The sequence below is a fragment of the Cnephaeus nilssonii genome, assembly GCF_951640355.1.
Source record: "Cnephaeus nilssonii genome assembly, chromosome: 5".
Taxonomy (NCBI): domain Eukaryota; kingdom Metazoa; phylum Chordata; class Mammalia; order Chiroptera; family Vespertilionidae; genus Cnephaeus; species Cnephaeus nilssonii.
Window position 1 is genome coordinate 85211208 of NC_137076.1, and position 144179 is coordinate 85355386.

Genomic DNA, 144179 nt, shown 5'->3' on the forward strand with positions numbered 1-144179 from the left:
TCAGTGTGCATCATAGTGACTGGTCGTTCTGGTCGTTCCGCCGTAATGGTTGCTTAGGCTTTTATTATATAGATTGTTGGAAGGGCTGAAGGCATGGACTGCAGTTTAGGCATGTAGGAATGACTCCCAGAATATCGTGAGAGCTATAACCTTTATCACTATTGAGTAATCAGCATCTCACCACTGGAACAACTGAGGTCTAGCCCATACCATCTTGGCTGTTATCCGTAGATGAGGAAAGTATCATTTTCCAGTGCAATTGTCTGAACATTGGGCCACTGAAGCCAGTTGCCACTACCACTACAATCCCCTCTGAAAGCTGAAGATGAGCCATTAGTATTTCTATATTTTCTTCTTGCCAGATGAAAACAGCAAACAGAGCAGAAAATTTCCCTTCCCTTCATTTCTGTCTTCTAAATCTTACCCACGTATATCTACTTCATTATCTCATATCTAGAATCCTAGCTGCAAGGGAGTCTGGAAGTGAGTTGTTAGCTTTCTAGCCTATTGAAAACAAGAAGGTATACCCAAAAGAGGATTAAAATTGATGTTGAGTACCAACTGACCATATCCACCTAGAAAATGGTACTATTACAGATTTATTACGGGGATTAAATAAGATAAAGAGTTTTAATACCATTTAGCAAAAAGTAGACAATCAATAAATTATTTTTTTTAACACTACTATTACAGTGGAATTCAATACTTCATCTTCCAAAAATAAACAGAGGGAATCATTCTTTCTTCTGATGGCAGGCTAATTTTCCTGTGAGCATGGGAGAAATCTCTACCTAGCTTAACCTTTTGCACTCGGATGTCGAGTGTGACTCGACACGGTTAGCATTGGTAGAAGCTCGTATGTATTTGAAATATAAAAAAATCCAAATAAATAAGTTTGTATGCAAAGAAACTCAAGTTTTTTATTCTACTGCCGTGCTTTGTAAAATCTGGGGTATTTAAAAAATTAAATCCCGAGTAGAATAAAGGAATAGAGAAAAAAGCAAGCGAGTGCAAAGGGTTAATGTCCTCACTGGCCTCAATAGCTCCTTCCCTACCTGAGGTCAAAGCACAGGTGCCTACAAAAGCCCTTCTTGTCGATGTACCAGTACATTAGGGACCTTTCTATGCCATTCCTTCTTTCCTGCATTCAAAACCCATTCCCTCTATCCTGGGCTCTACAGTTCCCACCTTGTTGTTTCAGGCCAAATTTATGATTCTCAGCTTGCCCCTCCCATGGTGAGACCTGAGGAGAATTAATTGCTTGGCTTGATCTCAGCTTCATCTCTGGCCAATACTGTTCCACATCATACCCAACCAGGCCTTGGAACCCTGGACTAAGCATGAAGCCTAAGATCCAACTTGTCATCATAAAAAAAGATGTAAATAATTAGGTAGAAGATGGGAAAAAGTACTGAGAATTCCCATATAAAGTTCTAACAAAGAGGTTTGTCTAAGGCAAACACAGAGAAAATTTATCTTCCGGGTCTTCCCACCCCGATTTTGTTGTTGTTAAGTATTTTCCAATTACATATTGAACTTGGGAGTTGCCTTTTTTACTTGGGATCATAATAGACATTCTCAACAAGCCTTACTTGTCCTACATCTCATTTTTTACTCAGGATCTTATAAAATAGTTCAGGGATTCTCAAGCCTGCCTGGGCCTCAGCTCAGCTCAATTGCATCAGAATCTCAGAGGAGATGGTGTTACAAAAGTTACCAGGCAGCAGGAAGACAAAACAGCCAGGCACTCGAAAGATTCAGAAAATGCACTTTAATTGCAGGAGCACTAGTGCTATGACTCAAGGGAATCAGTTTCCCAAAGCTGAGCCCTGAATGCAGTGGGGTGGGGCTTTCCATTTTATCCCCCTAGTTTCTTTGTCTCCCAAATATGGACCAGGCTTCCAGACTTTTCGTGGGCTTTTGCTGATGGTCGTAAGGGGGAAGTGAGATAGCGACCAAGACCCCATCTGGGGGAGGCAGTCAGACCCAGTTGTGGGGCTGGTGTATGGTTTATAGCTCCTGTTAAGATAAGCATTCAGGGAAACAGGCTTTGCAAAGCTAGCTAGGACACAAGTGAAAAAGGGGTTGGGGCTAGCAAGCATATGCATTGAAATGCAGGTTGCGGGGGTGGGTTCGGCTCAAGCTGCCTTCACATTGGGTGAGGTCTGGGCAGCAGTATATTTTAAAACTCTCCAGAAGTAATAATTATAATGTGCAGCCAGAATTGAGAACCACAAGGTTATCTAATTTGACAATCTAACTTAAGTTGGTAAGCCAAAGGGTGCAAATATCTTAAAGTACCACCGCAATTTGGGCAATTTTATTTCTCTTTCACAAGGACTGTTTGCAGGCAGGCAATGCCATAACTCAAAAAGTAAGTTCATGATGACATTTCCAGGCTCCATGGCAGGATAAAGTAATAGATAAAGTTTTGGGGTCAGGACAATATTTTAATATACCTTTGGTCATACTATTCAAGCAGGTGACTTTTCCACCTATGCATAGAACCAGTTCTGGCAATTGATATTTAATTAGTGGTAAAAAATAATTTTATTCTATAAAATGAAACATATTTTACTCTATATTCTTTTGTGTAATCCCAGGCAAGTTGCTCTCTGAGTCCCCATTTCTACATTTATTCAATAGGGATAATAGTAGGATCTACCTCAGAGAGTTGTACTGTGACAATGATATGTGATTGATGACATATGTAAAGTATCTGTCACATTACAGGTGAAAAAGAGTTATTATTGAATTGTCATTTATTCATTGGCATGGTGTTTAGAAGCTGTTTGAAAACTAGGTGATGTCAGTAGGTAAATAAATTGGACATACTCAGGCCTGTGATCAGTAGCAGGAATTAAATTTGCCCTCTCTCCAGGAACCCATGGAGTACTACTTAGCATGGAATGACCTGAGTGGAAATTTCCAATAAGAATGGCAAGTTTAGGGTTACCTGCCTGGTTTGTTTATCCAAGTTGAAGTTCTCCTGCTGTAAGCTACAGAGCCAATGGAATAGGTAATATCTTTTGAGTTGTTTGCTCTAAAATGTTTCACATGAATTGGATCGCCAAAGTTTGTTATATGAATAACACCAACATGGATGCAGGGGGAGAAGGGGTGGTGGAAGCTGTAAGATGCCATATACTTACAGTAGCAGGAATGACAATCTTGAAAATTTGAAAACAATTCACATGGAGACTCACAAAAATGTCAAAGTAGACTATGGTATGTTTGCCCATCAATTTAATGAGCTTAATGAACACTGAATGTGTGCCAGGCACTGAACTAGTGCTATGAGGAAGAGAAACCGGACATTGACCCAGCCCTCAAGACATCAGGGAACCACCCCCCAACCCCAGGGGAGACTGACAAAGAGTTAATTATTCAACAGTGCTATTGAAAGGAATTGCAAGAAATGGTTTTAGGGCTATATGATAACATCGAAAGAAAAGGAGACATTAAGTTAAAAATGTAGATATAAAGATATAGACTGTAATTCTCTTAATCCCACCTAATAAAATGGTAATATGTAAATTACCATCACTCCGCTACGCCCACGATTGGGCCAGCAGGAGGCACAGGGGGCGGGACTTGGGGTGGCCGGGGTAGCCAATTGGGCCGGCGGGACACTGAGCTCGTGTCACCGTCTGCACCATGGCTGTGCTGCGGCACAGAAGGGGCCTCTGGGGCAGCGAGCTCACGTCCCACCGCGGACCATCAAAAGCGGGGGAGCTGGGTGCCTGTCTGCTCCAGTACCAGGCCTTTCAGAAGCCTCTGCTGAGCCGGAGGCTTCTGAAAGGCCTGGTGCACCAGCAGACAGGCACCCAGCTCCCCCGCGATCGAAAGTGTGTAGGGGACCCTACACATGCATGATTCAATCATGCACTGGGCCTCTAGTATTAAAATATTACTAGAAAAAGGCTGAAAAGAAATAACAATATCTAAAAATGGTGGCTAGCAATTTTATTAAGGTGGTGGTATTATGGTTAGATTTCCCCCTTCAGTTCTCTACTTTCCAATTTTTCTCTATTCCTTTTTTTTTTTTTTTTTTTTTTAGTTATATGGTTTATTATGCCGGCAGACTCAGCGGAATAACTTCCCAAGTCTGAGCAAAGTAATCTATTCTTTATGTATTATTTTCTTAATGAAAAATGTAAACACAAAATATTTTTAAAGGATGCCCTGAAATCCAACAGAAATGATCCACCTCCTATCTCTTTGCTACCTCCAGCTTCGTATCTAGGTTCCCTGAGAGCAAAAACTGAGACACAAACTTGGGTACAGGTGTTTCCTGTGGGAGATGATCCCAGGAAGGCTGACTGAAAGAATGAGGAAAATGAGACTCAGTGAAGGAAAGCTAATCCGTACAGGGTGCATTCAGCAGCTGCTTGCCCCTGAGCAGTTGGAGCTCAACCTCCCTAGGGACCCACGGAGGAACCATGAAATCTGTGCCTCAGCTGAACTGTCCCTCTCTGGGGGGACTCCTATGACTCCTATGCCCCATTGATTGAGGACTGCTCTTGGAAGCTTTAGCATTCCCCAACTTCCAGGATGTGCTATGCCTTGGCCTTGGAGAAAGCCTGGAGGCAGAATAGCGGACAGACACCAGAGGGGGCCACTAGGTTCTCACTATGAGCACCCAGCTGTCCACCACTGCACTGAAGTCAGGGGGACAGGAGGCCTGGGCAGGACCCACAAAACCGCTGCAAGAGACAAACAGGTCTCACTTCAGGCCTCTCTCCTCACTTCCGTTCAGTGTTTATCAACAACTCAGAAACCCGGAAGGCAGGCTTATCCCATTTGGAAACAGCACAGAGCTGGGAGTTGAGAACAAAATCTATGAGTACCAAGTTCTGAAAGGTCTCAAGAGGTTGGAATAATGGACCAGATGGAATTTAAATAGTGAGAAATGCAAGTTAAAATGTATATATAGCTTCAAACACGCAAAGGCAAAGGATTGGAAAACATGGCTTAACAAAAGGAAATATCATGCAACAAAATACACGTGGGTCTGAGTTAAGCCTAAACATAAAATGTGAACCATCAGAAACTTTATTCCATCTCACTGAGGGAGCAGGGAAGACGGATAAAAGGCCTATGGTACTCTGAACCGCCAGGTAGAAATGCCGGGCGGGGTTATGGGCACCCACTTAGAGTGGAGCATAGAACAAGTGGAACGTGGGTACAGGAGAATCACCAGTGTTGGCCCCTAGTGATGGGGAGGCAGAAATCATGTACTTTGGGCTGGAGAGTCTGAGGATGTTGAGCCTAGAAAGAGAATCCTCAGGGAGGCCAGAGGGGAGAGGGGACATGAGTGCTTACTTCCAATATCTCCAGGGCTCTTGAGGGAAAGCAGCGAGAGTCGGTGTGCCATTGTAGTAGAAAGCGTGGGATATAGTCAGACATACCTTGGAGTGTTGGAATCCCATTCTGATGATTCCTCGAAGTATAGCCTTCGTCAGGTCATTTGTAAAACAAGAACATTAATGATACCCACATCACGTGGTCATGTATGGATTAAATGAGATGTGTATGTAAATTGCTTAGCATAGTACCTACCCACATATAAGTGCTCAAATAAAGGATGATAGTTAGAAACTTACATAATATAGAGGAATTAGACTTGGTCTCTGTGGCCACAAATTGTTGAATCAAGACCACAAGAAGCTAGCGATTTGACCTTAATCTACAGAAAGCCTCTGGCCCCATCAGAATGGTTCAAAAAATGGGATAGGCTACCTTTGGAATAGTGAGGACCCTGACACTGGACGTATATAGTCGTTCAGGTGGTCTCTGACTAACTTCTTGGAGGAGATTCAAGAGTTTTTAAGTCTTCTACATCTGGGGTCTTCATGGGCCTTTGCTGCCCCCTGTGCTGGGTCTGGAGTCACCAGTGGTGAGGGTTGCCATGGGAACTGTGAGGGGCTGGGAATTGTGTCTGAACACTGCATCCCAGAGGAAAGAGACAAGCACTGAAGCAGTCTCCCTGGCAATAGTATGCAATTTTTTAAAAACTGTCTAATTAAATATTAACCCCAGAGACAAAGCATTACAGTCTCTTAAGTAAACTTTGTACATCTCGTAGCCATCCGGGAAAGGTAGCAAATTAAATCTATATACCTGTCTCCTTCCTCCATGCCATCCCTGTCAAATTGCACAGAGGGCGCCCTGGGGTCACCGCCCTCTCTCTATCTCTTCCACAGGTGCTTGGGGGAGGCAGGGCCCAGGGCCACACTTGACATCATCTTTGATCCTTTCCTGCCTTTCCTTCTCACCGTCTACTTTTCCTCCTGTCTCTGGAATCCCAAAGTCCTGAATTCTTAGGAGGGGATGCAGATAAGAGGCAGAAGAGGTTGTGGGGTGGTTAGAGAGATAGAGGTGGGTGGGAGGCAGGAACATTTAGTAGTTGGGAATCAGGAAACATGAGTTTTTGCCTTAGAATTGTGATCTTAAACAAATCCACTGATGTCTCGGGGGCCCACTGGAAAAAAAAAAAAGAGGATTCGAACTACAGTTCATTGATTTCTTGAGCAAACATTTTTGAGCATCTCCTGTGTGCCTGGGATCCAGGGAGGAGAAAGGGCCAGGTCCTGCCTTTAAGGAGCTCTCAGTATAGCTCAGAGGGTCTCAATCAGGGGTCTGTGTATCCCTTAGAGGTCAAGGAATGTCTTCATGGCACCCATAAAACCCTTGCGTTTGCACCCTAAATTTTATGTACATTTTTTGAGGGGAAGGGTAAGCTGTCTGCTTTCCTCAAGTTCTTATAGGAATCCACGAGCTCCCAAGCAATTAAGAATCCCTGGCTCTCTTGCAATTCTTCCCAAACCTCTGTCATTTGTGTCCCTTCTACCATCTTTGCTGTGTCTGCATGAACCTGTGCATAATTTAATTTTTCTCTAAAATAAAATTGAATGCATGCCAGAGTATCTCTGCTTTAACAACAGTATTCGTAAAATTGTGAGTGTGGGTTTGGTTAGCAAGATTACATCTATATAACTATATATCATCTATATATCTATATCCATACCTATCAACTTTAAAATAAATATTAATCCATTAAAATAAAGAAGTGCTTCTTAGTACACCTCCCCCAAATACTCTCCATTACCACCCAACTATACTTCTCGCTAGCAGCATACTTGGGGGAACACTGGTCTGGTGGGTCCCCCCAAACTGGTCCAGCTCAAGGCTCCTTAGGAGTTTTCCACCACCTTCTATTTACCCATCCTCTGTAACCAGTCAAGGGGCGGGGGGGGGGGGGTATGAATGTCCCCCCTTTCCCCTTTGCCTGCCTTTGTGACCAGACATTGTCTGAGGCTGCTGTCAAACCCCAGACTTGTCCCCAGACCCAAGCTGCCAGCAGGGGACCCCGAGTTTCCACCTGGAGCATCCCCTCTCCCCTGCCAGGGCCTGCGCCGCTGGCCTTGCCCGGCTGGCTTCGACGTGAGTGACAGGGCTGGCGGGGCTGGCAGTGAGTGGAAGCAGACCTGACACGGGAGCTGTGTGCGGCGCGCTAATTACACTGGTGTGGGGTCTGGGCCACGCCGTGGGCCCTGTTGCTCAGAGGAAGGATGCGATGCAGGCCCTGGGAGCGCGCGGCACTACAGAGGAAACCAGGGAACAGCAGCACCGAGGCGCATCCATAATTTATAAAATGCCAGCAGCAACAAAGGCAGAGAGGGACCAGAACCGGGAGAACAGAATAGCATAAAGCTTTTTAATGGTCTTTTCCTATTAATGTCAGGTGGGTGACGGTTTTTCAAGTGGGTGGAAGGGTTCCAAGGCCCCCTCGGTTCAGTCACAGAAGCTAAATGCTACCATTTACCCCTCCTCTGCGAGCTTTACGGAAGAGCTTCGCTGTCCTTAAGCCAAGGGTAATAGTTGAGGTTCAAGTGGGCATCGGATCCTTCCCAAAAAGCTGCCTGCTCTTTCAAAGGAGTTCATAGCAGAACTGAAACTGGATTTGTTCTCTTGTGGTGTCTCTTGTACAGATATCGCCAGCAAAGGCAGGGTTTCTAACATCTGCCGAAGACCCTACAGTGCCGATCCTAAGAGCACAGGCTCTGGAGCAGGAACTCACCGGCAGTGAGAGCTGGGAAAACTACTTACTCTGTCTGTGCCTCAGTTTCTTCGCTTGTAAAATAGAGAAAGTAAATTATCTAACTTTTGAGACTATTGGGATGATTTGGAGATAATGTCTGTAAACTTACCTAACAGAGTATGAGGTTGTTAGTGAGCACAAAGCTTTGAACATTTTCCAAGAGTTTCCAAATTCAGTCTTATTCCCCCACCCCCCCACTATTCACATTCTCCCAAAAGTAACCACTATGCTAAATTGATGTCTATTTTACTCATGCATTAAACCATTGTTGTTGCTATTTAAGTATCCTTAAATAGCCCATGGTTTTAAGATTTGTCCATGTTGCTACATGTAGTTCTGGTTCATTTACGACTCTGTTGTACAGCATCCCGTAACTAATTCTTTCATATATAACAATTAGGCCATTACAATTCTATTGCTTTACTCATGGCTCTTGCTCTGTCTGAGTTTACCCCCACTCTTTCTTTTATGGACTTTTCACCTGGCTTTCTAGCAAGGAGACTATACCAAGTGTCTTTCCCACTGGATCAACATGTCTTGGGTATAAGAAGTAGAAACAAAAAGTCCTTGACCAATATTTTCTTCCCACACACTTTCTATAGGCAAGTTTTCTTTAAGAGTTTCCCCTTGAATCCAGGAGCTCCTTGGAATCAAGGATGACTCTTAAGGCTAATGAGTCATCTTGCCTATAAGCAGCCTGAGTCACTGAATACCAGAACTGGAAAAGTGATCTTACATATTAAGCAAGGAAAAGGTAACTGCTCTCAGTTATATTGAAAAATAGCTAATCACAAAGCGCTATACAAACGTTTCAAGATCAAAGGAAATGGAAGAGCTCCATCCACTGAACTAAAAAACAACAACAAACTAATAACAACAAAAAGAAATATCCAGGGTGGCAAAAGGAACAGAAATTGATGCTAAAGCAGGTATCCACTAGCCTCCGATTATTGATCTTTAATTTGGACGCCAAGCTGACTCATTCCAGTGTGTATTAGTTTCCTGGGCTGCTGTAACAAAGTACCACAGACTGGGTGGTTTAAACAACAGAAATGTATTGCCTCACAGTTTGGAGGCCAGAAGTCCAAGGTCAAGGTGTCAGCAAGGTTGGTTCCTTCTGAGTGCTGTGAAGACGACTTCTAGGCCTCTCTCCTAGATCCTGGTGGTTTTCTGGCAGTCTCTGGCATTCCTTGGTTTGGAGATGTATCGCTCCCATCTCTGACTTCATTTTGGTGTTCTCTCTATGTACATGTAGCTGCATCCAGATTTCTTTTTTAATTAAGGACACAGTCATCTTAACTTGATCATCAGCAAAGACCCTATTTCCAAATGAGGTCATATTCACAGGGACCTAAGGGTTAGGACTTCAACATCTTTTTGGAGGACACACTTCAACCCAGAACACAGTGTAGATTGTGTTCTTTTGATACTCTCCCAAACCAAATTCTCCCACCCAGTCCATGTTGGAGACTGCCTGGGCCCTGTAGTCAAGGAGTTTACAGGCTATACAGACAATATTACTACAGCAGGACCATGCACAAGTGTACCTCCAATAAGAATATCAGATCTGTGAGAGCAATTTTGCAAAATCAATTAAGGTTGAAGATATGCATAGCTTACAACCCAGCCTAGAGTCACGAGCAGACATGCACTAGGATGCTTCCTGCATCACTATTTAGATTCACAAAACCCAGGAAACAACCTAAAGCTCCAGCAGTAGGAGAATGGATAAATCTATTGTGGGGTTTTGTACAACAGATGAAATCAATGCACCAAAGCAGCATGTAGCAACACAGAGAAACTCAAAAATATATAGTATTGGTTAAGGATACTTACATAGCAGAATTAACTTTTTAATTCACATTAAGATAGTGGTTACTTCATAAGGGGTAGAAGGAAATGGGATGGGACGTGGGTTCAAAGGTCATGTTCAGTGTAATATTTGGGTCTGGGACAAGTATATTAAAATATTAAGATTTATTTATTTGTATAATAGGTCTTTGGTTTTATTATATATTCATTATGCTTTTCTCTAAGATTAAAATATTTACTTGGAGGGATGAGAAGAGATAAACCAAAGAACTTATATGCATAGTCCATGGACACAGGCCATAGGGTAGTGAAGACCTGGGGTGGGGGGGGGGTAGGAGTTGGGAGGAGGGGTGTAAAGGGGAGGAAAATGGGGAATATCTGTAATACTATCAACAATAAAAGTATATCTAAAAAAGAAATATTTACTAATGAACTATGTTAAGGAAAGCACTTTAGAAATCTATTAACTTTTTAAAAGTTTTTGCTTTTTAAAAGGTTTCACCTACATATGTCCACACAAAAAGTTGTACATGATTATTCATAACAGCATTATTCATAATAGCCAGAAAGTAAAATCAACTAATAAGTGGATAAATAAATTGTGTTAAACCCATAAATGGAACACTATTCAGCCGTGAAAAAGAACGGAGTACTGATGATACATGCTGCAATGTAGATAAACTTTGAAAACATTGATAAGTGGGAGAAGCCAGACACAAAGGGCCATATAGTGTATTATTCCATTTATATGAAATGTCTAGAAGTTCAGATAGAAAGTGGATCAGTGGTTGCCAAGGGCTAGGGGAAGTGAGGAATAGGGATTGACAACTAATGAGTATGGCATTTCTTTTGGGAATGATGAAGATGTTGTAAAATTAGGTAGTGGTGTTTGTTGCACAACTTTAGTATGTTTTGCAAACATACTAAAAGCCACTGACTAGTAAAAGTTAAAAGGGTGAGTTTTATGAATTATATCTCAATAAAATTTTTGTTAGAAAGGCTCCACCTGTATGAGCAGAGTTCCTTTAATAAACAGATTTTTTTAGTACTTAGAAGAACTGAGTGCAATAGAGGGCATCATCCATAACATTCAAATGTTAAGGATGGCTGTCTCTCAGAGGTGGGATAATGGGTCATTTTTTTCTTTATTCTTATTTTCTACAATAAACATTTTCTAATTTTACTATAAATATTTATTTTAAAGAATTGTTTTCAAGGGTGTTTGACATAGCTGGAGAGCACAGAAATTTAAGAGCAAAATATAATATAATTCCGAAATTCATTGTGCTACGCACCATATATTGTTGTGCATTGGTCACTGAGACAAAGGCAAACTCTGCTTTACAAAGGTAAAGGGATTCAAACACATTAAGTAACATGCTCAAGGGAAGATATATCATGCTTCTAGCGACTTAGAAGTGTAGGCAGAAATAATACCATTCTGAACTCATTAGTCAATGAGAAAATGGGTATTCGTTAATCTGACAACAAAAGAGAACAACTCCCTAGATCATTTACATGTGTCTTTCCAGAAACACTTCTGTTGTGCAAAATAAGCTTCCTGTTTAAGAAGACTCATATTTGCCTATAGCTTTTTTGCTCAGCAACTATTTCTCTAGGATTGAGTTAAAATAAGAAAGGTTTTGACATTTCTTTTTGCACACAATTAAATGATGACTGGGATGCATAAAGGACAGTTGTAGTCTAGGATAACAGTTTAGTGTGTGAAGTTATTTTCTACTAAAGCATTAGGATTCTCAGCTTGCTGCATGTGCCCAGCACAAAGGAAAGTGGGTATTTGATAGCTTTCCAGTTCCTCTGTCTAGGGATTCAGCCAAATGGAATCATCCAGACTCAGAACATACTTCGGGGTCTGAATTTTCTATTTCCGCCGTCTCCACTAATCAAATGAGCCAGGTAAGGGAGGTGTGGAGCTCAGATGCTCCATCCATCAATGTCCCAGGCTGCATTTGGGAATTTCAAACTCTAATTTGGAGGAAGGAGAAAGATTGACTAGAAAGGTGGCAACAGCATGTTCTGCTGTAGTGCATGAAGATTTGTCTATATGGTTAAGCCTAGCAAGGGGATGGAGAGTGAAGAGGCAGGTAGAAATCATAGCCAAAAACGGAGAGTTGCTGGAGAGGAAAGTCACACTGCAGACTCTTGGTCTGAATGACTGTTATTCAAGGCTCAACCATATGAGGTCTTGCTCTAGGATTTGAATCTCTTGGGGGCTATGGTAAATGCCCACTCCCTATTCCCTGTTCTGCACCTCAGTTTTCCTTGGGGGTCATCCACTCCTTCTCTCTCTCTCTCTCTCTCTCTCTCTCTCTCTCTCTCTCTCTCTCTCTCTTTTATTAAATATATTTCTTTATTGATTTCAGAGAGGAAGGGAGAAGGAGAGAGAGATAGAAACATCAATAATGAGAGAGAATCATTGATCGGCTGCCTCCTGCACACCCCCTACTGGGGATCAAGCCCGCAACCCAGGCATGTGCCCTTGGCCGGAATCGAACCTGGGACCCCTCAGTCTGCAGGCTGACGCTCTATCTACTGAGCCAAGCGTCCACTCCTTCTCTTGATGGGACTGTCAATCAAGGTGTCTTCTCTCTACTGGTCAAAGGTAAGTTTGTGACCCAAAATGGGCACATTGTACCCCAAGAGCACTACCCTCGAGAGATAGTTCTTATTAGTTCCTGCCATGTAGATGCCCCAAGATGCATTGGTGTCTGTTCTTTCTGGTTCTTTAGCTTTGTGTGCTTGTGTGAGCTCCTTCATAGCCTTTTGATAACCTCCCTCTACCCCAATGGAAAAAATCTAAACATAAAATGTCCCCCTGGCATTTAGTCATAAACCCCAAATAAGATGGATAAGCACTTGCCAAGGATGGCTTTTGTAAAAGTAGTGATCCTTGAATTTCCCTTCACACGCACGTCTCTCTCCTCGTCTGCTGGGCTCAGATGCCAGCTGTACGCTGCCATGGTCCGAGGAAGGACCTGTGGGTCTCCCCTGGCAGATGCCGCCACTGTTTTAGCCTGAGGGCCCTGCAGGCAGCCTCTGGCAACATTTTTAATTCAACATCAAACTTCAACTTGAAATTTGAAAAAGAGGGGGGAAATGACAAGATGTCAAGTCTTGGAACCTAGCAAGCAGGGCTTGTAAATGTACCCAGTCTGCCTTGCTCTGAGCTGGGAAGCTTTTGGTTCTTTGTGGCCACTGAAAGGGACTGTACCCCATTAAAAGGACCCTAAGGGATGCGGAGAGAGCTCAAAGGGGAGGCTGTGTCTCAAGAAGAGATTTCCAGGCTGTTCAGAGAGCCTTTTAAACAAAGGCAGGTGAAAAGCTGTCCAGGATATATTTGGACTTAGCGCTCAGATCCCCAACTACAGAGTCCAGGGGGCTAATGCTACCCAACTAAAGGGGTCCATCTGCCTGCGCGCAGCGGAGCCCAATAAGTCACGAACAGGAGCTTGCAGCAAAGAAAGGAAGGGTTTATTTTGAGGAAGTGGCCCACACCCAGAGTCAGGTGACCCAGGTCTCCCAATGGCTTCCAGGGGAGGGTTATAAAGGGAAAAGTCATTAATCATGCTGACTAAGGGAGTTAGGGTTGTGTCAGGGTCATGGTTTCTACTGATTGGTTGGCGCTAGGGCAGGGGCTCATTGGCCATTGCATCTGGTCCTGATGCCAGTCATGGTGTTGCTTCCTCTGGTTTCGAGCCTTCTCTGGGCTTGGAGCTGAAACATGGCTGAGGCCTAGGTGTCATCTCTAGTTTGACCAGAACTCTGTTTCTGGGGTCCACAGACCTGAGGCTTTGTTCCTAATATTATTTGATGGCGATCAGAACCTCATTGTCCTGAGGGCTTAATGATTAAGGAAGGGAGAAAGAGGCAGGCGAGCCAGGGTACTGGGTGAGGCAAGTTTAAATCAAAAGGAAAGAAAGGAGAAGAGGTCATATTAAAGAAATGAAGCTTCCACGTGGTTACACTAGTTCACCCAGCACAGTGATTGGCAAAATGTGAGCAGGAGCTCAGTACTAATGGCTTCCATCTGAATAGAACTTCACAGTGAACGGTTGTTTCATGGTCTTATTGGACCCCTTTGCACCTCTGGGAAGAACACATTTCCCCCCTCAACTTACATATAAAGAAACCGACTTAAGAGGTCCAAGCAGTAGACTCAGTCTGAAACCTTGTTTTCAGACTTGAAGTCCATTGCATTTACTGCCACATACTTTTAAATGTGTGGGCACATGGGAACAATTTTGTGAATTCCTGATCTTCACTGCTCATTTGGGAGGTGATGAAAAAACTTGCCTCTAGAATAGTGGTTCCCAACCTTTTTTTGGCCATGCCCCACCTAAGCATCTCTAAAATTCTAAGCCCGCCCCCTTCCCTGTGACATATAATTCTTATTAAAAGTGAACTCCTATTCATGTGTTGGAAGCCTAAAAGGCCATTAACTTAGTCCAAACAAGCGTCTAAAAACATGATATCCATGCAAGCAAAAAATAAAAAAAACAAAAAGACAGTTGAAGTACTGAGGAAGAAATCACTAAGAAATTGTTTAAAAAATAATAATAATATGAAGTGACATGAAAAAATAGCAAATAAAGTTTCAAAACATATACTAGAGAACTGAAATGCATAAATATGCTACAATATACATTTATATACTGTATATGAGGCCCCTAGAACCATAAGAAATGCAAAAAATTCACTGTTAATAACTCATTCTCGAATTGCCCCTCTTAAAAATCAAATTGCCCCCCCTGTGGGGCATGTGCCCCGTGTTGGGAACCACTGCTCTAGAACCAGAGTATAAACTTGGGCATCACTTGGCTTCTGAAGGTGATAGACTAGCAACCCTGTTCATTGCATTGCTGGATAAAGATCTGATGTTCATTCAACTGTGCTATCCTACTGGCCTTCAGTGAAGATTTGGCAGGATTTTCAGGGACTGGAATTTTGGCAAGGGTTGTCTCTTGTTCTAAGTTTAGCTCTGTCCCCTAGCACGTGCTTGACACAGTGTGACACTCTCTTTTTTTTTGTAAACAAAACAAAACAAAAAAAGATGAATGAATTTGAATCAGAGCTTTAGGGGAGGGACAACCTTCCTTCCTTAGCCCAGGCTACAGGTCTGATTCTCCATGTGGCTCACCCATGTCCCTCTCTGCTCCTCATCTCCTACCAGACTGACACCCGCTGCTGATTAGAACTTTGACCTAGAAATGAGTGGAAGGGAGGGAAATGCAGGATAAAAGGCATGCTAAGAAGAGAGGGGTGGATAGTAAAATCCAAGATGCTACAAATAAAATTAATCCATTTGCTCCCCGATCTCCCAGAAAAGGAATGCAATTTCCCCTCAATTCTAGCTCTTTTGAACACTAAGTAGAAAAAAAGAAAAAATGAGAAATGGAGTTGGTTGTTGTCATTTCAAATACAAATGGGCACGTACATTTAGCCTTTATGGCCAGATGACTTCCACTTCCATCGCTCTGTATTTATTGGCTTTGACTTATTGATAGAACATCCTGGGGCCTGAAGTCCTCCTTCCCACAGAGCAAAGACACCATCAGCAACCCTTTCTCCTCTCAGCCCATGAATAATAATGAGTATGATGATGGCCGTGTTATTATTATCATTTGGGATTTGGCCAACATCTTTCCCCGAAGTACTTAAAGCACTTTATAGGCATTGCCTTATTATTCCTCACAATACCTCCCTGGAGAGAGGGCGAGAACAGAGATTTGATTTCTGTTTCACTGAGAGGAGAAGCTGAGACCCAGAGCCATGAAGGGGCTGCTCCTAGGTCACCTGGAGAAACCCGGCTGAGGTTAGGAGGAGAAGCGAGGGCTTGTAATGGCTGTTTAAGGGCGCCTTCCCACCCGCCCCAAGGGAGAATGAATCATTAGCTCGTTCACTGAGTTGGAAGTGTAATTGGACATTAAAAGGGAAATTTTGGCCCAGGCACGTTCCAAAGTGAGGTGCTGGAACAAGACACAAACATTTTCAAAGTAGGTGGCTGAGAAACCCCTCACTCACCTCGAGGGTGTAAAAGGGCCATTAGCTGGAGATGAGAGGATTTTTGAAGAGGATTTCTTTACCCCAAGGGGAGAGGTGGGGGCTGTACTTTACCCCAGGCCTAAGGAAAAACACTTCAAGGAGACCACTCAGAGAGCTTAAAAGGAGTCCTTTGCTGCTCCTGGTGTACAGTGGACAGGTGAACTCTAAGGAGCATGAGATTGGCTGGAGTGACCTCTGGTGCTGAATGAGAGGTTGAAACTTGGGCAATAATTGCTCTCCTAGAGTTTAATGAAGCAAAGAATCCGAGTGTTTCTTTCCCATGATCAGATATGACCACGTGTAAGAGAACGTCAGTGTGGGGCCACCTTAGATTCTGCCCAAAAGAACCAGCAGGGGAGGCAAGGGGACCTCGGTGGGGAAAAACTGGAAGTAAAATCTAAGATACTCAGAGACTATGGGTGGAGACATGAGCAATTAGAACAGGAATTCATTCATTCGTGTCAAGGAAACTGAAGACCGTCTATATTTATGGGGGTCTCCAAAGAACCCAAGAAGAGAAACAGTCAGCCTTCTACTTCTGCCAGGTCTAACATTAGCACGTTGAGTGAGAACTTTACTGTTCCTGTTACCTCTGCTTCCTCAGCCTGCCCAGCCCTGCAGGAGTTAGGGATGGGGGCGGAGAATTAGAAATACGTACAGAAGCCAATTAAATCCCATTTTTCCAACCTCAGGTCTAAGGGGACAGGTACTGACAAAGCACTTCCGTATGCATCATCTTATTTAATGTTCTCAGTTACCCTAAGACGTAGATTTCCCCTTTCTTTTCCGATGAGGAAACAAGCATGAAGATGTAAAATAAACTTGCCTGTAGGCACACAGCTAGTTAAGTGGTGGAGCTAGAATTTTCCCCAGGTGGGTCTACTTCGAGGCCAGGATTTTCCCCACCTTCAGAATCATGCTGTTCGGTGTTGCTTCAATGCCCAAAGTTCCTCCCCGTCACAGTGACACCTATTTAAACTTCTAGCCTCTTCATGGCTATATCCCAATCTGAAACCAACCCAAATTGAATACCCTGAGCTCAGAACAGTGTTTTGGGACATAGCTGACACTCAATAGGTAGCTATTAATTGGCTGATAAAAACATATACAAGTGTCAACCCAGCATCTACCATTTACTAGCTGTGTGATCTTGGGTAAATTATTTACCTCTCTGTGTCTCAGTTTATTCATCTGTGAAATGGATTGATAATGCTTCTGGAGGGCAGTGTTGAGGCTTGAATAAGCCTACTATCACTCTCCAAACCTTCAATAATTATTTGTTGAATGAATCACTAAGTCAAATGCTGCCTTGTGTTGTTCCTTATTCACACTTTTAAGCCTTATATTTTCGATCAGATTAGAGATTCCATACTGGTGGGGGTCAGCTCCCAGCCTCTGTACAAGTAAGCGTTAGGCAGACAGTGCTGGATGGATACTAGCGCCTGTTTGACATTGTCTTTGCCATGGAAGACTGCATGGTCTGGAAACTTTCCTATTGATGTAAAGAAGTATATTGTCAGGGGAAGCACATTTCAGGGAAGTGAAGTAAGGGCATGTGGCTAATACAGGTGCTCAAATTAAGTTGTTGGATAATTAAAACTGTATGTTCTGAGACAGTGCATATCCTAAGTGGGTTATATAGAATCCCGTTGAGTCCTCACACAACCCCATGAAGTAGACCCTATTATTGCATCATTTTGGTGTTATTGTTTGGCTTGAGGAAATTGAGGCCTAAGTAACTTACCCAAGCCCACACAACTATCCTGGGGAGGATGGTATCAAAACCCATTAACCCTTACTGGACCCAGGAAGTCTACCTTTAGTAATTTCTACTTCCCATCTCCCTTATACACAATTCCAGTGCTAACCTAGTGTGAGATTAGTTGTTTACATGTCTTACCTATTATTTTGTAAGCATTTTGAGTTCAGAAACTATGTCCTCCTCATCTTTGTGTCTTTCCAGGGCCTTGCTCAGAGCACGTGCTTAATGCTTATTAAATAGTCTGTTGGCCAAATCTGCATCCAAAATATGTATCAAAACTGTCTGCTTCTCTCCACTGCACTGCAACTCCAGTTCATGCGGCTCCCACCTCCCACGGGACACTGTGAACCAGCTTCCAACTATCTCTGCTGCCGTCCTTGGCCCCGCCAATCCCCACACTGCGGTGATTTTTTTATTCCATTTATAATGGAAATCATAATTTGAAAATATTAAACAATTGGGTCTCACCCTAACCAGTTTGGCTCAGTGGATAGAGCGTCGGCCTGCGGACTGAAAAGTCCCAGGTTCGATTCCGGTCAAGGGCATGTACCTTGGTTGCGGGCACATCCCCAGTAGGGGGTGTGCAGGAGGCAGCTGATCGATGTTTCTCTCTCATCGATGTTTCTAACTCTCTATCCCTCTCCCTTCCTCTCTGTAAAAAATCAATAAAATATATATATTTTAAAAAATAAAAATAAAACAAAAAACAATTGGGTCTCAAACAGCTCTCCTGCCACTGCAGCCTCTGGTAAGAGTGAGTGGTGACGTCAATCCTGGAGGAAGGAAAAAGTGATGCAGGGTGCCCGCACCAGAGGAAGCGGGGAGCTGACCCCTTCCACTCCAGTGCGCTGGGGAGGGTTAGGAGTCAAACGCGGTGAAGCATGTGGCCGCGTCGCCCCTGTCAGGTCAGTTGAGGAGAGACTATTCCCTGGCTTTCTGATTGGTTCAGACCCTGGGAGGAGACCGCCTTATAGCATGCCATCCGGGCAAGTGTAGACCAGCTGCATCAGGTGAAACTGATGGCGTGACATGAGTCGAGTTAAATCACACAAAAACTCTGCTCTGGAGAGCATCCGGGATTTCCCCGGAGCTCTGTGGAGGGATGTAGCAGAGCCCTTTGGAAAGCTGTCTGACCATGGAAAAGCTGAGGACCGCCAGGCTGGCCCCCAGCCCAGGGCTAAATGGGAGTCAAGGGCAGGCCGCAGGTGTGTGGCCCCAGCAAAGATGAGTGGGGCCCGTCAGGGGGGCTGGGGTGTTGGAGGCTGGGGACACCACTAGGGAGGAAGCAGGCACGCTCACCGGGTACCGTCTCCTGCAGCAGGGAAGGAATGAGAAAAGAGCCAGGGCCCGCTCCTGATGTGGGGGCTGGAAAGGACTCTGCCGCCTCCACAGGGACACACATGTAGGGCTCAGGACCTCCGCTGTCACCGCAAGGCCAGCTCCCCGTCCCCCCAGGCCATCCTGCGGAGGAAAAGGACCAATTCCTTCTGACATTTCCTGCGCCTGAAGCACCAACACTGAAAAGTCACGTTTTTGCTGGACTTGGGGCCAGTGGGAGACCGGATCCATGCGGCGAAGTAGAGGCTACATTTCCTTTACACATCTGAGCGCATTGAGTCAGGTTTCCAATTGCGGGTAATTCCCATGGCCTACAAGGCTCAGCATCATCTGGGCCATGTCACGTTCCCCCAACTCATCGCTGACCTTGCATCAGTTCTTAGAACATGATGTCGGCGGCTCCTGGTTCACATACTTATATTCTTGGCAGGCCTATCCTTGGCTGCAGAAAGTGTCTTGGATGCCTAGGAGGTTCCACCCCATCCCAGTGGTGGGTATTGGCTGACCAGTGAGGGGGGCATACCAGCCCGGCCCCTTTATCTGAGCAGGCCGCCTCTGAGAGGTCTAGGCAGGCTCTCCCCACACCCTGTCTTTGCCCAGCTCCTTCTCCTGCCCTGTCTTCCTTCTCTCCCTCTTCTGTGGCCCCCGCCCAAGTACAGGTTTCTTCTGAGGGCAATCCCGGAATAAATCACCTGCACGATAAATCCCACCTCAGCCTCTGTGTCTGGAGGACTGACCGAAGACAAGCCTCGTGCACAGACACCGTGTTGGGCATGGGGGATGGAGGAGGGGAAACGGAGAAGAGAACAGAAGCTGCCACTGGGGCGGGGACCCCAGCCGTGCCACCTTCCTCTCCGCCATCCTTCCCACCCGGGTTCAGCACGCAGGTGCCACCGACGTGCCACTCAGAACCCCATCAATTATTGAAGCAGCTCTGGAAGGAGGGAACGTAAACGAAGATGAAAGATTCCGATGCAAGACAGGCAGGTCCCACCGCGCGGGGAGGACCTAAGCTATCATGTCTGGGAAAAAAGCATTTTCGTTTCCTGCCGTGAGAAAGCTCCAAATGCTTTGGCGGCTAGAGAAGCAGTTCTGACAAAGACAGGAGAGAGCGAGCGGGGCTGACGGGTCTTTTTCATCCCCCTCTCACCCCGTTTTTGCTGATCAAGAGGCAGGTGCTGTAAATCTGCCAGCAAGGGGCTGAGATGGTAGCAACCCTCATCTCATCCTCCCTGTTGCTTTTAGGGGGATGCAAAGGAGTGGGAAGCCAGCCAGACTCCAACTGTTAGGAAGGGGGCAGCCTCCAGAAGTGGGGGGACCTGGCCAGAGGGAGCCTAGCCCTGGTCCTCAGACAGGATAGAAACACTTGCGTGGGCGTGAGATGTCAGGCCCTCCTGCGTCCTCCTTGGAGCTATGTCAGGCACTTGCAGGTAAAGACTGAGGGGAACGAATTTAAGTCAAGAATAAAATCAAAGCAGGAACACTTTTGGAGTGTTTTCTGTCTGAAACAACTCTCCCCCTCTGTCTTTTGAGGTCTAAATGTCAAACAATGACAAGTATTTCTTAAGAACTTATAATGATGCAGACACTGGAATAAATCCCAGCCCCAAACTGAGAAATGCTCAGATGTGGATTCAAACCAGCCCGGGAATCCAGGCATGCCAAGGACAGGACCTTGCGTCACATGTGTGGGTGGGAGTCCAGATTTGTGATTCGGGAGTCCAGATTTGTGATTCGGGCTCGATTGGGAAGCTGGGGAGACTGCAGACTCCTTGAGAGCTGGGGGCTTGGTCTGCCTTGCTCCTCACTGTCTCTCCAGTGTTCGGAACAGTGGCCTAGAAGGGCCTCACTCAGTAGAGGTTCCCGGGATGAAAGAATCAATGGGCAGATAAGTGTGCTGACTTCAGATTCAGTGGACAATCCAGCTCCTTTTCTTTCTTGGGAAAGGTGTCTTGAGCCTTCTGAGCTTTAGAATCCTCAACTATAAAGCGAGAAAAAAATAGTATCTGCCCTCTAGGTTTGTTCTGAGGTTTGCACAAGCGAGGATGTAAGCTCAGTGATTGGCACAGAGGAAGTCCTGACCAATGGCAGGTACTGTCATTAGTAAGGTTTGTATATTTCTTGTGGTCAATGAACAATAAAGTCAGGATTTTATGGCAATAAAACCCAAAATCCAAGGAGAACTGTGAATAAAAGAAAAACCACAACAGGGAAGCAAAATTCCAGTTTTCCTGACCAATTATTAAAAAAAAAGGCCATTCTTAGTTGTCAAGAAACCTAAAATAGTAATTTTGAAATAAAGGAGTCAGTAATGTATTACAAAATCCAATGTATCTATTTCAAAAGACTCCAAATTAAGTGATCATAAAAAGATCTTTGAGAAATACTATAAAGGGAAGAAAGCAAGTCTTCTAATTAGGTATTGTGTGAATTACATCTAATTCAAATCCAAATTTAATATAAATGTATTCACTTGTAAGAAAAACCTAATGATGATTTAAAAGCATTCTATTCAGCTTTGATTTTAAAATGAAATACTTATCCCTGCGCACAGATTTGATGTGATATGTCTAAGAGAACCTATGAATATTCATAGCCAGTATACGATCTCCTTGTCCACATCCATATAACACACTTCATACCCAGGCTGAAAGATGCACCCTTTTCCCTCTGGAAAGAAAAACCATTAAAGCGGAATTGAAAATGGAAAAGCCAACAGCCCCTTACATAAAAGTTGCAGCATCCAGAGGGGCTGCCAGTCTAATAAATTGTTTGTTTAACTGGTTTGGGATGATGAGGTTGACAAGCCAACATGACGCTTAAAAAGGAAACCTGCCAAGGAGGCCGATATGCCTGGGGCTCCGGCTGCCTCCGGTGCCTCCATCAGGCAGGACGAAATTCTCAGAAGCCCCACACGCTCTGCTGGAAGCAAAGGCACAATTCGCTGACCGGTGTCAGTCAGAGATCTTGCCTAATGCCTTCTAACCGCAGACAATTCTGATCTCGGGGCCTGGGAGGTTCTTTTCCACTTAATGCTGCGTCTGGCTGCTCCATCTCTCCGAGGACCGCCAGGTGAAGACATCGCAAATGAGAGTTTGGGATCTTGAGCAAGGATGCACACATTCACAGGTGCACGTCATTTTACTCACTAGCTGTGGTCCTCAAAATAGCTCATGTGGCCCTGACTGGTGTGGTTCAGTTGCTTGAGCAATCTCCCATGCACCTAGAAGTTGTTGATTGATTCCCAGTCAGAGCTCATGTCTGGGTTGCGGGCTCGACTGCCAGTAGAGGGCGTGCGGGAGGCAGCTGATCGATTGTTCTCTCTTATCGATGTTTCTCTCCCTCACCCTTCCTCTTTCTCTCTCTAAAATCAATAAAAAAATATATTTTAAAGTAATAGCTTGTGTGTTAAAAGTTGAATACTGTTTTCCAGGTACTATACGGTAAGGGAATCAATAGCAAATTCTGTTGTAAAATGCTTTTGGAAAGCTTCTTTCTCTTCTACAATCATGGGGTGGAGTCTAGCAACAAGGAGCACTCGGCAAATACTAGGGAGTGGCTTAGCAATGAAGTGCATGGCCTTTGGAGTCAGACATGCTACGCTGGAGTTCAGGTGCTACTTCGAAGTTGAGTAGCATTGTTTATCCTCACTAAGCCTCTGAATAGCGGAATCTTCGTCTCTCTAATGGGGAAAAGAATATCTGCCCTATAAAGGAGCTGAGAGGATGGAATGAGCATGGGCCCAGTGGTACAGGAAGCCCTCACTAAATGTTAGCACTGGAAATCGCTGATGCTCTTTGAAAGGGGAGAGACGCCCTGCAGGTCCAGGCTGAGCCCAGCCTGTGACTAACAGAGAACTGAAGAGGGAGACCCTCCAGGCAGATTTGACTGCTCCTTCCCAGCCCCCGGCCTTTGCTTGAACCTCTATGAAAGCTCTTATTCCACGCTCCCCTGGTTGTCTGTCTTCCCATACACACCGAACTCTTCAAGGGTCTTAATGTTGTGTCACTAGGGCCCAGCATAGTGCTTGGCACATACTAAGTGTGGAACTGAATTAATTCAAATTGCCGCTTTAAATACGCCAAGTGTGGTTTGGGGCATCAAGGAAAGGGAAAAGAAGACCCTGTGTGTTAGGATTCTTTTATTGGTAACTACAGAAAGCCCCAATCTAAACTGGCTTAAACACAGGTAACTGGAAAGTCCAGGAGTAGGGCTGGCTCAACTGATGCCACCAGGAACTGATTTCTCTCCCTCTTCCTCATGGAGCTGCTTTCTCTGGTTGACTCTACTCCAAACAAGCTTTTTGCCTCTAGCTAGCAAAATGGCTGCACAGCTCCAGACCTAAAACTTTCCCAGATTCTAATCCTGCAGGAAGAGAATCAAGAGTATTTGTCCCAGTAGAAGTCTCATTGCAACTTTAATGTGGTCATGTGTCCATCTCTGAGACAATCATGATATGATAAGTTGATTGGCTTAGACCTGAGCCCTCCCTGAACTGGAGGTGAGAACAACTCCCCTTCAATCATGAACGGAGACTGGAGTTGGTGTGAGTTCTAAGGGTTGATACTTGTTTTAAAACGTAGCTGGAATTTTGTTTTTGTTCAGGTATGGCCAGGCCAACACATCAGGAGATAATAGTCATTGAAAAGGTAATTTGTGCCCGGCAGGTGTGGCTCAGTGGTAGAGCATCGACCTATGAACCAGTACACCAGTTTGATTCCCAGTCCGGGCACATACCCGGGTTTCGGGCTCCGTGTCCAGTAGGGGCATGTGGGAGGCAGCCGATCAGTGATTCTGTCTCATCACTGATGTCTCTATCTCTCCCTTTTTATTCCTTTCTGAAATCAATAAAAATATATTTTAAAAAAAGAAAAGATGATTTGTTACCCACAGTTCCCTAGAGGAGGGGACCTGCCTCACTGTGCAGGGCCACATGGGAAACACCAGGAGACAGGAGGAGAAAGCTTGGGCAAAAGCCTTTATTGTTGTTTTCACGGGAAGGAATGGGTGAGGAAGGGTACAGAGCTGAGCAGGTTTAGGATTGGATAATTTGAATAATTTCAGTGGGCTCTGGGTTACAGGGTTGGTCTCTAGTTATCTGGTACATGGCCCTGGGGTGATTAAGGTAGGGGATAGTGTCCAGGACTTCAGGGGCCTGATAAAAGGGGGTTGATGGGGAATATGGACTCAGGATTGATTGGTTTGCATGTTAAAGGTATACACACAGGCAAGTTGTTTGCTATTTCTAGGAATTAGCTACCGCTGGGCCAGACTTTCCCCAGGTCCACAAGGCCCCAAGATGTCAAAGCATCATAAAAAATAGAAAATTAAAAACATGATTAATACAGTACTGCTTGGCAAAAAGCCACAGATATCGACTGCAAAGACCAACGTCTAACCTAGGGATGTCATTCATTTAGCCATTCATTTATTCGCTCATTCATTTATGTACTCAGTATTTGTTGAGCATCTCTGACGTGCCACACACTGAACTAACTGCAAGGGACACAGAAGTGAACAACCAGGCATGGTTCCTGTCCTGATAACCCCAGCCATTGATCAGATAATTAGAATTCTTAAGAATGCTCAGTTCAGTCCTTCCAGGACTCTATCCCATATGATATGGGATCCAGTAATTCATTTATAAAGGCTTTAATCCACTTATTTATTTTACATTCTGGTGAGATGTTTGGCCTGGAAGTATATTCTGGGCCCCTGGAGGAAAGATTGGATATTCATAAATAAAAACACTCCCACATGCGAGGATAAGCCTTCAGGACATGTATGGCATTTTGGAGATTACAACATGCTTTAATCATTCTCATTTATTCCTCACACTATGCCAAATTCGAGATTATTATCATCTCACTTTACAACTGGGGAAGCTGAGGTTTTAAAAGAGGGGAAGTGATTTATCTGAAGATTTATAATCAGCAGGTGGCCAAGTCCAGTTCTCTTTCCTCTTTACTGGTACTTTCCAAACTGTGGGACCCCAGCAGCAGCACAGAATACAGCATCCCAACAAATGACCTCACAGTGAGAAGTTTTTTCCATTTCATTTCTCCTTCAATCCTTTTCTTCTCTTAAGTATATCTTTAACACCTTTTACTTGCTAATCTCTCTCTCTCTCTCTCTCTCTCTCTCTCTCTCTCTCTCTCTCCCTCCCTCCCTCCCTCCCTCTCCCTTTTCTCTCTCAACCAAGGAAGTACAGGACTCTAAGAACCTTTGGCAGGTAAACTAGATCTAGAATCTAATAACATTGTTTTGCTTTATTATGACAAATGATATTTTTTCCACTCATGCATGAGATATTAAGTCTACTTCTGAAATAAATTTGTTTTGAAGTAAAAAGTGTTGATTTAGAACAAGCACTAAATAAGTAATAACATAGGTGGCTTGTTGGTATGTGCAAATCATGAAAACAGTACGCAAATGACTGTAACCTGGGAGCACTGTGGAGACCACGCAAGTAGGAAGAGACTCCTGGAAGGGGTAGAAGGTTCCTCTCCTTCTCTCTTGCCCACGGAGGACGAGGTCTAGGTCAGATCCTGTGCAAGTAGATGATGTGGTCACGAGCCTGTCAGAGAGCAGTTCTCAAATCAGAGTCCACAGACTGAGGCCAGTCCAACATGTTGTTTCAAAATCCTTTGTCAGAGAAATATAAGGTCAATGTGGATGTCAGTGCAAGAATGCCAATTGTTATTTCTTAGGTAAGAATGACCTTTATTCTAGGATTATCTTCTGTTTTTTTGGTTCGAGTGCATGGGTGCTAACGTGCTCACTCTTTAAGGTGAGGGGATTAGGAGTACAGATTGGTAGTTACAAAAGAGTCACAGGGATGTAGAGTACAGCCTAGGAAATATAATCAATAATCTATATATATAAAAGCCTAAGCAACTGAACAACCGAACGAACAGTTGACGGGTTGCTATGATGCTCACTGACCACCAGGGGACAGACGCTCAATGCACAGGATCGGGCTCCCTCCTGTCTGGATCGGGCCTGCAGGGATCGGGCAGAAACTGGCTATCCGACATCCCCCAAGGGCTCCCAGATTGCGAGAGAGCACCAGGCCTCTAGTATTATAATAACTATGTATGGTGTCAGGTGGGTACAGGAAATATTGGGGGGAACACTTTGTATCTGATAGTCCAACAACTCTGCTGTGTACCCGAAACCAATACAAAATATTACTGAAAGTGAACTGTAAATGAAAATATATAAATAAGTAAGTAAGTAAGTAAGTAAAGTCTCATTTTTTAGTGATTACTTGATGGGAGTAGATGGCCATTGTTTATTGGTTTATTCTAGTATCTTTACTTGGCAAAACAAATAGCTGGCAATCTTAACAACCCCCTCCTCTCTTTCTTTCTAAATATCACTGAACCTCTGTTCTAGGAGACTTCAATTGCAGGAAACAGCTCGCCTTCTATTGTTAGAGGAAAAAGGTATTGATAAACCCAGCATTATAACTGTGGTTACCAGCAACGCAAAGCAGCAAGCCATAAATCCTTCTTGAACCCAGCACTACTGTTTATCATTGATGAGATCCTTCTTTCTCTCCAGTGTAACTAAATAAAGACGGGAGATTAGTGAAATAAGATAGCTGTTAAATTAAAGAGGAAAAAAGTTCAAGTTTCAAGGAGGTTGTTACAAAAACAAAGAAATATACAACCCCTCCCCCCCTCTCCCCCCCCCTCCCGACAAACTCCTAGGCCAAAATGTAGCTCTCAGTGCTTCATAGACCATCTCACTTGAGCTGGGTGAGCTGACAGCCCATTAAAAATGACAGCCCCACCCTCTCCAGACTCTGACCATGGAAATGTAAACTGGTATGATCAGGCTAACTCTTTGACCTAACAATTCCTTTCCCACTCCTTTGCCCAAGAAAATACCATCACTGGGCACAAATAATTAATTCTAAGGATGCTCATCAAGAACATCACTTACAGTAGTGCAAAACTAGGTACAACTTAAATATCCAAGTAGAAGAAGTACATTTTCACTGTGGACATTTGTAGAAAGTGACTTTGCACTAAGAGAAGAAAGAGACTCACTTATGACATCCCCATCCAGATGTAGTCTAACGCCTTTTCCATCAAAACCCGTTTATACTGTGCCCAGTGTTCTGTACGTTTCACTCTTTTGCTTTGCTCATTTCACAGTAGATCTGTAACATTTTACACAGCACATTGCTACTCTAGAATACTCTGTAAACACATTTAAAATGCTGTAAAGTATCCCTCAGTGCTGTGTAAAGATGTTACAGATCTGTGAAATGAGCAAAGCAAAAGAGTGAAACGTACAGAACACTGGGCACAGTATAAACGGGTTTTGATGGAAAAGGCGTTAGACTACATCTGGATGGGGATGTCATAGGTGAGTCTCTTTCTTCTTTTAGTGCAAAGGCACTTTCTACAAATGTCCACAGTGAAAATGTACTTCTTCTACTTTAAGGGGAAAAAAAAAATTATTTCTCTAAATCAGGCTGCATTTAACCTGTTAAAATGGGTCGGCAGCCACGCGCAGAAGCTCGTAGATGTGTATTAGTGGACCTGCGTTTTGCATTGCGGAAGTGCATCCCCTGGAACCAAAGAAAGACACTAAAGCTCTCTGCAAACTCTTTGTAGATTCCCATCTGTGACTCCATAAATATTTGATGCAGTGGCCAGTCAACATCCCTGCATTAGTGGAACTTCTGCCCAGGAGCCACTGCACAGCTCCCAGCCACGAGAGGGGAGTAAGTTAAAATGCGCGTATTCATTACTCACTTCAAAGGGTTTGGTTTTATTAGCTGGCAGTTTTGCAGGCTGGATTATTGGCTCTGCTGTCTACTGCGCAGACGGCCGGAAAACACACTACTGCGAGGAGGAGCCTGCTTCTTCCCTTCACAATGTTTTCTTTCCTTTGTGCTCACAGCCCAGGAGGCAAATGCAGCATGACTCACCCCCTCCCTTCCCGTTGGTTAAACAGCTGTGAATCTTGAGTTTAGGTCCTGCCCAGTAACTTCGATGCCAAACACCTGGAGTCTGGTCCCCCTGGATATAGTTTTGTAAAATGGGGTGGAACACGTATTCTCTCTCTCCCTCCAAGGTGACAATTGGTAATTAAAAAGTCAGTTGCTAGGGACAAAATGGAGCAGGGCAGAGAAGGGACCTGAAATTAGCTGACATTAAACCCAACCACAGGGGCTCTCGGAAAGGCCTGAGCAAACCCATTGCTCGAACATTAGTTTAGATGTCAACTCTTCCTGGAAGCCTTCCAGGATCCATCTCCACTGTCCCAGGCTGGTGCCCCTCCTCTGAGCTTCCGTAACTTCTGTGCTTTTCCTGCGAGAGCCCTGAGGCTGTCTTACAGTCACCCGCTTGCTAGCATCTCTCCCCACCAACCTGAGCTTCAGGAAGCCCACCCTGCCCACCACTGCCCAGGATTGTACCTGGCACGTACAACAGTGCTGAATAAATATTTATTGAATAGAGTGAGTTTCTTTTGAAATTACTGCTGCAGAGGCCTTAGGCCATCAAATTAGAGAGTTTCTTCCATCCATTGCTTGATGCCCTATCCCTCCTAGCACTCCAAGCAAGCAGTTGTTCAGTCTGCTTACACACTTCTAATGACAGGGAGTTCACCTCCCTTCAAAACAGTCAGGGCCGCCCTAACCAGTTTGGCTCAGTGGATAGAACGTCAGCCTGCGAACTGAAGGGTCCCAGGTTCGATTCCGGTCAAGGGCATGTACCTTGGTTGCAGGCACATTCCCAGTAGGGGGTGTGCAGGAGGCAGCTGGTCAATGTTTCTCTGTCATCGATGTTTCTAACTCTCTATCCCTCTCCCTTACTCTCTATAAAAAAAAATCAATTAAAAATATATAAAAAATTAAACAAAAATATTCAAATAAAGCTGTTAGTTTTAAAATTTTTGTTGTTGTTAATCCTCACCCAAGAATATTTTTCCATTGATTTTTTAGAGAGAGTGGATGGGAGGGAGGGGAGCAAGAGAGAGAGAGAAACATAGATGTGAGAGAGACACATCACTTGGTTGCCTCCAGCACATGCTTCGGCCAGGACCAGGGATTAAATCTGTAAACCAGGTACATGCTCTTGACTGGGAATCTAATGTATGACGGTGCGTGGGCCAATGCTCTAACCACTGAGCTCGCCAACCAGGGCTAGTTTTTAAATTTAATTATACCTTATAAAATAGTTTTATACGCATAAAATGGTTTGCAATTCTTGCATTCAGTGTTCATTCATTGCTCGTGGAAAAATTGATACTATGCCTCATGCTTCAAACATGCTATGTCTAGCTTTAGCTGCTTTGGCTCAGTGGATAGAGCAGCGGCCTGTGGACTGAAGGGTCCTGGGTTTGAGTCTGGTCAAGGGCACATGCCTGGGTTGCGGGCTCAATTCTCATGAGGGGGCGTGCAGGAGGCAGCTGATCAATAATTCTCTCTCATCATTGATGTTTCTACCTCTCTTCCCTCTCCCTTCCTTTCTGAAATCCCTAAGAATATATATATATTTTAAAAGCATACTATGTCTAGACTGTGTACAAAAAAATATTAAAGCCCTAACTGGTTTGGCTCAGTGGCTAGAGTGTCAGCCTGCAGACTGAAGGGTCCCAGGTTCAATTCTGGTCAAGGGCATGTACCTTGGTTGCGGGCACATCCTCAGTTGGGGGTGTGCAGGAGGCAGCTGATCGATATTTCTCTCTCATCGATGTTTCTAACGCTCTATCCCTCTCCCTTCCTCTCTTTAAAAAATTAATAAAATATATATATATATTTAAAAAGAGATTAAAAAATAATAATATTTAATATTGGAAAATGTCCTTTGACTGCCTGTGTAACTACTGCAAATGCTGCAGTACTCTGAATACTTATAGGTCCACAAAGTGGAACTCAAAGAAGGCAAGAAAATAGATGCTCAACACTCCTGGGAAATGATACTTTATTATGCAAGAATCTATAGCATTCATGACATTTGAGAGGAAGGATTTGACAAGTTAATTAATTTGTCTTTTCTCTTACCTAAATGCTTCCACAGCTCAAATTCTCCGCACACTCCTAAGCGGCGTCCTTCCATGAGGTTGGCAGCAAGACAACCAGAATTCTTTATCACATTTGGATAAAGTCACCTTTTGTTTGCAGGGTGGAGGAGGAGGTGAGGAGAAGCATTTCTGAGGGGTGTTAGTGACCAGTGTAGATGTCTAGGGTTATGGCTGCTCTGTGTTAGCAATGGGCGCCTGAGCCCAGAGGCTCTTTAATTAATTTACCTTTTCATTGTGTTAAATGGAATATAACTCAACCATTAAAAGTAAACAGATTACTGCCCTGGCCAATGTGTCTCAATTGGTTGAGTGTAGCCCCATTCACTGAGAGGTCGCTGGTTTGATTCCCGGTCAGGACACATGCCCAGGCAGGTGTGCAGGAGGCCGCTAGTTGATTTGCAAGTAATTCAGTCAAAAATAGCCCCACATATATGGAAACATGTACAATGAACATGTAACTACTTATTAACAATTGGTGAATCTAGCTGAAGGACATTTGAGTGTTCTTTGTATCCTTTCCCCAACTTTCCTGTAGGTTTAAAATATGTACACTAATAAAAGAGTAACATGCAAATTGACTGTACCTCTGCTACACCCACAAGCCACGCCCACCAGCCAATCAGGAGTGAGTATGCAAATTAACCAAACCAAGATGGCGGCGGCCACGGAGCTGGAGCAAGCAGGAGGCTTGGGTTGCCCCCGGCGATGGAGGAAGCCAAGCTTCCCACCCACCCTGGCCTGCCTTGGCCTCCGCTCAAGGCTACAAAGTTTCAATTATAGAAGATAAATAAATCCCAGATACTTCCATCCGGCCCTGGCCTCCGCTTGGGTTGCCGGGGGGCGTGGCTGGCCTGCAAACTACCACAGGCCCCTTGCCCAGGCCACCCCATGCCCCAAGGGAACTCCCACCTTGATCCAGGACACCCTTCAGGGCAAACCAGCCAGCCCACACCCGTGCACCAGGCCTCTATCCTATCTAATAAAAGAGTAATATTCAAATTGACCATCACTCCAACACACAAGATGGTTGTCCCCATATGGTCAAAGATAGCTGCCCCCATGTGGACACAAGATGGCCGCCCCAAGATGGCCAGCAGGGGAGGGAAGTTGGGAGGGACTAGGCCTGCAAGGGAGGGCAGTTGTGGGTGATCAGGCCAAAAGGAGAGGGCAGTTGGGAGGGACCAGACCTGCAAGAGAGGGCAGTTGGGGGTGACTGGGCCTACAGAAAAGGGCAGTTAGGGGTGACCAAGCCAGCAGAGGAGGGAAGTTGGGGGTGACTGGGCCTACAGAAAAGGGCAGTTGCGGGGGGACCAGGCCTGGAGGGGAGGGCAGTTAGGGGTGACCAGGCCTGCAGGGGAGGGCCGTTGGGGGGGACCAGACCAGCAGGGGAGAGCAGTTAGGGGTGATGAGGCTGGCAGGGGAGGGCAGTTGGGGGGGACCAGGCCGGCAGGGGAGGGCAGTTGGGGGGGACCAGGCCGGCAGGGGAGGGCAGTTAAGGGTGACCAGGCCAGCAGGGGAGGGCAGTTGGGGCAATTTGGGCCGGCAAGGGAGCAGTTAGGCATCAATCAGGCTGGCAGGGGAGTGGTTAGGGGGTGATGAGGCTTGCAGGCAGAAGCGGTTAGGGGCAATCAGGAAGGCAGGTAAGCGAGCAGTTGGGAGCCAGCAGTCCTGGATTGTGAGAGGGATGTCCGACTGCCCATTTAGGCCCGATCATAACGGGATCAGGCCTAAACGGGCAGTCGGACCTCCCTCGAGGGGTCCCAGATTGGAGAGGGTGCAGGCTGGGCTGAGGGACACACACACACACACACACACACACACACACACACACGTGCACGAATTTCGTGCACTGGGCCTCTAGTTTCATAATAAAGGACACGGACTGCAGGCAAGTGGTGACTCCAAGGCAGTCTGTCTGCGGTAGCCAAGGTAGTGACCTAGGACCCGAGTGACCTGGCCTGGAAAGATGAGCTGTGCTATATCGGTCAGGATCCTTTGGCTTCAAGTAGCAGGATACCTGAGTCAACGTAGCCCAAACCGCAAGGACACCTAATTATCTCATGTAACAAGGAGTCTAAAGGGAAATGGCTCCGGGGTTGGCTAATTCGTCATCTCCGGGAGTTGCAGCCCTCCTCTGTCCGTTTCTCTGCCATTCTCTTGGCTTTACTTCTTGGCTGCAAAATGGCTGCCACGGCTTCCAGTATCACCCCGAACAAAACTGAGTGGGAGGGATGGTTGTAGGTTGAGGCAGCCAACCGTGTTTGCCACAGGAGCCAATGAGACTCACTTGCTCAGAAACCTGAGCCAAGAAACCTGGCCTGGGTTTGCTGTTAGCGGTCAAGCCGATGGGAAATGAGCAGCAAGAAGTTGAGTTGAGGCCATGGCACGCCAGCCAGGTACAAGCCGAGGTTAAGAGAAGAAAAACTCTACAGAGAGGGTAAGGAAGCCCTTTGGTGGAGAAAGGAGAATGGCATGCATGTGCCGAGGTGGGCGCGCTTCCTTGAGGGTTCGAAACTGCTCCTTCCACTCCCTGGATCCCTGGTATTTTCTGCGTGTGATTTCAGTTCCAGGCCACAGGGGATGGGCCAGTTAGAATGCACTTGCCAGGAGCAGGAAACAGAACTTCCCCTAGCACAAAAAAAGGAATTAGTTATAAATGGACAGGAATGCCTTACACTACCCAAGGCAGGAAGCTTAGCCTGTCCTTGGGAAGTTCTAGAACCAGAAAGTGTGAGAACTAGGTGACACGTCTCTGCCTCATCCTCCACGTTTCTCTATAGTCTAGTTCACTCTTGCCGCTTCAGTAAGATGTCGCTGCCTCCTGGTCCCATGTGACCACACATCTGCCCACACCTTCTAAATTTGCGTTCATGTTTTGGCTCCACAATGAACACATAGTCAGTCTCCCAGTCCTAGTTTCAAATTCCCAGAAGAATTAAAATAAAATAATAAAATAAAATAAAAAGCAACAAGAAAAAAAATTGCCAGAAAAAAAGAAGCTGAGAGGCCCAGATTGGGTCAGATGTCCAATCTACCAACTCCATAGGCTTCAGGCCACAATGGATGAGCATGGCTAGGAGAAAGGGGTCATTGACTCAAGGCTGGAAAGTTGCCGCAAAAGGTACCCAGTAGATTGTTAAAATAGTGGTTTTCAAGATTGGGGCTGGGGGTCCTGGCCGGGTAGCTCAGTTGGTTCCAGCGTAGTCCTCATACACCAAGGATGCGGGTTTGATCTCAGTCAGGGCACATTGCAAGAATCAACCAATGAATGCATGGATAACTGGAACAACAAATCCATATTTCTCTCTCTCTCCCCCCCTCCCCCCTTCCCCTCTCTCTAAAATCAATAATTTAAAAAAGATTGGGATAGGAAAGGTCAAATTCCCATTTTAGACATTCAGTGTCTAAACACGTTTTTGGTTACCACAACTTAGGGAAGGGGTGCTATCTGCATCTAGTGGACAGAAACCGGGGATGTTGCTAAAATCCTAGAATGCCCCCACGGCGAAGACTTTTTTAGTACAAAATGTCAGTAGTGCGGAGGCTGAGAAATCCTGCCTGCCTTTTGCTTCTAGTAACCGTGCTTCCAATCACATGGATCATCTTTACCCACAGAGCACAGACCCAGGCTCGGTAAGTCATGGGACTCAGTAAATCTATTTGTTGGGCAGAGAGTGAGTGTGTGGGTGTGTGGGTGTGTGGGTGTGTGGGTGTGTGGGTGTGTGGGTGTGTGGGTGTGTGGGTGCTGGTCGCCCGGGCTCAGTGTGTATTCTCAGGGAGGGAGCCCACTAGGGCAGGTGGTGGTGAAGGCCCTGGGTGGGGGAACTGTGAAACAAAAAGAGAGGATGGAATAAGCCGCATCAGATATAAGCAAAAAACAGAACCACACACACAACACACACACACACACACACACACACACACACACACACACACAACTTGTTCTTGCAAGTGCTGAAAACACCAACAGCTGCCTAGCTGGTGCTTACTCGCTCCCCCCCTACCCTCCCCTCCACCCCCCCGCCCCCCACACACACCATAAGGTAGAGCTGTAAACTCTTAAGTCTCAAGCAGCTGCCGGCTATGATAGGAGTGTCCTTTTTTCCACACGAACTTGTCAGGCAGGAGGGTACAGGCTCCAGGCCATTGAGGCTCTTTTCGGCTTAGTCAATACAACATCTGCTTTTATTTTCTAAGGAGCATTGTGAGCCTGAAATATCTTTTTTAATTAAAAAAAATTTAAATATCTGTAAGTGGTTCAGAGCAGAGAAGGCTTCAGGAACAGGAGAGAAAGAGTTTGTAAAGCTGGCTATTTCCCTGAAATTCCTGATAGACCTGCGCCTGCTACTTGGCAAAGGGGAATACGTTTCCTGGCGTAAAGCCCAGGAATTAGATAACTCAGGATCTTTGCTGCCCTCTACCGATTATAATGAAGATGTGTTTAGACACTGATTTGAGAGAAGGAGAGAGACTTATCAGGAGATTGCTTCATTCCTCCATGTAGTTTTCGCATCACACATTTACTGAGCTCACCCTCTGCACAGATGCTGCTCGGCATTCAGTGCCGCGGTGAAAAATACAGACAAGGTCCCTGTTCTCACGGGACGGACAGTCTAGCAAAGAGACAGACTACGTGTAAGTCAACAAATAAGAAAAATTTTAAAGTTGTTCGAAGAGCTCTTGAAAACACTTAACAGGGCAATGTGGGAGAGGGGTCTGTGGGAGAGGGGGCAATTTAAGGTAGGGAGGGCTGGAAGGTGACATAAGAGCGGAGGCTGGAAAGGTGAGACGAAGCCAGCCGTCCTGCAAGTGGGCCAAGGGCTTTTCAGGCCGATGGAGAAGTGGGTGTAAACTGTGGAGGCAGAAAAGAGCTGGGTGGGTCCCTGAAGCCAGTGGGGGAGCCGGGGTCAGTGTGGCTTGGTTGGTTGGAGTGTCGTCCTGTGCACCAAAGGGTGGCAGGTTCGATCCCAGTTGGAGTGCATATGGGAGGCAGCCAATCAATGTTTCTCTCTCACATTGATGTTTCTCTCGAAATCAACTAAAATAAATAAAAAGGTGCATGCATTAAATCAGGGGTCCTCAAACTTTTTAAACAGGGGGCCAGTTCACTGTCCCTCAGACCGTTGGAGGGCCGGACTATAGTTTAAAAAAACTATGAACAAATTCCTATGCACACTGCACATATCTTATTTTGAAGTAAAAAAACAAAACGACAAAAACACCCGCATGTGGCCTGCGGGCCGTAGTTTGAGGACGCCTGCATTAAATAAAGAAGTAAACATCTAGAGCAGCGGTTCTCAACCTTCCTAATGCCGCGGCCCTTTAATACAGTTCCTCATGTTGTGGTGACCCCCAACCATAAAATTATTTTCGTTGCTACTTCATAACTGTAATTTTGCTACTGTTATGAATCATAATGTAAATATCTGTTTTTTCCGATGGTCTTAGGCTCTACAGCAGCGGTTCTCAACCTGTGGGTCGCTAGCAGGGTCGCCTAAGACCATCGGAAAACACAGATATTTACATTACGATTCATAACAGTAGCAAAATTACAGTTATGAAGTAGCAACGAAAATAATTTTATGGTTGGGGGTCACCACAACAGGAGGAACTGTATGAAAGGGTCGCGGCATTAGGAAGGTTGAGAACCGCTGCTCCAGAGGATTACTTCATCTCCTGTGTGGGTGATAGAAGGTAGGTCACAGGACAGACCAGGAGACAGGCCAGGCTGTGTGGGAGGGGGGCTGGGCCAGGTGATGCTGAGCAAATGCACAGAAATGGATGGGCTCGGGGTGCCTCTGGGAGGAGCACCTTCAGGACCCACTGGTGGGTTGGATGTAGAAGACGGGGGGAAAGAGACAGCTCCTAAGGCTCCAAGCGCAAGAAAATCAGCTCTGACATGCGGTTGAGGAGAAGTGGCACCTGCAGGCCCGTTCCTGGCTCCTGGCAGGCCAGCGGGTGAGGGCCATGCACCTGCGGGCTTTGCTCGCTTCCCTTCTGCGCAGCCTGGGTGATTGCCTCTGACAGGTCTCACGGAGGCATCCCTCATAAAAAGGGCTGTAAAGCCTTTTGCTAATATGAAGCCTCCCATAAATGTCAGGGGATGAGAATTACAGCCCCGCAGGCTCATAAAAGAGAGAGCGTGTCATGGCTTGAGGAAGCCACAGCGACTGTGAGGGCACCGAGCTGCCTTTCCACGCCGTATTTTAGTTCCAGGGAAGACGTGACCAGAGGAAGTGGTGTGCTAGCTGAGGCCAAGGTGGCTCAGAGCCTTCTCGAAAGGCTCAGTGATCAAACGTGTCAGCACAGCTTCCCTGCCCCTGGCCCAGGGCTTCTTCAAGGTGAAGGGAGGCATATTCTGAGGGTACCTGGCCTCGGGAAGCCCCTGAGTTTAGGGAATAAACAACATACTGTTCGCTGCCTTTTGCAAGCCTTGACCCCACCTGTCAGCTAATTAGTACGCAGCACCCAGGTGTGCTCCCCTGCTCACCATCTGTCTGGCAATCCTTTGATGCACCCCATATGTCTACCAGCCTTGACCCCAACTCCCTTTCTTTCTCCCCTTTTATTTCCCTCTCTCTTTAATACACATTCAACATACAGCTAAAAATCCCTGGGATCCTATGATAAGCATGGCATTGTGCTGGGGTCCTGGACACTGGGCTGGGGACAGAGAAATGGGCTATGAAGACCCTGCTCAGAAAAAGGCACTCATCTAGCGGATGCTGGCTGAGTGAGTGAGTCCCTTCTGGGAGCACATACACACTAGAAAAGCAGAACAATGACAGGTAACGGTGGCTTCATGCCGGGCACTGGCCACGACCATGGTCTCAGGTGGCCTCAGGATAACCTCCAGAGGTGAGTACTATTGCCATTCTCATTTTCAGATGAGGAAACTGAGGCTCAAGGAGGTGGTGACTTTTGGAGGGTGACTCAGCTTTCAAACCAGGGCGGCCTGATCCCGATGCTGCCTGTGTGCGTCTGTCTCTGGCCTCAGTTAAGATAACATGAGGCTCCTAATCGCAGGGGGGTATTCTGCATGCTGCTCCCCCTTTCTGAGGCCATGCTGCCTTTGTTTTCTAAGCTCTCTCTCTCTCTCTCTCTCTCTCTCTCTCTCTCTCTCTCTCTCACACACACACACACACACACACACACACACACACACACACACCTTGATCCATGACCCCCATCCTGATCCTGATCCTCTGGACCTTAATGGCACTTCGACATTGAAACAAAACGATACCAACATTGTTACATGTTCATTGAGAAGGCATTTTCAGGGGCAAATGCCAATAACCCCAACAACTTCCAAGAAACTCCCATACATTTCTGGGTCAATTTTATTTTTCGTTATTTATTTTACTGAATTTATTGGGATGACACTGGTTAATAACATTCTATAGTTATAGTGGGATGACACTAGTTAATAACATTCTATAACATTTCAAGTGTCAATTTTCTATATTATAATCTTTTAAAATTTTTGCTTTTAATTTTTTTATTTACTAAAATTATTTCTGACAGAATTCATTCTTCACTTAAATTTCAGGGTGAAGTTTTGAATCATCCAGCAGGTCTGTCTGCATTAAGTTTTACCGACTTATACATTGTTTGTGTGAAGTTTCCTTTAAAAAAAAATCTTTATTGTTGAAAGTATTACAAATGTTCCCTTTGACCCCTTCTGGCTTGCCCCTGCCCCTGCCCCTCCCTCAGGCTTCACCACACTATTGTCTGTGTCCATGGATCAGACAATAGTGTTGTGACCACTCTGGGTCTCCTGTCCCTCTGCTGGGCTTCCAAGCAGCTGAGATAATGCCTGCTTGAATCTTATCGCTATATGCATACAAGTTCTTTGGTTGATCTCTTCCTACCCACCCACCCCCACCTTCCCTCTGAGATTTGTCATTCTGTTCCATGTTTCTATATCTCTGGATCTATTTTGTTCATCAGTTTATTTTGTTCGTTAGACTGTGTGAGGTTTCCTTAGTGACTGTTATTTCAACCACATCTAACTTTCCTGGGTCAAATTTTGCAGATCTGCATTTGATCTTCAGTCCATTTTTAGTCAATACCACATTTTACCACATGCAATCATAGCCATTTTCAGTTTTAATCTGTGTTGATGATTTTTCCCCAAAAAAATCCATTGTGAGTTGGACAGCAGACTAATAGTTTGTGTTTATTTCTCAGCTAACCAATGAGAAAATGGAGAGCATTTTATGCAAAAGAGAGGGCTATGTAAAGCACAAAGACTCGTATGTGGAGAGATCAAGACAGCAAAAGGAGATCAAATAATAATAAGAAATTTCTATTTATCATAATGGTAACAGCTAATGTTTCTTGAGCACTTACTATGAGTCCTGTTCTAAACACTTTATTTTTTTTTTAAATATGTTCTTATTGACTTCATAAAGAAGGGAGAGGGAGATAGAAACACCAATGATGAGAGAGAATCATTGATTGGCTGCCTCCTGCAGACCCCCTACTGGGGATCGAGCCTGCAGGCATGTGCCCTTGACTGGAATCGAATCCGGACCCTTCAGTCTGCAGGCTGACACTCTATCCACTGAGCCAAACTGGCTAGGGCCTGTTCTAAACACTTTAAATGAGCTTATATTAATTTAACCCTCATAACAATTCTTTGCAGAGATATAATTATTATTTTCATTTTAAGATGGAGAAAGCGTGGCACAAAGAGTGGGAAGAAATTGTCTCAAATCACATAGCTGGTAAGAGGCAGATCCGGGATTCAAACCCAGGCAGTCCTGACAGAGAAGCTGCAGCTGTCTGTGTATATTGACTGCTCAGCTCTGGACACTGCAGAGCCAGAACATCCTCTGGAACACAATAATGCGGTGAGTCAAATGTCCTTCCATCCGATGACTTTCTGCCACCTCCACTGTGCCTGACACAATCACGCGCTTCCGCTAGGGAGCCAGCCTACCACTCTGGGTCTCCCGTCCCTCTGCTGGGCTTCCAAGCAGCTGAGACAATGCCTGCTCGAATCTTATCACTTGTGCTTCCATTTTTGCCTCTTAGTCTTCCTCATTAGACCATAAATCCCTTCAGGGCAGAAGTTGGGTGATATTATATTGTTTCCGTTTCTTAGTATAGGACCAATACAAATTAGAAAGGGCTATGAAAATTCTTGAGTGAATGACTCTGTCATTCCACTAATAGTGAATTCTACTAGTAGTGATTTGCTTTGGCCTAACAAGTTCTTCTGCATAAAGGGATTTATGGCCTTTCCTGGCAGTTCTCACAACTTCCTAATTCAAAGCTCATGAGGTTTTGATGTTCTAATGCAAGTGACTGGGATGTGGATAAATCACTCAGTTTCCACATTCCTCCATTTCTATTTTGTTCTAAAAATCCTATAGTATCTGGTGATGCAGAGCTTATTAACAAGGGAGTTTGGATATGATACAGGGTAAACTAAAGTCCAAAAGCAGAACAAGTCTCTCTAGAATATATATCTGTGCTTGTAATTATAAACTTGTTCTATAATGTTAATAAGGAATCTCTATGTTCTAACCCAAGCTGCCCTAGTCAAATTTTAATGTTGCCTAAATCTCCCCAGCCACTCCACACTCAATCCAATCAGTCACCTAGTTTTATTGATTCTACCTTTTAGCTCCTAAACTGTCCCCTCTACTCCAGTCTCACTGTTGTTTTCTTAGTTCAAGGTCTTATCATGGTCAATCTCAATAGCTTTCTATTGTCTCCCTAATTGAAAGCATCATTCTCACCACAGTAAGAGAGATCATTTTAAAAAGCAAAGTTGATCCTGTCACTCCCCCACTTGAAATCCTTAAATAACTTCTTATCACCTACAAAATAAAATACAACCCCATTCACTTTTCTAGCCTCATCTCCTGCCACTCCCCTTATTGCATCCTTTCCTGGTCCTCATTTGCTTCCTCAGTTTCCACCTCCACAATGGATCTCTTTCCAAACACCATCCCTCCTGTGTTTCTGCTTGAATTTCAAGCAGTAGGGCATAAAGATTCAGAGTAAATGCAGTCGTGTGGACTTGCCTGACTACCATTTAGTTGGTATGAGTTTAGACAACTTGCTTACACTTTCTAATTCTCAGTTGCTTCATCTGTAAAGTGGAGATAATTAGTAGCTCCATATATAATTGTCATGAGGAATTAAATGAGAAGTTCCATGTAAAATGTTTATATAGGCCAATCACCTAGTAAATACTAGTCCTTGGTCTTGGCTAAGATCTGGTTTATCTTCTAGACTCCGTAACAGTGCCTTTTGTGTCTTCAGCAATCATGGCAGTTCCTGGTACAAAACTGGTGTGCATTAAATGTTTGCCAGATGGACAAGTAAATGGATTTACCAAATGGACAAATTAATGGTCTCTGAACCCAAAATTAGAACACTTGGTCTGATACGTTTGTATAATGGAGCAGAGTTCAAGTAACTTCTAAAATGGTGAGTTATTGCTATAGCAATACAACATTTTTATCTCACCCCAAGTTCTGAGACTGGTGTGGTGCTTAATGACATATTGCAGGTGTGGAGTTCTGTAAATTTTAAGAGACAGAGCTTTCAGACAAATTTAACTGAGGTTCTAGTCCTGTCTCTGCCACTGACTAGATATGTGGCTGTGAGAAAGCTAATAATCAAACTCGCAGTGTTTCTATGTCCTCAAATGTGGACAAAGAATGTTGGACCAGATGATCTTGAAGGTTCCTTTCAGCTCTGCAATCAATTTCTTTTGTAACTTCTCAAAGTGGTAATTTGGGGAGATTGTGTATGAAAGATAGTATAAGAGACAATTGCATTATAATTAAGTACTAAATATTACCTTTACAAAAGGGTTCCTGAGATATTGTTGTTTTAAATTTGAGAAACAGAAAAAAATTAATAGTATAATTTTAGATCTGGAATCCTATATAATAAAAGCCTTATATGCTAAGTGTCCGACCATTCGACCATTCAACCAGTCGCTATGATGCACACTGACCACCAGGGGGCAGATGCTCCAATCAGTAGGTTAGCTTGCTGCTGGGGTCTGGCCAATTGGGACTGAGCGAGACAGGCCAGACATGCCCTGGAGCCCTCCAGTAGTCCCTCCCCGGCCCCCATCGTGCACCGGTGGGGTCCCTCAGCCTGGCCTGTGCCCTCTTGCAATCCAGGACCGCTCGGGAGATGTCAGAGAGCTGGTTTTGGCCCGATCTCCCCAGGCCAGGCCAAGGGACCCCACTGGTGCACAAATCTGTGCACTGGGCCTCTAGTGAATTATAAGAGACATACTTGTTGATAAAATAAGGAAAGAGAGAGCCCCACTCCCATTCAGTAAAATAATAGTGTTGACTTTACACAATGGATTTGGTTAACTGTTTATGTTAATAAACCAAGAGATTGTAAATGTCTTATTAGATGTTTTGGGACAAATCCAAAGTTTCTGACAGTTAAACTAGTAAAATGTACACACAACGAACATAGATATAGTCATCTATGTTAATAAACCAAGAGATTGCAAATGTGTGATTGATTGTTCCAGAACAGGACAAATCAAAACCAGGGTAATCTTAGGGAATGTAATATGCTATTAGATATAATCACATGGTATCCTATTAGGATAAAATTGTGGAAACAAAACATAGATCATCCTAGAGCAGTGTACTCTACTTTCTAGCTCACAGATTCAAGGTGGCCCATGGAATTATCTTAAGGATCTGCAAATTTATGAGCTCATTAACTGAATCAACCAATGGTGTCAATAATAAAAATTACTTCCTTCCTGTTTGTTTCCTATGGAGCAGAATAGAAAAGAACATACTTCTTCTTCTTCTTCTTCTTCTTCTTTTTTTTTTGAGAAGGACTGATTTTATTTTTTAATTTTTATTTATTTATTTATTTATTTTAAATTTCTTTATTGATTAAGGTATTACATATAACATACTTATTTATTTCCTTATGGCTAGAGGAGTAGGCTTAGCTATGTATGCAAGGTTCTTGGGTAAAGCAGAGAGTTCCCAATGTAAGGAAGGGTAGGCACAGATGGTCTAAGTGGAAGGTATTTCTCTATTTGGAATAGTAAATTATCAGGCTCATGTGACCCAATGCCATTAAAATTTTAAATAAAAATAACTTACTGCCTTGTTCTGCTTTCAATCACATTGGGATGCTTTCTCATGATTTTGTTTGCTTTGCAAGTTTGCCTACAGAGAGGAAAGGAGTATATGGTCCACCTGACAGTTGGAAATTTTTTTGGTAAATTAATAAACTAGCATTCTGGTTTATAGAGCTGGGTCTTTAGGTGCTCAGTTTAAAGTGAGTGTCCTTGAATTTGGGTCCAGTCTTATTTATTAACAAAATATATTTGGGGGACTGTAGAGCTAAGAGTGCAATTATTTTTTTTTTCTTATATATTTTTTATTGATATTTTACAGAAAGGAAGGGAGAGGGATAGAGAGCCAGAAACATTGATGAGAGAGAAACATTGATCAGCTGCCTCCTGCACACCCCCTACCGGGGATGTGCCCGCAACCAAGGTATATGCCCTTGACCGGAATCAAACCTGGGATCTTTCAGTCCACAGGCCTATGCGCCAAACCAGTTAGGGCAGGAGTGTAATTCTTAACCCCACGTATTTCCCAGGTTGAGGGTCTCCCTTGAGAGTTCTCTAGGTGCTCATATAGCTGAGCCTTTTCTAAGGACATCCCTGTGCACTGTTTGTCCTGATCAATGGATGAGTATCTTGTCCAATCCTCTCACTTCGTAGATGGACAATAAGGCATACATCACAATATGGCAGTGGTTTCCACCCTTGCACTTAGCATCGTTGAGAACTAGCTATCTGGAAAGTTAAAACATATTTAAAATCTCTTTACTTTTAAACAATTTTGGCTTCACTAAAGAGTTGCAAAGTTAGTACAGAGGTACTCTGCATCCAGCTTCTCTTAATGTGAACATAATTACACAACCATGATACATTCATCAAAACTAAGAGGCAATTTATTCACATTATCTCAGGCTTTTATTCATCAGTGTCCTTTTTCTGTTCCAGAATACAATCCACAATACTACATTGCATTACATTGCCTTAAACCTGTGACAGTTTAGCTGTCTTTACCTGTCATTCATGACTCAGATGCTGACAAGTATTGAGCAGGCATGTTGTAGAAGGTCCCTCAATTTGTGTTTGTTTCTTGTTTCCTCAGGTTTAGATTGAGGTTATGGGTTTTTGGAAAGAATGCCATAGAGGTGAAGAGCCCTTCTCATCACATCCTATCAGGGGTACATGTCGTCGCTGCAGATGTCAACCCCAATCACTCGGTTAAGATGGTGTCCCCCAGGTTTCTCCACTGTACGTGTAAACTCTGCTAGGTAGGGTCACTGAGTTCAACCAGTGATATTGTGATTTATAGAAATACTAGAGGCCCGGTGCACGACATTCGTGCACTGGGAGGGAGGGGTCCCTCAGCCCGGCCTACGCCCTCTTGCAGTCCAGGAGCGCTTGAGGGATGTCCGACTGACGGCTTAGGCCCGCTCCCTGCCTAAGCCAGCAGTCAGACACCCTTAGCGCTGCCACGGAGGCGGGAGAGGCTCCCGCCACTGCCACTGTGCTCGCCAGCTGTGAGCCTGGCTTCTGGCTGAGTGGCGCTCCCCCTGTGGGAGCGCACTGACCACCAGGGGGTAGCTCCTGTGTTTAGCATCTGCCCCCTGGTGGTCAGTGCGCATCATAGCAACTGTCCCTTCTGCTGTTTGGTTGATTTGCATATTACCCTTGTATTATATAGGATATACTTGGTCATTCAGATTGAGGAAAGAGTAAAGATAGGGAATATATATAATGGAATCATTTTAACCAAGCTACTAAAGTTATGAACATTATGAAGGTTGAGCCCTGAGGAAAGACTCCATTCTTATTCTACCTAGCCTGGGAACTAAACTTTTTTGAACTTTCCAGTCCTGTGGCAATGCCTGTAGTGGCGGCAAGAATGGCACCAGGTATTAGACGAGTGGGGTCAGGCTGGACCTTGGTTCAGCAACCTCAGTACTTGAGTTCTGGCTAGGAAAGAATTCAGAGCCAAGACTCAAACCACAAGGGAAAGTTTATTTAGAAAGCCACAGAGGTGGAATAAGTGAGCTGAGAGGTAGAAGAAATGGGCCCAGGTAACAAGTTAGAGAGGCAAAAGAAGGGCCCTTGGAGTTTAGGAGAGATAAAGGTAAAAGTAACACCCTAGAGGAAAGAAGGGGGGGGGAGGGAAGGCACAGGTGTGCTCCTGGGAGAGAGAGTTAGCTGGGTCCTCTTGTAGGGCTTTTAAGGGGAGGCCCCTGGGGAGGATTGCAATAGAATATTCATCAGCTTTCTAGGTGGGTCCTTTCAAGGTTGTGGTTTACACTGATGTCAGTCATGGCATCCCTTGTTAGGTTTTCTGGGCCTGGAGTTGAAATACAACTAGGCCTACATATATCTGATGCAGGTTGGAACCTCATTGTCCTGGGGGCTTAATGCTCACGGGCTATCCACTGCCTCCCTTGTATGTCCCCCCTCTAAAGGGGGTCTAATTTGCATGACTAGCAACATGCCAGAGGAGGAAAGGTCGGGGGGAGGGGTCTGAACTGCATGACCAGAGATATGCTAGGGGAGGAAAAGTTACCCTGGGGTGAGGTCCTTGTTTTCCCGGCTTTCTGCCCTGGTGACCTTCTGTACCTGGCCGTGTTCTGCTTATGTCTCTCTAACTGCCTACCACAACTGGATGTACAGCTGGACATATGTGAGTCCTTCAGAGGTTCCCTGAACCTCTCATATACATCCACCTGACATTCATTGCCCAGATCTCCAGGACATTTTCTGGACCATCTGGCATCCATCCGATTGATGACTGTCCTGGACCAATCCTAGGGCTAAGAATCAGGATCTAGAGGCTTTTTAGCAAAGCCTCTAGATCAGTGGTTCTCAACCTTTCTAATGCTGCGACCCTTTAATACAGTTCCTCATGTTGTGGTGACCCCCAACCATAAAATTATTTTCGTTGCTACTTCATAACTGTAATTTTGCTACTGTTAATGAATCGTAATGTAAATATCTGTGTTTTCCGATGGTCTTAGGCGACCCTGCTAGCGGTTCTCAACCTGTGGGGCTTGCATATTTTGTGGTCAGCCCTGATTCTGACACTTATAACTGTGTGACAAAGCCAATTACTTAACTTCTCTCTGCTTCAGTTTTCCACCCATATGATGGGGAAAGTGGTACTACTGCCTCAGAAGGATCATGTTATGTACTCCTTTTTATAATACAAAAAAATGTACCTCCCATACAACAGCCAGATGCCTTTCACCTGTATGAAAAGTATGGTCACTAGTGCATGCAGCGTCCCAGATTGAGAGAGGGATGTCCGACGGCCGGTTTAGGCCCAACATCCCCCGAGGGGTCCCGGATTGCGAGAGGACGCAGGCCAGGCTGAGGGACCCCCCCCCCTCTGGTGCACGGATTTCATGCACCAAGCCTCTAGTATATGTAGATATACCTGCTCTATATATTTAAAAATAAAACAATAAGATATAAATATCTTAAAATATATATAGATATAAATAATACAATGAAAACCGAGGGCCTGGCGGGGCCTGGAGGAGGGGCCGGCACCTTGGCCAGGAAGGAGGCCCAACTAGAAACTGTCAAATAAAAAACCTTGTATTAAATCTACAAGGAGTTTCTTCCATTCATTCAAACTGACATTCGTTTTCATCTTTTATATAAACACCATTGACTTGGTTTCTATAAAATATTCATTTTGAATTTTTTTCCCAGCAGTGGGGATTAGTTTGTCATGAGCCATCTATACTGTATTACTTTTTTTTTTTTTTTAATATATTTTATTGATTTTTCACAGAGAGGAAGAGAGAGGGATAGAGAGCTAGAAACATTGATGATAGAGAAACATCGATCAGCTGCCTCCTGCACAACCCCTACTGGGGATGTGCCCGCAACCAAGGTACATGCCCTTGACCGGAATCGAACCCGGGACCTTTCAGTCCGCAGGCCGACGCTCTATCCACTGAGCCAAACCGGTTTCGGCTATACTGTATTACTTTTGTAATAGTTACGAAACTATGGGGCAGGACTTGGGGATGCACACCAATGTTGACAAAGGGCTGTAACCTCCCACTCTTAGACTCCAGTTTGTTTGAATGTCACATATTTAGTGAAATTTCAACCATCCTTTCCTTTACCAATTAATCATGCTCAGAATTGTGTTCACTTCTTATCACATATTATCATAATTGATTTTGAATATTGAACTGGGGTTCAATATAGCACGGTGTTTATTGAAATATAATGCACATATGCCCAGCTGGCGTGGCTCAGTGGTTGAGTGTTGACCTATGAACCAGGAGGTCACGGTTCGATTCCCAGTCAGGGCACATGCCTGGGTTTGGAGGCTCCATCCCCAGTGTGGGGCATGAAGGAGGCAGCCAATTAATAATTCTCTCTCATCATTAATGTTTCTATCTCTTTCTCCTTCTCCCTTCTTCTCTGAGATTAATAAAAACATATTTTTAAAAATATATAGTCCACATATAATAAAATTCATCCTTTAAATTGTATAATTCAATGTGTTTTAGTACATTCACCAACTTTTGCAATCATCACCACTGTCTAATTTTCGAACATTATCATCATCCAAAAAGAAGTCCCATAGGCATTAGCATTCACTCTCCCCATCTCCTGGAAAACACTGATCTACTCTGTCTCTAAGGATCTGCCTTATTCTGGACATTTCATGGCGTCATAATACAAAAAAAAAAAAAAAAAAGAAGAAGAAGAAGAAGAAGAAGAAGAAGAATCATATAATATATAGCCTTTTGTGTCTGGCTTCTTTCACTTGCATAATGTTTTCAAGGTTCAATATTACAGCATGTATCAGTATGTCATTCTTTTTTATGGCCAAATAATATTTCTTCGTATAGATATACCACATTTTAAATAGATTCGTAAGTTATTTGGACAGCGTGGGTTGATTCCACTTTTTGGCTATTATGAGTAATGCTGCAATGAACATTTGTGTATGAGTTTTTGTGTGGATGTGTGTTTGCAATCTTCTTGCATCATGGCATTTAGAGATGGGGTTATGCTGCTGCACTGCCTTGGGTTGAAGGCCAGGCTCTGCCCTTCACAAGCTGGGTGAACTCAGACAAGCTACTTAATTTCTCCGTGCCTCAGTCTCATCTGTAATCTGGCTATTCTTACTGTATATGAAGCCTAAAAGACATGGAAAGTACTTGGGGTAATGCCTGGTTTATATAGTTAGGTCTGAGTAAATTTTATCTATTATTTTAATATTTTGAGCAACTTAATGATAGGGTTCATCTTCATTGTACCTTTGAAAACCCAGAACCTAAAGGTGTTTCTTTTCCTTTAATAAAAAGAGAAATAAATATTCAGAATTCCTTCCGGGTATCAGGACGTGCTAGTTTCAGACAAATGTATTTTGAAATTGAAGAACAGATGCCTGAAACTGTAAATTACGAAGGGGCTTGTCTTCCCCAACTTACTTAATGCAGCAATTTATGACACTCATCAGCCAGCAGCTAATTATTTAATACAATTTAGAAGACATTCATGTAGCTGGTAATATATTATTTAATAACATGGCTATAAACCGGTGACGCTTTAAAACTTCTCATTCTGAAAAGCTGGGAACGAGCTCATTTCCACACAAACCCTGTGGTTGGTTGTAGCTCTACCCAGATCGTTGTTGATTGGCTCACGCAAAGGAAATGGTCTCTGACCTAGCCAATATCGCCAGCGTGTGGTCAATATTCTCCACAACTGCCTTCCTGGAAGCCGGCGGACACGTGGCTACCGCAGGCCGGGCAGGACGTGGGAGGACCTAGTTCTGGTTACCGCGAGAGGGCGCTGGCGGTTCCTCGTCGCTTAAGTCTCATTTCCCATAAAGCCTCCGAGCGACCAATCCAGTGGCTGTCTCCATACCGCTTTCAAAGTCGGCGGGCCCTTCCACCAATAGTAAGGCAGGTGCCGCCCTCCGCTCGAGGATTGATGGAAAGTTTCACCATTCATCTCATAGGTCTCTGCTGTCTCCGCCCCTCTCGCTCGAGATTGATGACCTGCCTGACCAATAGAGCACGCCGGGTCGGCGGGTGGATGAACGCGGTCTTCTGTAATGGCGGAGCGTGGCGGGGACGGGGGGGACGGCGAGCGATTCAACCCGGGGGAGCTCAGGTAAAGGGCGCTGCTCTGTATTCCTTCTGGGCCTGCTGGAGTCCCGCGGGTGGGCCTGCCGCGGGGATGCGGGGCGGAGGGCGGGCAGAGGCCCCGCGGCGGCCCCGGGTCCGGGACCGCATGGGGCTGGAGAAGGGGGAAGAGGAAGGTGGCTTGAATGAGAGAGCCCGGGCTGGGGCTGGGCCGCGGCCTCCTGTCCGTTTTCGGGGGCGCTCCCAGCGGTTTTCGCGGGGCCCAGCGCCCCCGGCGGCTGCGGCCCCTGGGCCCGGCCGGACGTTCCCGCCTTGGGGCGACGCCTCGGCCGCAGGCAGCCTCCGCCCCGGCCGACCTCAGCCCTGCGCCCGGCTGCGCGTCGCCGCGGGCCCCGTGGTCCCCCGGGCGCCCCTCCACTCCGCAGTGCGCTCCCCGGAGCCCCTCATCCCTCCTGGCTCAGCTTCTCCACGCCCCCGCGGGCCTCTGGGGTCCCCACGTTTGCCCCGTTCCTGCTTCCCCGTATCGCTGGCTTTTCCTACCTGATGGTGGCCTTTCCTCCTTTCTCCAGTTTTTTTTTCATCCCGTGTGGCGTTTGTGACTAATAACAATAGCAGCGGCCGTTGTTACGTCCTTGTCTGTGTCAGGAAGCGCTTCCTTCGAGTGGTCTCCTCCGGTCCTCACATCCAGCCTCGGAGTAGTTGCTTTTCTCATTTTGCAGGCAACAGGCCAGAACCATCTTGAGTTAAGCCTCTTCTTGCCCGTGGCGCAGGTGGGGAAACTGAGGCAGGGAGCAGTTGAGGCGGTAGGACAAGGTCGCGGAGGTGGAATGGTAGCTCCAGGCAGTGGCCTCGGCACCCGGGCGGGCGGGCCCCGAGCCTGCGGTCTCTCTCCCGCCTTTGCCCTTAAGGAGGTCAGTGACCTTTCGGCTTCGGGTGCCCCGAGGCCTACGGGGTTCGGGATTGAGATTTTGTCAAGTAAAAGTGTCCGGGAAAAATAAACCTTTAGTCAGGGAGAATAAAAAGAGGTACTAAGCTTTCAGGGTATTTGAGACTTTTTTTTTTTTTTCTTTTCTTTTTTCCTGGATGGGGAAAACGTCATTTCAGATGTTCAGCTCCCATTCCGAATGGTGCCATTGTCAGCATCTGAAGAGGAAAAAGAGCAGGGGTTATGGGGCAGTCTGGTATTGTCTAGAGCTCAAGATGAAATTGAGTCAGGAAATGGGGTTTGTTTTCCAAGGTTTTAGATTCTGAGTTGTCACACACAGAAATCCCTACTTTGGCAGGAGTGAAAGCTTGTCTTACTTCAGAGATGAATCTCAAATCCTTGAAACCCCATGTATTCGCTTTGGTAATGAGTGATGAAGGTGCATTGCCAGTGTCAGTGGTAGGAAGGTTTATTATTATTCCTGGTTCTGATCTCAAGGTCACCTGAATTTATTTGGGAACATTCCTTTGCATTTCAGAGAGTATAGTATCTTCAGCTTTACAATGAGCAGCCTTTTCGATTTTATTAACACTAGTCTAGACGTTGATGCAAAACTGAGTAGAGAAGGGCTTTAAATTAGGTGTTCCGTTGCAAATATCGTATGCCTAGCCTCTTGGGTTGGGAAGTTGCTTCCAAAGCATGTTGTACAGACCATTATTTTAGCACTTTTCGTGGTTTAAGATAAATTGGGCTGTTTATGCGGTCTTTTTGATGGCCGAAATTGGGCCTTAGTTTTCGTATATGTATCATGTGTACCATGAAGGTATTTTGTGGTGTGTCTGTCTATCCGTGTCTGGCAAATGAAGTGTTCAGTGGCTCTATGGTAATAAATGAATATAGGTGATTTAGAGATGGTTTGCTTATTAGAACCAAATTCATTGTGTGCTCTGTGACAGTCACTGACCTAGGTGCTGGCGGTAGAGCCTTGAACCAGACCAAAATCCTTTGGAGCATCCATACTAATTAAGATTGATCTAAATTTTGAATTAAACTAGCCACATCAAATGAGTGGGAAGTGACTTATACAAGGTCACTGAGTAATTGGCAGAGTCTGGATTGGCCTCCCATATGTCAGTAGCATCTTCCCATTTTGCCTCTCCTGTTAAAGTATTTGCAGTCTTGTCTTCACCAGTGCGGGATTGCATATCTAGATAGAGTACCTCTAGAGAAATACATTTGTTCTTGTAAAAAAAAAAAAATTGTTTCTATTTTTGCAAGTAGTCTTCTGTTTTCCAAAAAGGTTGAAAGTGGTAGGAATGCAAATAACCTGCAACAGACAAAATTTATTTGGAGATCCAAATGTTATTCATTCCTTTATGTTGAGGACTGTTAAGATAACTTTTAGAGTCATATTTGTATAGACCCTTTACCCAGGGCCTTAGTTTACCTATTAATACCTTATGACAAGGTACTTTCAGTCTAAATTTCCTTAATTGTAAAACAAGAATAAGATTACACTGGTGTTACACTGACTAGTACCTTAAACAAGTTATTTTTCTGTGACATAGTTTCCTCTGTAAAAATTGTGCCAAACTTACCTCAATGTATTGCTGTGAGGATAAAAAGAGTTGGTGCAAATAATGTCCATGTAATCGTTCTTGGCATATAGGAAATACCCAGTGTTCACTGTCATTATGAAAACAATTTTTTCTTTTTTTAAAAAAATATATTTTTATTGATTTCAGAGAGGAAGGGAGGGAGAGGGAGAGAGAGAGAGAGAAATATCATTGATGAGAGAGAATCATTGATTGGCTGCCTTCTGCATGCCCCCCACTGGGGATCAAGCCCGAAACCCAGGTATGTGCCCTTGACTGGAATTGAACCCAGGACCCTTTGGTCCACATGCCAACACTCTATCACTGAGCCAAACCAGCCAGGGCTTCTTTTTTAAAAACTTTATTAACACTGTTGAAGATGTCCCCATCCCCTTCCCTCCTTGCCCATCTCCACCCAGTCCCCACCAACACCCCCCTTCTCTCCGGCCATCAAAACAATAACATTTGAGCACCCACCATCCTCTACACTGGAAAGCAGCAGTATACTAAGGGAAAACTACATATTAGTGGGTATAATACAAAAGTAAGCAAGTGAGAGGTTTCTTCTTAGCATCATATATATAAAAGTCCAGCGACCGGAATGGTGGAACAACCAGAATGACCGGTGGCTATGATGTGCACTGTGGCAGCCAACCAGCCTGATCCGGGCCCCTATCGGCCCCCACAGCCGGCCTGGCCCGATGGACCCCCATAGGGGTGGGCCGGCCAGACCCCACCCATGCATGAATTTGTGCACCAGGCCTCTAGTTTATCATAATTTAAAATTCAAATTGGGTCCAGCCGTTGTGGCTTTGTGGTTGAGTGTCAATCTCTGAACCAGGAGGTCACTGTTCCATTCCCAGTCTGGTCACATGCAGCACGGGCTATGGGCTTGATCCCCGGTAAGGGGAGTGCAGGAGGCTGCCAATCGATGATTCTTACCATTGATGTTTCTATCTCTCTCTCCCTCTTTCTCTCTGAAATAAATAAAAATATATTTTAAGAAAACTCAAATTGGGTAATGAGCCAGAGAGGGTCTGGGAGAGGCTGAGGGTGGGAAAGGAGTTTGAGGAACTAAGACTGATAATTTAAAGGAGCCAGTTATATAATGATCTGGGGAAAAGCATTCCAGGCAGAGGGAACAATAAGGGCAGAGGCCTCAAGGTAAATGAACTTGAAGTATTTGATCAAAAAAGAAGGCTGGAGCCCTACCCGGTTTGGCTCAGTGGATAGGGCGTAGGCCTGCAAACTGAAGGGTCCTGAGTTCGATTTCGGTCAAGGGCACATAGCTTGGTTGTGAGCTCCCAATCCTGGTCAGGTTGCATGCAGGAGGCAACCAATCAATGTGTCTCTCTTACATCAATGTTTCTCTCTATCCTTCCTTCTCCCTTCCACTCTCTCTAAAAATCAATGGAAAAATATCCTCAGGTGAGCATAAAAAAAAAAAAAAGGCTCGAGTCTGTAGACAGGTCAACAAGAGGCAGGTTATGTAGAGCCTGATAATAATTATAGTAATAGTAGCTACACTATTACTGACATTAATACCATTAAAACTTACTAGTACTATTACTATACTAATGTTATTGTAACAGTAATAAAAGCTATACTTAGAGAGCACTAATGTGCTAGGTGCTGTTCCACATACTTTATTAGCTCATTTAATCCTCACTGCAGGTTCTGGTAAGTTGCCTGCAATGAAGCAGTGTGTGTGAAGAGCTCAGCACAGGTACTAGACATATCTGGCGTCAGAAAATGGCAACTTTAAGATGCCGATGGAGGAAATTATGTGAATTCTGTCTCTATTTTAGTGGCAAACTTTTGAAAGACATTTAGTCAAATTGACAACTAAGTGCCTTTAAAAAAATGTTTTTATTGATTTTTAGAGAAGAAAAGAAAGGAGAGAGAGAGACAGAGACAGAGAGACAGAGAGAGAGGGGGGGAGAGAGAGAGAGAGAGAGAGAGAGAGAGAGAGAGAGAGAGAGAAACATTGATGTGAGAGATAAACATCCATCAGCTGCCCCCTACTGGCGATTGAGCCTGCAACCCTGGCTGGGAGTCCACCTGGCAAGCTTTTGGTGCATGGATTTGGCTGATCCAACTGAGCCACACCCGCTAGGGCCCAAGTGTCTTTTATAAGTAGAGCACAGTGCAAGGTTTTGGGGGGAATGAAAGTAGTGATAGTTAAAGTGGTTTAGTGTGTATTAAGTACTCTGTTTCACAGGGATTATCTCATTGAATAGCGATATGAGATAGGTTTTATTTTTATTCCCCAGCTCATTTACATCTGAGTATTCTCAGACTCAGAATTATATAACTAGTTTGACAATAAAAGACAGAGCCCTGATTTGACTTTTTCATCATTCTAGAGCCTAAATGTTTAACTTCAAGCTATAACTAGGAAGTGTGACATTCCAAAGAAATAAGTACTGTTGATTTTTTTTTAAAGGGGAGAGGCAGATTCCAAGGAAACCTAAGATTAAGGTACATTATTAACTCAAGGCTGAAACAGAATATCTTTCCTTGATGGTTAACTTTGTTTCTGTATAAAAGGTTATTTCTTCAGTAATGGTAGCCATGTGTCTTTTAGGAATACATACAATTTGAGAAAGACTAATCTGATATAATCCATACTCCTCTTTTCAGTCATGGTTATTAACTTATACTTTGAGATAGGATCATTTGCAAATTTGGTTAAATACAGTTGGTATATGCATTCTGGATGTTTACAACCCTAGTATTCTAGAAGGAAAATTGGTTCTTTATTAGGATTTTTTATGTCAGACTTGAACTGTGATATGGAAAATGTAGAAAAACTTCTAAGTTTAATTTTAAGCAGAGTTGAAGTGTGGGAAAGTTGGGAGAGCCTGGTGAGAAGAGAATATAAGAATGATTATCTTCAAATATACATAAGGAATATAATTGTTGCCCTAGCCGATTTGGCTCAGTGGATAGAGTGTTGGCCTGGGGACAGACCAGGGTGTCCTGGGTAAGGTTATGGGTTCAATTCTGGTCAAGGGTATGTACTTGGTTGCAGCATGGTTGCAGGCTCCTTCCCGGCCTGGGCCCTGGTCAGGGCTTGTGCAGGAAGCAACCAATCAATGTGCTTCTCTCACATTGATGTTTCTGTCTTTCCCTCTCTCCTCTTTACTCTCCCTAAAAATCAATGGAAAAAATATCCTCCAGTGAGGATAACAAAAAAAAAAAAAAAAAGCAAAAACAACCTAGTGTAATTGCTAATTTTTTCTTCAGCACAGAAATGTACATTTCATGAATAATGGAGAGATTTATAGTAGCTACTGGGAAGACTGATAGGTAGGTACTCAATTGACGATGGCAAATTATAGTAAAAACTAGAGGCCCGGTGCACGGATTCGTGCACTGGTGGGGTCCTTCGGTCTGGCCTGCACTCTCTCACAATCCGGGACCCCCTCGGGGGATGTCAGAGAGCCAGTTTCGGCCCAATCCCTGCAGGCCAGGCTGAGGGACCACACAAGTGCACGAATCTCTGCACCAGGCTGGTTTCAGCCTGATCCCTGCAGTCCAGGCCGAAGGACCCCCACCAGTGCGTGAATCCGTGCACCGGGCCTCTAGTATGCATGTAAGATTTTTGGTTAATCTCTTCCTGTACTCTCTCCTCCCCCCTCCCCTTTGAGATTCATCAGTCTGTTCCATGTTTCCATGCCTGTGCATTGAGCGTCTGCCCCCTGGTGGTCAGTACATATCATTGCTATGGTCAAATGGTCGCTTAGGCTTTTATATATATAGATAATGTTTATAAGATTCTACATACTCTACTTGTGAGGTAGTGTAGGTACAATATCCCCTATGTAGGTATTCATTGGTTCATTCAACAAATATTTATTGAGGCCTACTATGTGCAGACCTAACTATGTACAGGAGATGTAAGGATGAACAGGACATAGTTCCTACTCTAAAGGAGCTTACATACACAGTGTCGGGTAGTGTTTAAGAGATATTTGCCTGCATTTGAATCCTGACTTTTCCACTCAACCAGCTCTGTGGCCTTGGGCAAATTATTTGACTTCAACTTGCTTTAGTGTCTTCATGTATAAAATGAGGTTGATAATATATATCTCATAGGGTTGTTACAATGATTAAAGGACTTAAAAAGAGCTTAGAGCACTGCTTGACACATAGTAATTACTTTTAAGAGTGAATAATTTTAATTTTTTTAAAAAGCACTTGTGAGAGGGAGATAGATAATAACATGTAATACTATGTATCTGCTTATATACCATAGAGAAAATAAGCCAGGGTGTTTTAGCTAGAGATTGAAGGGTTGGGTAGGGTTCAGTGTAGAGAAAGGCTTTCCGTTTAGGTAGAGAATAGTAGTGATCTCGTAAGCCTGCTACCCTCCGCCCCTGTAAAAACTTTGTATTTGGAAGTAATTTAAAACTTATCAAAAGTTGCAAAAAATAAAGATAGTACACTTGGTATTAATATTTTACCTCATCTGCCTTATTATTTGCCCTCATGCATGCTCTGTTACTCTGAACTGTTTGAGGGTAAGATACATATACTTATGTATCTTAGGCCCTTTACTTTTAAATACTTAAATATGCATTTTCTAAGAATAGAAGTATTTTGCCTAAATACAGTTACCAACTTCATAAATTTACAGTGATACAAAACTTTAATCTATTGTTCGTATTCTAGTGTTGTCCATTAATCCAGTGTTTTTTTATAGCATTTCTTCCCCTTAGGATAGGATTTGGTATAGAATTAATGTTGTGTTGTCATGTCTCTTTAGCTCCTTTACATTTCCACAGCCCGCCTTTGTCTTTTATGTATAATATCCACATTTTTTAAGAATATATTCTCTGCTTCCCCCTTTTAAATAGAACATTCCTTTTTTTGTGTTTGTCTACTATTTCATCGTTATTAATTTGAGGGTATACGTTCTTGTCTGAAATAGGTGATGTGTTCCTCTCAGTCACATGATGTCCGTCTGTCCTTTTTAGATGATATTAATGTAGATCCACTGGTCAAGGTGTTGCATGATTTCCCTATTACATAGTATTTTTTTCATCTCCCCTTGCAATCATAAGCAGCATGTGAGGAGACATTTTAAGATCATCTGGATATCCTCTTCATCCAGCTTTCCTCCTAGATTTGGTGTCCATTGCTCATTCTTACTGATGCACTTTTACTGTGATGGTTGCAAAATTATGCCTTTCCAACTCCACTTGTTCTTAAGGGCCTATTGAATTCGATGTAATTAGAGATCAGTAACTACATTTTTGTAATTTTGAGAAAGAAATTAATTCATTGTTTTCCCCACAGGATGGCTCAACAGCAGGCCTTGAGGTTTCGAGGCCCAGCTCCCCCACCTAATGCAGTGATGCGAGGCCCACCACCTCTCATGCGACCTCCTCCACCTTTTGGTATGATGCGAGGCCCTCCTCCACCACCTCGGCCCCCCTTTGGACGTCCTCCTTTTGATCCTAATATGCCACCAATGCCTCCTCCAGGAGGGATTCCTCCGCCTATGGGCCCTCCACACCTTCAGGTAAAGAATATAGAGGTCATTTCTTCATTGTTGTTAATATTAATATTACATGTCAGTGTTGCCTTAAAAACTGTCTTCTTAGTTTCACTTTATAGGAAAATATAATCCATACTAGTAGCCCTGTGCACAAATCCGTGCACCAGTAGCTCTCTGCGGGGCCTGGCCACTCCACGCCTGCTGCTCAGAGGCTCTCTGCGGCCCAGAGGCCCATCCGTGGCTGGGCATGGAACACTTGCCTCGTCGCCGTGGCAACGAAGCAAGCATTCCACCAGATCACTCATGCTACCGGCTCTCAGTGGTCACCCCTCTGGGACTGGGGGACTCCAGCGGGGCTGAGAGGACTGGGCGCCGCCATCTTGTGGCTATGGGTGCCGCCATTATTGTGATAGAGTGATGGTTAATTTGCATGTTGCCCATTTATTAGATAGGATATTAACTTGTTGCTCCAAAAGCAGTGGTTTTGAATAGAAATTCAGAATGGGAATTTAGATAGAAAAATACGCTACAAAGGAAACTAGGATTAAATAGAGTATTTCTTACCTGCCTTTATCTCTGAGAATTGTCTTTAGTAATCCATCTTCTTTACGGGAAATGAAGTTTGAATTTTAAAGGTATAACTATTTTAGTTATTGCTATTTATTTTTCTGTTTTAGTATTTTATTATTTTTAAAATATATTTTTATTGATTTTAGAGAGAAAGGGAGAAAGCGAGAGCACAGCATCAATGATGAGAGAGAATCATTGATCGGCTGTCTCCTGCACACCCCCTACTGGGGATCGAGCCTACAACCCTGGGCATGTGCCCTGACAGAACCATGGCTGCCTGGTTCTAAGGTCGATGCTCAACCATTGAGCCACTCTAGTTGGGCACTATTTATTTTTCAATGATACATTTTATCATTAAGTATACATACATATGTATATATATTCTGAGCAATTCTTGCCACAAATGAAGCCTAGGATAGAATCTAGAACAAATGCATTTTGTAAGCACATTGTTTGAATATTTTTCTTCCCTGGGAGACAGAGGGGGTTATTTTATAATTTTAGAAATAGAATTGTGGGATTTCTTTAAGTAGAAAATTTTCTGGTATTTTAACCTGAGGCACAGATCCCTCTCTAGTATATATAGACTCAATTACTGTCTGAAATTAGGTCATGAAGGTGGCCTCTCTTAAACATCTACTTTTGAGGTTGTACTGCTTTTGTTTGGGTATGTATCTCTGTTTTCTTAGTTTATCCAGCCTATACTGTTCCGAAATCAAATAAATATAGTGGTATCATCTATCTTCCATTAGTTTAGATAATCAAGAATGAACTCACTAAAAGTAGCAAAAGATAATAAAGTACTACTGGAGTGATGTTAACTCTATTTAGATAGGGTCATATTTATGGAAGAGACACAGGTTTTAATACTTAATAATTTTATTGCCTTCCTAGTAATGAATAGCCCCTACCCCCTTAAACAAATTGTTAAAAAGTTTTATATTTTCTCTGAGATTAGAATAAGAAATAGATTTTTGACCTGTCTCTGGTATAACTTGTTACATATGAATTTATTCTAATTTAAGCCTTTAAGAGTTAAACCTACTTGCAGAATATTATAAAATGTAATGGACTGATGTAACCCTCTAATGGAAATATATCAGATGTTGTAATGGGATACTTTCCAATGTTGTGATGCTTTTCATGGTCTTGATATATAATTGTGTGGTTTTACATTAAATCAAACTGATATCCAGTTAATGTGCATGAGACATATTTGGGATGGATATTTTATAGAATGTGAGTTTGTGTGCTGATGTTTGAAAGACACTAAACTGATTAAAAAAAAAATCTGAAGTATGGGAAAGAAAATGAAGTACAGTTTCACATTATTAGCATGGTGTTAGTTCCATTATCCAGATTAAGATGCTTTGGATAACTGAAATTTATTGTTGTATATTAAAGAGGATATCTTTTAATCCCCATTCAAAACCTGTTGTTGAAATGTTAGACCACTTGTCTGCTTTAGTAAATAAAGTATAGTAGTTACAGTTGAATTGTGTGGCTCAGAATCTTAATGTTGTGTCAATAATCATTGAATGATCGTGAAGGAATTATCAGAGATATGATTGAATTAGTAATAGCTCTAGGAAATGAAAAAAAATTGCAACATATACCGTTTAAATTCTTATTTTTCACTAAAAGTAAAATGGATAATTAATTTTACTATATCTTTTAAACTTAACTGATGTTCATGTCATTAGTGAGCTACTTATTGTTACTATTATTTGAAAAATAGAAAATGATGAATATTTTTCTAGCTAATATTTTTTTCTTATAGGAAAAAAGATTAGCTATATTCAATTTTTCTTTTTTAGTTGTTGCTATGTTACCTGTAAAATAATGTTTCTCCTTTGGTTGGTTCTTATTGAAGTGAAAGGTGGAGGCATTGGTGTGCCTGGTATTAAAAAAGATACAAAAGTCACTTATTTTCTTCTGAAAGTAATCTAGTGCCTAGTGTGTGAAATATGCAGTTAAAGTATAAATAATAAAGCAAAATTCACCCATAATGCTATTACCCAGAGATAACTACTATATGTTGTTGTATTTCTTTCCAATCTGTTTAGTAATCATTTTTGTTCCAGAGAAACTTTGCTTATGCATCCTAGATGAGTGTATTTGAATGGACTGTAAAGCTAGTTTGGTTGCTCTTATAGTACTTTACTTTGGGGTAGAATTTAGTAATAATTTGAAAGGAAAAAAGATAAATATAAGTGACCATTAATTACTGTTCTTGTGAATTAACAGAGACCGCCTTTCATGCCTCCACCCATGGGAACCATGCCTCCTCCTCCGGGTATGATGTTTCCACCAGGAATGCCTCCTGTCACTGCCCCTGGTACTCCAGCACTGCCTCCTACTGAGGAGATATGGGTTGAAAATAAAACGCCAGATGGGAAGGTAAATTAAAAAATATATTTAGGTTTTAACTCCTTAGTGACAGAAGAGTAAACTTAAAGAGTTCTGGCAGATTGAGATCAATGAGAATATTCTCGCCAATTAAGAATGAGCTTGGGGTAAGCAGGGCGTGGGGTACGGCTTGATGAAAGGCTTAGTGGATTGGACTTCCACGCTAGACTAGAATGCTTACATATCTGTTTACCTGTGATTCTGGAAGCTTGTATTTTAAATATGTATTATGGCTCCTCAAAACAACTCTAAGGTTTAGTATTCACTAGGAAGACTCACAGGACTCAGCATGTAGTTGTACCCACAGCTAAGACTAATTGCAGTGGAAGGATACAAAGCAAAACCAGCAAAGAGAAAAAGGTGATGGGACGGAGTCTATAGGAAGTGAATCACAAGCTTCTAAGAGTCCACTCTTTGGAAGCACATAGAATATGTATAATTTCTCCAGCATGGAATTGTGACAACATACTCGAAGGGTTGTCTACCAGAGAAGCTCATCTGAGCTGGGGAGTCAAGGGATTTCATTGGGGACTGGCACCCTTTGCTTAGCACATACCAAAATTCCAGACTCCCAGAGGGAAAGCAGACATTTAGCATGAACTGCATTTTTGTATAAACAGTTTAGGCACAGTGAGCTGCTGTTCTTACCAGTTAGGGAATGGTGGTAACCCTCCCAAATCCAAGTTCCCAGATGCCAGCCAAGGGTCAACTTTGCAAGCAGGGCTTTCTAAGGATAGCAATATTAACTGTACAAAAATAATGTATGTGTTAAAAATATAGTGTGCTCATTATAGAAAATTGGAAGGGGAAAAAGGGAAAAATTACATATGGTAGCATAATAATGTGAGCAGCCAGTTTTGATATGTTTTCTCTTTTCTAAGTTTTATTTCCCCCAATAACTTAATTTTAAGGCAAAATATAGTTGCATTACCTGTTTTTAATGACAGTTGACAGATTCTATGATACCAGTGATTTTGCTTCCTCTGCAGGTTTATTATTATAATGCTCGGACACGTGAATCTGCCTGGAGCAAGCCAGATGGAGTTAAGGTTATTCAGCAGTCAGAACTGACACCTATGCTTGCAGCCCAGGCCCAGGTTCAGGCCCAGGCCCAGGCCCAAGCCCAAGCCCAGGCGCAGGCGCAGGCACAGGCGCAGGCCCAGGCCCAGGCTCAGGCCCAGGCCCAGGCCCAGGCCCAGGCTCAGGCACAAGCGCAAGCACAGGCCCAGGCCCAGGCCCAGGCGCAAGCACAGGCTCAGGCTCAGGCCCAGGCCCAGGCCCAGGCCCAGGCGCAAGTGCAAGCACAAGCAGTAGGAGCTTCCACCCCTACGACCAGTAGCCCAGCATCTGCAGTATCCACCTCAACATCATCATCCACCCCATCCTCTACCACTTCTACCACGACAACTGCCTCTTCGGTTTCGCAGACAGTATCAAGTGAGTACCAGTCAGCATGTGTTTTTATTTAGCAGCTAGGGAAATGGACAAGTAGGGACTGCATTCTAAAATGATCCTAGTGTTTCAGGTATTATCCTTGATGTTATTATTAAACATTTTTGACATAAGACTTTGGATGAAAGAAGAACAGAAATTTACATTAGTAGAAGAAATTATTTGCCCAGTTGCAATTCATGAAGCTAAACTGGGGAAGTGCAGTTAGCTATTCAACTTGGCTAACAGTAATGCTGGGTGCTGTAAGCTTTGCAAAATAAGTGGAAGTCTTGGTCCCTATCTTACAGGACGTCCAGTTTTTCTAATTGAGGAGGCCAGCATAATGCATGTAAAATAGTGTGCAAAATTTACAGCGAAAATAGAAGGTGTAACAATTTGAGAAAACTGAGAGACAGGTCGGTGGATTGCATGGGTATTCAGGTTGATCATGAAGTATTTGTGGTAGAATTTGAGTAAGTTCAAAAGTAAGGAGAGGTCTCTTTAAGTAGAGAGGAACAGCATAAAGTTCAGGAAATGAGTATAAGTGTAGTTTGGGGGATTGTTAAGGTACTCTTTTGAGGTGGGAAGGTTTATATTGGTTAATAAATAAGAGTGAGATCAGATTATGAAGAGTTTTAAGAACCAGGCAAATGGGTGAGTCATGCAGGCAATAGGGAGCCTGCAGAAATGCAGTGTTCTGGGAGATTTTTCTGATGCTCATTTTTTGGGTAGTGTTGAAATTGGAAACTTACTAGGAACTTTTCAGTAATCTCATTTAGAGGTGAATAGATCCTATAATAGGACATTAGGCAGATGAAATGAGTTGAAAAAGAAGTGGTCAGAAGGGTAAGAGAATTTTCAGGTATAAAGTTGCAGAGGCCCAAAGGTTAGATCTTTTCTAAAATATGAGAGGTGCTTAATAGCAGTTTTTAGGGATGAAGAAAGAAGAATATATTAGTATGCTTAAAAGATTGTCATTAATATTTATACCACTACTTTTTATTTGTTGCTACTTATTCTACAGCTGAGATTGAGCCCCAGATATTTAAATAATGATTTTATTGTTTTGATTATTTATGGTAGTTATGAAAATACATGTCTCCACAAGGTTATTACAATTTGGATTATTTTGCTACATGGATAATAGAGATGAGAATAAGAAAATAAAAAGTGTCCCTTTCCCCAATATTTTAGGGACTGGGGAATTATTAGTATATAGTACATTGTAAGGAATATGTATATTAGGGAAATTTAATAATAGAATCAAATTTGACTTTATTTTATTGATACAAGAAGTAACCTATAAGAATAAGGTAGGTGTAATGTGGAGGCAGTTTTTTTAAAGGCCCTACTTGATAATTTTTAGACAAAAATGTACTTAATAGGAAGATAAATTCTGATATGGAAATATAACAGTGAATTCTGATATGGAAGTTAACAGCTAGCTGGTTGAGGGTCTTTACCCTTTTATAGGCTAGTGCTTCTAAAACCTAAGTGGCAAGGCAGAAAACTGCCTGCTTATATGGGGTGCCTGTGGTGGTAATGGGAGAGGGGGATTAATAAAAGCAGTGTGGTTCTATGTGGAGGCTCTGCTGTTTTGTTTTCTGCCTTAGGAAGGAGAACTACTTTGTTTTAAGGATAATGGGTAGCCAAATACTTTATCCTATGTACATTCCATTTCTATATCAGGATGGTCTTCAGGTCCATAGCTATCTTGTGATTATCAACTATTCTTTTCAGAACACTCCGATTTGTCATTTTTTGCACTCCCCTTCAGTGATTGGGAGGCCTTTATTCTAAGGACAGAATAGCAAAATCATGTTCTTTTTACTGCTTTGAAACATCAATTTTGATGTCTTTCTGAGTATTCCTGATGTCTATTTTTATTTTACTTGATTCATTGTCATGAAGTATTATCATGCTACAGTAATTAAAATTTCTCCATCTGTTGTTGCAGTCACTTATCTTTTTTAGTTGAGATCTGAGGCTGGATTAGTAATAAATTTTGAGACCTAGTGTTTCAGTTATTTTAGCTGATAGAATTAGTAGGAATTTATCTACTATAAAGTCCTAGCTGCCATTTTCCTAGTTTCCATTTAATTCTTTTATTGCCTTTATCCTTTTTCTCTCATGACTTATCGCCACTAATCAAATCAGAAAATCCTGTATCAGCAAGAGAAATGGGTTGAATTAAATACTTTTTGCCATCTCCATTGGTATTCCTTTCCACTTGAAATTTGATGCCTTTATAACATTTTATTTTCTGACTACAGTAATTTGTACAAAACTTTGGTAATTATATCTACATACTATTACTGTAATATTTTTAAAAGATGTAATTCTGTGAACTGTAGTATAGACCTGGGAAAATGGAAATAAAAATTAAGATATTTATAATTTGAACTCCAGTTGAGTATAAACTCATTTTATCCTGTTCAAGTTTGTGAAAAATGCTGATAAATCCTACTTCTCAGAGAAGTTGGGAAGAATAACTAGATATATTTTCAGCCATTACAATAGATTACAAATGCTAAATGGTATGTGTATGGGACTGGGCAAATGTTGCATGTAATTTGTATTTTTCACAATGTTATAAAATTATATTAATATGATACTGTACCCTAAGGCTAGGTCTATGCTAGACCAACAATTCATTCCTGGGCCCCTGAAGATACTTGTTTGGCCCTGCTGTCTATTTAGCCAAGGTGAGTCCCTTATTAACAAGTATGAAATTGCTCACATCTTCCCAGCCTAAGTGAGTTTTTTCATTATTAGGTGCTGAAAAAAAGATACTGACAAATTTTGTTGTCAGTTGGAGTACCGGGTGATTTGTGTTAAACAGTGTGCTTTTCCTTAGAATAAAATATTAGGAAAGCACTGCTTTTTTATATTTAATTTAATAAATTTATTCTTAGTTCAATATAGGTAGAGTTTGACATTTTTCTTTATAACAAGAGAAAGATGAAGTATTTCTTACCAATGAATCACCAAAATGAATTTTTGTTTTGGGTTATGAATAAATAACAAAATATTTTGTAATATTTGAGAACTGAAACTTTAAGAAATAGGAATTTTATTTTTAGGTCACAATTTGATTGTGAATGTAATTACTAGGGATAAAATGTTTTAATTTTGATATTTAAAAATAACATATTAGCCAAACCAAATTATCCTGAATTTCTCATTCTCTTGGTCTCTTATACTGGAAACCTGAGTTTTTTGTTTTCTTTTTTCTTTTGAAATAATTATAGAGAAACCCAAGTTGTTTTTTATTCCATTTGTTTCTATCCAGTCAGTCATTAGTTATTGCATTCCTTTTTCTCTCTGTTCTTTTTTGCTGGGACAATTCCAGATATGTTGAAATTTATTTTCCCACCTTTGTTATTTCTTTTTTCTTATGCATCTGCCAAGTTAATTCATCAAATGAACACTGATTATTCTTCAAAACAGAAACCTTAATTCAGCCTCCCCACACCTCTTTTACATTCACGAAATCACACAAATTACACGTGAATACATTCTTGTTAAGAATTCAAAGTCTAAAGAAGCATATGTAAAAAGTGAAAGGCATATATACACAGATGTAATGAGTTAATATGTTTTGGTGTGCATTCTTTTAAATCATTTTTCTACATTTATATAAGTTCTTTCCTTCGCCTACCTAGTAAAGTACATACTCCTTAGTCTTTTGTTCAAGGCCTTCTACTTTGTGTCTCTGGCCTACTTTTCCAGCCATAACTCACTAGTTCTGTTGGTATGCCTAGTGTTTTACTGGTTGACTGCTTGCCTTCTGTTTCATAAATAGTTCCTGGTTGTTTCCTAATCTTTGCTTTTATTTATTCCCACTACTTATTTTCTCTTTCCACTTTGTCATTTTCCTTGTTGAAATCCTAATCTATCAAGGTCTGCCATCACAGCATAAAATTTTCTGTACCTCTCTGTTAAAAATAGTCTTTGGATCTTGGTTTACATGCCTATACATTTATCCCATTTCTCTTTGTATTTTAGTTACATTTTATATTTCTTTTAACTATTTTCAAGCTTCTTGAAGACAGAGACCTTGTTACAAATTTCTTGCAGTGCATGGAATGGGCCCTTAAATACTGACTGAATGAGTGAATGATGAATGAGTAGAGTAAAATGGTTTATGAAGGAGTGATACATATTTTTGTTTTATCTTTTATCAGCACCCACAACACAAGATCAGACCCCAAGTTCTGCTGTTTCAGTTGCTACGCCTACAGTTAGTGTTTCAACTCCTGCTCCTACAGCCACACCTGTGCAAAACGTTCCCCAGCCGCACCCCCAGACGTTACCTCCTGCTGTCCCTCATTCAGTACCTCAGCCAGCAGCAGCGATACCTGCTTTTCCACCAGTAATGGTACCTCCGTTTCGTGTTCCCCTTCCTGGCATGCCAATTCCACTTCCAGGTAAACCAATAGATTATAATAATCTTTCCAGCTATGTTTTCATACTGTCAGTTAGTTTGTTCTCATGTGTCTGTTGCATTTGAAATTTGCCTTGAATCTCACCTGTTTGAAACGTTTTTGAACGATTCATGGCTAACTGCAATATTTTTTCTTCGGTTTTGATAAATGTCCTTTTTGTTGTTGTTTACATGTCTTAAAATCAGAGCCACATTTAAAGCTACACTCATTTTGGATAATGGCCTCAATGAATTAAAAACAATTATCTTGTGTAAATATGTCCTAAATGCAGTATTTTTAAGGGATTGAGTCTATGAAGTTGAGACATCATAAGTTATTGATAGGTAACACAAGCTGAGCGATTTATTATATATTGTGCATGGTTCTGAGCACTTTACATGTAATTAATTTAATTTCCACAACCATCTTATGAGGTAGGTACACAGAGCTCATAAGTGATGGTGTTGGATTTGAGCCTGGGCATTTCAGATCAAAGTACCATGTTCTTAATAACTATGCTATATTGGAATGAAAATGTGAGTCACTTAACTGTAAAAAAAAAGTATCTAAAATAGAAATCAGAAGTTTCCCTTGTAACAATTGTGAAGTAAAGTATAAACATTTAAACATTTAGATAATTATGGTGAATTCATGGTTCTGTGTTGTGTTTTTTTGTCTTAGGGGAAATCGTTACATCTAGAAAAGGAATGAAAAGATTGTGGAATATAATTCTTGTATGAATTAAGCAGTGATAATGTTGGGCATCCTAATTTGAACGCATTTGCTGTTATCAAACATATTTAATCCTTAATCTGAGGTCTATTTTAGTATTATAGTTGAAAACTATGCTGTAGGTAAAGTTCACAGGGCTAATTTGTAGCAAAGATTAATAGAACCTTTGGTTCTTGTCTCCCAATTTTACATTTTCCCACTATCTATCATTACCACTTTGTTGTACTAGCTTTTGTGTAAGAATAGGATTGTGATATAGCTGTTTCTTAGATTTGTGCACATTTTAATTATCATTATTGCTCTATTGTTTTTTTTTCCTGTGACTACTTTGAAAAGAGCACTTTCAGAATTTCATCTTGCAAGAAAGAAACCAAAAACTTTCAAGAATTGATGGTGTGTGTTGTTTTTTGTTTTTTTTTGGTACTTTTTACATGTTGACATAGTGTTAGATAATTAAATGCCCAGTATAATGTTTATAAAACCAAAAATGTTTTCTCTAATAACAATTACTCATTTTCTAAACTAAATTTACAAGTAGCTGGATTAGTTTCCTCTTTGGACATACTTTTTGTAGAAAACTAACTGATAGAGAATAGCTTGATATTCTTGATAACATCTTGCAATCTTGGTCTTCTTTAGGGTCAAGGACAGTATTAAGACCAGATCCTGGATTCTGAGTGATGTCTGAGAGTTGGGGTTGTTGATTCTGTAGAGAGAAAATTGAGAGGTTGCATAATAACATTATTTGAAAGGCTATCATCTATGAGAGGACTTTCATTTTGCTTTAGAGGTTTTTAATAGGACCAGTGGGTGAAAGGTACAGAATAGCAAAATTCATTTCTATAGAAAGTGGAATTTTTGTCACAATAAAATCCTTTCAGTTATAGTTCCATTTGGATGTCATGGTCTTTCTTCTCTGACCCTACCCATCAAATGTTAGAACAGATGGTGTTGACCATTTGACCAAATAAGGTGGTACCTATGAAGTTTTTAAGTAAAAGGCATTTAATAAATGGCAGACCTTAATGGCATTTTGTAGGTCAATTGGAAGAGAATTTGAGTTACTCTGTAAAATTTTGCGCAAGATAACAAGATTTTTTGGAGAGGGAGCTAGTGTTCTATAGAAACTATTATTCATATCTATACTAATAAAAGGGTAATATGCTAATTAGATTGGGAGACCTTCCGGACAAAGCCATGGTGGTGGGATCGAGGCAGAGGTGGTTAGGGGTGATCAGGCCAGGAGAACAGAGCAGTTGGGGGCAATCAGGCTGGCAGGGGGGCAGTTGGGGGCGAGCATACCAGTGGGGGGGGGCAGTTGGGGGCGATCAGGTCAGCAGGGGGGGCAGTTGGGGGCAAGCAGGCTAGCGGGGGGGGGGAAGTTGGGGGCGATCAGGCTGGTGGGGGCAGTTGGGGGCGAGCATACCAGTGGGGGGGGCAGTTGGGGGCGAGCAGGTGGCAAGGGGGAGGCAGTTGGAGGCAAGAAGGCTGGCAGAGGGGGGCAGTTGGGGGCAAGCAGGCCTACAGGCAGAGTGGTTATGGGCGATCAGGCAGGCAGGCAGGCAGGCAGGTGAGTGGTTAGGAGCCAGCGATCCCGGATTGCGAGAGGGATGTCTGACTGCCGGTTTAGGCCCGATCCCTGTGGGTCCCAGATTGGAGAGGGTGCAGGCCGGGCTGAGGGACATCCCCCGTGCATGAATTTTCATGCACCGGGCCACTAGTTTATTTATATAACAAGGCATCTTTTATATTAATGTTCATTCATTTTCTCATTTTTCTTTTAATTTGGTCCTCTAAGGTACTTTAGTGAAAAAGAAAAAGACTTAACCTGGCCGGTGTGGCTCAGTGGTTGAGCGTCAATCTATGAATCGGGTCACAATTCGATTTCTAGTCAGGGCACATGCCTGGAGAGCAGGCTCAATCCCCAGTAGGCGGTGTGCAGGAGGCTGCCACATTTCTGTCCCTCTCCCTCTCCCTTCCTCTCTGAAATCAATAAAAATATATTTAAAAGAAAAGACTTGCTTTTCTCTTTTCCAAATCTTTGGTTTTATGTACAGTGACATCTATTTCATTGTATATTATAGGAATTATATTAATTTGGCATTAAGGTGAAAAGGAGGGATTTGGATGTAATTTATCTTGGAGCTTTAAATGCTGCTGAAATAGCAATGTAGTTCTAATGGGGATGGTTAAGGAAGGGATAGTCAAGCAAGATGAAGAAGAGGGGAAGACTTAGGTAAAAAGTCAAAAAATTGGCATAAGAGGTGGAAATGGGCATAGTAAATTGGATTAGGATTTTTAATCTCTAAAACTAAAATCTTATTTGGAATTTAAAAAAACTTAGTGTCAGTGACATGAGAATTATCCAAAATGCTAAATGGAATTTTTAAATTTCCTAATACAACATAATTTGAGGATAGAGTTGTATCTAAGTTGAACAGATGCTCCCTTTATTTTGTTTTACTTGATTTTTTATGGACTAAAAAATGATTTTTTTTTTTTTTTTTTTTTTTTTTTTTTTTTGGTAGAGAGAGGGAAGGGAAAGAGAAACAGTGATAGAGAGAGGGAAACATCAATTTGTTGTTTCACCCATCCATATATGTGTTCATTGGTTGGTTCTTGTATATATCCTGACTGGGGATTGAACCCACAACATTGGTGTATTGGGACGATGCTCTAACTGAGCTACCTAGCCAATGCTTTCTTTTAAAAGAAGGTTAAATATTTAGATGTGGGGTTATTTTGTGTCTTCATGATATACATGTAATAATCACCCAAAGAGAAAACCTTTTAGCATGAGAAGAAACACGTGACCTTTCAGTGTAGTTTATATGTTGATAGTCAAATACAAAAGTGTTATATTGCCTTAATTGATATTTAACAATGACAGTTATGCCTAAATACAAATACAAAGAGATTTTATTTTCTTCTGTTTAAGTCATATAGTTAACTACTTTGGGGGGGTTGGTTTTGGAGAACAGTTTTTGAGAATAAGTTTATGTACACAGTAGGGCAAAAGTAGTTTTACAGTTGTGAGAATGCGAAAGTTTATTCTTGTGTTATTATTTATTTGTATTACAACTATAAATCTGCATTTGCCCCCCACCCTGTATTTTGGGATTTGAATTTCTAGTGCTGACTTAATAGGTTCAGTGGTCCTGCAGATGGCAGCATTTATACTAATTTAAACTTAATACATGTAACTTTTTTACCAAATGAATTTTTCCATTGCTTTTTTTAAGCAGAAAATAAAACTATACATATAACTTTACTCAGCATGCTTTTATGATCAGTGCTTTTGTTGTAGTCTCAGAGTTAATAGAAAGTTTAGCTTTAATGTTCTTTACTTAAAATAGTAATAAAGAAAAAAAGGCACTTTTTTTAAAAATTGGCAGTATTTTTGTGTGTGTGTGCGTGAACATAGGTACATTATATACAAATCCAAGGGTTTAATTTTTGTCTCTGAATTAGGAGAAATTTTTTCCAGTACTTTAGTGGGGAAAGAAAATAGTTCGTTATTTTAAATGTTATTGGTACCAAACTAGGTTTAGTGTTTTTTTTAGCAAAAACAAATAGAAAATAAAATTAAATTCCCTACCCTTTTACTTTATCCTTTAGCTTTTTCCTTTTAAAATATTTTTAATTCACTCTTAATTTTGAATATCCTCAATTAGCCTTAGTTTTTCAGCTTTTCTTTTCATTCCCTTTTTATATCACCATTGTAATGATTCATGAGTCTTCATTCTTCTAAGAACTGTACATAATTTCCATTCTTTAATACAAGTGCTACATCTTTAGCTGGCTTAAATGATAGAGGTTTCTGAAGCAAAATAGCCATGTAGTCATTAATGAGATGAAAGGGCTGTGTTTTCCTTAACGTGTTAGCCTGCCTTCACAGTGTTTCAAGCCCATGGCATTGAATAGGGCAGGCACTGAACATGGATATTTTGTCATTAGTTGAACGCTACCCCACTCTTCATCTTGGCCCTTTTATTTACAGTGGAATATTTTAATTCATCTCATATCCTTTTTTCTTCCTTTCCTTCCCATCCTTTTTGTCCTATCTTATCTTTTTCTATTCCTGCATGGTTATGCTCCAGGCCTCAGCTTCTGCATGTAGTTCCCACATAGAAGCAGCAGAGAAAGTGTCTTGTCAGTGTCATGCTGCATCTGCCTGTCACTGGTATCTAAGCAACAGCAGCATGGGTTTGATGTCCTGTGAGAAAAGGTCCCAGTGAGAACCTGTTATGTATATGTAATGAAGGGGCTTTCCTTTGTTGAATTTAAACTCTCTAGACTCCTTCAAATATTATCACAGCTGGTTGATAAAAAGGTAATTGATGCTATAATTTAGAATTATCATTGGATTTGGCGCCACTTCCCACAAAATGTCAAACAAAAAGAAATTTTATTCCATTCTTGGAAATAGCATTCTAAATTGTAGTGGTAAATTATTTTCCTGAATCCCAGTGGTAGCCGACATACAATGGCAGCTTTCCAACATATGCTTGCTTATCCATTTTACAGGTGTAGCAATGATGCAAATAGTCAGCTGCCCGTATGTAAAGACAGTCGCTACCACCAAGACCGGTAATTTTTAAAACCATCTTAGTTTGTTTTGTCTGTAAGTTGGCATGGTAGTGAATGTTGTTGTTTATCCTTTTATTTATTTATTTTTGCCCAAGTGAGTGGATTTTTTTATATTTTTCTTTTTAATGAGCAGTATAAATGCAGTTGTCATATTTGGCCAACACTTGATTTTCCCAATTGCCTGTAGTATTAGCTTCTTTGGTTCACAAAAGCAAATAAGGTCAGATCACTTAATTTGTATAATAAGTGTAAACAACTTCATTCTCATATTCATAACATTTAATTTTTTGATGTGTGTTTTTAAGTTAAATATAAAAAAATCATTTCCATGTGTAAAGTGATGTGATTATGCTTGCATGCTAGTGAGTATTTCTGTGTGTGTGTGCGTGTGAATATTTGTGTGTATTGTATAAATTTACATTTTAAAGTTATTGAAGATAACTACCCAAAACCTAAATTCTAGTATAGGACTTGAGGATTTTTCTATTTTAATTCACATATGCTTAATTATATTATTTATGTAATATCAACTTTTTTAGCTATCTTGTAAAAATTCTGGCTTACCTTTTAAAACTTTTTTTTTTTTTTTTTAAGGAAAAGCCTAAACTGACTGACAGTTTATAGGGATATTTAACTTAACCACTTAATATTTAAAGTAGATTTGATAATAAACTCAGTAATTTACTTTAAGCTGAGAATTTTATTCATACCCTTTTAGATACCTTAGAATTAGAAAATAATTTTGTCTCAGGACATATACTCAGTAAATATGCTCATTGCCTTTATTTTATTACAATTTGAGAAGTCCTTATAAAATATATTTCTGTTAATAAGTAGAGAATGTACCATGATTTTTATATTTTATGTTGAGAGTTAATCAGAGGTGTGACTCAAATTTCTGACTGTTCTTAAGGTACTTCTTGGGTTGAATATATGCATCTAATTGAATTTAGCCATTAGAAATGAACCAGGGAAGTAGATTTAAGTAATTAAGTCACATTTTATGTGAATTTTTTAAATTCCAACTGGCTCATTCTTTATTAATATTTAATAGAAAGATTTAGCTCATATTTTAAAGTTTTATTTTGAATTGCAATTTGATACTTGGGTCTAACTTTTTATTGTTCTTCTTTTAGGTGTGTTGCCAGGAATGGCCCCTCCTATTGTACCCATGATACATCCCCAGGTTGCAATTGCAGCTTCACCTGCTACCTTAGCTGGAGCAACAGCTGTTTCTGAGTGGACTGAATATAAAACAGCAGATGGGAAGACATATTATTATAATAATAGAACATTAGAATCAACCTGGGAAAAACCCCAAGAACTGAAAGAAAAAGGTATAGTTTAATGACTTGGTGAGACATAATATAAACTATGATATTATAAATAGAAGGCTATTTGAAATTCTGAGTTAATTCCTTTCTAACACATTTGAGGAATTTTCTAGTTGGATTATTTATTCTTACTGAATAAACATCTATTTTACTTAAAAAACCAGTTCATCTACTACATGTTTGTCCCATCATTTTTCCATCTGGAGAAATTAAATTATACCTACATGCAAATACATATTTTTACTATTATCAGGAATTGCATAATTCTGTTGTATAATTATTGATATCCTTATTAAGATTGATAGTACTGATCAGGAAGGAATGTTTGTATTGTATATATTCTGAAATATGGTAAAAAATTTAGGCCCTTGAAGTCTTGGATGAAGAAAACTCATAATTTTCTATACCGCAAGTTTGTTTCTGTTCCTAAGTATCTTAATATTTTGTCCCTTTTAGCAAAATGAATACTACAAATGATATATGAATGAACTGAAAGACTTTATATCTCTCTGAAATCAGTACTTCTTTTTAGTGACAGTTTCCTGATTGGCATAGCAAGGTATTTGAAGTTGAGCATTATAATAGACTAGTAGCCCGTTTGCACGAAGATTCGTGCAATAGACCTTCATTCACCTGGCTGCCTGCACCAGTTTTCTGCCGGCACTGGGGACCCAGGCCTTGGCTGTGGCCACCGCCTTCTGCCTTCTTTCAGGGTCGGGGCTTGGCCCCGGGCGGTGGCCTTGGGCTCGGCCACACCCAACATCCCTGCTAAGGATCGCAGGAGCCGACCCCCACTGGTGGCCTTGGGCTCGGCCACACCCAGGGTCCCTGCTAGGGATCGCAGGAGCCGACCCCCAGTGGTTTCCTGCGATCGGTGCAGGCTCCCCGCTGGTGCCCAAGGCAGGGAAACCCTCCACCCGAGGCTTTCCAGGCCTTGGGCTCCGCCACACCCCATGGCCCTGCAACGGTTTCCTGGTGGGTGTGGTTGGTGGGCGTGGCTTGGGCGTAGCGAACGTGCGGTCAATTTGCATATTTGTCTATTATAAGGTAAGATTCAAATTAATGATATTATAAGGAAGAACATTTTATCTTTATGGTTAGTAACATCTAGTTATGGAATATCTTAACTGCTTAGTTTCTGAAAGCTTTTGGAAAATTACATCAAAACCATGGCGTGACATTATCTTAACTTTTTAAATAGAAAAGTTAGAAGAGAAGATTAAAGAGCCAATTAAAGAACCTTCTGAAGAACCTTTGCCAATGGAAACGGAGGAGGAGGATCCTAAAGAAGAGCCAATAAAAGAGATAAAGGAGGTAAAGGGCCGAAACCTGTTAGCATGGCAGCCGACATTGATTGTTGGGTACAAGTTATTGTAACTGAAAAGTCATTTGAAATAGTTTTAGATAATTGTTATACATTTGGTTTAAGAAATTTTAGTGTTCCTTGAAGTTTCTAATTCAGTTTTTCCTTTGAAAGTTTCATTAAACTACTTATAGTAAATTAGGGCCTATAGAAAGAAAGGGCCTTAGACCAGAGCTTGGACCTGATATCCAACCTCCTGACTTACAGACTGGTATGTGTTAAAGTTATGAGTACAAATTCATATTTGAGGAATGTTCATTATATTTCATCTGTCCTGGCATGGAATCGTCTCCATACAGCATTAAAAGAGCTCTGGTTTTTGGAAACTTCCTTTATTTGGTGAGGGAACAATGGTAGTCATGCTTTAATAGTAAGGAAGTTAGCAAAAAAAGGAAATGACCTTAAATGATGAGTTCTCTTAATTTTGTATACTGTATTCCCCATTACTGCTTCTAGCAGATGGTTAGTTAATCTGTAAGAAAGGACCATCTGCTCTTGCCAGGATCTGCTCTACTGGAATTTGCCTGTGTCTAGAGGGCCAGGATTTAGAACATTATTAAACACTAGAGGCCTGGTGCATGAATTCGTGCACGGGTGGGGTCCCTCAGGGTGGCCTGCAGGGATCTGGCCAAAACCCACAGTCCAACGCCGCCTGCAGCTCCTACCTGCTGCTCCCGCTCATCCCAGCCCCACTGTGCCTGCCGTGATTGATCGGGAGAGGCTCACGCTGCCGCAGCAGCACTCACCAACCATGAGCCCTATGTCTGGCACCCTCTCAAGGGGAGTGGCCTGCGGGATCAGGCTGAAACCAGCTCTCTGACATCCCCCAAGGGATCCTGGATTGCGAGGGCGCAGGCCAGGCTGAGGGACCCCACCAATGGGCCAGGGAGGCACTGTGGGAGGGCTCCAGGGCGTGTCTGGCCCATCTTGCTCAGTCCTGATTGGCCAGACCCCAGCAGCAAGCTAACCTACCAGTCAGAGCATCTGCCCCATGGTGGTCAGTGCATGTCATAGTGACTGGTCGACCAGTTGACTGTCTGCCCCCTGGTGGTCAGTGCAGCGAGCAGTTGAGCAGCCTTAGCATAACATTAGCATATTACACTTTGGTTGGTTGTTCGGTTGTTCTGCCGTTTGGTCTATTTGCATGTTACCCTTTTATTATATAGGATTTCTACTTAGAGTCTCCCCTTCCTGTGCTAGTAGCAAACCTCCTGTTGGTTGCACTTTGAGGTATTTGTAGATACTTGTATTTGTGGAACATTCTAGTAAACTTTTATGATATTAATAAAATGGGAGTAATATCATTTCCCATAGGAACCCAAAGAAGAAGAGATGACGGAAGAAGAAAAGGCTGCCCAGAAGGCAAAGCCAGTAGCTACTACCCCTATTCCTGGTACTCCATGGTATGTACTTGGTTTAATTAGAAAGTATTTATTTATTTATTAAAATAGATTTTTATTGATTTCAGAGAGGAAGGAAGAGGGAGGAGAGAGAGAGATAGAAACATCAATGATGAGAGAGAATCATTGATCAGCTGCCTCCTGCACACCCCACACTGGGAATCGAGCCTGCAACCTGGGCTTTTGCCTTGACCAGGAATCAAACCATGACTTCCTGGTTGATAGGTTGGCACTCAACCACTGAGCCACGCCAGCCGGGCTATTTATTTATTTGCCATACTTTTTTGTTACATGGTTTATCCTATAGAAAGAAAAAGTATATGTCAAATATATTTTTATCTGCTGAATATTTTGGTTTTTGTTTGTTGTAAAACTCAGTTGCTGTGGTGTCTTCCTTCATGGTGCTTTCTGTTAATGTTTGTTGTTCTTAATTATATACTTGAACCACACTGTGAGATTCTGTATCTACTGTGTAGTGTTTAAAATTTTTAAAATTTGCTTTTGTATATATACCTACATTTGATTATGTTTCTAAAACTATGCAAAATTGTGTCTTTTTATTTAATTGTTGGATAGTCTACTTTTTCTTTTGTTTTGTTTGGTTTTCCCTTTTCTTTTTATCATTTTTTAATCCTCACCCGAGGATATTTTTTCCATTGATTTTTTTTTTTTTAAGAGAGAGTGGAAGGGAGAGGGAGAGACAGAGAAACACCCAATATAAGAGAGACACATTGATTGATTGCCTCCCACATGCCCCGACCCGGGCTGAGAGCCTGCAACTGAGGTACATGCCCTTGACCGGAATCGAACCCGGGACCCTTCAGTCCGAAGGCTGATGCTCTATCCACTGAGCAAAACCAGCTAGAGCTGGTTCTTCCTTTTCTTTATCTCTCCACATCAGTGCCTTCTCTCCTGTTCTTGCCGCAACTTAATCCATATATAGTCCTACATTGCAGTAAGCTGGCTTATAATCTGTAGCTTCCCCTCCAGCTTGTTTATTTTGCTTTTTCCTCCTTGTTTTTGTTGTAGAGAAAATAAACATGTTTGTTCTATAGAGTCCTACAGTTTGGATTTTGTATTTGCATCTATATGCTATTAGAGTTCTCCATTTCTGAATTTTCTACAAACTAGCAAGCAGATACAGAGATGTGATCAGATTCAGGTTTGATCCTTTTGGCAAGACTAGTTCATAAGTGACGATGTGCCTTTCCCTCAGGGTGCATCTAGGTGTTTCTTAGTGTGATGTTACCAGTCATTGCTGATTTTTTGTTGCCTAGATCAGTGGTTTTCAATGAGGAGTAACTTTGCCACTCCCTTCTCCCCATCCCCCTATCAGTGGATATTTGGTAATGTCTAGACCAGTGATGGGCAACCTTTTGAGCTTGGTGTGTCAAACTTCGCCAAAAAACTGAGCATAACTCGGGTAGTGTGTCACTTTGAGGAAAAAACATTATTTCGCAAATGTTTCATCCTCAGGAGCAGCAAATGTTTCATCCTCGGCATGCGGCTGCCTCAGCGGCCACGTGTCATCAGAAATGGCTACGTGTGTCAGTGCTGACAAGCGTGTCATAGGTTCGCCATCACTGGTCTAGAGTCACATTTGTTTGTCATAACTTGGAAGGCATTAATAGCATCTACTAGTAACATCTAGTGGGTAGAGGCCAGGGATACTTCTTAAAGATCCTGCCATGTACAGGACAGCTCTCTACAAGAAGGAATTATTTGGCCCAAAATGAATTGCAAAACCTGGCCTAAATCCATTAAATCAATAAGTGGTGGTAATGTGTTTCTATTATTCTTTTTCCAGGCATTAACTGAAATACTTAAGAGATGCTTCCCCTTAACAAATTGCATAGGAAAGAAAGGATATACCAGTTTTCAGAATAATGAGTTGGTTTGAGTATTACAAATTCATAGATTTAAATATATTTTATGTTTCTATCTATTGCAGTTATTATCCTTGTTGATGTACAGTTTCATCTTTGGTTAGGACTCAGTGGTCGGCAAACTCATTAGTCAACAGAGCCAAATATCAACAGTACAATGATTGAAATTTATTTTGAGAGCCAAATTTTTTAAACTTAAACTTCTTCTAATGCCACTTATTCAAAATAGACTCGCCCAGGCCGTGGTATTTTGTGGAAGAGCCACACTCAAGGGGCCAAAGAGCCGCATGTGGCTTGCGAGCCGCAGTTTGCCGACCACGGGGTTAGGTGAAGCCTCTTAAGATTGACTCTTGAGGTTTTTTTGTTTAGTTTTGTTACAACCCTGTCTTCGATACCTTCCTTGCTTCCTTACAAGATGTTCCTGGCTTATCTCATCTATTTCCTGTCTCATCTAGATTTAGCCATTTCTCCAAGGAGCACTGGTTCCTTTTTGTGGGAAGTGGCATATATAGGCCTCAGTGTGGGATTTAGAGATGTTACTTTACTGAATTAGTCATTATTTTGTGACCTCTTTGGTAGACACAGATGGAAGATACATATATTTATTTATATATTTAGTTATATATTTTTTTTTATTGATTTCTTGGAGAGGGAAGAAGGGAGGAAGGGAGGGAGGGAGGGAGAAACATTGATGTGAGAGGGAAACATTGACTGTTGCCTCCTGTACGTGCCCTGACCCGGGATTGAATCTGCTCCCTGGTTTGAACCCATATCCTGGTTTATATGCCTTGACTGGGAATCGAACCTGTGACCCTTTGAAGCATTCCATTCCCTTTCCCACCCACCAAAAAGCCAACTATATGTTTTTCGTGCTTTTACAACCCATCTGAATATAGGTATTCTCTACTTTTTAAAAGTTCATCTTATACATTTTGCTTTTAGAAAAGACCTACATTAGTACCTGTTTTCACTAACTAAAAGAAATCCAAAGAGGATTTTCGTTTTTTAAGAAAAAAGTCGAAAAGCAAAAATAGTGTTCAGTGTTTGTTTTCCAGCAGCTAGAATGGCCTCGCCAAGTTCTTTCCCTGGAAAATACAGTCAGCATCTCAGCGTCAAGCTGCCGTAGCTTTCAACTGTGTGTCTGTGAGCATCTGTAGGATTTGTTTTATGCATCTGTTAGCAAGATGTGTCCTAAGGTGTCAGAAAAGACACCCAAGAGAGCTCATAAGGGTGTGCCACAGCATAAAACTGGATGTAATTAAGGGTTTTGCTCCTGGCAAACAAAATAGAGACATTGTGCGTATCTTGAATTTTGGGTCTGGGAATGCTCAAAATTTTTCCATAAATTCACTGACCTTTAATATTAATGTCTTTTGCCGCATTTGGAGAGTTGTGGGTTTTTTTGGCCATTGTGCCTTCAAATTTTTTCTGCCCAGTATCCTTCTCTCCATTTGGGATCCCAGTGCACTGTATATTAGGCATTTTGACATAATCACCCCAGTCTTCAGATGGGATAGTTATTTGTCTATCTTGGTTGACCGAGCATTTCCTCTATTACCACCATCCAGAGAAATTTAATTTCAGTTGTATTTTTCATTTCTTTTTCTTTTTTTTTTTTACATTTTCTATTTCTGTGCTGAGAACGCCTATCTTTTTATTCAAGTTTGTCATAAAGCCTAATTATTATAATTGCTGCTTTAAAGCCTTTGTCTGATTATTTCAACAATAGAGATTTTGTCTGATAATTTCAACATCTAGGTCACCTTGGGTTTGGCAGCTGTTGATTAACTTGATTGTCTGGCCAAAAAGACCTGGTTTCTATTGGAGTTTCAGCTGCCTGTGCTACTGTCATCATGTCACTGTGTGACTAGGAGCCAACAGCAGGGCAGAGGTTTGATGGAGGAGAAATGGGAGGTGTATATCCTTGCAGTTGTTTATCTAAATTTTGACTCCTCTATACTTTTTTTTAACTTTACAGGGTCCTCATGTAATTGATGTTTTTTTTCCTATTTTGTCTGTGTTTCTGGTTGTAATTAACAGGAACAGTGAGCTGCAGTGGGCTACAGTGCCATAGCTCAGCCAGTATTTCCCTTTATTTTTTATGCTGGATGTAATCAGATATAAAGGCTTCATAGTAGGTTACATTTGAGTAATTCTGGTTTGGTAAGAAATATTAACAAGTATTATGTAAAGCTATGGTCCTATGGTATGTTGGTTAGCTTTAGAATGCTTAATTGCATTATTGTTGCCATGAAACACATCCTTTGTGATAGTTTAAAATGGAGCATTCTCAATTTGAGTGTGCCAGACCAAGTGTCTGAGCATTTTAAACTGATCACAAATTGCTTTGCTTTTCCTGGTTTTCTCAGTATATGAAACTGCTGTTTTAACCTTAGTCAACTCTCTTCTAAAAGCCATATTTGGTTCCCTATAAATAACTATCAGTAATATAAACATGTCCTTCCCCTCCACCACCACCATCCATTTTGCCAGGATGACAGTGAAAGACCTACCTATAATATGTGTTCCATAACCCAAGGTAATTATGTTTGAATCACTTCTTAGGTGTGTTGTTTGGACTGGCGATGAGCGGGTCTTCTTTTATAATCCTACCACCCGTCTTTCTATGTGGGACCGACCTGATGATCTCATTGGAAGAGCGGATGTTGACAAAATTATTCAGGAGCCCCCTCATAAAAGAGGAATGGAAGAGTTGAGGAAGCTAAGTAAGTTTTAATTTAGGAATTTATCCCAGAATATTAACATTGTTTTAATATTTCAACAGAAAATGTTGAGGATGTTTAGAAAGTCTGTTTTCAAGGAACATAAGAAACTTAAGAAATGGAAATTTAGATTGCTATGCTAGTTTGAGTTCAGTGATAGAGATATTAAAAAAATAGAGAATTTGGGTTAAATTATTTTTTTGTAAAATATTTATATGTAGTTTTTTCCTTCTTGTCCTTGTCAAGATTTCATTTAGTACAGGATGTGTTGGTACCACTGATGTTGTTCCATATTTGCTAGTAATACTAAAACTATTTTCAGTGAGCCTTTTAAAAAGCACCTTTTGTGACTAGTAATATATTTTCTGAAATAATCAAAACTATTTTTAAAATATGTTTACTAAATTTTTGTAGAATACAAAAACACAAGATTTTTGTGAACATACAAGAGGTTATTACTAGTCTTTTTTTAAGTAGGTGAAATTTAGGGAAGGGTAAGCCTTATCCCTGAGAATATAGAGACACATAAACCTTATTAAGAGATTATGTTTAATCTACCTCATATTTAGGTAGCATTTTAGTATATATAATGAAGACAAATATTTGTAGATAATTTTTGTTGCATATTTTTTATCAGTAGTTTGCTCTTGTATTGATGTAATTGTGTTTGTATAGAATCCTCCCATGTCGTGTAGAAGCATGATAAATGAATCATTTAATACATACTTCAGATGAAGCAAACCCTAATATGTGTCATTTATGATGATGGAGAAATCTTCATAGATTGTGTATGTGTGGTACTAACATTTTCTGCTTATAAGTGATTTCTAAATCAGTCAAACTCAGCCTACCTGGTGCTAAAAATACTAGACACCAGTTTTTCTCCTTCAGCAATATCTGTTGCATAGCTATGATATTGATAATACTTTATCACCATAGTATTGAATCATGCCAAGACAGTTTTTGAATCTGTTTTCAAACATTCAATCCATTTATTTAAAAAACTAGAGGCCCGATGCATGAAATTTGTGCAGGGGCCTTGGCCCTGGTCCCCGCCTGCCACAGCCAGGGGCCTCTGCCGCCTCTGCCTCCGTCCCCGCCCCCTTCGGCTTTGTCCGGAAGGAAGGACATCCAGTTTAATTAGCATATTATGCTTTTCTTATTATAGATATGTGCATCAAAGAATCATTTCAAAATGAAGTGAATATTTAATGTAAAGGGGGGCATTAATAGAGGAGGTATAGAATTACCATGCTTTGTTTAGTGTTTTACAAAGGAGTGCATGTCATGGGATGGATATTTTATATAAACAGTAATTTTATAAAAGTAGGTTGTGTAATATATGCATATAACTCTTTTTCTTAATATTTGAAATAACTTTTGCCAGGGCACCCAACCCCGACTATGCTGTCCATCCAAAAGTGGCAGTTCTCTATGAGTGCAAGTAAGTGAACTGTCAATTGCAGCTTCTTTGTAATAACTGTTAGAGCAAGTATTGTGGTAGTGGTTAGCAGAAGTCACACTTAAATATTTCAGTTGTTGCTTGCTTATTTGTATTCTGACAGAGGTTAATTAAATTTTACTCTACAGTTAAGGAAGAACAAGAATTAATGGAAGAACTTAATGAAGATGAACCAGTTAAAGCCAAAAAACGGAAGTAAGTAATACTTACAGTTTATGTAAATCAGGTAGATTGTAGCTTTTAGAAGTTGATTAGGCCACATTGAGTTTGTGATTGGGGACAGGTAATGTGTATGTTGTCAGGATACAGAAGTGATGATTGTGTCTTAAGCCAAAAGGTTTTGCTGTAGAATGTAGAAATGGTGTGTGTCCCTTCCATTATTAGATTTGCAAAAGATTTGGTTATTTAAATACACATTATGAAGCCAAATGACATTTTAGGAATTAGTTGATAAGTTATTTTCAGATATTCATTAGGCCTGTGTTTTATAAAAAATAAACTTCCTCCCTAAAATAGACCCCAACAGATACCATTCCAGGAATCTCATAAATGCAGACACAGACTTCTCTCTCTTTTTACACGCTTGTCACTTCCCTAGTCCTGGAGTCTGTAGTCCTTTTACCTGGTAAAGAGGGAACCATGAGCTTAGAAAGTGTTCTGAGAAGAAGAGAGTGCTATTAAGTAGAAATATTAGCTTGGACAATGCTCTGGAGTTAGATAAAATATTAATGTTACTAATTATAAGGAGTAGAAGGGTGGGGTAGAGGGTGTTTGTGTGTGGGTGGGGTGGGGGGGATGGGACCATTACCAGCAAAAAGGAAAATTTGAGGGCATTAGGGACTAATTTATCGTAGTCCTTATCTGAAAAGGACAGATTGAATGCAGCCAAATTATGGCAAAAAACAAAACATTAAGACAACCCCTATCAAGGGCATGTGTGTGTTGCTGTGGTTTTTTTTTTTTAATGTCTTTATTGGCAACAACATTAAAGAAATTAAAATATTAAAGAGAGTCACTCATAATCAACCATACATTTTTCAGTTGACTTTTTAGTTCTTAACCAAATGTATAAGTATTTTTATTAGTTGTAATTAACTAATTTTGTGTTTTTTTTTAATCTAGAGTAAGACATTTGTTTTCTTAGTTAATATAAATGACTGTATTCATTCTGTTTATGTACCATAATTTCAGATATTCCTGCAATGTTAAACTTTTAGGTTGTTTTTAATTGTTTGTTCTTATAGACAACTCTGTAAGGTTTTTAACTGCTTTTATCAGGAGAATGTCAAAGAAGTCCTTTATGTGGATTGCCCGAGCTTCTCTATTTAGGTACAAAGCTAAAAGCCTCTTTTTCCTGGCTTAGTTTCTCTTTATTTCTTTTATTGAGATAGATAGTGATAGTTTGTATTGTGACATTTTCATTTAGTAATTCTGTAAAGGTTGTTTTCGTTAGTTATATTTCTTGGATTTCCTTTAACTCTATTTAAATAGTTCATAAATAAATTATAAGAGGGTATATTGTTTAGCAAATTGCTTTTACCTGTTTGTTTTGTGCATATCTTATTAGGTCACAGACTATCTCGATAAGTCCTGCAGGTCACGGATTATGTCTTCTATTTCTTTTGATTCATTCCCTAAGTTGTTAATTACCTCTCCCTTACCATATTTGAGGATTAGTCTTAGTTTCATTTAAATTTCCTGGGCTACCTTCACTTTTGAATTTTCTGATGTTCTGTTTTCCTAATTCCCTTAAGTTTCTGTAGGGAATCCGAACCATTTTTATATTTAGCAGATCATATTTAAGAAGGAAGATCTGTTCAAACACACCCAACTACTATAGAATTACTTAATTTATTTTTTATTATTCACATGAACCGGCCTTCTTCATAGTGCAGATGTTTTGAGAGGTGACTGGATTTCATGTTCACAATCTCCCTTGAGTACCATACAGCAGCAGGGTTACCCTTAGCCCTGAGGTGCATTTTTGGAGGAAAAAGTAGTTTAGTCATTGATGAACAGTTCTAATTCCACCTAACTACTCCTGGGCCTATGTTGCTCTCTGGGACCTGTTCTTCAACTTAAATCTCAACTTATCACCCAGAAAGTGAGTAAAAAAAATGTCAGGTAGGTAAGGTATACATCTCACATATCCACTTGGCCAAGTTTGCAGATATTTTAATTTTATTTTCAAAATAAATATTCGCGATTACTAAGACTTATACCAACTTTTATTAGATTTAAAAAATATTTTATGCATTTATAATATAAAACATTTTAGAAAATGCTATTTTTCCTATATCATTTCAAGAACTAAAAGTTATATTCTGTGCTGTTTAATTCTAACACATAGAGTTTGACTGCAATGTGAGATAAGTGGTTTTTTGTTTTTTAAGTAAGGTAGTTCATTTTGTATATCAACTAGTGTCAGGAAGAGCAAAAGTATATATATTCTCTTACAATGTAGCCATTGTAACATTAGAAGCTTATTGTAACTTTATTAATAAAATAAAAGTTGCTTGTCCCTTAGAGTTCATTAGATACCCTCAGTATAATTTGTTTTTGCCAAAAATATGCTCCTCAGTAGTGAGTCTTGAACATTCCATTTATTCTAAGATTTTAGTAAGATTTCTTATTAATATTTTGTCAGTTGATGCCTTATCTTTTATTTTTTGTAGGAGAGACGATAATAAAGACATTGATTCAGACAAAGAAGCTGCAATGGAAGCTGAAATTAAAGCTGCCCGAGAAAGGGCCATTGTCCCTCTGGAGGCCCGAATGAAGCAGTTCAAGGACATGCTGCTAGAAAGAGGGGTCAGAAAACAATCTTTGGGGGAGATATTTCTGTTTTGTATAAGTAATATAAATATGTCTTGCTAAAAGGTCAAATCTAAGGTTAGTGCTCATGTTGTGGGGGTGGGGGAAGGGAAGCCTATCAAATTACTGTATCTTTTCACTCAGCCATTTTCTTGGCTAATTATATAATGTTTAATTTAATGCCACTTACTATCCTTTTAAGTACAATTGATATTTAACATTTATTGGGTCATTAAATTTTGGTGAGTGATTTAAGACGAGTATTAACATTGCAGAATGGCGGACTACTCAGGATAGGTAAGGTATATACGATTCTTCCTTTAATATCTTCATAATGGCTTTTGGTTAAAGGAGAACTGGTACTTTATGATCTTATTATTAATGAACCTTAATTGAGAAGGAATTTCTTTTGGTTATATTCACAGACTCATTTGAATAACTAAAATTGTGCAGTTTTAAATTACAATGTTCACAAGATTGGAGCAAACAAGGGAAATTAAAATACAGATCTTCAAGGCCTTTTCTGATGTACTGATTTTAAAATGTCACACAGTAGTGGCTATGTTAATGAATAATTAGGTGTGTCTTATTTTTATATAATACAGAAATGTTCAGAGCCAATTAGTGTGGAAATTTGCTGTTATTCACCTCCCACTGCTTGTCATTTATTAGTGATGGAAAATTCAGGGTGCTTTTTATTATGTCTCCTTTTTAAGCAGATGTCCTGTAGATTTCAAGCAAAATTATATGACCTTTATGTTTTTAGAGCCAACTTACTTATGAAGGGCAATACATTTTTTATGTTAAAGGTGTCTGCTTTTTCAACATGGGAGAAGGAGTTGCACAAGATAGTTTTTGATCCTCGGTACTTACTTCTCAACCCTAAAGAACGAAAACAGGTAAAAGGAAAATAACATTATTTTAAAAATGTACATCACTTACAAGTATAAATTTTAAATTGTAAGGAATAATGTATCATCTTTTTTCTTTCCTTTTCCTAACACAGTGCTTTAAAAAAACAGTCTCATATCTTAGAACACAGTCATCCTTTCTCTGTGTGGACATTTCTACCTCAGAAGTACTTGGATATTTTTGCCCTAATGGATGTAGCTATTGCGTCATAAACATTTTATCCTTATGCTTCATACAAACTGAGGTTATATCTAAGGTTTCAAAATTCATTTCAAATGCATTTATTTATTAGCTAAATGATGCAAATTTAGAGTAGAAAAATAGCAAACTATAGATGAAGAAAAGGGAAAAAATGACCACTTAAAGTTCTACCTAACAGGCAGGATCAGCATTGAACACTAGTTTATAGCCTTCCTGGCTGATATCTACTAATGCGCGCGTGTGTGTGTCTTCTGAGCAGAAAATACTTGGAGGCATGTTTATGTCTTACACACACTATACACATCAAGTTCACATCTGAGTGGCATCTCTTAAAATAGACACTTCATTGCCATTTAATCCCGTGATGATTCAGTACACATATCATCTCAGGGTGATTGCTTCTTCCTCTAAAGCAGTGGTTCTCAACCTTTCTAATGCCGCGACCCTATAATACAGACCCCCAACCATAAAATTATTTTCGTTGCTACTTCATAACTGTAATTTTGCTACTGTTAATGCATCGTAATATAAATATCTGTGTTTTCCGATGGTCTTAGGCAACCCTGCTAGCGATTCTCAACCTGTGACTCACAGGTTGAGAACCGCTGCTGTAGAGCCTAAGACCATCGGAAAACACAGATATTTATATTACGATGCATTAACAGTAGCAAAATTACAGTTATGAAGTAGCAACGAAAATAATTTTATGGTTGGGGGTCACCACAACATGAGGAACTCTATTAAAGGGTTGCGGCATTAGAAAGGTTGAGAACCACTGCTCTTAAGTATTGCATACTTCCAATTTCTATAATTTCTGAATTACCTGGATTACCCCAACACTGATCTCTCTAAAGTGGTAAGTATATTGAACCACTGGCTGTAAGTGCTGTTGAGCTACAAGATTTCATTTGGTAACAGTAGTGCCATCTTTCATATTTATAACTTAATGGTTGGAATAATTCTATACACATTTTGTATCATTCTGCATGTAGGTCTAGTTGTAGACTTTTTATGAAAAGAGGAAATTTACAGTGTGCCAGACATATTTTAGTGATTGTAATAGAAAGACATGGCTTTCTAAATATATTTGCATCATCTGCATTTCAAGCACAGTAGTCTTTAAAAAAACTAAACAAAACAAAAACACAATCGATTAGTGTGATGGTCTCATTCCCACCTGAGTTATGGCCCTATCAAAACCTTAATTCTTAAATTTGTAAATCAACCTTAATTCTTTACTTGAGACCCAATGTACATTTCAAGTCTATCAGCAAATCTACCTCCATAAACTCATCTAACTCCAGCTCACTAATACCCTAATCCAAGCCACCACCATGGTCAAGTTTCATCATCTGTGTAACCCCTCATTGAGCTCCTTGCTGCCTTCCATTTTTGCTCCCCCAAAGTCAAGTTTTTTTTCCACATAGCAGCCAGGCTACTTTTGAAATTAAGGCAGTATTGTTTTGCTTAAAATCTATTTGTTTAGGATAAAATGAAACTTCATCATGGCCTATAAGCTTCTACATGTACTTATGCCTGCACACTTCTTGAAGCTCTTTTCTTAAATTTATTCATTCTAGCCACATTGGCCTTGATATGCCTTGAACAAGCCAGTCAGGTACATTCTGGTACTTTCTATTCCCTCTGCCTGGGAATTTTTTACTCCAGATTTTTCATGCAGGTATTTGTCGAAATGCCTTCTGATCAACCTATCTCCTTGCTTTCTTGACTATCGTCATAGCATTTATAGCTCTTATTGTCTAAAATTATCATCTGTCTCTTGATTCTGCAGAATATAAATTTTGTGAGAGGAGGAATGTGGTCTCGTGCATTGCTCTAAATGTAGTTCCTAGAACAATGCTTAACCCAAGTATCCTTGAAAACTTCAAAATTTTTGTTTGTTTGTTTTTTTGCTTTTTAAAACTGCTTTATTAACCACAATATGTAATGAGCATCTTTCCATGCAGTAGATAAAACTCCCCTGCTCACAGAAACTTACAAATTGGGTCAAAACACAACATTCAAGTAGAAGCTGGTATTAGGAGACCCATAGGAAACAAGTAACACTAAAGGTTTACAAGAAGGTACATCACAAACAAGTTTAGGAAGCTGTATCTCCCTATCAACTTCAGGGAAAACATCAAGATTCAAGGCATAAGGCAAAACTCATCGTGATGGTCATGGTGAGGGGGGTCAGTGCTAACTGCCCGCAGACTATGACTTAACTGCTTTCCCCTCAGCTGTCTCATCTCCTCCCCAACTCTTTCCCTATTCTCTTGTCTCATCCTTGCCTGTGGCTCTGCAAGCCTCTGACCCCCGTCCCATCTGTACTGCAGGATGGGCTGCCTAACACGGAACCGTCTACGATTTCCTCTTGGCACACAATATTCACCAGGCTCTCCTTTATTAGCATCTTCCTCCTTTTCATCTTTTATTTCATTTTCCTGGTTGGCATCTTCCACGTTGAGATTTTTAACCACTTGTTCCTCTTTGGACGCCATTGCTCCTGAGCCTGTCCTTGCTGTCGGCTCCTCCTCCCGATTCTCGCCTGGAGTGCGCTGCCGGGACACTTGGACCCGAAGACCTGCTCCGCCTCCGCCTCTTGGGGCTTCCCGGGCCCGCGCGCCCTCAGGGCCACCGGGAGCTGCAACCGAGAAGGGTGCGAGCCTCCGCGGGGTCTCGAAAACTTCAAAATTTTTATGACTGAAGACTTATAGCACTGAGTGTTAGAGTTTCTGAGTGAAATTACAAGTACATATTCTCCTGTTTGGAAATATTTTGTAAGTTGATGGTGTTACCTCTTTACTGGAGTTACACTTAAGAAGAGAAAAAGTATTAAGCATTCTTTTCTTTTTTTTTTTTCACTCCTCACCCAAGGATATATTCTTATCAATTCTAGAGAGAGAGGAAGGGAGAGAGAAACAGAAACTTCGACATGAGAGAGAAAACACTGATTAGTTGTCTCCTGCATGCGCCCTGGTGGAGATCGAATCCACAACCCAGGCATGTGCCCTGACTGTGAATCAAACCCACAATCTTTCAGTGCACGGAATTGCGCTTCAACCAGCTGAGCCACCTGGCCAGGGCAAGCACTATTCTATTTTAAAAACTCTTTTTAGAATTCTTTTCTTACAACTGGAATGTAAGAAATGAGAGAAAGAAGAAGTTAACATTTGAATTTAATATATATATTTTTCAGTTCTTTTGTGTGAAATATTCTCTTGGGAGTATAAAATCAAGGAGTAGCCAATTAAGTGCTAGATTACATACTTGCATGTGATAACTTCATATCTCAAATTTGTGCTTTGATTTGAAAAACCTAACAATTTCATTAAAAATGCTTCAGTGTAAAATTATATCTCAGTTTTATCCTTTTTAGTTATCTGTAGATATATATATATATATATATATATATGTATACATATATTATTGTAAAAGACGTGTTTTATGTAATTAATTACCGTAAATTTTAACTTACGATTTTCCTTATTTAATCTTATTTTTTATTGAATTTATTGGGGTGACATTAGTTCAAAAAACCATACAGGTTTCAAGTGTACAACTCAGCAAAACATCATCTGCACACTGCATTGTGCGCCTATCCACCCCAAGCAAAGTGTCTTTGTATCCATTTCCCCCCACCTGATTAGGCACAGTTTTGTTTTGACAGATTAAAATGTGTGACATTTTTAGAAAATAACCAGACCATTTCTGTACAGGATGTTAAGCTCTGGTTTAGGGCGAAGTTATGCTAACATTTCAAAATTTAAAATAAAAGTATTTTCATAAAGTACATATTGTTCAGAGTTGTATGAGTGACAGTGTTATAGTATGGTAATACATTACCACTATAATTACTCATGATTGTCAATTGTCCATCTAGGCCACTGTTTACTGAATCAGTATCAAATTATAAGTTGTATTATATTGATGTAAGAATCAAATAATGGAGACCTATTGAAAAGGAAAAACTATTCCCCTATACACTGAATACTTGGACATCAAATGTGTACATTTTTTCCCTGAACCAACCAGTTCTCCAGCACCAGCGTGGTGTCCTGCAATTAAATTGAATTCTGACACTGTCTACGAGGAGTTAGCATCAGATCTCACAGATTAAGGTCTCAGTCCTACAAGACACCAGTCACAAGTAGTAGGTCTCTTTATCTTGGCTGCATTTCAAGGGTTCCCATGACCCTCTCTTCAGGTTTATTAATTTGCCATAACAACTCACAGAGCTCAGGGAAATGCTTCCTTCTTTTGACTGGATTTTTTTTTTTTTAGTTAATCCTCACCCTGAGGATATTTTTCCATTGATTTTAGGTAGAGTGGGAGGGAGGGAGAAGGGCAGGGGGGAGAGAGAGAGAGAGAGAGAGAGAGAGAGAGAGAGAGAGAGAGAGAGAGATTGATTTCTTTTGATTATATTGCCCTAGGACCGTGGTTGACAAACTGCGGCTTGTGAGCCACATGCGGCTCTTTGGCCCCTTGAGTGTGGCTCTTCCACAAAATACCATGGCCTGGGCGAGTCTATTTTGAAGAAGTGGCGTTAGAAGAAGTTTAAGTTTAAAAAATTTGGCTCTCAAAAGAAATTTCAATCGTTGTACTGTTGATATTTTGCTCTGTTGACTGAGTTTGCCGCCCACTGCCCTAGGAGTAAGCACTTGCCTTAGGTAATAAGCACTTGCCTTTTACTGAAGTTCAGTAGTGGCAGTGCCCCCAGATAACGTAAACTTGGTGAGGTGGGGGGAACCTAGTGATTGTACCACCTCCTAAATAGCCTTATTGTGGCGGTACCCCCACTCACTTCCATGTGTGTCTGGTACCACTAATTCCTGAGCTGTTGAGGATTCTCTTTTTTTTTTTTTTTTTTTTAAAAAGTTCCTTTTTCCTCCCTGGCTGCTTGAAGATCGGCCTCATCATGAATGACAGAGTAAGTATCCGAACCAAGAAGTTCATGCATGACAGACTATTTCAGCAGAAACAAATGGCCATTGCCATCCTTCACCTGGGGAAGACAACGGTACCCAAGACAGAAATTCAGGAAAAACTAGCCAAAATGTGTAAGACCACACCAGATGTCATCTATGTGTATAGATTTAGAACCCATTTTGGTGGTGGCAAGACAACTGGCTTTGTCATGATTTATGATTCCTTGAATTATGCAAAGAAAAATGAACCAAAACATAGACTTGTAAGACATGAACTGTATGAGAAGAAGATCTCAGGAAAACAAAGTAACGCAAGAACAGAAGGAAGGAAGTCAGGGGGACAGCAAAGGCCAATGTTGGTGCTGCAACAAGTGAGCTGGAGATGGGACAAGAAGGAGCAAAGATTCTTCAGTGGCTTTATCTGTGGTGATTGTGTACTTTTTTCATAAGAGGATTAATAAACTAAGAACTTAAAAAAATATTTCCTGTTTTTCTTTTGATTATCTAGTGATTTTAATCAAAGTTGGTAAATTCTTGGTCTTTAAGAGATTGTTTTTCATTAATTCCTTTGTTTTCTTGTCTGCTGGTTTAGGGTCCACTTTCTTCTGTCTGCCAAATCCTTTACCACTTGTCCATCTTTTCATCTTCCAGAGTTTTTTTCGTTTTCCTGTTCTTGTGACTTTAAAAAAGGAATTCCTCTACTGTCATTAGTATTTGTCAAAGGCAGGAAATAGATGTGTATATTCAGTTTATACTTGACTATACATTATTAAGTGGGGAAAAATATTATACAATAGATGTAAGGCATGGTTATTTTGGTGAAAATTTTAAAGAGAAGCACAGAAATAAAATTAAACTATGGATTCCATACTGTTAATGTTTTACCTAGAAGGGATTTGGGAGGATTGTTATTTCTCTTAAACATTTATAAATTGCTTGAAATTTTTTTAATAAACATGTATTCAATTTGTAATCAGGAAAAATTAAGATTAAAGAGGCTTTTAACTTTATTCTGAAAGCCTACGCAGAGGGCTGTATACTTCTGTAATACTGTCATGTCAGCTGAAGCTTTAAAATGAGATTTGCTAGAGATAATCTGCATATACTTGAGTCACCTATATTTTCTTATTATAGATTGGACCTAGATAGGGACTTAGTGTGTTGGTTTTTTTAAATAGATTCCATAGTTTGGTAGTTAAATTACCTATATGAAAGACTAACTTGTCAAATTGGTTTATTTTTGTGATAGGTTTTTGATCAGTATGTAAAGACCAGGGCAGAGGAAGAACGCAGGGAAAAGAAAAACAAAATAATGCAAGCCAAGGAAGATTTCAAAAAAATGATGGAAGAAGCAAAATTTAATCCAAGGTATGTGGTTCATTACTGTCAACTATCAAAATATGTGTGTGTGTTCTCTTAAGATCAGCTAAAAAATTATAAATATATAAAAGGTCTTTTGGAGATTTGGATATGGAAAGCTTATTTGATCATTGGTTTCTGTCTTTCTAATGTTCATTCCTAATGTATTTCCTTGAGGAATCCCTGGAGCGCTCTGAGAGGCATTGGTTTTCAGAAGGGCACTTTTGTTTTATATGTTTTCCTGTGGGAACAAGTTTTCTTCTATAAAAACTGGAAAATCATAGAAAAGATGTCCCTGTCTTCTTAGTTTTACATACAATAAATTGCAGAACAGGGACATTATTTTGATTGAAGTGGTGAAGGGACCTTTCAGTTTTCTAAGTATCTAGATTATGGTTTTGTCCTATGTCTTCAACTAATTGTTAATATGTAATGGGCTGAAGAAAATGAGACATTTTAATCTTATGTCCCTAGCATTATAATAGCATCAAGTATTGGTTATTTTTTATGTGCTTAAAGATACGTGTGTGTGTGTATATGTATAAAGTGCTTGTGTGTGTATGTAAGTATACACACAACACACACATATTATCTCATTCAATCTTTAAAACAACCAATATGATTTAGGTACCCCTATCATACCTATTTTACAGATAAGGAAAGTAAGACATAAGTTAGGTAACTTGCCCAAGTGAATGTGGGATTTCAACTAGATTCCAGTGTTACACCAAAGAGTCCAGGCAGGGACAATTACTTTCTTATTTATGCCTTAGATGTGGTGGTAGGTGGTGTGAACACCTCAGAACATGGAGCATTTCTAAAACTCTAGGGCAGATTCAGGGAGTCTCAGTTTAGTGGCACTTTTTTCCCCTTCTTCTTCTAATTTTATTTATTTATTTATTTACTTACTTACTTACTTATTTATTTTTCCCTCACTGACCTCCCCCCGGCCACCCCTACCCCCCGGTACTTGCCCTCGTCCCCTGTCCCCAGTGTCTTGAGTCTGTTGGTTGTGCTTATATGTAAGTGGCACTTTTTATAAAAGTTCATCTTGTTTAAACAGTTATTTTTGTCAGTGGAGTGTGCTGTTTGAGAAAGTACACTTGGGATTACAATTTATATTTGAAATGTGAAGAGCACACTCCTGTGGCATTAACACAGACGTCAGAAAGTAAAGCCCGCAGAGGGGTTGTGGCTGTGAAGCTTGCGGTACTCTTCAGGGGTGCTAGAGCTTCAGACTCTCCAGTGGGAATCGGCTTTTTCTTAATCCAAAGGGTGAGTTCGTGGCTCACAGTAGTTGAGACTGGGTTGTAAAGAACATTTTTGGAGGCAGTTGAGGAAATTTGGACTGTTAATACAGGATAATTAGAGAATTAGTAATTTTCTTGAGTATTGTGGTTAGGGAGCAAAAGGATTTACTCAAGAGATGCATGCTGAAATATTTATAGATGGAGTCCCGTAGTATCTATAGCTTATTTTCAAATGATTCAGCAAAACATAACTATTTATTAAAACCCTTTATGGATCCTGGGAATAATTGAGACTCCAAACGTGTTTTCTTTTTGTGGGTTTGAAGAATGGAGTCTTGCTTTATCTCAGCACCCTCCTGATGTTCTTTTGGAGCAGATAGAATTGTTATTGATCGGAATTAACTTTCAGAAAATAAAGCCATCAGGCACATAATTAGAAATTTTAGCACTTGGCTAATTGTGATGTATTGCTATATCATTACATTTAATGCTAGCACAAAGATTAGGACCAATTTTGATGAAGTAGCAGAAAATGAGGAATACTGTCCACTGATCTAAATTTCTCTTTGATTTGGAAAAAAGACTAGTGCCACAGAATTCTTTAGTAGAGTCTGTAGATATAAAGCACTGGAGTTTGTTACAAGGAAAAGAATGACGGGATAATTACTTAACTTTAGTGCCTATCTCTTCTATGTCTCTTTTCTTTATAAATAGAGATTTCAGGTCAACTCTAGATCATTGTAATTTTCCCAATCCCTTACCACCAACCACTCCACCCCTCTCCTCCTCAAAAAACTCCACAAAAACCCAAAAACTCTTACTCATATATCACTGCCTCTGAAATGGCTGTCACTGGCTAACTGCTTTTCCTTCATCCAAATCAACAGCAGTTTTTCTGCCTCTTCAATTGTCTGTTAGAAAGTAGTGCTTTTTAGAGTTAAGAGATGAGTCAAATAAAAACATTTCCATGGGAACTTAATGTTAAAACTTCATTTTAGTCTGTTCTGGTAAAACATATTAATTATTTTACTTACAAGCAATATAAATAAGTGTAAAATAACCGAGTTTTCGTTAATTTTACATATTTAAAAAGGTTTATTCTTTAATCATAGTATTGCTTTTTCTAAAATTATAAAGCAAGATGCTTGATTTATCATGAAGAGAAAAATATATGTAATGGACTATACGCTATGCCTTTTCTGGGATACACTTTTATTTTACCTTAGAATTTCATTATGGTTATATATCCATTGTTCAAACCAGGTTTATAATATATCCTTTTGTTAAAAATGTTGAATTGATGACATTATAGTAATGTCAGTTCCATATAAAAGATTATCAGAATCTGACTTTGGTTAGCAGTGCTTAAAAATAGCAAATGTTAGCTCTGAGTGGTAAATCTTCAGTTGATGTTTTAGATTCTGAAGTTAACCAGCCAGTTTTTTCTTTATAATTAAAGTCTGTAATCTTTGTTTAATTTGCTTTATTTTCCCCCCTCTAAAAACATTCTAAATATGGGAATGTTTATTATAAGAGCAAATTCTTATATAAGGTAAAAGCTTCAAATACTAAAATATGTTTGAAAGCTTTGAAAATACTTTTTATCATGGAGAAACTTATTTTTTATACCTACCTTCATTAGCGCTCATTCACTTCATCTTTGTATTTAGCCTGCTTGGTGTTTGCTTAGCTTTTTGGATCAATCCATTTTTGGTTTTCATTAAATTTGGGAAGTCTTAGTCAGTATTTTTTCTGCCCCGATTCACTTTTTTCTCTTTTAAGATTCTAATTATACATATATCAAAGTGTTATTATCTCACATGCTTCTGAGACTGTTCTCCCCTCCCTGCAATATTTTTTCTATACTGTCCTCTTCTGATGAGATCATTGTTACTGCTCTAACTTCTAGTTATTGACTATTATCTCTACTCTCATGTTAAGCCCATCAAGTTAACTTTTCCTCTCAGTTTCTTTTTTATATTTTCCATATCTCTGCTCAGACTCTCTATTTGTTCATTGACCATGTTTTCAACTCTTAGAACCTCCTTATAATTCTTTCAGTATAATTAGTTTGTCTGTTTAAAACATCTGGGTATCTTGGGTTTGGCTTCTATTGGCTTTTAAGTTTTTTTTTCTATGGATCACATACAAAGAAACCTGTATGTTTAGTGATTTTTTGTTGTTGTTTAATCCTCACTTGAGGATATGTTTATTGAGTTTAGAGAGAGGGGAAGAGGAATGGGGGTGGGGACAGAGGAGGGGGAAAAGAAACATTGATCTGTTACCTACTGTATACGCCCCAACTGGGAATCAAACCCGCAAACTTTTGGTATACAGGATGACGCTCCAATCAACTGAGCCAAACCAGCAGGGGCTGTTTAGTGATTTTTAATTGAATATTGGAAATTGTGAATAACGGGTAGAGGCTCGAGTGTGTTATTTTTCTCTGAAGAGTATGAATTCTTGTTTTAGCAGGCAGTTCAATTATTGGCGCATGACAGAAATTTTAGGTTTGATTTTATGCTTTGTTAGTGTGGATCTCAGAAACTGAAAAATAGTTTTCTTAACCTTCCAACTTTGTCTCCCTTGTGAATTTTTTTTTTTTTTTTTTTTAGAGTGGAAGGGATGAAGGAGGGAGGAGGGGGGACAGAGAGAGAGAGTGAGAGAGAGAGAGAGAGCACTTCTCAGTCTCTAGCCTCTCTCTTTTGCTCTGCTATGTACAGCTTGGCCTTGGCTGGGTACTCATGGGGAATCCTATGTGATGTTCTTTCTCTGGCATTTAGCACCCAAACTCTGATCTTTGCTGTTTCTAGCTTATTGGGACCATTGTACTCTGCTTGAACACTAGCTCTCAGTACCTTGGAAATTGACCCAAGGCAGAGGGCAATGGGGCTTACCTCAGCTTTATTCTACCTGTTGTCCGCTGTGTGAAATCAGTTGCCTTGTGTATTTTGTCCTATTTTATAGTTGCTTATGGAAGAAGAGCTAATTCAATAAAAGGTATTCCATCATGGCTAGAAGCAGGACTCGGCCTCCTCTTAGGAAGGAACTAGGTTAAGTCTCTTGAAGCCCACACATTCTTTGCTCTCTGATGTGTGGATCTTTCTACCACCATTCTGATAGTAAACAGATCTCTAACCACATTTCACCCTTTAGCCCTTTGTACTCCTTTCTGTAGCTCATTGTTCAGTGTTTAAGCAGATATTGGGACTCAGTGTCTCTTTGGCACACATTCTTGCTGGAAAAATGGTATCTTCTGCTATACCTTTCTACAAGCAGAAATAGCTCTGTCAAAGTTAGCACACTTGCCATTTTGTTACAGAGCAACTTTTAGTGAATTTGCAGCCAAGCATGCTAAAGATTCAAGATTCAAAGCAATTGAAAAGATGAAAGATCGAGAAGCCTTGTTTAATGAATTTGTGGCAGCTGCAAGAAAAAAAGAGAAAGAAGATTCGAAGACCAGAGGTGAGAAGGTAAGATGGTTTTCGTTCCAGTGCTGTGATTGATGGGAGTGCGAATAGGGAGGCACTGAGCTGGTGCTGTGTTTCTTGTCTCATTCATGAGCAAAAGTAGTAACAGGACCCACATTTACTGTTTAGCCTTTTAAATTGACTTTGATAATTGTTTATATGTGTATGTTCTATCACTTTCCATAATGCTTATTTTAGTAGCTTCACTAAACTACAAAGAGTTGCTTTAAATTTTATTAATACTGAGATGCCCGGTAAACCCAGAACTGTTTGTTAGGCTTATCTGTTCACTGGCCAGCTAAGTGCCTGCTAAGATTCCAAGATTCTTTATAGGTGGTAACATTTAAGTTTCAGAGCCTTCTTCATCTTTTTTGCCCTCTAAAAGCATTTTAGTGACTTTCTAATCTTTTAGTAAACATGTCTTACATATAAATTATTGCTTATCAGAATTAAAGGTCAGCTATTAAAGATTAATGAACTTCAAATGTCATTTGATAGCAGTGTTGGGAGTGGAGAGGAGCTCACCACTGGGGAGGCCGACGGTAGGGAGATGGCACCAGTGGTGTGTGAGCCATCAAAACAAGCAGCCACTGCCCTTAGTGTCCCTGTATGCTTTGTGCATGGAGGAAAACCTCTGAAGCCTAATCATTCTTGACCTTTAGAATTGCTTCTTGTTCCAGGAAGTTAAAATACTACAAATTCTATTAAATGTTGTTAGAGAGGTAATACCACTCTTGTTGGGAAGAAGTCTCTTTCAGTGAAAATAGCAATGGTATTAGATGAAATTACTTTTTTTCAGAAATAATCTGAAATTTCCTGATTTATTTGGTTTCAAAAGTATATTTTTCCAAAATTATTTCAGTATTAATATTTTTTTGTAAAGCGATTATGCTTTGCAGAGAAAATGTGCAAAATTGGATTCTACTTAAACATTTTATGTGTTGTGTTAGAAACATGTTAATGAATTGTTTGCTACTTTTGACTTTTAGTTATAACTTATTTGATTAAGGAAAATCAAGTAAATAGATGATTGATATTGTATGATTTATATGATTGCTTTTATACAAACTGAATGTTTTTCTCTCTGCATTTGTAACTAATTTTTTTTCCCTAAACACTTTTTTATGTAACTATTTTATGTATTCTGTTTTATAACAAGTGGTTAGACTTTACAGTTTTTTGCTGTGCGGCCTGTCAATCAGTTCAGTCTGACAGCTGTCAATCATGGATACGCAAAGTATTATGAGATTCTCTAGTGAGGAAAGAATTGGTATCTCTCTGTGTGGTGACTTTAGCCTCCCGCAGTTCCGGTACTTTACATTTTTTTAGTCTTTTTCCTTATAAAGTGATGACAGTTGTGCCCAGAATGTATTAATTAAAATAAGAAATTAAATAGACATTACTTCTAAATAACCCTAATATATTCAGCTTTATTTTCTTCTGGTTGTAAAATTTTAATTCTTTAAATTATAGGTTTGGTTTTGTACCATTACTAAATTTTAAAATAAAGTAAAACTTTCTCAGCTAGCTTAAAGGATGCATAATCAATTACTCACTAGGCCATGAAAGCAGAAATCTTTAAAGTAAGAGTTTAAATATAGTATTATTAAATTCACATTCTGAGAAGTGGTTGGTTAATGAAGTTTTATCACATTCTTCATGACTTTCACTGTAGATTCTTATAAAGTATATTGTCTATACAGTTTTTTAAAATCACATTTTAACTGTGTAATTGAAGAGTAAGATCAGTACCAGTATCATGCTGATATGTTGGAATTTTTCTTTGTTCTTTGGATTCTCTAATCGAATCTGTAGCTGCATAGTAAAAATTTAAAGGTAATTACTTGCTGAGCCAAAAGCCTGTGAAGGACATTGACTTTTGGTGAAATACTGTGTTTTCCTTCAGTAGGCATTTTCAAGCTAAAGGTTACAATTATTTTCATGTAGCCTTCAATGGTAATTTTCAATTTTATTAAAAAATGCCCCCAAACTCTATTTTTATTAGGTGCGCTCGCCTGCCCCAGTAGCTACCCTCACATTTTTGTTTATTATAATTTACTTATTACTGTAGCCAATTTTTATAAAATTGTGGTTCAAATAATTTACTTTTTGGAACAACACATTTGAATTCATACATAATGGAGTTAAGTCTTTTTATGAAATTGGCATTTTCTCTCTCTTCTATTTCAAATTTCCTGCTGAACAATTTAAATATTTTTATTACAGTACATCGTAAGGTTAAAGAGACTATTTTTCCCTATTAAACAGCTTAGATGGGAAGGCACTTTCATATTTGGAAATAAAGTTTTAGTTAAAGTTTACTTTGGCTATATATCACACATTTAAAAAACTTTGATGATTTTGACGTTATAGGCTTTGTTTTTAATATTTGAAAATGATTTTAACTTCATGTAAATTCCTGTGGCTTAGAAAGATTCCTGTTTGCTACAGCTTGCGTGTCTATTTAGCATGAATTTTATAAATTTTGCCTTCTAGTTATAACGTGCATCTAGGAATTTGGTGTTTATCATCTCAGATACAAAGTAGACAAGATGAACAGTAAATTTATGTTATATCACTACATCAAGTGGTTTCTTTATCACTGCAAATGCTGGGTTTATGATCCAAACAAAGCCAAGAGCCACTACTGAAATCCACAGCTGATTAGTTCTTGTCTTTTTAAAAATTCTCTAATGTAGAAACGATTTCTTATAATCTTACAAGTGTTTTCCAGAAAGGACATAAACCTCCCTTTCAATCCTATTATAGGAGGAAATGAGAGGGTTGGAATAGGCAGAAAGAATGATTATTTATTTTGTGCTCACACATTTAAAATTCTGATTCCATTCCTAATTTATCATTCCCTTGGTCTGGAGGGAAGGCAGCATGCTTAATCTCTATGAGGAGGAGAGGTACTTGACATGGTCAAAATCCTCTGCTGAAAGGCCTTCGGCTATCTTGATATCTTTCCTGGGAGGAGCACAAAATAATTTAGATGAGCCTAATTTTAAAACAGATCATCAAAGGATCATAAAATAAATGCCTCATTTATCTCTTTCTTTCCCTATTTTAAAAAATATATATATAAATACAGTTTGAGATAGGGTTTCTAAGTATTGCATATTTTGATACTATAATACCTTTGATATAATGTTACTAACTTGGTACTTCAGTTGTTAAGTATGTTACTTTGTTGACACATATTCTGAGTTGTATAATGGTGAAGGCATACATGTTTAATAGCTAAAAAGTATAGAAAATCTGAATGCAGTTTTTTTTAGTAATGATTAATTAATTATGACCAACAGAAATTCTATAATTTTCTTATATATAAGGTTAAAAATACCTTGCCCTTTTTTAAAAAACATAGAAATTGAACTTATTTTTTTGTTTTTAGATATTTGATAGTTTCAGGTTTGTAATAAATAAGACTTGCTATTTGTGCTCAACTGTTTCTAAATCCTTCTATTAGTTTTAACAAACAAAAATTTTATTCATCTACTTTCTAAAATAAAGCATTCTTACCAGCTTTATGTTAAAGTATTTTACTATAGTTTAAAGCTGATTCTTTGCTAAAAGTAAATTCAAATTCACATTCCTTATGAAATATAGCAGTTCTGAGATCAAATATTATAAACAACATAAAAAGTTTTTCTCTATATTTGAATAATTTTATTAAAGAACATGATTTATCTTGGATTTGGTATATTTAAAATGATAGCCTCTATGTGTGTTGATTTTTATATTTCATGAAAGAGTAATTCTGATATCCTCTTTTACTAAAACTTATTGTATCCTGAGTAAGTGCATTTAAAAAGTTAGTCTTATTTTTAAGGTAAATGAACTTTTTTTTTTAGTTGTAAAATTTAGATATGAGGAATTTCTCATTTTTTTCCTTCATCTTGTTTTGAAATGTAGATTAAATCGGATTTCTTTGAATTATTATCTAATCATCACCTGGATAGTCAGTCTCGATGGAGCAAAGTAAAAGACAAAGTAGAAAGCGATCCACGTTACAAAGCAGTGGACAGTTCATCAATGAGAGAAGACCTTTTCAAACAGTATATTGAAAAAATAGCCAAGGTAACCATTGGGCTGCTTGTCCTTTAACCATCCTATATAATAAAGCGGGGATATGCAAATTGACCGTCACCCCACCACAAAGATGGCTGCACCTGCAGCAGCCAGGCCAGGGGACCTCAGGCCACGCCCCCTCCCGGCAGGGCTTGATGGGGGACCTCAGGCTGCTGCCCCCGCCCCAGCACTGGGCCAGGGGACCTAAGGCTGCTCCCCCCGCCTGGCAGGGCTTGATGGGGGACCTCAAGGTGCGCCCCCCCCCGCCCTGGTGCTGGGCCGGTGTACCTCCGGCTGCTCCCCCCCGTCCCGGCGACAGGCCAGGGGACCTCAGGCCATGCCCCCCGCCCTGGTGCCGGGCCAGGGGACCTGAGGCTGCGCCCCTCCTCCCCCCGCTGCTCGGCAGAGCTTGACAAGGGTGGGACCAGCCGGGTCTGGATCTAGCCCAGTCAGGGGGTGCCAGCCGGGTCTGGGTCTCGTGCGATTTTGAGGTGCACGTGGGTGGGCGGGGACTTGACTCTGGGTCCTGTGGTGCTCCCCAGACTCTGACAGGAGGAAGATTTTCATTTCATTTTACTAATTTTCTTTCATCTCTGACACTTCTATTATAGAGAAAGGGCAAATAGCAATATTAAAATATTTCCTCTAATCCCCTTTTAATGTGCACGAATTTCGTGCACCGGGCCACTAGTGGAATAATAAAATCCTTAATTGCATTATAATGGTGTTCGCTGCTGTTTGGGGGTTTGGCATTTTTCTTGTTTATATTCTTAATATAAGAATCTAGTAGTTGATTTGGAAATGGGGTACAGTGTTTAGATATACAGTATTCTTGGTAGGTTTAAAATTTTGTATTTGAAAAACTTAGTTTTTATGTGGGAACATTTTGATACAGTTGGTAAAAAGGATAATGTAATTTCACTTTTACAGAATTTAGACTCAGAAAAAGAAAAGGAGCTTGAAAGGCAAGCCCGCATTGAGGCTAGCCTTAGGGAACGAGAAAGAGAGGTTCAGAAGGCTCGGTCCGAACAAACGAAAGAAATAGATCGAGAGAGAGAGCAGCACAAACGGGAAGAAGCTATCCAGAACTTCAAGGCACTTCTGTCTGACATGGTATTTATTGCTCTTTCACTGTTTTTGCTCTAAAGTACTGGATGTTAGAAATCCATTACATTACCTCATAGTGAACATTTTAATATTCTTTAAATTGACTGTGACAGATACAATTTGGTAAGTTATTTATAAACTGTTTTAAAATTGAGTGCTTGGTATTAGCCCTGTTGGAACAGGCAAACGCTAGTATTTAACATTTTCAGAAGTGAGATCATTTATTTATATGAAAATTCATAATCTTTTAGTGTCAAAGCTTTATTTTTATTGGTCTTGGTAAGTCAACTTAAAGTCACACTTATAGGCCATAGTAAGAAACAAGTGTGCTGAACAGAATTTATCTCTTAAAAATTTTTTTTTTTTAAATTTTAGAGAAGGAGGGAGAAAGAGAGAGAAAAAGAGATAGACATTGATCGGTTGCCTCCTGTACACACCCAGACCAGGGATGGAACCCACAACTTGAGTGCATGCCCTGACTGAGAATCGAACCCAGGACCTTCTACTGCTTGGGACAAGGCTCCAACCATTTGAGCCACCCTGGCCAGGGCATAATTTACCCTTTATTTTATTTTATTTTATTTTATTTTATTTTATTTTATTTTATTTATTTTATTTTATTTTTTTAATGAATCTTTATTGTTCAGATTATTACAATTGTTCTTCTTTCCCCCCCCCCCCCATAGCTCCCCTCCACCCGGTTCCCACCCCACCCTCTGCCCTTCCCCCACCCCCCCCACTGTCCTCATCCATAGGTGTACGATTTTTGTCTAGTCTCTTCCCGCACCCCCACACCCATTTCCCCCCGAGAATTGTCAGTCCACTCCCTTTCTGTGCGCCTGATTCTATTATATTCACTAGTTTATTCTGTTCATCAGATTTTTTATTCACTTGATTTTTAGATTCACTTGTTGATAGATATGTATTTGTTGTTCATAATTTTTATCTTTACCTTTTTCTTCTTCCTCTTCTTAAAGAAGACCTTTCAGCATTTCATATAATACTGGTTTGGTGGTGATGAACTCCTTTAGCTTTTTCTTATCTGTGAAGCTCTTTATCTGACCTTCAATTTTGAATGATAGCTTTGCTGGGTAGAGTAATCTTGGTTGTAGGTTCTTGCTATTCATCACTTTGAATATTTCTTGCCACTCCCGTCTGGCCTGCATAGTTTCTGTTGAGAAATCAGCTAACAATCGTATGGGTGCTCCCTTGTAGATAACTGTTTTTCTCTTGCTGCTTTTAATATTCTCTCTTTGTTTTTTGCTCTTGGCACTTTAACCTCTTGCACTCGGATGTCGAGTGTGACTCGACACAGTTAGCATCGGTAGCAGCTCTTTTTATACTCTTTGAATGTATCAATAATTTGAAATATTAAAAAATCCAAATAAATAAGTTTGTATGAAAAGAAACTCCAGTTTTTTATTCTACTGCCGCGCTTTGTAAAATCTGGGGTATTTAAAAAATTAAATCCTGAGTAGAATAAAGGAATCGAGAAAAAAGCAAGCGAGTGCAAAGGGTTAATTATGATGTGTCTTGGTGTGGTCCTCTTTGGATTCCTTTTGTTTGGGGTTCTGTGCGCTTCCTGGACTTGTAAGTCTATTTCTTTCACCAGCTGGGGGAAGCTTTCTGTCATTATTTCTTCAAATAGGTTTTCAGTATCTTGCTCTCCCTCTTCTTCTGGCACCCCCATAATTCAGATGTTGGTACGCTTGAAGTTGTCCTAGAGGCTCCTTACACTATCTTCATATTTTTGGACTCTTTTTTCTTTTTGCTTTTCCGGTTGAGTGTTTTTTGCTTCTTTGTATTTCAAAACTTTGACTTGATTCTTGCGATCCTCTAGTCTGCTATTGGATCTCTGTATATTATTTTTTATTTCAGTCCGTGTATGCTTAATTTCTAGTTGGTCCTTTTTTATATCCTTGAGGGTCTCGCTAAATTTATTGGCCTTTTCTAGAAAATTCTTGGAAAACCTTATAACCGTGGTTTTGAACTCTATATCCAGTCCTTTGCTTTCCTCCATTTCTTTCATTTGTGACCTGTTTCTTTGTCTCCGCATTTTGGCTGCTTCCCTGAGTTGATAGAGTGGCTTTGTGTGCTAGGTGTCCTATAGGGCCCAGTGGCTCAGCCTCTCCAGTTACCTGAGGTGGACACTCTTGGTGCACCCCTTTGTGGGCTGTGTGCACAGTCTTGTTGTAGTTACACCTTGATTGTTGTTGGTATCACTGGGAGGAATTGACCTCCAGGCCAGTTGGCTGTGAGGAGCAGTGTCTACACTGGGAAAACTTCTGTGCTGGAGACACCCTTATGAGACAAGACTTGCAAAAGCCTCTGCACTCAGCTTGGATGGGGCGGAGTCTCAGGGCAGAGCCAACAGCGATGGCTTCCCATCAGCCCTGCCCTAAGAGGCCCCAGTGTCTCAGTCTCCCACGGTAATCGCTGCAAGCACCTCTGAGAGAAAGCCGCCCTTGAGTTTCACCCACTGCCATACAGTCCAGTTTCTCCCCAAATGAGTCTGGGTCCCCAGAGTCTCGCCTGGAACTGGAGTTCAGCGCAGTCGGGAGTTTTTATCTCCCTCCCACTTGAGAAAGCCAGCCATGTACTCAGTTGCCAGGCCTCTCCGCGCGCACCTCTGTACCTCTGCCTTCTGCAGCTCCTGTGAGTCTCAGTGTGCTTTTCTCTTTCCTTCTAGTTTTAGAATTTCCACTCAGCCAGCCTTCCTGTGGTTCTGGATGATGTCCATTTTGTCTTTTAGTTGTAGTTTTGAAATAGTTGTGCGAGGCAGCAGTTTAGGTGTTTACCTATGCTGCCATCTTGGTTTCTCCCTCCCTTTATTTTTATTATTTTTTCAATATGTTTTTATTTATTTCAGAGAGGAAGGGAGTGGGAGAGAGAGGGAGAAACATCAGCGATGAGAGAATCATTGATCAGCTGCCCCTATACGCCTCACACTGGGGATCGAGCTCGAAACCTAGGCATGTGCCCTGACTGGGAATCAAACTGTGACCTCCCGATTCAACCATTGAGGCCACATCACCAGGCTAATTTACCCTTTTTGTTGATGATTTGGCGTCATCATTGTGATGACCAGTTATTGTCTCTATAGATGGTATGAGAAGTAGGACTTGGGGGGTGCTGACTCCAGGAGATACCCTGGAACTTTCTTGAAAATACTTCTGCATTACCCAGGGTTGTTGAGATAAGTAGAGTATGAGGTCCATACAGAGAATACCCCAGACCACACTGCTGTTCTATTGGTTTTTTCCCTTTTGTCACCATCTTTCTGTCAGTGGGGCTCTTCAGTGGGGCTGTTTAATGGAAGTGACAGTTTCTGTCAGTGGGGCTCTTCAGATCACTCCTGTCGAGTCTTCAGATTTCTTCCCTTGCTTCTGCTGATCAGTTTTTAGTTTCCTTTGTCTCTTTTGATAGTAGGGAGTCATTTTCTCATTTCTCTCCCTGCTTCTGTTTCCCCCCAATTCATCTTGATGGCAACAACAGAAATCTTTGTAAAAGGCAGATCTGATTTTGTGACTCTTCCCTGTGCTTGCAGAAGGTCAAGGTCTTCCTCAGATTCAGTCTCCTTAGCATAATATAAAAGACTCTTCATTCCTTGACTGCCTCTCCCCTCCCCCCATATTACCTTACCTGCTTTGGTTTCCTCTCTTTCCCCTAATTAGGTAGGCTCTAGCCTTGCTGAACTTAACCTGTAATGAACCATACTTATATTTAACAAATCCTGCCATTGCTCATTCCAGTCCTTCCACCTAGAGTGCTTTCAAACTTCCCACCATGGTGGCAAACCTCCTCATTCTTCAAGAGCACACTCAAAAATACCTGTCTGAGGCTGATCCAGCCCCTCTGGGCACATCTGATCTTACTGTTGCTTTTATTACTGTGCTCAGCGTAGACTTCTGCAGCGCTCCCTACATGTTACTGCAGTTGTTGGCTTCCATGCCTGTCTTCCCTAAAAAGAGTGAGCCGTTAAAGAAAGGGATAGCATCTTATTTATTTTGTATTCCCAGTGCCAAGCATAGTGTTTACCTGACACGTATTTAGATGCTTGATAAATGTTGGTTAAATAAGTGTTTTTTGTATTTTTTTTTCTTACCTTTCTGTCTTTTCAGCCTCCAAATTTCTTAGCATTGGCAGCAGTGTGACTTAACTGCTAATGCCATTACCAGCATTGAAACATACCTTTCTGCTGGTTGGTGAACCAGCTAGCCCTGTCTGGTGGTCTGTTTTCAAGTCTTCTTAACCAAGTTAATTCTTGCTTATTCTTGGAAGTGTCACTTCCATTATACAGTTGATAAGTCCAAATTTTAGCTCAAGATTTGTTGAGTGTTTTTTGTTGTTTTTTTCCTTGAGCTGCTAGGTGCTACAATAAAACAATGTATTTCCTATTTTATTCATCCATCTCTTCTACTAGAAGTTGGTAAGATGTTAAATAGAATACCTAAGTACTATTAAAGTGATTACAGACCATGGTTGGTGGGAGATATCTTCTCTTCTTCCTTCTCCACCTCTAAACCAACATTTGACAGCTTAAGTGAGGTCTGAGAGGTAAGTTTTCTGGCCCAAAGAAGCAGATTTTCAGTGACTTATTCACTAAGGTGATGTCACCATCAGCTTCTATTTTTTAAATGTATGATTCCTAAACAAAGGAGCCTTTCTTGTTGAAGTGTGAACAGGTGGGTCTGGTGTTAGATACAGATCTCTGTTTCAGGTTCGTTCTTCAGATGTGTCCTGGTCAGACACTCGGAGGACCCTCCGGAAAGATCACCGCTGGGAGTCTGGGTCCTTGTTGGAGAGAGAGGAGAAAGAGAAGCTTTTTAATGAACACATTGAAGCACTTACCAAAAAGAAGAGGGAGCACTTTAGGCAACTTCTGGATGAAACGTCTGCAGTAAGAGTTAATTTTCCTATTCTAATCTGCATGGATCTTTGTTAATCCCAAAGTATGATTTTTAGTGTCATGGTCTTTAGATCCATTACTGGAATTCATGGCTTATGACACTTCTGTGCAGTTTTCTTTTTCTTTCTTTCTTTTTTTTTTTTTTAATGCAGTTTTCAAGTTCATATCTGCTCCTGTGGCTGTTCAGAATGTCCTTAGCTGTGTGTGATCATTGGTCCCTCCTGATAATTGATTTGATAAATTCTTTCTTTTGCCCCATTTTCAATTTGGCACCATAGCCCCCTTGTTTGGCAGTGTTTACACTCTTCTGTCCAGGTTTTGCTTCTGTTGGCCTGCTCTCTAGGTAATGGTTTCTTCAGAAGTTAGGGCAGTGGTCGGCAAACCGCGGCTCGTGAGCCACATGCGGCTCTTTGGCCCCTTGAGCGTGGCTCTTCCACAAAATACCACGTGTGGGCGCGCACGTATAGTGCGATTGAAACTTCGTGGCCCAGGCGCAGAAGTCGGTTTTCGGCCTGGCCGAGTCTATTTTGAAGAAGTGGCGTTAGAACACTCAAGGGGCCAAAGAGCCGCATGTGGCTCGCGATCCTCGGTTTGCCGACCACTGATTAGGGTATTGCGCCTGGAGATAGAGGGTTTGCAGGTGATTGTCTTAGGCCACTTGGGAAATGTGTCCATGAAAATAACTCTTGTGGCATGAAAGCTGCTTCCCTGTCCCTGACTAGTGCAGTAATGCTTGGGAGCTCGCAGGGCAGTGAGTAGTGCTATGTGCCATACATGCTGCAATCTGACTCCTCAGTAAAAGCGAGCCGTATTTATGTTTTTATTCCCTTGTCTTTTTAAAGATTACCTTAACATCCACATGGAAAGAAGTAAAAAAAATCATCAAGGAAGACCCTCGGTGCATTAAGTTCTCCTCCAGTGACAGGGTAAGAGGATTTTGTCTGAGCTTTTTAAGTGTATGAGAAATTTGAATTTTAAGTTCATATTTTTTTCTTGCATGAATATATTAACAAGACAGCACAATGGAAACTTTAAAAAAAAATCCTTGGAGTGAAAGCTATATTTTGGGATTTAGAGATTTAACAAAGCCATAGGGTTTTGGGTGTTCTTCTTTTTTTTTTATTCCCCCCTGAGGGAATCCTTCAGTCCATTACAGCGTGATCTCTAGTTCTGACATGCTTCTGGAACTCGGATGGAGGAATTGGCGCATGTGGGAAGTTTGTAAGCTGAACCTTACTCTGGTACTCTCTAACTCCTGTTTAGGAACAAACTCAGTTGGGGTCTGAAATAGTGAACAATGTCAAGAAAAGTGTTTGTTTTTTTTAAAAAAATCAATAAGCCCAGCTGATGTAACTCAGCGGTTGAGCATCTACCCAGGAACCAAGAGGCCACCAGTTCGATTCCTGATCAGGGCACATGCACAGATTGTGGGCTCAATCCCCTATGGGCATGCAGGAGGCAGCCTATCGGTGATGTTTCTCTCTCATCGATGTTTCTATTTCTCTTTCCCTCTCCCTTCTTCTCTTCTCTCAAAAAAAAAAAAAAAAAAATCAATAAAAACCACCTTGGAGTTCCACTAAATAAACATAAAAAAAAGAAAAGTGTGGCTTACTGCAGTCCATTTTATACCTTGGACTTTTATTTGTATTTTCTTCCCACCATTCATTCTCCTTTCCTAGTTGGTTTCTTTAGTAGAGTCCAGAAACCTACAGATCTAATATTCTTCCTTTTCAAACCCTGTTAGGTTGTGTTCGGGATGTTTGGATCACAAAATATACGGGGCTGGGTTAGAGTGATAGACTGATAGGTGAGAGATCCAGTCTCAGTTTCTAACTTTTCTGATTGTTTAGAATTGATGATAAAGTCTTTTTTTTTTTTTTTAGCCCAAAAAGTTTATACCTATCATAACAATTACTAGAAAAGCTAAATGCTCAGTATATCTAAAGTTCTGAGTGTTATGGTTGGTGTATTCATAAAGTATACCACGTTAATGTTTTTGTACTTGAAGATATAAATACAGTCTATAGGAAATACACATTTCTTTATTTCTTAAAAGTGTCTGTCTACCACTTGAGGTTCTTGTGAAGATGAAAAGGAATAGCCTCATAAACCCTCAGCACAGTGAGGCATATAGCAAGCCCTCAGGTTTTACCTGTCACTAACATATGGTTCTGCAGTCTTGCTTTCTTTTTGTCTTAAAATGTACATGGCAGGTTTTCTATTGTAATGAATGTTACAGGAACACAAATAAATGTACCTTACTGCCTTTTTCTTTAGAATTTTCTGGTTTACGATGTGACTTACACGTTTCCAGTTTTATAAATGACGTTAATTTTGGAATTAGTGTACTTTTTTTTTTCCTTTCTAATCTTACTTTCTTTTTTCAGAAAAAACAAAGAGAGTTCGAAGAATACATCAGAGACAAATACATCACTGCCAAAGCTGACTTCAGGACGCTTCTGAAAGAGACCAAATTTATAACATATAGGTGTGTGCAATGGAATGTTTCATGTCTGCAGTTCCTGTCTTTACTAGTTCTTACTCGAATGGCCAAGGCATACTTTGCATTCACACACATGTTGACATTATTAACTTCTAAGGATAAGAAGAAGCCAACTTTTATCAAAGACCAGAGACAGCCAACCCATCTCTACCTTACATTTTTTTTTTTTAAGAAAGGGCCCAGATGCCAATTCTTATTTTGTGTTACCCACCCATCCAGTTTTTTAAACAAACTTCTGTTTTTACTTCACTGCTTTTTTAGAAGTGCCCCAACTTTAAATAATCCTTCACTGTCAGTTGTCTTCACCTCCTCTGAAGATTACTCAGTGTTGCTGAACACTTGGAAGCTTGAAATCATCCAAGCTCAGCAAAACCATTTTTTCCTCAGAGGAAAGCAGTTCGCTGGATAGTTTTAAATAAAGATTTTAAATGATAAACTCGGAGCTTTAAAACAGGATTTCATTGTAGCATGCCCAGTCGACCCCACCCCAGCAGGAGAACAAGTCGACATTGGTTAGTAGTCTGTGCAGGAAACCGTTGTTGGTTTATGCTCCAGCTTTTCCTTTAAGAGAAAAATTTGAAGCATTTAATGAAGGGTGTGTGCACGGGAGGCTAGGTAGTGCTGAGGGTGTGGTTTTTAGGTACTTTGTCATTGGATTTTTTGGTCAGGATCCTTAATGTTTTGCATCAGCTTGGGCTTTTAAATTAGATGTGAAGTAAGACTTCTTTCTACATTTTTGTAGTTAATTTAGTGAAAGATGTGAAAGTGAAAGCTTGTGAAAGATGCTGGGATTGGCAGCCCCGCAGACTGAAGTCCTCTGTTCATCCACAGAACAGGTACAGCACGGGCAAGATTCACCCACCCACCCTCAGCCCTGGTCTGGAGGGACCACCAGTAGGGGTGGGAGGGTAATTCAGCTTCTGAGGCCCTTTCACTCCCTGGAGTCTTTGCTGAGGCGACTTACAAAGGTGACCACTGCAGTGAAATTTTTCTTAAAAAAAAATTTAAAAAGTGGAAACACAATTAGGAACTAGATGGACATTTCCAGTTCATATCTGAAAGGCCTGTGAACAGCAGTCAGTAATTCTTGGACTTCTTTTCTTATTTCAGATCCAAAAAGCTAATCCAGGAATCTGATCAGCACCTGAAAGATGTAGAAAAAATTTTGCAGAACGACAAACGGTATCTAGTACTAGACTGTGTGCCAGAGGAGAGGCGGAAACTGATCGTGGCGTATGTGGATGACCTGGACCGCCGGGGCCCTCCGCCCCCTCCCACAGCGTCGGAGCCCACCCGACGATCAACAAAATAACCCTGCATACTCTTCCACGGGGGTATCTATTACTTCAAAATGCTTGCATGAGCCAATTTTCAGGTTTTTTACATGTATGTGCATTAGTCAAACTATTGCAAAACCATCTGACGAACAGAAGGAGAAGCATTTGTGAACAGTTGCTGAACAGAGAACACTTTGGAAATATTTATGCTTTTCTTTGTGTGGCATGACTGACATACATACTCAAATATAGGCTGTCTCTAGTAAATCTAAAATCTTGAAGCTAAAAATCATCCTTTTATGAGGTGTGGAAGTCAGTGACTTTTGGTGACGTTCTTTCTAGCAGTGTTATACATGCAAGACATAAGAGCATTTGTGGTTTGAACTTGCAAGATACAAATACCACAGACTCCCAAAAAACATAGGTTGGGGTTTGTTTTGATTTTGTTTTTCAAAGCGGGTAAAAGAGAAAACACTGAAAATGGAATTCTTATCTTCCAGAGGTTAAGATTATTATAATGGACATACTTTTACCTTTGTCTCTAAAGAACATTTTAGTTTTATTTGTTCACTTACGATCTTTGATTATCCCCTCTGAATTATAGGCCAAGTCTTGTTTAGCCTAAGAGAAGATTTATTTAGGAATTTCTTCTCAGGTATGGAGCCACGGTCATAACTAATATGTTGGCCAGAATAGAACTGCTGGTTAAACACATTCACCATTAAGTGATCTTTATCAATATTCTGGATTAGACAACAGATTACCTTTTTGGGTGTTCCCTGTAAACTGTACTCCTGTTTGAATGTTAAACTTTTGTTTCTAAAGTTTAATTTTAAGATGTTGAATGTTCAGTTTATGTATTTGAACTACAATAAACGAACCCTTTTTCTATATGTGGATTGTATATGATTGTTACATAATTTATAAAAAAAAATTTTAAACCTGCTCTTAAGAGCAGCAGCAAATGTAATTTGGTACAAAAAAAGGTTGACTTTAAGTCTTGGGATATCACATAGTTTTGAAAGGCTTGACTATAATAAATTATTTACAGTATAAAAGGGATGGGATTTGTAAAGAACCATTTTGGTGCTCAGTCTCTTAGCAATATCTTACTGTTTTATAACAAGAAGCTGCTTTTTGTGTTCTTGTTCTTGCCTTTTATATGAAAGGATTTGATAGTTAATGCTTTCGGCGTCCTTTCAGTGTGTCAAGCGCACCATGCATGGAGCTTCGCCTTGGATGCCTCCCAATTGCTCTGCGTAGCTTGACCGCCCAGTTTACAAAGATCCTTCTGTCCCGTTCCTTCATAGGTTCCTAGTGTCAGTGTACCACATAAATAAAATGTCTAGAAAAATACGTCAATAGGATAATTATTTTGTCTGTTAATCTTACACATACTGTGATTGTACAAAACCTAAAAAGAGGGCATACCAACAGTCTGCATTTATATGTTCTGTGCACTGCACAGCACACACTTAGACACATTCACATCTGGACTTAGTACGTAGCCACAAAACTTGCATGAACTCGGTATGTATTGGCTGGGATTCTTTCACTAAGGTCTTAACCTGTAAAATTGCTAATTAACAGGACTTTTTTCATCTTTTTCCCCCTTCTCTTTTTTTGAAGTTCATTTTTATAAATTTATTGAGTGATTTTTAAGTTCTGTGAGGAGTGAAACGGAAGTGTTTGACAAAAGGAACACAACTAGGATAGAAATATGACTGTCCTGCAAAGGTGGAACTTGTGCAGTGTTTTGTCATTTCCAATTCCACAGAGCATTTTTCTGTTTCTCACAATAGGGAGTGTGAAGAAAATGGTCTGGTGATATTTCATTTCCTACTTTTGTGGTAAAGTATTTGGGATTAAGTGTTCATCCAAGTAGCAAATCAGACTCTACTATGCAGATTTCTTTAAGGAATCAAGTCAGGACTATGTGTGTTTGGTACTTAATGAAAGGGTTGTTGTAATTACAGTTTCAATATCTGCAACTGGATTTGCTGCTTATCAGCAAATTCTTTAAAAATTAATGATTCAATTTACCCGGAGAACCGTGTTAAGGTCTGACCTCCCCCTAAAACCCATTGTGCCAAATAATGATTTTTGAAAGGAGCATTCAAGACAAAGACTTTAATTCTCCAGACTATCTGAAGTGAAACAATGCCTTTTATTTTTGTATGTTAAAATATTCAACACTGGAATCTTACATACTACATTTATTATATATAATGTACATAAAAATCTTCAAATAGTTCATCACAGACAATCTTAAAGGTAATCCCTGTGTATAACTATCTTATCACAAAAACAATATTTTGGATACTTAGGTTAAATTGTAATTTGATCATGTGAGCGTTAGAATAAAATTTGTAATGAACCAAGTAAAAAAAAAAACAGCCCTATCTTCTGTGTTAAAATAAACCATGACCATTTGTACAAACAAAAAAAACAAAAAATAATCCAGACAGAACATTTTTCAAAAAATAAAAATTCCATCCACAGCATATTTTTTGTATTTCAAATTCTTCATTGCTTGCCCTAAAGACAGTTTCCCCCCTGCGGGGATCCTTCAGTGAGAATACCCCCGAGTCCATTACAGAGTAAGCAACAACCATGGGTAAATGTCTATATTTCCTAGAGGAAGAAATGCATCGTAATCATGTCTTTTGGGGTGTGCTTTAACTTGCTGTGAAATGAACAGTCAAGTTATACTGACGTTTGGGAACGCAAAGTTTAATTTTACTGCTTTTCTGCATTGCCCTTGTGTGTTGTTTTTTTCTTGTTACTCTTGACCATCTTTATAACTTAAAAAACAGGCATTTAAAAATATATTTTTATTGATTTCAGAGAAGGGAGAGGGAGAAAGAGAAACATCAGTGATGAGAGAGAATCATTGATCTGCCTCCAGCACGCCCTCTTCTGGGGATCAAGCCTGCAACCCCGGTATATGCCCTCCTGGCCCAGCACTCTGAGGCATTTTAAATGTTGAGCAGGGTTCAAGTTCAATGTTATGGGTACATTTAATGCCATTTAACAAGAAAGTTTGTCTCTATCCTCCTTTTATAATATTTGATTACTGCCTTCAGTAATTGATAACTATATCACTAGACATAGCTTATATAGTTTTATCTTGAGAGAAAGGAGAAATTGGAAGGAACAGATTGATTTCAACTTGCAGAAGAGTAACTGTCTCCTGTATTTGGCAAGAATCGATAATTGGGAAGAGAAGGGTAGTTTTTTAAAGTTCTTTCTCCATATCAGAATATAGAATGTCATAACTAAACTGCTAAAATCCTTAGACTTAGAAACTGAAGACTCACCGAGGTGGCATTACAAAGATCAACAAAAGCAGGTTTTAGTGTAAGGTGAAGTTTGAATTTACTTAAACTTGGCTATGATTTGAAATGAGCCCAGAATCAGAATAAGTGATGTTCCTTATTCTGCAACTTCAGTCGTTTTCATCAAGTAAATGTACTTATTTTAAGCAAATGAAGGTAACTCATTGAAATACATTAACATGTTAAAGGGAAAATCGCATTACGTGGATGTGGGTTTTGAGCTTTGGTTATGCGACAGGGGAAGTGAGGGCCAGCAGGCTCAGGAGGAAACTAAAGGAAAGGCTTCGTGGTTAGACCAGCTGCACTCCAGCCGGCACAGGGCTGGTCCCTGCGAGAACCCAGTGACAGCCCCTGTGAACCAGGACCACAGAGCTGGGCTTCTAGTCCCTGTGGTAGAAACACACACAACACAGTCCTTTGGGCAGCCAGGCATTAGTTCTGAAACATAATTACTGCTGCTAATGTGGCGTCCTACTTACCCAATTGCACATTTTGAAAATGCAGACTGTGAAGCAATTTTTGTAATTCCTAAATGTAATAATTTTATGTTTTATATGGTAAAGTCGGCCATATGGGTCAGCAGCAGTACAAGTAAATACAATAATCGCCAACTAGTTTTGCTTTGAGACTTAATCATTTCTCACAGTCTCCCGTCTCTTGATCCTCATGCTCCCAGGGGATAGGGTCATTGTCTTGTTCACAAGGGTTTGTGTCCCTCTCATGCCAGAACTGCTCTACATCGGGGAGGATGGGCATCTCTGCCTTCTGGCTCCTCTCTCTTCTGGAGGCAGGAGAGCCCGTTTTCTCTTCCTCTGGTATGGATACTGGGGACTCTGGAGAGGGAAGATTGTCAGGAAGGGCCTCCGAGTCCCCAGCTGGTGGTTCCTCAGACTCTGCGGCAGCTGCGTGCTTTTTGGTTATCATCCATTTCCATAAGCCTTTCAAGCTTTCCTTGAACTCCCCTGACATCACTAGAAAAATGAGAGGATTTGCTGATGAGATGGAGAACATCAGGACTTGAGACAGGGCTATAAACCCCTGTGGTGGGGTCGGGCTGCCAGCCTTCAGGTGCCACATCCACAGCCAGGCTACCCACTCAGGGAGCCACAGGACAGCTGAGGTGATGGCCATGCTGAGCAACATCACCGTCAGCCGCTTGGAGCGCATCTGGTTCCTAAGATGTCGGGTCTTCATTCCTCGTCTCTGGCATTGGCCATAAGCTCTCCAGAAATAAAAGCTGGCAAAGAATAACGGCAGGCAAAATACCAGGAGAGGGTAGAGCTTACCGAAGATGGACATGAACACTTCGGCCACCGCGGGCACATCCACGAGGCACATTTCCACACCTGCGTGAAGCCTGGTGGTGCTGAAGAAGCATTCTGGCAGGGGTAGCAGGCTAGCCACGGCCCAGATGGCCGCCAGCACCGACCAGATGGTGCAGCTGTGGATACTGACTTGCTTGGCTGGGTCCCTTGCGTACATGAAGCAGACTTTGGCCATTGCGACGGTTGTCAGGCTCTTGGCTGCCATGCACGTGTGGATGAACCAGTCCGAGGATTTGCAGACAAACCAGCCCAGATCCCAAACACCTCTGGCGTACGCGGTAGCTCGGACAGGCGCAGAAAACAGCAGGAGAGAGAGATCCGCCAGGCTGAGATTCAGAATCAGGGAGTGGATCAGGGATGGCTTTCCCTTGCAAGCTCTGTGAAGGAGGATGCCAAGCACACACAGGTTCCCCACGAAGCCCACCAGGCAGACGGCCACCAGGAGAGCCAGGACAATGGTCCTCCAGTCCTTGGAGTCAGAGGGCAGGTACCCTCCGGCAAAGTGGAGGTGAGCAAAGGACACGTTCATGGTGCTGGAGTTGGAGTCTGCAAAGGCGGCCGCAGGCATCAGCTTTCCCATCCAGCGCCTCCTTGCAGAAGCTAGCTTCTCTGTGTCTTTTTGCCTTGGCTCTTCTGCATAGGGAATGAGTACGCCGCTGGCACTGTCAAATGACACCTCTGGACCCTCCCCTGGCTTGTCTTCTGAGAGCAGAGTGTGGGAGAAGGTTGGCTCAGCTGCATGGAATGTACGTGGCCTGGGCTGAATGGCAGGCAGCAGGGCGCATGGTGGCTGCTCATTGGCAAGTCTAATATCAAAGTGTCACTCCATGGAGAAAACCCCAGATACCCATAAATGATAAATGAGGAGAACATGTATGTAAGTGGGGTGGGTTCCTGGGGGGGTCACTAGAGCCAGTCAAGGCAATTATTTTCAACCAGCTGTTTCTAAAATCCTGACCACGGCCTGTTATTCAGAAAACACGACAGCTGAACTAGCAGGTCCTTGAAACCAGAGCACGAAAGCACGCGCCAGAATCACCTGGAGAGCTTGGCCCCGCGGATCAGGTGCGGGTTAGAGCAGCGTTCTTTGCTCTTAGAATGCTGAGCAGCCTTCAGTAGAGGGGCATTCTGAGACTGTGATTAAAAAATAAAAAAAAATAAAAAAGGAACCAGGGAGAGATTGTGACTTAGAAGGACCAAGCCAGAGGGCAGTACTAGGCAGGGAGAAAGGAGTCAGAATGCTGAGACTCGAAATTTGTTGCCTCTGATGCCTGATTTCAGTGCCCTAGCAATAGGGACACCCCCCTCCCCTCCCCCCCCCCCCCCCCCCGCCTGCCCACACACACACACACACATGTCTCCACTGGGTCCCAGGCTGCTGTTCCTGACAGGGACACCACCCATAGTGGGGATGCCAAGGGTACCCCTGCAAACTCAAAAGGATTATTAATAAAAAGGGGAAATCAGAGCCACAAACACTTAAAAAATCAATTTAAGTTACAAGGGACTTCAGCCAGCTTCATCTTCAAAAGAACCCAGACCAAGCAAATTGGTGGCCAAGTTTTTAAGTGGCTTCTGATAAAAGCAGCGCGAAGTGTGATCCTCTTGCCAGGTCTGGGCAAAGCTTACCCTAGAGCTCGGTTCCAGGGAAAGGTGAGTGAGTGATACAGGCAAACCTCGGAGATGTATGGGGTTCCGGTCCAGGCCACTGCAATAAAGTATCGCAGCAAAGCCAGCCTTCGTCCTTTTTGCTGGTGGATGGTCTTGATTTCAATTTGTAAAACATGCAACATCTGCCCTCAGTTTGATTCCTGGTCAGGGCACGTGCCTGGGTTGTGGGCTTAATCCCCAGGAGGCAGCCGATCCATGTTTCCCTCTCACACTGATGTTTCTCTGCCTCTCCCTCTTTCTCTTAAATCAATAAAAACTTTTTAAAAAGTAACATCTGCGGAGCATAAAAAAGGAGGTATGCCTGTCATAATCATATATCGAGTGAGTTCTAAGTGCCCCTCTCCGTGCGAAGTGTTCCACCCATTGAATTCTCACGGCATCTGGAGAGGGTCCTGTTACCACCCCTTCTAAAGACGACGATGTTGAAGCAGAGAGAGGCGGAGCAACGTGCCCTGGCGCTGAAGGTCACACAGTAGGTGACAGAGTTGGGAGAGGGCCCCCGTGGGTCTGACCCAGAGTTGGCGTCGGCCAGCCGTCTGCTCTCCCGCCCACTGAGGAAGGCGAGGACTAGGACGGTAGGCACTGCAGGTGGAATTGCTCTGTTTCGGTTCAGTGAGCCCTTCGGCGCGGAGTCCAAAGCTGCGAGCCCCTTCCTCCTCCGCCGGCCCTGGGAAGCCTGTGTGGTACCGTTCCCTGGAGGACCTGCAATCTCCTTGGAGAGATGACCCACCGAGAAGGTTCCAGGGCAATGCTCCCGGAGTCCTGGCTGCTGGCGCCTGGCAGAGGGGCCCCTGGAGCGCACCGGCAGCCTCCGGGGAAGGGTCAGGCAAAGGCTTCCTGGAGGATGAAATGGGAGCCGAGCCCTCGCCAGGCGCCCACCTGCTCATCTCCCCCGGCGCCCTTTCGGGCTCATCACCGCCGTGTCCGCAGGACCCCGGCACTCAGCTCCAGAAAATAGCTGCTTCTCATCCGAGGCGTCCGCAGGGCTTGCTCCGGGCCTGTGGGGTTGACCTCTGAACCGAGCAGGTGGAGCTGGGAGGGGGCGGAGCGCCCGGCGGGGCCCCGCTGACCAGCTGCGGGCCCTCAGCGTGCGGGGCACGCGCGTCCGGCCGCGTGGGCAGCGCTCGGGGGCCCTCGGTTTGCAGTCGCGCTGCCAACCCTCACGGCCACTCGCAAGCTGGCCAAAGGCCGCAGGGCACGGCCGCGGGTTCCTTCTCTGCCGGGCGGCCCTTCCCAGGGCTCTTGGTTGGACGTTACCTTCTTTTCCTGGAATATCTTGCTGCGCGCCTACCTGAGCGGCGTCTCCCTGGGATTTGGCCTCGGAGTGTGGTTTCGGGCTGCCGGTGCGAGGGAGCCCATCTCCAAGGTAAGTGTGGAGTGGGTCCGGCTGCCCCTGAAAGGCCCCTCCTGCAAGACAGCCCCCCTCCGCCCCCCACCCCCTCTCTGCTGCTGGGTCGGTAGCTCTTAAGGCCGCGTGTAGGGAAGACGACGGAGGAGGGTGGATTGTGCTGTTCGTTGGGAAACACGGGTGCTGATTTCGTCCTGTATCTGACGTCAGGGGCCATTGACCATGTGGCTGAGTATGTTTCCAGACGCCATGGCCATCCTGTGTATTTCAAATGCCGCAGGCGGGGCCCCGGGGATCTGAACCCCGTCCCTAAGGACGAGACTGTGAGGGCTGGAAGGGGATGTTTGGCGAGTCGGGTGGCACCTTGTTTTCCAGGGGTGGCAGGTGCTCAGGTGGTGTGAGGGGCCTGTCCTGGTCCCTGGTTCCTTGGTAGCAGGACCAGCTGGGCTCCGCGCGTCTCGGCCGCCAGCGTGGGGCTTTCTGTTCTCCACGCGGGTTTGCACCCTTTTCCTGCGGGTTTTCGCCTTTGTAGCAATGTATGTGTTGACTTTGTGGAGGATGAAATCCGGACGTAGGTGTGAAGGCCCTTTGGAAAGCCAGAGGATGATGAGAACACGAGGAGGTAGCTGCATGGTGCCCGCTTACGTAGACTTTGCAACTTGCTTGAAAAAAGAAATCACGGTTCTATCAAAACACAGCTGTGGTCGATAGTGTGATGCATTCCCTTTTCACATCTCTCTCTCTCTCTCTCTCTCTCTCTCTCTCTCTCTCTCTCTCTCTCTCTCGGGCCCCGAATGGTTAAAATCATGCTTTGGGCATAAAAGCCCATCCCTGGCTACGCTGTCTTGTTTTTGTGGGCCACCGTTTGCTGTGGGTCCTTACTGAGTGACATGTGCCATCATTTAGAGAAAAACGTAGGTTGTTGTTTTTTAAAATAATCAAAATTCCATTGCCTCGATCACCTTGTGGAATACTGTCTTCCATTCTTTTAAAAAGCATCTTTATTGAGATATAATTCACCTGCCATCATACAGTTTTCCCATTTAAAGGGTCCAATTCAGTGGTTTGGGTTCTTAATCTTTTCACATTGTTGCCCATCCTGAGTGACTAGTGACGTAATCCCCTCTCCCGGGCTGCTTCTGTGCAGTGCCACCCAAATCCAGCAGGTGGCGCGGCACCGCACGCGTGTGTCCAGCCTCCCAGGACTGAAGAGTCAGCGGAAGGCAGGCCCGCAGGCAGGCAGGCTGCTCAGTGAGAGTCCCTCGCCAACCTGGAGTCGTGGTGGCCGGTTAGGAAAGGAGAGTATATGGCCCTCCCGGAGTCCCAGACTTTGCCTTCCTTTCTAAACTGGGAGAGGCAGCCCTTGCCGGCTATAGGTTTGCCTTTCATGTTAATTCTTGGGAGGAAAAAAAAGTAAAAAACAATTGTTTTCAATCATTCCCCCCCAAACAAGATACCATACTCTGACTCTTGGAAAGAAAAGATGTTGGGTTGACAGGGAGGGAAGGCCACGCGTACTTCAGCCTGTGGACAGAACGTTTGTTGATTGGCTTTTCTGCCGAGTGCATCAAAACAAAACAATTTAACACTTTTCAGTCGCTCATCACAAATCCTTGTTGAAAGTTGAGGGAATTCTAAATTGTTTCTTCTAAAACTACCTTATGCATGATTTTACCTCTTCGCTCAGTAGTAGCAATTGAGAATTGAAATAGGCAAGTTTGAGATATTCTCACAAAGCAGGTGTATATCTTTACCCTCATAAGACATTTTTAAAATTAGGCGGAGGAGGTGATGATGCCATCATTTTGTAGAAGAAACCCAAGCACCCAGAGGTGTAGACTTGCTGGGAGTTACAAAGCTGACCAGCTGCCGGGCTGATCTAGACCCTGGCTTTCTGCTCAGGTTCCAGCTCTTCCCCCGGGTCAGCCTCCCATTGGGAGTTGTGCTCAGGTGTCCTGTGTTAGTGTCTATTGCTGCTGTAATAAGGACCACGGAGTTAGCAGCTTACAGTCCTGGGGAAGAAAAGCCCTAAAGTCAAGGTGTCGGCCGGGCTGCATTCCTTCTGGAGGCTCTAGGGAGAATCCACTTCCCTGCCTGTTCCAGCCTTCGGAGGCTGCGCCCACTCCTGACTCACGGCCCCTTCCTCCACCCGCAAAGCCAGCAGCACCGCATCTTCCCCTCCCCCCACCTCTGCTTCCCTCGTCACTTCTCCTTCTCCCACTCTGACCCTAGTGCCTCTCTCATATAAAGGACCCTTGTGACTACATTGGGGCACAGGATAATCTCCCCATCTCAAAATCCTTATCTCAATCATATCTGCCAAGTCCCCTCTGCCCCGTAAGGCAAATATTCACAGGTTCCAGGATCAGGGCATAGACCTCTTGCAGAGGTAGGGGAGGGGGACTGTTACGCTGTCTCCCACATATTCTAAAAAAGTTTAGTGGTAGTAAATTTGGGAAATGCTGCACTGAACAAAGCAGAATAGGACTTCTCTGTACTTAAAGAAGAATAATTACTATAGCTTACATTTGTTGAGACTTTAATATGGCAAAGCACTTGGCTAAATTTTACACCTGTTAATCTCATTTTGTTCTCAAGACAATACCGAGGTGTTCTGTTTCCATTTATCAAATGAAGAAAAAAAAAAACACCTGAAATTAAGTAACTTTCTCAAGGTCCTATCACTAATAAGTGGCAAAACTGGGGTTCAAACCCGGATTTCTCTGATGCTGGAGTCCGAGTCTTGGAGATTTGTAATATTAACAGTCTGATAGGTAAGGCAGGGGTTTTAGGATGCAGAGTTTTCCAGATTAATTTAGCCAGGATCATAGCATCCGACCCGGCGAGTGTTCTTCAGGAAACTTCATGAATGATAAACTCGGTGGCCTTTAGAGCAATGTTCTCCAGTAGAACTTGCTGTGATGATGGGAATGTCCGTAGCTGCACTGTCCAATAGGGTAGCCACGAGCCACACCTGGCTACTGAGGACTTCAATTGGGGTTAGGACAACTGAAGGGCTGAATTTTAAATTTTATTTTTTAATTATTTAAATTGAAATACTCACATTGGACAACACAACTCTTTATTCTTCCACGTCTAATGTTCTAGTCTAGCCCAGGCCCATGTGGCTATTTTACTTTTGAGCACAGTACTGTATTTGATAATTAATAATTTGAAGAATGGTTATTGAAAGCTTTAGAAAATACTTCTAAAAGGGAGGTGCCTTTGTGGTGGGAGATGATTTAAAACAGGAGTCACGGGAGTCGCTGGTGGGAGATTGTAGACCGTTGAGTCTTAGACTTTGATGGAACTGTGTGGGGTGTTGGTTAGAGCCTGGTAAACTCCATTGAGGATAGATGGCCCAGTTAAAGAACTGTTTAATTATTTAGCAAGAATCTATGAAGCTGTTCTAGAAATTGTGGGAAAATCAAGGAAGTGGGACTAAGGAACTGTCAAGTCTTTGAAGCCACTATTTGGGGGAAATAGCATGTGCTTTGGTGAAAAGATCATCCATAATGCTACATAACACTATCCCCTGGGAAATGGAAAAGCAAGTAGCAGGTTAATGACTGTTATGGCCAATGGTGTCCACACATGTATTCAATCTGAGGCTGAAGCTCAATATCGGCATCAGGTAAATGGGGCGCCTGTGTGTTTGAAGCAGTGTTGGGTGGAATGATGGTCCTACTTTCTGAGACCCTGCCCATCACTTATTGCTGAGGCCCTCAAGGTGCCTCCCTGAAACTCTAGGATATACAAATCACAGGGGAATCAAGAAGAGAGTTTCAAAGCTCAGGGACGGCTGCACGGGAAAGGGGAGATGGGATACCTCTCAGATATCTCTATCTGTGTATTTTCAAATACCCTTTATCCATGTCTATGATTTTGAAAAGCTCCCCCTAGATGCCATTGTAAATTTGCCTTTTCTTTTCATATGATGTCACAAGTAACTCTTCTGTGCTGTCGATAGGTCTACAGCTTTAAAGCAGCTGCTGAGGGTTCTCTGTATATGTGCAGGGACAGGGAGGGTTGTCCTTAGGCTGCCGTGTCACTGTCTCAGCCAGGCCAAAGCCATTACCTCGGGTACATTCTGTAGCCTTAGCAGTTACTGTTTAGAAAAAGCCATCCTTGCCTGTACACTCCAAATGACGCCGGGGATAATTGGTGTTAAGTCTTGCTGCAGTATTTTGTATTTGTGTTATGTGGGCACAGGATTCCATGGGTAATTGGATTGTATTAAGTCCTTGCGTGCTTCATGTGACTCTTTCAGAGTCTGTCCCCAATCAGTTCTGAGCATTTCCTTGCAGGAAGTAACTGAGTCAGGTAACATGACTAGTGAGTGACAGGCCTGGAATTTGAACCCAGGCTGTCTGGCTTTGACTCTTGGCTCCAAAGCGTTGACCTGCTTCCCAACTAGGCTTTCTTTCCAACAACTGTCATGCTCCTTAATGAGTTATCGTTGGGAGGTATGGGACCAGCCCTGGTGCGCGGTGAGAATGTGTATAATGGACACGGTCTGTGTTTCTGATGTGGTTATTTCTCATGTTATGGACCAGAATCCAGACATCTCCTCACTGGGATCTTATAATAAGCTCTGCTTACTATAAAAAAATAATTTAATATTGAGTAGACACCCTTTCATTTACCTCTTTATGCATATTTACAAACATTATATATACATTATGTAATTTTGAATGGGATCCTACTAGATTCCATCACAAATGAATGCACTCACTTTCTTGCTGTGCAGTATGTGTATTGCAGTGGCCTAAGAGACTGCTAGGTCTGGGCTGTGTGGAGGTGGCTTTTGGGGAAGATGAGGCAGAGCGCTGCTCGAAGTGAAGTCAATAAATGTTATAAAATCCCCAATAATAACTTGCCCCTAGAATTCATATTTGATCTATTTCCTGGAATCAGACAAGTCCTAAATTTTATTTTTGTCCTTCTTAAACAGTTTTTTTTTGCCATAAGGCCTCCACTAAGGCCAAATAGTTTTTATTTCATTTTGCCACGCTTAATAATGTCTGTTGCTATTTCCATTGTGTTATGTTTGAGACCTATACTTCTGGCCACCACCTGCAATTTTATTTTTCCAGTTCTCATCCATTTTTATTTTTAATTAACATTTTTTTATTTTATTGATTTCAGACAGGAAGGGAGAGAGAGAGAAAGATAGAAACATCAATGGTGAGAGAGAATCATTGATTGGCTGCCTTCTACATGCCCCCTACTGGGGATCAAGTCCGCAAACCCGGCATGTGCCCTTGACCAGAATCGAACCCGGGACCCTTGAGTCCACTGGCCAACGCTCTATCCACTGAGCTAAGCTGGCTAGGGCTCTCATCCATTTTTAACAGTATGTTCATGCAATCGCACATTTGCACAACTCTAAGACTCCGGGTGAGAGGGAAGAATTGCTTAGCTGGCAGCGCCCCCTGGCGACGACCCAGAATACCAGTTGTTGTTCTGATGAAGTGTGGCATTCCAAAGGCAGTTTGTGGGTGCCGGTGACTCACAAGCAAAAATACGGGTTGAATAAAGATTAGGAACTTTTGTTGAATAGGACGTGGGTAAAAATACTTTTAATTAGGAAAAGGATATTTGAGTATAGATAGAGGAAAATGAACACAGAGATTAAACGATGGTTTAAAATGCCTGTGAGGGGTGAATCTAAAGAATGTGGATCAAGGACCAGCAGCTTGGGCACTGCTGGGGAGCTTGTCAGAAACGCAGAGTCAGCAGCCCCCCCAGACCTCCTGAACCAGGACCTGCATTTAACGAGAACCTCAAATGATTCACCTGCGCGGTAGAGGGAGAAACGCTGGTGTACAGCTTAGTAGAGCGGAAGTGTTTGCCTCATGGACTTAAGACTTCGAATTGGGTGAGGATCAGCTCTGCCATTTACTGGCTGTGTGGACTTGACCAAGTAACATTTCTGTGCCTCAGTTTTCTCATCTGTAATCGAGAATAATATCAGTGGATCCCTCAGGGATTAGTGCAAGCCACGCGTCACCACCATCATCGCGGACATTAATGAGGGCTTGCCACATTCCAGACACTGCTCTCAGCAGTTTTGTTAATTCATTAAGGGGATGATGAAGGCTACATGCCGGGCACATGGTAAACGCTCTTCCAATTAAAAAAGTGATGGGCTGTGATGATGATCATCACCATAAAATATGCGCGCTGAGCGAGTTGAATGGAGTGGGATGCCTCCAGTGAACAACTGAAGGCTGTAGGGTTGGCAAGTGGAGGTGGGGATGGTGAGGCCTGCTGGGAGCTTTGAGGGCTGAATTCGGAACCCTTGACCCACTCTTTGGATGAGCGATGCAAAAACAATTATTTAAGATAAAACCCGTTTTCAGAGAGCTTGCTTAACCTTGTCAACAGCAGGAGGACTGTTTAAAACAGTGGCTTTCAGACATTTTGGTCTGAGGACCCCTTTACACGCTTAAAACATTATTGAGAACCCCATAGAGCTTTTGTTTATGTTGGTTCTATAGATATTTACATTTTTTTTTTAAACGAAACCTGAGAAAAATGTAACAGTTTATTTTAAAACTAGAGGCCTGGTGCATGGATTCATGGACATTGAGAGGAATTAGAAGAAATAGTTTAGAGTCTGGGGAGGGACGGCGGGAGGGCTCCAGGGCATGTCTGGCCCAACTTGCCCAGTCCCGATTGACTCGACCCCAGCAGCAAGCTAACCTACCTGTTGGAGTGTCTGCCCCCTGGTGGTCAGTGCGTGTCATAGCCACTGGTCGAATGGTCACATGGTCAGACACTTAGCATATTAGGCTTTTATATATATAGATAACAATAATCAACCCATTACATGTTACCTTAAGTAATAGTTTCATAAGAGATAACTACACTTTTTAAAACAAAGATAATTAGTGAGAAGAGTGGTATGACTATGTTTGTGCAGATCTCTCTAGTGCCTGGCTCAGTATCTGCTTGTTCATTCAGCCTGAAGCCTCACTCGTCAGCTAGCCAATAGGAAACCCTGCCGCACACTCATGAACAAGAGAAGGAGAGCAAGAAAGGAAGTCACATTTTAGTATCATTAGAAAATAGTTTTGGTCTTGTGGGCCCCCTGAGAGGGCCTCAGGGACTCCCAGGAAACTGGTGGTTTAAAGGTTTAAGGACACTCATTGTAAGCAAATATGTGTTAAAGACAAACTATTATTACATTAAGTAGTTGCTTAAAGGGCCTGAGCTTTGGGGGATCCCAAGATGTACTTGATATGCAGAAAGCAGAATTTCTATAAGAATTATACTCTCCATTTTTGCTCATTTGGATCAGTCTTACCCACCTGTGGGTTGTATTGTATTTCCATAGGAGTGTTTGATTAGGTGCACTTGGCAATTACCGTTCGATTTCCAGTTCAGCTGCAAAAAATTGGGCATTTTGCATTCTTTGGCTGTTGCTGCTGCTAGTTGGGAATGGGGTGATTAAGTTGCAGGTGCGATCAAAGAATTGCTTGGCTCTCGAGTCCTATTTTATCTACTGGAGAGAAGACAATTGTGGTAAAAAATAAAGCAGTAATCTCTCTAATTGAATGTATGTCTTTCAAAATAGAGCTGCCGGAGTGTGTGAAGTTGGAGTGGCTCTAAAACCTTTGCATGCCGATAGGGATACCCTGGAAGGCGCTGGTTTCCCTCGGATGGGAGGGTGGCGCTTTGCAGGAGCCCAATGACAAAGAGCCTCTTGTCTTGTTTTGGGCTCCCATGATGGCTAGTGTGAGCGCCATGGGTGACAAGAAGTTTAGCTCATGGAAAGTTCAGGACCAAATGAATATGCTTGAATAATATTCAGCAATATGGTGAAAAATGATTTTATAAGCTATTTTTGGAAAAAAAATAAAGCTTTGTTATGTAAATGAAGCACTTCTGAATTCTCTTCACAAGTAAATTGAAAGCATAAGCGAAATCTGTATTTGATGTTGGGCATTCCTGTTCACTTTTTAAGTCACGGTCTGTTAAAGTCAAGTTCAGTTTGCGTTTCTTGCATACGTATCATCTGAAGCTGGGGGAGAGCCAGGAATCTGGGTAAAGAGAATTTTGGTTTTGAGTGGCTCACCTTTTTGCAGGTGGTAACAGGCTGGAGTAATTTGGTAGTTGTGTGCAGTTGCGTGGAACTGCCAGCAGAGGGCGGTAAAATAAAGTATGTGCCTTGCAGATGGTAACAAATGTGGTGTGACCTGTGTGCATTCAACTAGGGAGATGGTGTGGGTAGTGGAGACCTGGAGAGGGTTTCCAGGTCTGAAAGCATCAGCTTGCACTCGGTTCTAGCTGAGGGCTATTTGTGGAAGAAAGCCCCAGTGTTGCCTAGTGCTCTGATTTTTTTCAAGAGAAGAAAGCATTCCAGATTCTCTGTGAAATGCTCTGATTTGAAATATTGCTTGATTTCTTTTAAAGCATCCTTCAGCGCCCCCACGCCCTGCCACGTTATTTAAATTTGGCCTGTGGTCTTCCAAGACCCATAGAATCCCAGGATTACAAATGACCAAGACTTACTTGTTTTTATAGAAGGAAATTTCTGTAGTATTTCTTTAAAAGGGAGGAGAGTTGTCCAACTGGTGTGGCTCAGTGGTTGAGCATTGACCTATGAACCAGGAGATCACAGTTCAGTTCCTAGTCAGGGCACATGCCTGGATTGGGGGCTGGATCCCCAGAAAGGGGCGTGCAGGAGGCAGCCGATCAAGGATTCTCTCCCATTATTGATGTTTCTATCTCTCTATCCCTCTCCCTTCCTCCCTGAAATCAATAAAAAATATTTAAAAAATAAATAAAAGGGAGGAGAATAGAATATTAAAACAAAGGTGGAGTGGCTTTAATATTTCAAGGGAAAGTCATGCAGTCTCCCTGGCGATTAACTTTTCAAGGTGATAATACATTTTTGTTTTGAAATCCTGAGGTACGAGCTGACCTGCCTGGTAGACAAGAATTCCTCTTCAAGCTACAGCTTACATGTTGAGTACTTGTAATAAGTACTTGTTATCAGTGTTCACGGTGAGCCCACCGCTGTGGGAATGACACCGGCTCCAGGTTTTGGGGAATGTTTGCCTTTTCCACATTCTGCCTTGTTTCCCTGAGTGACGCAGAGGCAAAGCGAAGGTTGATCTTGCCAGAGACGTGGCAACAGCCCGAGGAGTGGCAGGTGCTTTGGGAAGAGACGGGGTAGGAAGTCAGATCCTGGGGAGGCGGGGCGGGGGATGGGCCTTAAATAAGAGGAGGGGCCCTCTGCAGTGGCAGGAGGCAGAGGTGACAGATGGGTGCAGACACAGGGACGGTTTTCCATTTGGCGGTGGCAGCGCCTGTGTTTTGATTGGGGCCTGTAGGTAGCAGGGACAGAGGGTGGAAGGCCGAGAATTAGGATAAACCCGGTTCCTCCGGAACAGCAGAATTGCTGGTCTGGTTGGAAGCCTGTTTGAAATTAGGGGTACCCGTCCCCCATCCAGGCTCTGCAGGGGTGGGCACAGAGGATGTGGATGTGGGGCTGCTGAGGCCTGGGGGTTTGCCAGATCTGGGAACTGGTGAGGACAGGGAACCGGTGAGGACAGGGAACCGGTGAGGACAGGGAACCGGTGAGGACAGACGTGTTGAAAACAGGAAAGGCCGCTCTCCATGTTCCCCCATCGTTGACTTGTCTGGGGTTTCTCGCAAATAATCTGAAGTCGGTGCATATGAGTTGAATATGGACTAAAGATCTCAGTGACATGCCCATATCCACCGACACCTGGCTGATTCGCTTCCCATGCCTGTCTGAGGGGGTACCTATGACCAGCAGAACACATCAATCCTGGGCCCTGGGCCAGGGCAGGATGGACTGTCTGGCGTCACTCGCACCACACAGCATCATTGGCCACACCCTGACCTCTCCCTCCCGACTCGGGACAGCGATCACGAAAGAGAAAACAATTCCCTGGCAGGGCCAGTGCTTGAACCTGCTCTCCCTTCTGGGGCCTGGTGATTCCATGGCTGCCAAGCCCTGCGGCGGCCTCAGCTGGGTCCTTTCATGGGGAAGGAGCCAGGCTTATTGCCTGCCGGTGGTGCCTGGTGGTCAGCCCACCGGTGAGGTTTCTCTGGACGGGGTGCCCAGCTGACAGTCCTAGGAAGAGCCCCCCGGGGAGGTGGGCGCTGGAACGGCCCAGCCCTGATGTGGGGAAAGCAGCTCCGTGGCCACTGAGGCCCTGAGCCCCACCAGCCGCTTCACCAGACCCTCTTCCTCTCTAACTCAACGTGGGTGTTTCCCCTTTGTTTTAAAATCAGTTTTTAGATTTGTACCAATACACGAATGAATTCTAAAACATTAAATACGGAAGAGCTGTATTTTCCGTGGACTTCCCTCTGTAATTGCACCCCTCCCCTGCTTTCCCCAGAGATGATCGCAGAAAGCAGTGCTGTGTGTGTCTTTGCAGACGGCTGGATTTTCCTACCGGAGGACTCAGGATCAGGTCTGGCTGCATAGGCGAGGAATGCAGTCCCCGATGCAAACAGTCCAGGGCTGGCCTGGTGGCTCCCTGGTGTCCATCAGGGATCCAGGCACCAGTGCGCCATCCTCTCCACCTTCAAGGTCACCTCCTGGCCCAATGCTTCCAACTTCCTGTCCATGAAGTAATTTTACCCCAAACCTTGCTTCTAGTTTTGAATGTAACTGTCTATTTTGCATCCACATCTTGGTCGCCAGTGGAACAGGATTTGTGTTAATCACTAGAAGACCTCTGAGGGCCAAGACTAAGCATGAACACTTATTGAGCACTTACTGTATGCTTGACATGCTCACATCCACAGATCTTTCCCTGTGTTGTCGTTGCCTTTCTCGATAGCTAGGCACTATCCTCTCACTTCAAAAATGGAGAAACGGACACACGAGTGAGGTTAGGTAAGTTGGCCAGGGCCGCACAGGTAGAACATGGAGGGCTGGGGTTCGGACCAGGCTAAGTCTGTTATCCATCCTGAAATAGTGCATATGCCTATGGTAGTTTAACATTTTATTTTATTTATTTTTTAAAAATACATTTCTTTATTGATTTCAGAGAGGAAGGGAGAGGGAGAGAGAGATAGAAACATCAATGACGAGAGAGAATCATTGGTCGGCTGCCTTCTGCACACTCCCCCACGGGGTGTCGAGCCCGCAACCCTGGCATATGCCCTTGGCCGGAATTGAACCTGGGACCCTTCAGTCCACAGGCCAATGCTCTATCCACTGAGCCAAACCAGTTAGGGCAGTAGTTTAACATTTTAAACAAAAACCATTGTTGAGTCCCTCCATATGCAAAGCACTCTGATAACAAGGTGTGTGGATTGGGAGGAGGGGCAGAGATCAAAGAGTGAATGGAGAGGGGCTACAAAGTTCTTAGGTGCAGCCCAGTCATCGCCTTCCAGGCCCAGCTCCTACTTCTTGCTATAGCACCTGTCAGTAATGACCTTGTATTTTGTAATGAACACAGTGTGCTATGGGGATGCCCGGGGTGGGAGGGTCCCTTGGCGTGGGCAGAGGTGGACTGGGGCAAGGACTGGAGAACCCTAGTTGAAGCCGCCATCTGCAAGAGCCTCCTAACTCACCCCCTCCTGCCTTTGTCCCTCTTGGCACCCAGAGTGACCTTTTAAAAATGAAATCAGCCCTACCTGGTTTGGCTCAGTGGATAGAGCATCAGCCTGTGGCCTGAAGGGTCCCAGGTTCGATTCCAGTCAAGGGCACATGCTCGGGTTTGTGGGCTCGATCCCCAGTAGGGGGCGTGCAGGAGGCAGCCGATCAATGATTCCCTCTCATCATTGATGTTTCTATCTCTCTCTCCTTCTCTCTTCCTCTCTGAAATCAATAAAAATATATTTAAAAAATTAAAATCAGCTCTGGCCAGTGTGGCTCAATTGGATGAGTGTTGTCCCATGCACAGAGAGATTGCTGGTTCGATTCCGGTCAGGGTACAAGCCTGGTGGCCCGATCTATCCCCACTAAGGAGGCAGCGGATTGATGTTTCTATCTCTTTCTCTCCCTTCCTCTCTCTCTCTCTAAAAAAAAATCAGATAGTGTCACTGCCCTCTGACTACACTGATCTTCTTGCTAGCATGTGCCCAGGCAGGCTCCCACTTTCCGATCTCTACCTTTGTTCTCTCTCTAGAATGCTCTTCCTGGAGATCTGCTCGGGACAGGTTAGGGTTCACCTTCAGGTTGGTTCCATGCTCTCTCAGGGCGGTGTTCCCTCCCACGCTCCTGCTGTCCCAGGCCCAGTCACCCCGCCGCTCTCCCGTGACCTCCGCCAGTCCCCGCGGGGTGCTCACTTGGGAGCTCTCGTGCATCATGCGTGTGTTTGCGGTGCGTTGGGCCCACCTGGCAGAGCCCTTGTTCACGGTGGCATCCCTGCCAGGAGCAGGGCCTGGCACCCTGAAGGAGGCTGTGTGATGGTGAATGCATGGGCTCTGGCCGATCGAGGTTTAGTTCACGTGCAAGCTGGTTCCTTGGAGTCTGCTTTCTCCTTGGTGGCATAGAGGGAAGTGATTATATAATGAACAACTGTTATGTGGCTAAACTTGTGCTAACGGCTTGACCTCTATAATCTCCTTCCAAGCTCACCATGATCCCACGAGGAAACTGTTGTTCCCATTCTGCAGATGGGGAAACTGAGGTAACTGGTATAGTCAGGACTTGAGCCTCGATCTGAGTCTCCAAAGCTCACGCCCTTCCCACTGCCCGAGAACTTAGTGTTTCTAGCAGTTTCCTATCTGAGACTCTATGCAGCCGGGTTCTTTAAAGATCCGCGTGCAAATAGTAGCCTCGATAAAAGCCAGGAGGGTGGGCAGGCTGAGTGTGTCGTCATGGAAACACCTGGGAAACACTCGGCACAACATTGTTCCACCTTTGGCAAAATGAAATGACTCCCTTCTCCCTGGTGTTTGGATCACAGTCAGTCAGCTATTTTTACTTTTTAAAGAAAAAGCAAGCAAAGCCGTCATCCATTTTCTTGGTTCCTTCAGAGTGGGTGGCACAGCTCCCAGGTTGCCCTTTTCTTGCCACTAAATTAATTTTTTTAGGCTGGCCTGGCTTGGCAGGAGATCACACATGCTATGTCCGTGTATTTAGAAAGCGGGTAATTCATTTGTTAAATGAATACTGCAATTATTAATTTCAGTTTATCCTGTTTATTGGGAACAGCTGTTCATTAACATTTATTTAACTGCAAATTTTAGAGCCAAACTAATTACCTCCAGCACACAGCGCTGTGGTATCCTGTATAGAGAGAGAATCCTCTCCCTGCCCCCATGCCAGAAGAGAAAAATGGCCCCTCTCCAGGGTGCTATTCTGCAGGTGGCCAGGTGGGGGCTCCCCTTGATTGGAGCTTAGATCACATGCTGCAAACTGTCCTCAGGACCCAAAAATGCTACCAAGCACTCCAAGGCCAGAGTGGCAGAGTGTCCCCAGGGGCCAGGCAGGCAGTGAAAATGAATGAAATGGGGAGGTCTAAGGACTCACACAGCCTTATTGGTCTGTGTTTGTTTCTGTACTTTTGATCGACACATAGTTAAGAAAAATCTTCCTTTACAGTAGAAAGGTTTACTTCAAGCATGGTGCCAAATGGACATTGACCCTCAGCCTGGAATTCTAGGAGACAGCAAACTGGAGAGTGTATGTTGGAGGTGAGGTGGGGGCAGGGACGCTGCCTCCCAGAGGGGCCAGTGGCAATTGGGAATGTGGGCCCCAAATGGTCAGCTCTTCTAATTTTTCAAGAGAAACCAGATATATGGGTTTTTATATGAAATCTCCCAAATCTTAGACATTATCTCAAATGTTAAAAGAATACATAGTATATCATAAAAGAAGACATCTGTGGGCTACCCATTGGGCTTCTGGATTAAAGCTTTCCCAAGAGCTGTGTTCTCTGTGGGTTTCAGTTCCTGTGAGGTCTGTAGCTAACTTTTATGATCCACACTTTAATATGAATTCAAACTATGCAAGAAACACGAATCCTGTAGGGAGTGTTAAAATAGTAAAGTAATTTTCACGTAGGGGCCATTTTGCTTTGGACCTCGTTTCTCTCTCTCTCATATAGAGATCTCCAGTTTCAGTGTGTGTGAGGATTACCCGGGGCCCTTGTCCAAAAGCAGATGCCCAGGCCGCTGAGATTCTGACAGTGTGTGTTTGGCCTCTGGTGGTAGGCACACCAGTGGTCCCGATGCTGAGGGTCTGTGAGCACACTGTGAGAATTTGTGCTAGAGCTTGTGTTTTGTACTTAGTGTCTGTTTCCATCACCTTCTACGTTCCCATCCATGACCTCCATCACAGGGACCAGAGGCGAAAAACCACCTTCTCCTGCTCTTTGGTTAATAGGATTCTGGATGACATTTAGGCTCTGGCAAGGAGATAACCTTGATATTTTTAAGGTAGAAGGGATGCAAAGAGACCATTCCTCCCCATCCCCCGGAGCTTTTTGTGCTGCCAATATATGTGAAATGTTGGCAACAGCCAAACTCATGTTCACTGTTCATTCTTAGTGTCATGGGCTGAGGAAGCGGTGGCTTCGGCAGTGTGGTAGCCATGGAAACAGCATCTCGCTGACATCTCACTGGCAGTAATAGTTCCTGCCCTCCGAATTGTGGCTGTGGGAGTTTATAATTCTAGAAGTCAGAACCTGCTTTAGTCAGTATAGGTGAGGTTCTGCTGGGGTAACAACCTCAAGATCTTAAGTGGTTTAGAACAACGAAGTTTCATTTCCTGTGTATGATACTTCCCCACCGTGGATTGCCGAGGGGCTGAGCTTTGTGTGTCTTTGCTCTAGGGTCTGGACTGCTGGAACAGCCATCAACCCAATCTTTGCTGGGTGCCATGGCAGAGGGAAGGGATGTGGAGGGCCATCATGCTGGCACTTACATGCTCTGACCCGGAAGCAATATATGTTATTTACTCTAAAAAAATCAATGGTCAGAACTAGTCACAAGTGCCACCTAACCACAGAGGGGTTAGAAAGTGCTCCCAGAAGATGGAGAGCTGGGAATACTTGGTGAATAGTACTTATGACACCCACAGAAGCCTGGAGGCAGCCTTTTAAGTTCCATTCAGCTAACTCTTCCAGAGATTTTGCAGGCATACGATCCCTGAATTAAATCCCATTCTTCTCAAGATATCTACAGTGGGTTTTGTTTCCTACACTAAACTCTGACCAGTAACTAAACATTACCTTAGACCTATTCAATCTCTCTCTCTCTCTCTCTCTCTCTCCACACACATACACAGAATCTTGAAAATGCTTAACCCCATAGTATTCTCATACATGGAGACCTCGCATTAACTTTGTCCATTAGTTAAATGCTATTGTCTATGTTCATGTAACTATGGGGTGTATGCCACCTGCATTTCCAGACACCGTCCACTCCGTCCATGACACCTTCCCATGACATCGCTATGCAGAGATGGCTCACTCTCTGGCCAGCCAGCACAGAACAATAGTTAGAGGATGGCTGCTGGAGCTGGCATGACTGGGTCTGAATCCCGGCTCTTCCATTTCCTGGTATTATGACCCAGGCAAATTTCTTACCCTCTCCAGGTCTCATTTTTTCTCATACAATAACTGGAGAGCTGTTTCTATCTAATAGAAAGTATTAGAGAATGGCGACTGGTGTATGCTCAATAAACTTTAGCCAATTACACACCATCCAATGGTTAAAATATGTGAGACATATGGAGTACAATAAATGTGTGTTTTTTTGGCACACAGACCTAAAATAGGTAGCATTGAACTCATACAGTATAAGATCTTTCAATTCTTTTTAAGGACAAAATCCTGGTTAGTTGCTAGTATGTCTGTTACCAGCTCTTTTAGAATCACTAACAGGAGTTGCACAAATAACTGAAGTTTAAAAAACCCCAATCCTGCCTGGATGGTGTGGCTCAATGGTTGAGCATTGACCTATGAACTAAGAAGTCATGGTTCAATTTCTGGTCAGGGCACATGCCCTGGTTGTGGGCTCAATCAATAGCAAGGGGCATGCAGGAGGCAGCCAATCAATGATTCTCATCATTGATGTTTCTCTCCCTCTCCCTTCCTCTCTGAAAAAAAAAAAAAAATCGTATCTAATAAAGAGGGAATATACTAATTGACCGTCACACCCTCACAAAGATAGTGGTGCCCACAGCCAATAAAGAGGGAATATGCTAATTGACAGCCACACCCTCAAAGATGGCAGTACCCACAGCCACAAGATGGCAGCACCCAGTCCCCTCAACCCCACCGGAGTGGCAGGAATGCGGTACGGCCGGGCCCACCCCCAGGCGGGTCTGGCCACTCCACGCACCTGCCTTCAAAGTCCCCCAGTCCCCTCAGCCCCCCAGCCGCCCAGGGCTGGCCTGAGGTGCAGGCAAGCCTTAGATGGTGGCTGCCCAGCTGCCCAGGGCGGCCTGAGGCTCAGGTAACCAGGGCCGGCCAAGGCTTGCACTGCCGGCAGTGGCAGCAGCAGAGGTGTGATGGGGGCATCACATTCCCCTGATTGCTGGGTTGCCTCCCATCCCTGAGGGCTCCCGGACTGTGAGAGGGGGCAGGCTGGGCTGAGGGACCCCCCTTCCAGTGCATGCACTGGGCCTCTAGTATATATACAGTATATTTAAAAATAAATAAAAAACTCTGATCCAGTCCATTAGCAGACTTCTGTAGTCACTCAGTTTGCAAGCTGGTCTCTAAAATTATGTAGCATCTTCAAGGAAGAATTATTCATATCCATCCAAAGTAGCAAAGAGGCTCAAGAGAGTGAATGTTGCCCTGGCTGGTTTGGCTCAGTGGATAGAGCTTTGGCCTGTGGACTGAGGGGTCCCAGGTTTGATTCCGGTCAAGGGCACATGCCCAGGTTGTGAGCTCTGTCCCCAGCAGGGAGCATGCAGGAGGCAGCCAATCAATGCTTCTCTCTCATCATTGATGTTTCTATCTCTCTCTACAATCAATAAACATATGTGTGTGTGTGTGTGTGTGTGTGTGTGTGTGTGTGTGTATAAAAGTGAATGTTGATCTAGAAGCACCTTTCTGAGGCTGATTTCTAGATTAATAGGTCTTGCTGAATTTTACTAGTTTGCTCCTAGAGACATCCTTACCAACCAATTAAATGGACCATCCCCATTTCCCTCAAAGCTCAGCTCTCTTTCCTGTCTCTCTTCTTTCTGTGAATGGAGCCACCATCTTGCCGAGCAAGTTTCATATTCCAACTTATTGGGAGTGGCTGCCTGGAAGGAAAGATTCCTGAACTCTGAGAAGAATTGAACGGAGGTTAGTCATTATTGTCTGCCCAGGGTTCAGGGTGAGCAGGAATTGGTCAACTTGGTCAATTCTTCAGCTACAACCAACCTGGAAGTTCTGTCCCTTTTCTCTGACTTTATTTCCTCTGTTACATCTCCCTGAGCTGTATTTCTTCCCTTTCCCAGTAATCCAATTTCTACTCCCCCTGAAGACCCAATGAAAACCCTATCTTTTTTTTTTTTTAAAGACATTTTTTTTTAAAGCAGTTTTAGGTGTACAACAAGGTTGAGAGGAAGGTACAGAGATTTCCCACATACCCTCTGTCCTATCATAGGCATGGCCTCTCCATTATTAATATTACTCACCAGAAAGGTACATTTCTCACCAAGGATGAATGTACATTGGCACATCACAATCACTCAAATCTGTTGTACGTTTTGTGGGTTCAGACAAAGTATATGCCATGTATCCATCAGTATATCACAGAGCGTTCATTGCCTTAACAATCCTCTGCCTATTTACACACCCCACCTCTCCCACAGCCACTGATATTTTTATTATATTCATAGTTTTGCCTTTTCCAGAATGTTATATTGTTGGAATTATGCAGTATGACTTAATGACAGCACGTTAACTTTTAACTACATTTTAATTCGTTAATCCCCATCGCTTAGCATTACCACTATCACAACTTGGATTACAACTTTAGGACGGGTGAAAGATTTGGCCTGGGGGAAATGGAGTGGGGCATCCTATATAATAAAAGGGTAATATGCAAATCAACCGAACAGCAGAATGACCGGTCACTATGACGCGCACTGACCACTAGGGGGCAGACGCTCAATGCAGGAACTGGCCCCTGGTGGTCAGTGCGCTCCCACAGGGCTCATGGCTGACGAGTGCAGGGGCGGTGGCAGGAGCCTCTCCAGCCTCCGTGGCAACGCTAAGGATGTTCGACTGAAGGCTTAGGCCCGCTCCCCGTGGGCCTTCAGTCGGACATCCCCCGAGGACTCCTGGACTGCGAGAGGGCGCAGGCCTGGCTGAGGGACACCCCCCTCCCCCAGTGCATGAATCCCTTGCACCGGGCCTCTAGTTTCTAAATAATGGTGTACTCTACATTACAGTAACCTTAAGCCCAATACTAAATTTGCCATTAATGTCACTAAATTTTACCCAATACCAACTATGGTTTCTTTAATTTCTTTTATGGGATGGCCCTTCTGAGCCTTCCAAGACTTCAGGTTCATCATTTGCAAACCATCATGCACCTCGATTGGGAGGAAGGATCAAGCAATACCAAGTCAGCTTAGGAAAAAACCAAACAAAACGAAGTCCGTTTAGGACTGCCAGAGGTTACACACCACACATCCTTAAGAGAATAATCCTCTTCTTCCGCAATATCTGCATGTGTCGGGACCACCGTTTCCAAGGTCCGACTTCACTTTTGATTTGAGCTCTCAGCCATCGACTAATATGACTTGAACTTACGGTGAGAATTCTGCCCTTTAACAAAAAAAATCCCCACTGTACTCAGCAGAGAGATGCAAAGATTTAATGGCCACGTCAGGCTTCATTTTCTGCGGTTACACTGGGCTAATAGTTAGACTTCAGCTGTAGTTTTGGATCAAACATACCCGTATCCTTTTTAAATGACAAGGTTTGAGCCTGCGCATTGACCTCAGGAGGACCGAGGTCTGTCTGTCCTCTGCCTGAGACCGGAGGCGGGTCGTCGGGAGGGGAGAACCTCCTGTGCGGGAGCCGCTGGTGGGCAGGGAAGTCTGGACAGTGGCAGGGAGGCCCTGGCATCCCAGCAGCAGTTCTGCTGGCGATGGTCCTGCGTCCAGGCTGACAGTGATGTCACGGGGAGCTCCCCCGTGGCCTTGTATCCTTGGCCGTCCTTCCTCAGAGGCTTTGGCCTCTCTGCTCACGGCCTGTCGTTCCGCCCTCTCCCCAGGATCCCTCATCATGAACTCATCTAAAATGAGTCTATTTTTATCATCTGCCTGTATCATCCCTGGTGGCCAGAGCGGTAGCTGCTAAAAATACTGCCAATTATAGCAATAATAATAGCTGCCATGTCTTGGCCATCTGCTACGTTCTAGTAGGTTGCTAAAGGCTTTCTGTGTGTTTTGTGGTTTATTCTTCACCACCATCCTATTGTCATAGATATTTCTCGTTTGGGGGAGAGTTGCCCTTGTGCATATCATCATGTGACTCGCCCTTGTGTGGGGGGCTCCAGGCAGTGCCCAGCCTCCGGGCTTCCACAGCTTCCCTCTCTCTGCCTCCAGCAGGCAGGTCAGCAGGGAGGCACTCATGTTAGATTATTTGAGTGTGAGCAAGAGACAAGAGGGCAGAGACGGGGCAGTGGGCTGTGTGCTCCTGCCAGCAGCACTGTAGACAGACTGACTGCCCCATGGTCAGAGCACGGGGGCGGGGGGGGGGGGGGAGCGGGGCTCCCGCTGACCCTCCAGCTGTGCACATCTGTGCTTCTGTAGATTCTTCCTGCTTGCAATCAAGCAAGCTGTCACACCGATGAGCTGAGTATTGTTGTTATCCCTATTTTAGAGAGAGATGATGCAAACTTATATAAACTAAGTAACATAAGCAAGGTCACGTACGAGTACACTGCAGGGCTGGGACTCAGATACCGGAATCTGATCCTTCCATTGGCCGTCCATGGCCAAGCGAAGGGACTCTGGCCTCTGCTTGTCTGGTCCGTTAGACGTGGTCACTGCACCTGAGAAAGACAACGGAATGGCATACTCTTCAGAAAGGACATGACTAGGTCTTTCCTACATCTGACAAGATAAGAGCTGCCTTGATTGTCTTGACCTGGGTTCATCTATTAGATTTCCCCCCTCTTTCTTTGACTCCTCTTTTCCCCTTTTGATGCACCAAAGGATTGAAAACCCATGAGAGATTTTAGTTTATTTATTATTTTTAAAAATACATTTTAATTTAATTAATTTATTTATTTTAAAATATATTTTTTATTGATTTTAGAGAAAAAAAGGATAGGGAGAGAGAGAGAGAGAGAAATATCAATGATGAGAATCATGGATTGGCTGCCTCCTGTATGCACCCCACTGGGGATGGAGCCTGAAACCTGGGCATTTGCCCTGCCCAGGAATTGAACCATGACCTCCTGGTTCATAGGTCGATGCTCAACCACTGAGCTACACCAGTCAGGCTGTTTTTATTGATTTTAGATAGAGAGGAAGAAAGAGGGAGAGAGGGAGAGAGAAACATTAATCAGTTGCCTCCAGGCAGTGCCCAACCTCTGGGGTGTTGTTGTTATCCATATTTTATAGGAGAAAACTACTCGCCTGGGGCTCAAACCCACAACCTGGGCTTGTGCCCTGACCAGGTATCAAACTGGCGACCTTTTGGTGCACGGGATGATGCTCAACCAACTGAGCCACACCAGTCAGGGTAACCCAGGAGTGATTTTAAATTAAACACTCATTATGTTCTTCCTTAGAATTTAAGGCTCCAATTAAGAGAACAAAAACACAACTGCATAAAACTTCATCACATGTGCCCCAAGACAAGAAGCAGCCATAAGACAGTGACGCGCTGGAAACAAATCACATGCATTTATCAGTAAATGGGGTCGTATATGCTAATGGGTTCGGCTTGGGAACGAGAGGCCTGGCTGCATCAGGCTGCTTATAAGCGCAGCTCATTACCAGGAGCAGCGAAGGACACCTCGCAGTGTCTGTGCCTGCTGCGGGGCCCACAGGAGCAGCTGGACGCGGGAATGGATTTACTTTGGGAATGAGTTCTGCAGCGCTAGGGCTGTGAAGGGCAGGGACCGATGGAGACGTCCAGGAAAAGAGGCGAAGCTGCCCCAGCCCAGGCAGGGGAACCTGAGACCAGCCCTTCTCAGACTGTCTCTAGCATGCTGGCCCTGGAGCCCTTTGAGAAACTGTCCACGCTGTGGACTTTCATCGCAGAAAAATCCATGTGACTTTAGGTGGTTCATAGACTACCCGGAGCTCATTGGCAGCAATTTCCCTTGGGATTATGAGCACTGAGCCTATTGTTTTAATGACTTCAACTGTTGTAAATACAAAAGTTGATTGCAATTTTTGGGAGGGGGCACATGTTAGAATTCATAAGCCTACAAATGATTTCCTTCCGCCATCTCCCCCCACCCTCCCCCCCCAAAATAATGTGTTTGCATTTTGCCACTTAGAAATGCTGTCCAGTAACGTGGTTGTTAAGGGCTCCATGCCACATTGCCAGGGGACAGTGAGCAAGGTCCAAACTCTGCTCTGCCACCTACCTGCACTCTTTGTGAGCCTCACGTTTTTAAATCTGGAAATCAGGGCTACAGAGCATTCATGGCCGGTGTGAGGAGCACATGAGATAAAAAATGAAGAGCTGTATACATAGTGTCTGCCATGAATAAGGATTCAGATAATATTACCTGTCAATTCAGCCCTCATGACTAAGGTTCTTAATATTTTGGAATTGTATCAGATGAATCTCTAGCATATTCTCATTTAAAAAATTGTTGCCCTAGCCGGTTTGGCTCAGTGGTTAGAGGGGTCAGTGGACTGAAGGGTCCCGGGTTCGATTCCGGTCAGGGGCACATGCCTGGGTTGCGATCTCGATCCCCAGTAGGGGGCGTGCAGGAGGCAGCTGATCAATGATTCTCTCTCATCATTGATGTTTCTATCTTGCTCTCCCTTTCCCTTTCTGAAATCAAGAAAAATATTTTAAAAAATAAAAAATTGTTATTTATTGATTTTAGAGAGTGAGGGATGGAGTGGGGGTGGGGGGGAAGAGAAACATCAACTTGTTGTTCCACCTGACATTTATGCACTCATTGGTTGATTCTTGTGTAAGTGATCTAATCACCCGAAAGCTAATTGAGAAGTTCAAGATCATGGGTTATCAAGTGACAAAACTGTGGTTAGAAGCATGTGGTTGGAGTGCTCTTGGCCACTTGGGGAGATGGGTGTTACAGGGATTCCACAAATGCTAAATAAAGTTTATGGAACAGAATAATTACTGCAACTGTAACCTCAATATCCTGTATTCGTACAGGTTGGTCTTTTCCCTGCTAAGGAAACTTTTATTACATTACTATTAAACAAATAGGTTCAGTGGATCCCGTTTACAAAAGCAAGCTGAGAAACTCCCTAAAATTGTAACGTGCCCTCATCCTCGACTTGGTCTCATGGTCCTTGAGAATTAAAAGGGGCCATTCCTCAATACCTAGTTTGAGAAATTTATTCATATTCACATAAGACTTATGGAGAATACCATATTTCCCACATTTGGGAGACTCTCCCTATCTTTTTAATTCCAAAGACAAAACTTATTTACCTATTTTTTTAACCTAAGCAGGCTTCCTAAGTGCAGATTGTATGTAGATATGTATGCATGTACATGATACGTATCCATGTGTATATTTACATGTGTATGTACGTATCTTTGTGTATGCTAGTATGTATCCATCCATGTGTGTATGTATCTCTCTGTGTACCTATCTATGTCTATGTGTATGTATTTCTGCATGTGTGTTTCTGCATCTGAATTCTTTCCCCATCATGTTAAGACTGAGAAAGGACACTAAGAAATAAAGACACAAGAAGTCCATTCATTACCAGGATGCTTAAGAGTTCAAACTTGAAATCTAAAAAAGAAAAAACTTCCCCTGTGGCAAGGCCTCTCTTGGTGATAAAGTAATGAGAATGAACAAGAGTCCTTTTCTGAGATCTCAACTCCTACCTTGACCAGAGACCCTATTTATCCTATTAGATAACACCTGGAATTCGTTTCCTGTAAGGGCTGGAATACTCTCAGATTTTTATTTGAACTGTGGGGCTACGAAGGGCACATGCATCCCAGGGAAAGGGATGCTTGTAGAGCAAGCACGTCAAACTCAAGGACTAACATGGGCCAAATAAATGCGGCATGCGGCCCGTGGGCCGCGAGTTTGACATGCTTGTAGAGAGAACAGGAAGGCTCAGAGGAGGAGGTGTCATTGGTATCTCCAGCCCTAGGGCCTGAAACCAGTCTGGTGCGAAGGTGGTGCTGAAGGTGGACCTCACTTGAGCCCGGTTGTTTGAGGACAGAAGTGACCTTTGAGGGGAGTTGTATGTATGTCCATGATATGTATCCATGTGTATATTTACATGGAGTTGCTCCCTTATGTGGTGGCTGTGGTGGGCCTTAGGCCTATTCTGTTATGAACTTTCAATATCCCATCATCTGAGGATAATACTATCAATACCATAAAGAGTGGTGATAGTTATTCTGATGGGATCTGACACATAACTGATGCTTATTGAGCAGGTAATATTGTTATTACTGATATCTGGTCAACTATAACTCTTAATGGATAGCACATGGTGGGTTTGCAGAGAGCTACGTTTACTAAAGTAATTAAAGATATTAATTACTCTAGTGTACTTTTATTTCATAGGCAGCATACAAGTAAAGCCAACAAAAATTATCTTAGATCACTGTGAATTCTAGAACAGTGGGGTTGGAATGGATATTTTATTTTTTATTCCACTAGAGTCACCGTTCTGTAAATCTGTTCCTACCCTCAAGGCACCTAGTGTTCTTGCGTTTATCTTTGTTCACGGCTGGGATGTCAGGCAACCTGCCTGGAGCTGGGTATGGAGGCCTAAATTCGGAATCTGCCTACTCATTAGGCCCAGAAAGATGGATGACTTCAGTCACCTGAAAGTGTTATTGGAAAACAGGTGCACTAACCTATCCAGAGAGTGGGAGGGAGGGAGAGGGTGCATGCCCCCAGAGCGAGGGAGGACACAGCTTCACCAGGGGTGTGATGGATTGGTTAGCACCTGTAAGCAAAGATCTGAGCCCCAGGCTCTTCTGGCTGTTGGGAACCCCACCCAGATGTACAACAACTCACTCCATCGCTGTCCAACCGAAGTCCATGCCGTTTGTACATTTGTTGGGATTTTATGAGACATTTTACAGCCGTTCCCTGCCTCTGCTTGGAGAAATAACATCATATTCTCCAGCCTTCTTTCTTGTTCCATTTTGTGAGATGCTTCCTGCAAAAATAGCTTTTATGTGGCCCGAAGCACTTGGCTACTGCTGCTTTCTACTAACCAACACAGGCCGGCCTCACTGAGCAGGAGGCCTTTGCATTAGATGTATAGAAGGAAACGTGTATTTGAAGGCATTTTGAGGCCCTTTGTGCTAAGAAGCAGAATGGCTGGGCCTTGAGTGTTCTGGGTGACCAAGAAGATACTCATTCATTGAGGCCACCTTTGTGTTCTGCTACTTTCCATGGGTAGTTAAGGTATGGGTTTGGGAGTAATATATATTGAGATTTATGCCTGCCTTTCTGTCTTCCCAATTCTGTCTTGGGCAAGTTAGGGAACCTCTCTGAACTTTTATCCCCCATCTATAAAGTGGGGTGACAACAGCTCTCCTAGGGCTACTCTGAAGGCACTTAAAATATTTAGCAGGCCTGGCACAGGGTTAGGCTTTAATAAATGACATTTATTATAATTCTCAGTCTTTCATCTCTGCCTCCTTTCCTTCTTGTCTCAGCTGGTAGTTTGAGTATTTTCCTTGTCACATATATATTTTTTCTCTGCATGTATCACTCTCTGAAATGATCTGGTTTACTGATTTATGTGTTGTCTGTTGTGTCTCTCCCACAGTGAAGTGAGCTCCATGCAGCAAGCCTATGGGCATCAGCTCACACCGTGTGCATGCAGTGAGAGCGCACAGTAGGCTTTCCATATATAGTATTTATCAACTCACTCTCATCTATTTCAGCCGTTACCCTTCTCTGTCTTCTCCATGATTCCTACATAAAGATCCCTTTTATTTTTAGGGTCTAGTTAAAGATGAGAAGGAAAAGGTGATTGTTTCTGTGGATTGGCTGATGGGGTTTTGGGTTAGAACTTATTAGGGAATGAGGATGAAGACTAGTAGGGCTTTCTTTCCCCCTCAGAGACCGGTATGGACATATTCATTAGGATTCCAGTTTCGAGGCCCATAAAATCGCCTGAGCAAGCTTCAGCAAAAAGCATCACCCTTAAGGACTCAGGGGTGTGTTTTGGAACCTAAGGGCACAGATGTCACCGGGTCTCCGGAGTGGACTGGAACCAGGACCCCTTCACAGTCATCTGCCTCTGCCGTTTCTCTCTGCAGATCGACTTTGCTGCCCTGAAATCCAGTGGTTCTCAAACTGTCTGTGCTAAACCAGTAACAACGCTTATACCCAAGTGAAATAAAGGCTACTTTTTAGTATGAGAATCCAGAGTCATAAAATTACTCTGCCAAAGTGCTCTAAGGGTTCCTAAGTGCTTTTAATTTTTGTATGTCCTTCCCCACGGGCTGGTAACGCAGCTGGTAAGTAGGTAGGCTGTGGCTCACATAGCAACAGTAGAACACGCCCCCAGCTCTTAGGTTTGCCCCGTCTACCAGAAACCAGACCAAGCTGACCTGTGGTCTCTGAGCCTCCAAGTGTGGCTCAGGCTTGGCTTAAGGGGCTTACACTATGGTCTGTGCAGCCATGGGCATTAGGTAGGGGCAAAGAGTGAAAACAGGGCGCCCACCCTAGTAGGTGGCCCCACCCCTGAATCAGAGCCTCTAGGGCCGGGCCCAGGGTTACGTTTTAACGAGCCTCCAGGTCATGCTGATGCACAATGGAGTGTGAAACACCACTGAGACAGACACTTCATAGTAGAATTACCAGGGAGTTCTTTCTTAACCATCAGATGGTGACTTTACTTATTTGAGAAGAAGGAATGCATCGGAGTAATTTTTCAAGGAGTAGTAATAGTATTCCCACCATCGGTGAAGAATTTGGGAAGAACGGAATGTTGCCAGCAATGAGCTAATTACATTTTAAAGAAAAAGGAAAGTATGCAGGTTCTTGGCTCATTTGCATTTTGAATTCAAAGGCTCTCTCTCTATGAATGTAAAACAAATCAAGTTAATTACGCCATTGTTTTCCCCACTGTAGATTAGGGACCTTACATTCATCAGTGACACTGTACAGTTTAAAGTCTATTAATTTGATCGCTTCTGGGGTAGAGGAGAAACTTGTTCTTTTTTGTTTGTTTTGTTTGTTAATCCTCACCCAAGGATATTTTTTCCATTGATTTTTAAGAGAGTAGAGGTGTAGAGACAGAGAGAGAAACATCGATGTAAGAGAGACATATTGATTGGTTGCTTCCCACACATGCCCCAGAGCCAGGGATTGAGCCCGAAATGGAAGTATGTGCCCTTGACCAGAATCGAACCAGGGACCCTTCAGTCTGTGGGCCAACGCTCCAACCACTGAGCCAAACCGGCTAGGGGGATAAACTTGTTTGTTGGCAGCCTTTGCTGCCTTCACTCATGCAAACAGCATTTATTAACCCTTCGGAGAGAAAAGGTACTTGGTAAAGAAAATAGGAATGTGGGAGGATTTCAAGGATTTTTTTGCAGGCAGTTTAAAGTATATGGATTTAAAAGGAATGAAGACTCATAAATGAGAAGTTAGAAATGGAGACCGCACATCTAAAAATATATAGGTCTTTTGGCAAATTTCTTTCTCTGTCACAAACATACACTTAGAGAACATTCACAAAGCTCGTCAGTATTACCAGGGATCAGCTCCTAAAATCCATGACCTCCAGCAGGCATAAAGAGGTTTTATTTCACAGACGACTTTGATTGATTAATAGGCTGCTTGGGTCCTGTTTTGGGGGAGGGGGAAAACATGTCTGTCTTCATTAACTTGGATTGCCATTACAAAACACCGTGGACTGGGTGGCTTAAACAACAGGAATTTATTTCTCACAGTTCTGGAGA

At 42.3% G+C, this 144179-nt stretch overlaps 3 protein-coding genes and 1 pseudogene across 11 annotated transcripts; 2 read left to right on the forward strand and 2 right to left on the reverse strand.

Annotated features, from left to right (window-relative positions):
- The first annotated feature begins 48229 nt into the window (after positions 1–48229).
- TCERG1 (transcription elongation regulator 1) lies at positions 48230–110361 on the forward strand. 8 transcript variants are annotated; one of them, XR_013813570.1, is made up of 25 exons: positions 48230–48339; positions 56136–56361; positions 59155–59307; positions 60306–60753; positions 64935–65177; positions 66243–66299; positions 70434–70496; positions 71633–71833; positions 73032–73144; positions 74508–74596; positions 79045–79205; positions 80590–80646; positions 80793–80859; positions 81943–81993; positions 83340–83475; positions 84288–84377; positions 90769–90887; positions 95451–95601; positions 99517–99681; positions 100603–100785; positions 105500–105679; positions 106531–106614; positions 108076–108176; positions 108934–109027; positions 109302–109437. XR_013813570.1 is itself a non-coding variant. In XM_079771965.1 (24 exons), exons 1-24 carry the CDS (start codon positions 48281–48283, stop codon positions 109501–109503), a joined length of 3399 nt encoding a protein of 1132 aa, XP_079628091.1. In that variant the 5' UTR covers positions 48230–48280; the 3' UTR covers positions 109504–110361. The 8 variants fall into 8 exon arrangements, 7 of the variants coding, with proteins under 7 accessions (XP_079628091.1, XP_079628092.1, XP_079628094.1 ...); XM_079771965.1 differs by lacking the exon at positions 108934–109027 and having other exon boundaries at positions 109302–110361; XM_079771966.1 differs by lacking the exons at positions 81943–81993; positions 108934–109027 and having other exon boundaries at positions 109302–110361.
- On the reverse strand, positions 85226–88847 carry LOC307100494 (protein BEX2-like). The gene has a single exon (XM_079772964.1). The coding sequence runs from the start codon at positions 87090–87092 to the stop codon at positions 86739–86741; it is 354 nt and encodes a 117-aa protein (XP_079629090.1). The 5' UTR covers positions 87093–88847; the 3' UTR covers positions 85226–86738.
- On the forward strand, positions 88995–90752 carry LOC307099904 (small ribosomal subunit protein eS24-like; annotated as a pseudogene). The gene has a single exon. The product of its transcript is annotated as a small ribosomal subunit protein eS24-like (transcript).
- A 3078-nt stretch (positions 110362–113439) lies between the features above and the next one.
- Positions 113440–114966, reverse strand: GPR151 (G protein-coupled receptor 151; the record flags this gene model as incomplete). Its single annotated transcript, XM_079773377.1, has 1 exon — positions 113440–114966. The coding sequence occupies exon 1, from the start codon at positions 114709–114711 to the stop codon at positions 113440–113442; it is 1272 nt and encodes a 423-aa protein (XP_079629503.1). The 5' UTR covers positions 114712–114966.
- Positions 114967–144179: the final 29213 nt, after the last annotated feature.

What these genes read in the sequence shown, in the direction of transcription:
- LOC307100494 (XM_079772964.1), bottom strand. Translation starts at nt 87,092, where the DNA reads ATGGCGTCCAAAGAGGAACAAGTGGTTAAAAATCTCAACGTGGAAGAT.
- TCERG1 (XM_079771965.1), top strand. Translation starts at nt 48,281, where the DNA reads ATGGCGGAGCGTGGCGGGGACGGGGGGGACGGCGAGCGATTCAACCCG. An exon ending in CATGCCAATTCCACTTCCAG is followed by an intron (nt 65,178 to 66,242) that starts GTAAACCAATAG and finishes TACTTTGAAAAG; the next exon opens with AGCACTTTCAGAATTTCATC. An exon ending in GAAGCAAAATTTAATCCAAG is followed by an intron (nt 90,888 to 95,450) that starts GTATGTGGTTCA and finishes ATTTTGTTACAG; the next exon opens with AGCAACTTTTAGTGAATTTG.